The sequence below is a fragment of the Chiloscyllium plagiosum genome, unplaced genomic scaffold (genome assembly GCF_037043375.1).
Source record: "Chiloscyllium plagiosum isolate Xiang-an unplaced genomic scaffold, Cpla_swu_hap1 HiC_scaffold_5, whole genome shotgun sequence".
Classification (NCBI taxonomy): domain Eukaryota; kingdom Metazoa; phylum Chordata; class Chondrichthyes; order Orectolobiformes; family Hemiscylliidae; genus Chiloscyllium; species Chiloscyllium plagiosum.
The window spans coordinates 49,485,092-49,615,005 of NW_028270143.1; the positions used below are offsets into that span (position 1 = coordinate 49,485,092).

At 40.1% G+C, this 129,914-nt stretch overlaps 1 protein-coding gene across 3 annotated transcripts; it reads right to left on the minus strand.

The window, feature by feature from the left end:
• Positions 1–360: 360 nt before the first annotated feature.
• Positions 361–107,881, minus strand: hepacam2 (HEPACAM family member 2). Of its 3 annotated transcripts, none has more exons than XM_043689948.2 (10): positions 107,725–107,881; positions 98,517–98,867; positions 91,289–91,573; positions 56,797–57,093; positions 45,633–45,758; positions 23,852–23,876; positions 21,681–21,718; positions 10,951–11,027; positions 3,904–4,025; positions 361–939 (listed from the first exon to the last, which is right to left on the minus strand). In XM_043689948.2, the coding sequence occupies exons 1-9, from the start codon at positions 107,801–107,803 to the stop codon at positions 3,924–3,926; spliced, it is 1,380 nt and encodes a 459-aa protein (XP_043545883.2). In that variant the 5' UTR covers positions 107,804–107,881; the 3' UTR covers positions 361–939; positions 3,904–3,923. The 3 variants fall into 3 exon arrangements, with proteins under 3 accessions (XP_043545883.2, XP_043545884.2, XP_043545886.2); XM_043689949.2 differs by having other exon boundaries at positions 3,893–4,025; XM_043689951.2 differs by lacking the exon at positions 45,633–45,758.
• Positions 107,882–129,914: the final 22,033 nt, after the last annotated feature.

A 129,914-nucleotide genomic window follows, 5' to 3' on the forward strand; every position in this document is an offset into this window, starting at 1 on the left:
ACGACTTACTGATATGGACTTTGATGTGATAACTGCTCCCAAAGGGTCTATCCAACATTTCTTCAGCAACTATTATAAATAGTTGGCCATGCAAAAGCCTGAAACATTTGAATATTTATAGCTGCTATTGTAACATTTTGGCAAGAATCATACAATGTTACACATATTCAGCTGTATCTGGATTCTTAAAAGGTAGAAGAATTTCACAAAAAGAAAACAGTTATATTTGCAAGTTTCTGAAATATCAAAAGCCAGTTTTAGTTAAGAGACCTTCACTCCTTTGAATTTAAAATTGTTGTTCATTCACACACCCATTTTTACATGACTTCTCTTATTCAGATAAATGTGCATGTCATGGGAAACAGTACAAAAAATAGAGACAATTTAATTAAGTGGTTTACAATTCAATGTCTGGTAGTCTGGAAGAAAATATCATTATTCTATAGACAGTTTCAGCTAGGCAAAAGGGAAGACTTCCATCCTATCAGGATTGAGAAGGACTGAGATTTATCCTTTTTAAAAGTCCTTTATCTATTAATATGTTCTGCACATCATTATATAATTAAAGTCTCATAGAAAATGTAAACCAATGCTTACACAGGATGTTAGAGACAATTTATGAGTAAAGACAATGATTGCATAATGCTTAAAATGAATTATAGTCATTAAACATATTCTTGATTTCATATTACATTTTCTGCAGAAACATTAGCACGTGACATTGATTGAAGTATGTAGATAAATAATTGCAAACTGCATCACTAGTTGTTTTTTGTTTCTTGGGAGAAAATGCTTCTCTTTGATTGGCCAAATTACTGGAATGTAAAATGTTCCATTTTTTGATGTCTGACCTTGTCTGTCATTAATGTTTGTTTCAAAACAAACGGACATTGCATGACTGTCTCAATCTTCTTGCATCTGACAAAATGCAGCATCCAACTGGTAAAAAAGAGAAAATCCAAGTTTACTGTACTTTGAAATCCATGTGTTCACAACAGTTTGCCTGCCATATTTACTGTACACACACAATACATTAGCTTCTGCATGTGAATACTTGGGAAATATAAATCTTATATTAGAAATATACTTTGAAAAATCAACATGCCATGTCTGATTTCGGTCATTTTTTAGATCCCAAGATAGATTGAATTGTAAACATACTTAGCTTTGTAAAAGAGGAATAGTTACTCTACCAGTGCATCATTCAAATGAATGGGTTTCGTTCCTTTTATTACAGTTGAACATTGACAAAACTATTGCAAGCCCTGTCCTGTGAGCCCCAGTAAATATAGGCAAGGATAAACCAGGCTTTATTTAAAATAGCAGAAAAGGTCAATTTTTAGGATCTAGATTCAACCACTTGTAATGAATCTGTAATGAACTGCCTCATGGAGATTGCGATTTTGTAATATTGTTTGAGATTGATTAAGTAAAACGTGTGGGTGGATTTTGTCACTGGAGGTGAAAATTAAAAGGTGGGAATGATTCTGCATTCTGATCCCGCATTCAGAAACTGCTTCCATAACCGGGTTGCTGCAAATTGGGATTTGCCCCTTAGAAAAACCCAGTCCATGCCAGAGGTTAGTCTACCATCTCAATCAGCAGATCCAATGAGGAACTAAGGGAAGATGGCCCCTGAGCAGGCTGTCAAAAGGCCTGCCCAAGTTCCCAACTTTTTCAAACGTTGAACTGATCTCTTATAAATGGTGTCACGGGTCTATGTTCAGTGCTGGCATTTAAAATGCAGAAATTAACTCCCTGCCCCTTCTGAGAGATGGCCCAATCAAAATTGATGCCTGCCCAATCAAAATTGATGCCTGCCCAATGAAATGGCCAATTAGTCATTTATGACTGCTGGTAAGCCTATTTATATTTTTGAAATAAAGAGAAAGACAGGAAATACTGGCAATACTCTGCAGTTCTGGCATAATCTATGAATGAAAATCAGATTTAGCTGGCTGGATTTTATGGCCTCCGCTTGTGTGTTTTCACTTGGGCCTTGGTCATGGCAAGAATGCAAAATTAGTTGAAAGTCTAGTCCAGCTTCTCCTCACTTGCCCCTAACCTGTTCCCCATAACATAGAGGTTGAGTAAGACACCCAGTAGATTGCCTGCTTGAGGAATATTAAGGCCCTTGACTGAGAAATTGAGTGCCGATTAAAGGCCTCAGTCCACCTCCACTCTCATATAACCATGGGCAGTCGCAAGTAGACCAGAAAACAAAGCCCATTCTTAAAAACAACTGTTTTGAAATGGTGATAAAGAAAATGGTGTATCGATCCAGAGGGGCCCTGTGCACATAAGGGAGACCATCCTCAAGATGTTCTCGTCCCTTTGTTTCTTTCTACATGGCCTCCAAAACACAATCAGATCCCCTACAAATCTCTCCCTTCCTGAGATTTTCCAACCCCTTCCCAGCTTAAAAAACCAGAACTTATCTCATTCTGGTCCTCATTGCTTTTCTTCCTATAGATGCCCACAGCCCTGTCTGTGTTCATTACGAGCTCTAGCCACCAGCTCTCGAGAGCGGGTCTTCAGTCCTTTGTGGGGAGGCGATCTGACACCAGCCTGTTTATGTTGCCCTCTGGATGTCATTGCTGTGAGGCTGGCTTCTTAAATGATGGGGTTGACCCTCCTTCCAGTGGGGATGAGCAGCATGCCTCCCTGGAAACTAGACCCACCCAGACTGGAAATGTTTTGATGTTCTCTCTCCCTGGATGTTGCCTACTGCCAAAGATTTCCAATATTGTCTTATTTTATTTCAAATTTCCAATATGTGCAGTAATTTTTGCAAAATGCCTTTGAATTTCTATTTTTGACCTGGTTCTGTTAGTGTTGGTAACTGCAGTTGACCACAAAAAAGTCCTCTGACAATGACCATGTTTTTTCAGGCTGCGTTCATTGCTGAAGATCCCAGAAGTGGAAGATCGGAAAGCTAGCATCTGCTGGGAGAAAATAGCAAAGGAGGGAATGTCACAGACGATCTCTGTAAACCACAAACTAACTCCTGTTAGTCAAGCAGCTGTACACACCAGAGCTGTGTCACTTATTACATCACCAACTGCAATCTTGAATAGGTCACATACATTGGTGTCTGTGACTTTGAAGGTGACTGCAGCTTTGGACTTCTAAATGTCAGGATTATTCTAGCTCGAGCAGGTGACATTAGTAACACCAGTTAATTTGTGATTCACCTCTGTATCCAGCAAGAGCAGCCTTTGCTCAGGAAAAACAATTTGTCTCCTTCTAAATGGTGGTCACAAAGCAGGGAAACAGGGCTGTCTTTTGCCAGGGTAGGATGAACAATTATAGAGCATAATAATACAAGCAATCTTGCTTCTCCAAATCAAGATATTGGACTACCACAGGAAACATCCATTACTGGTGATACAATGAGCATGCTGGTCATACTGGACCTTCATTTCGAAGTATACAAGATGAATGGGACTAATATGTTGTATTTGCCAGTTTTATTGCTTTTCACATCTGGATATAAGTGGACAAGAGTGCTTCCATTGTAGTTGGTATGCGAGATTTAGCATTACATCATGCAGCACTATGCCAGATTTCCTACATTTATCATGATGCCCTTAACCTTAGCCAGTCTTTAATCCACCCTCACCCATCTCTTGTACTCAGTGCATGCGTTATCAAACTGGTTTCTTTGGAGAAGGAATATACCTACATAGCTCATACCACCTGTAAGGAAACTGATTTTAACTCCAGCCAGTTTTTGCCATCCATTCGCACACAACTGAAGCTGAGATGTAGCCGCAAAAAAAGTTTTCAGGCATCAGAAATAACACTCACATCTCAACAATCCAGCTGAATAGGTCATTCAATCTCTGCTGAACATTTTTGGAAATAAGGATGTTCAACATAATATAATTACCAAATTTCTACCTGTTGTGATCGATAAAGCATCAGGATGTTTTTGGTGAATGACAAATTACTTCATAAACAGTAGTGTGAGCATTTGGCTCTCGAATAATGTCATACACTGTTTTCAATTTTTCCGGCCGAACCTAGAATATATTAAATAAGCAAAACACATTTATCTTATGTTGTATTAAAATTCCCACATACTATAGAAAAGTGTAACAGTAAACCACATGTGATTTAGATTAGTTGCAGTACAATCTAAAAAGACAACTTCCGTGTTTTAAAAATAGCAGGTCTGGCAACATCTGTTGAAAAACAAGCAGAGTTAATGTATCTCGTTGAAAATAACTCTTATTCAGATTTGAAGGAAGATAGATATGTGATAGGTGTTGTACTGTTAAAGTAGGTTGGGGAGGAAAAATAAAAGGCACATTATCACAGCAGGCAAAAATGTTGTTCTGCCTACCACAACTGAAGAAATGTGGAATGTGGTATATAAATTTCAGTACTGGTGTAATGCCAAGTTTGTAAACTGTCTGTTTATAGGGTAGAAGCAATACAGTGTCCATATTGTTTGGCATGTTTATTATGTCAAACCAAAAGCAACAGCATTATGCTGACTGTATCAGTAAGCATTTATTGTTTGTCTGTCAAAGGAAGTAGCCACATTAATGAAATAATGTAAAATATTACATAAATCAGCATGATGGGAGAGTATAATCTATTTAAACTGTTTTTGACAACCGAGATGATGGGTTTTTGGCAGTATAATAGGCAGCCCTTTGATATCGCAGTACCAACAATGAATGTTCTCAAGGCAAGGCTCGGCTAAACCTCTCTCCCCGATATCTCTGATGTAAATGTTTTTTGTCAAACTCAGAGGAATAGGTGGCACGGTGGCACAGTGGTTAGCACTGCTGCCTCACAGCACCAGAGACCCGGGTTCAATTCCTGACTCAGGCGACTGACTGTGTGGAGTTTGCACATTCTCCCCGTGTCTGCGTGGGTTTCCACCGGGTGCTCCAGTTTCCTCCCACAGTCCAAAGATGTGCAGGTCAGGTGAATTGGCCATGCTAAATTGCCCGTAGTGTTAGGTAAAGGGGTAAATGTAGGGGTATGGGTGGGTTGCGCTTCGGCGGGTCGGTGTGGACTTGTTGGGCCGAAGGGCCTGTTTCCACACTGTAAGTAATCTAATGAATCTAATCTAAAGTTCTACCAGCAGCAGTGTGACATTTTCAATCACAAATTGATGCGCACATAAGCCCAGATGAAGTGCTATCTTCAACTGAAGCAAGATTGGAAACAAAAAGGTACTTGAACCAAAAAACCCAGGTGTAATTTAGTCACCATTTATAAATTATATATTCAGCCCATATGATTAAATTTTAATGCTATCCTGGGGAGATTATGATTACAGTGTGATAAGTGTAGACAAACAGGGCTGATTCTTATGTCGTAGCTGCGGCCCCACCGACTAAAAAGTCAGGGCCGAGCCTGTCTCTGCTGGCCTACAAAGCTGTAAACAGATCTTCTCATAGTCTGTTAGTTAATTACGTGAGACCATGGCTTCCGATCCCTTCTGAGACTAAGACCCACCTCCGAGTGCTGCTGACCAATCAGATGGCTGACATTTCTCCAAAGCCAACCTGAAGTGGGGGAGTAGCTTGGGGGAGTGCAGTGGTCAGGAGTCTAGATGTCTCAATAATGGTAGCCTTTCCACTGGGGATCCTTTACTGGATAAATCATCCTAAATAGGAGGGATGCCCTTTCGCTGAGCCTGCAGGTCGGATACCAATGTTGATCTCGTCACCACACAGCATCTTCATTTGCGAGTACTGGTACAATACCAGTACTGGCAGGAAGAAGCCCTTAACTAACCATTAATTGGTTGCCCAATGATCTCAGTTGACCTTCAAGTACAGGTTACCCATTATCTATTCCACCAAAGATAAAACACAGCAGAGGCAGGTAGGTGATGGGTGTTGTACCTGTCCTACAGTCCCATCCAATATTACACTTCCCAGCCATACCTTTCCACCCCGACTTCCAACAGAGAGATGGGGAGGTGCAGGAGATAATAAAATTTCAGACCCTTTTCAATTACAACTAGGAATGGGCAATAAATGCAGTCCCAGTCAGCAACACCCACATCCCACAAAATGAATTGATAATAAAAAAATAATTTATATAATATAAACATTTATTTTATATAGTTAGGTATCTATTCTTAAAAGGGACTTTGAAGGTTATAATAATTTAACTTTGTGCTAATTCCAAAGTTGATATTTATCCCTACAGTTTTTCCAAACGGAAAAAAATGTATGATGGATTCAATCTAGTTATCAATACTAAAAAATGGGTAGATACTAAACAATTTACTAAAGAAGTTACTTTTGTGGTGCAATGCTAATATGTTAATATACTGGCAAAATATGAAGAAATATGAGAGGAGATACAGGATAAATCAACCTAACACTCCTGCTATGTAGTGGCATTGCCAGATGTTAAACTAACAGGTCACTTTTCCAATTTCCCACCCTCAAGACATTCTTTTATATTCTACCCATGTCTGGTGTAAAACAAAGAGAAAAATACATTTTTGTGCTCGAGGGGGCAATTCTTTCTAAGTATTATAGAGGTAAGATTAAAGACCTAGGATTTCCTGTAAAACGTCAGACCCCTTTTCAATAACAAACATGACAGGAACCTTCCTGATAATTAGGTTGAAAGGGTCTCTTCACACCTGACAGCAGGTGGACTGCAACGGTTCAAGAAAGCAGCTTACCATCACCTTTTCAAGGGCGATTGGGAGGGCAATAAATGCTGGCCCAGCCAGCAATGCCCACATCCCACAAAATGCAGTCAGAATGCTGGTTTACCCATACCATTACCATCCCAAGCTATGTTTGGGTATGCTAGAACTGACAATGAACAATGTTCGACTGGAACTTTCCAGGAAGCAGGTGGGTTCCATATTGTGGACAAATTAAGACAATGAAATAAAATGAATGTTCAAGTGGCAAGAAAACAGAAGGCATGCTTCATCACACTGGTGGTTTGGCCTTTCACAGTGATGACGAGAGAGCTGTTAATGAAAATTTAATAGCAATCTTGAGGCACCTCTCCCTGCTGATTCCACCTTGGTGGTGTGATTACCAATATGTCATTGCTGTCTTCCACTTGGCCTCTCAGCATTCGGGTCCACTCATCATCTTCATTTGGAAGGCAAGTGTTTATTAATTGGACAGTCCTACAAGTCATTGTCAGATGATTATTCCTGCCATGTGGCAGGGCTCACATTTCTTCCCAATTACAAAGCTTTTATAGATTTTTAGGGCAAAATTCTCAGCCTCAAGAATTCAGAGATGGATGTAGGGTGTCTTTGCCAGGCGTGTTGTGGGTTGTTCCATCTTGCAGATATGCCCTGTACCTTTAAGGAACATGTTAATGATGTCATCACCATATTGTGACATGCGACCTCACAGTATAAAACTTGTGGTTTCCAGCTTACTGAGTCCTGTCCTTTAGCAGTGTGACACGTTGACAGATGTGTGTACATCTGAACTGCTTGATTTTTGCTGAGGTAAACAAATGCCTGTGACTGCAATGACATATGTAGAAAAGTGTGGCGGGAAAAGCTCAGCAGGTCAGGCAGCATTCAAAGAGCAGGAGAGCCGATGTTTTGGGCATAAGCCCTCTATCAATGACATATATTGGGTGTTGTTTGTTGCATTCTTCAGCACAATGTAACCCATATCTAATCATCATGTAAAACATAAGTACAGGCATCACAGCATAATTGTCGCCAATCCTACGTAGATTGTGCTGTAGAATCACAGTGTGGAAGCAGATGATTCATCCCATCAAGTCCATACTGACCCTCTGAAGAGCATCTCACCCCAACCTACAACCCTACCCTATCCCTGTAATCCTGCATTTCCCATGGCTAATCAACCTAGCTTGAATATTCCTGGATACTGTGGGCAATTTAGCATTGCCAACTCACCTAGCCTGCACATCATTGCGCTAAAGAAAGGTCCAATTTTTGGACTATTGGAAAAAACAGAAGCACCTGAAAGAAACATATGCTAGCACAGGGAGAACATGCAAACTCCACACAAACAGTCAGCTGAGGGTAGAATTGAAGCAGGATCCTGAACACTGTGCAGCAGCAGTGCTAACCACTGAGCCAAGATGCCACCTCACAGCATGCCTTGGTGACATCACATCAAACTGAGATCAGGGTATAGGGATTTCAAGCTCAAATTGAAAATTGTGTTTCAAGTCTCTATCGCTTTCCAGGTTAACACTATTTTCATGTCATCACCACTGCAGGGACAATCTCTCATTTGGGCATTTAAACTAAATGCTAATGATGTGGAGTGAAATCAAAATTCCTCTCTATTATTTTCTTTACACACACACATGCACACACACACACGCCAAAGGAATAAAAGTCACAGATTTGTTTGTGGAGAGTGGATACTTAACATTTGCAGCCATTGCAGTGGAAGTTACCACTGCCACTGATAGTTAGACAGGTACTTTTTTGAGATTCTTGGTTTTTTAGGTTGTTTGAAGTTATTTTGTCCTGATTTGTTTTTAAACTGGTTTGCAGTTAGTGAAGTTCTTTATTTGCAATGCATGGGTAACTAGGGGCTAGTTCTTTGACCATGACCTTCAAAAACACTGAGGGGAGGTCGAGGCAGCCATGGCTGACAAAGGAAGTCAGAGACAGTATAAAAGCAAAATAAATAGCATACACTATGGTGAAGATTAATGGGAAACCAGAGGATTGGGAGGCCTTTAAAAACCATCAGATGACAACTAAAAAAGCAATAACAGAGAAGATGAAATGCGAAGGCAAGCTAGCGAGTAATATAAAATAAGGTAGGAAGTTGTTTTTGATGTCTAAAAGATAAGAGAGAGGCAAGAGTGGACGTTGGACCATGAGAAATGAAGTAGTACTGGGAACAAAGAAATGGCAGGGGAACTGATTTCAAAGGTGCATGCACTCACAGAAATGAAGTCAATGGGGTAAAACCATGTGTTCTTTCCAGGACAATATTTCTCAAATGATGTACATAACTTGTATAATCAAACCATAAGTACCTCTTAATATCATGTCTACCCTGATACCTTAACTCAGTACAGCAAGCCATTCAGCCCATCGTGCCTGCACTAGTTCGACTACTCAGTGCCAATCTCCTGTCCTTTCCCAGAGTTCTGCAAACCATTTCCATCCAAATAATCATCCGATGTCTCAACTGAACCTGCCTCCATCCGATTTGCAGGCAGTGCATTCCAAACCCTAACTACTTGCTATGTGAAAAGGTTTTTCTCACATTACTCTTGCTTCTTTTGCACATCACTTTAAAATAATGCCTTTTGTTCACTTTTTCTTTGATGGGCGGGAACAGCTCCTCCCTGTCTACCATGGTTTTGAAAATCTCCATTAAATCTTGTCTCAGCCTTCTTGTCTCTGAGGACACAGTACCAACTTCTTCAATCTATTCTTATAACTGAAGTTTCTCATTCCTGGAACCACTCTTGTAAATGGCTTCTGCACTCTCTCCATTGCATTCACATCTTCCCAGGATGTGGTACCCACAACTGTAAACGATACTCCAGCTAAGGTCTTACAGAAGTTCATGTGCTCGTGTGTCCTATGCCCATTTTAATAAATACAAGGGATAAAATTGGTGGTATAGTGGACAGTGAGGAAGGTTATCTAAGATAACAAAGATCTTGATCAATTGGGTCAATGGGCTAAGGAGTGGATAAATGTGGAGTATTGCATTTCAGTAATGCAAACAAGGACGGGACTTATGTAATTAATGGTTGGACCCTGGGTGCTGTAGTAGAACAAAGACTGAGGGGTTCACATACATAATTCTTTGACATGCATGTCACTGGTAGTCAGGGTGGTTGAGAAGGTATTTAGCATGCTCACCTTCATTGCTCAGACATTTTACTACAGGAGCAAATTACTGCAGATGCTGGAATCTGTACTGAAAGCAACAAATGTTGGAGATCACAGTCAGTCAAGCAGCATCCTGGAGACAGAGTAAGCTAACGTTTCGAGTCTAGATGACTCTTCATCCGAGCTGACAAGTTAGTTTGTTTTCTCTCCATGGATACTGCCTGACGCACTGTAGTCTCCAGCACTTTTTGTTTTCATTTGAGTACAAGAGTTGGGATATCATGTTGACATCATACAGGATGTTGGGGAGACCTCTTCTGGAGTACTGTATGCAGTTTTGGTTACCCTGCCATAGGAAAGATATTATTAAACTGGAGCGGGTAGGAAAAGATCCACCAGGATGGTGCTGGGAATGGAAAGTTTGAGATATAAAAATACATTGGGACTCTTTTCATTGGAGTGTAGTAGGTTGATGGGTGATCTTATTGACGTTTATAAAATCATGAGGGGCACAGATAAAGTGAATGATATGGGTCTTTTCCCTAGGGTGGTGGAGTTCAATACTAGGGGCATATTTTTAAGCTGAGAGGAGAAATATTTAACAATCACATGAGGGGCAATTTTTTAAACAGAGGGTGGTTCATGTGCAGAATGAACTGCCACAAGTGGTGAATGCAGGTAAAGACATTCAGATAAGTTCATAAATAGGAAAGGTTTGGAGGGATGTGGGTCAAATGCAGGCAGGTGGACTTGTTTAGCTTGGGAATATGTTTGGGGTGGACTGTTTGGACCAAAGAATCTGTTTCCAAATTGTATGACTCAATGATTCTATGACTCTATGCTTTATTAACTGCTCTTTCCACCCAACCTGCCACTTTCAATGATCTGTGCTGAATTCGATCAATTCCTCTGGTTCCAAATATCTTATTTCTACAAGGTTCTGCTTGAGTGATAAGAGCTGTGAGGTGTCTACAGTCAAACAATAATAACGTTTCTCAAAAGCGCAATATCTACTTTTACAGTTGGATTGTTCAGCAAAATGAAAGCAGTTCAATTTTAAAATGTGCATGTAACAGGTTTCGTTAAGTGTTAAACAAATGTTAAACTTGTAAAACCTGTTTTGCTGATCAGGCCAACACACGCACCTGTTGAAACTGTGCTGGCTCTGGCACAGCAACAAATTCATATATTCCATAATCATCCACAGGAGGTTCTCGTTCCTCTGAAAACAAAACAGAAATGATTGATTGAAGTGGGAAAGTCAGAACTATTGAACAATATCCCAAACTTGCAAGTCTGGGGCATGCATGCATGACAGTGTTTTTTTTTGTAAATAGTAATGTTTCAAAAGTATAGCATTATGGTTTGAAAGCATAAAAATCAATCATCTGTAAGACAATATCAAACTGTTAGTCACACCTTCTCTTTGTATTTGTCATGGATAGTCAATTTGAATCAGCAGTTGGCTGCAAAATTTGGATCTGTAGTACAGCTGGAGCCAACCTGATGGAAGTCCGAAACCCTCCAAGTAAGACACAAAGCTCACTATCATTTTTGGTTTTGCCAAATTGCACATAAGAGTCATACAGCATAAAAACAGAACCTTCAGCCCACCGTGTCTTTGCCAACCAAAGAACACCAAACTATTCTAATCCCATTTACCTGTTCTTGGTCCATAGCTGACTGTTCCCAAAGTGTATGCCCCTCCACCAACCTCTCAGGCAGTACATTCCATATTTCTGTTACTGTCTGACTGAAAATTGATTTCCTCAAATCCCCTTTAAACCATTTACTCCTCACTTTAAACTTATGTCCATTGGTCTTAGACACATCTGCCATGGGAAAATATTTTCACAATTTACCTTCTCTATGTCTTTCATAATTTTGTACATCTCAATCAGATTCCCCCCTCAGCTTCCTCTGATGTTGGGAACACATTCCAGATAATTTGATCTCCCCTCATACTTGAGATTTTCTATCCCAGGTAACATCCTGACGAATCCCCTCTGAATGCTCCTCAGTGTAATCACACCCTTCCAATAGTGTGGTGACTAGAAATGCAGATAGTATTCCATCTGTGGCGGAGGCAATATTTAATAAAATTACATGTGTTTACTGTGGAGAAGGACATGGAAATATAGAATAGAACATAGAAGAATACAGCGCAGTACAGGTCCTTCGGCCCTCGATGTTGCGCCGATCCAAGCCCAATGTGGGGAAATACTTGGTGACATCTTGAAATATGTCCATATTACAGAGGAGGTGGTGCTGGATGTCTTGAAATGCAGCAAAGTGGGTAAATCCCCAGTACCTGATCAGAATCCCAACAGTGTGGAAACAGGCCATTTGGCCCAACAAGTCCACACCGGCCCACCTAAGAGCAACCCACCCCCCTAAACTATATTTACTCCTGACTAATGCACCTAACACAATGGGCAATTTAGATGGCTAATTCACCTGACTTGCACATCTTTGGACTGTGGGAGGAAACCAGAGCACCGGGAGGAAACCCACGCAGACACGGGGAGAATATGCAAACTCCACACAGACAGTTGCCCGAGGCATGAATTGAACCCGGGTTACTGGTGCTGTGAGGCAGTAGTGCTAACTACTGAGCCAACATGTCACCCCCAAGAACTCTGTGGGAAGCTAGGGAAGTGATTGCTGTGCCCCTTGCTGAGATATTTGTGTCATTGATAGTCACAGGTGAGGTGCCGGAAGACTGGAGGTTGGCTAACGTAGTGCCAAGTTGTTGGAGGGAATCCTGAGGGACAGGATGTACATGTATTTGGAAAGGCAAAGACTGTTTAGGGATAGTCAGCATGGCTTTGTGTATGGGAATTCATATTCATATATTCATATGAGGACAGAGCGGCAGACGTGATCTGTATGGTCTTCAGTAAGGCGTTCGACAAGATTCCTCATGGGAGACTGGTTAACAAGGTTCGATCTCATGGAATACAGGAAGAACTAGCCATTGGGATACAGAACTGGCTCGAAGATATAAGACAGAGGGTGGTGGTGCAGGCCTGTGACCAGTGGAGTGCCACAAGAATCGGTGCTGGGTCCACTACGTTTTGTCATTTATATAAATGATTTGGATGTGAATATAGGAGGTATAGTTAGTAAGTTTGCAAATGACACCAAAATTGGAGGTGTAGTGGGAAGTGAAGAAAGTTACCTCAGAGTACAATGGGATGTTGATCAAATGGATCAATGGGCTGAGGAGTGGCAGGTGGAGTTTCTTTAAATAAATGCAAGGTGCTGCATTTTGGAAAAGCAAACCTTAGCATGACTTATATATTTAATGGTAAGGTCCTAGGGAGTATTTCGAAACAAAGAGACCTTGGAGTGCAAGTTCATAGCTCCTTGAAATTAGAGTTGCAGGTAGATAGGATAGTGAAAAGTGCATTTGGTATACTTTCCTTTATTGGTCAGAGTATTGAGTACAGGAGTTGGGAGGTCATGTTGCAGCTGTACAGGACGTTGGTGAGGCCACTTTTGGAATATTGCATGCAATTCTGGTCTCCTTCCTATTGGAAAGATGTTGTGAAACTTGAAAGGGTTCAGAAAAGATTTATAAGGATGTTGCCAGGGTTAGAGGACTTGAACTATAGGGAGAGGCTGAATAGGTGGGGCTGTTTCCCTGGAGCATCGGAGGGGTGACCTTATAGAGGTTTATAAAATCATGAGGGGCATGTTTAAGATAAATAGAGAATTTTCTTTTCCCTGGGATGGGGGAGTCTAGAACTAGAGGGCATAGGTTTATGGTGAGAGGGGAAAGATATAAAAGGGATGTAAGGGGCAACCTTTTTATGAGGGTGGTGCGTGTATGGAATGAATTGCCAGAGGAAGTGGTGGAGGCTGATACAATTACAGCATTTTAAAGGATCTGGATGGGTATATGAATAGGACTGGTTTAGAGGGATATGGGCCAAGTCCTCGCAAATGTTAGGATATCTTGTCAGTATGGATGAGTTAGACTGAAAAGTCTGCTTCCATGCTGTACATCTCTATGACTCTAAGTCTTCCCTGTTCCTATACTCTATGCCCTGCCTAATGAAGACAAGTATCCTGCATGCCTTCTTCACCACCCAGTCTACCTGTTCTAACAATTTCAGGGATCTATGGACTAATACACCATGGTCCCTTTGTTCCACAGAACTTCCTAGGGACCTACCAATCATTTTGTCTATCCTTCCTTTTTAGACCTCCCAAAATGTATTACTTTACTCTTAACAGTATTAAAATCTATCACCAATTTACCATTCGATCAATATCAAACTCTCACTTGAAACCATCTTATTCACTATCTACGATCTCACCAATTTTCTTGCCATTTGCAAATTTACTCATTCCACCTCTTACATTCACATTTATATTGTTAATGTACATAACAAACAGCAAGGGTTCCAGCACCAATGCTTGTGGCATACTGCTGCTCACTGGCTTTCGATAACCAAAAAACTCTCCACCATTCCCGTTTGCCTCCTGATTGAAGCTAAGTTTGGATCCAATTTGCAAACTTGCCTTGGATATCATGGGCCCTTACCTTTTGGACCAGCCTTCCATGTGAGACCTTTTCAAAGGCCTTAACTGAAGTCCATGTAAACCACATCACCTGCATCATCCTTAACAATATTTAAGTCACCTTTTCAAAAAAACTCAAATAAGTCAATCAGACAGGATGTCCCTCAAACAATGTCACACATTTTGCCAAGATTGAAATAGTTGTGGTGTGGATATATTGTATGTGTGCCAGAATAATCCCAATGCTCAGGGTATTATGGCATGTAGCAAAGTGCTTGAACAGGCTAAATTCTATAAGAATCCAATAGTGGTACAGGAGTTTTCTGGTTGTAAGTATATACAATAAAAAATGAATATCAAGGTTTAGACATGCAGCAAAGAAATCTGTTTTGTTGAGCGCTCCCATTTTACACCTGCACCTGAACCACTACCACAGATTCAATAAAGTTTATTTTCGGCAAGGAGGGAAAAGAAAATAGAGATGGGGAGTGGAAACAAGAGCGTGTAGTCAGAAGGGAGTAAGAAAATGGGAGAAGAACAGAAAGGTAGAAGAATGTACAAATGCATTGATGGGAAAGTAAGAGTGAATTAGAAGCACTAATAAATTCTTATCAGTCAGAATGAGAGGCTCATGTATGAAACAAATGACCATCACAGAAGGTCAAGTGCAGTTTGGACGACGCAGTCAATAGGAAATGCAATGTGAGGAGAAGTCATCATTATAACAGTGTAGCACAGGGAGTCAATTCTTAAAGAGATAAACAGAGTAAATGCAAAATGATGTTTCCCCTAGCTATGATATCTAGAACCAGGGGACACAGTCTCAGAATAAAAGGCAAGCCATTTAGGGCTCTCATGAGGAGGACTTCCTTAACTCAGAGGATGGTAAAGCTTTGGAATTCTCTTGTCTGGAGGGCTGTGGAAGCTCAGTCATGAAGTAAGTTCAAAACAAGTATCAATAAATTTCTAGTCACTAATGGCATCAAGACATAAGGGAATAATGTGGGGATATGGTGTCGAGATGATTAGCCATGATCTAGAATGACACTGCAAGTGCACAGAGCTGAATAACTTCATCCTGCTCTTGTGTTCCAATGCTCTCAAATCCTGGAGTGGGACTTAAATCCATAACGTTCCAACTCAGAGACAAAAATGTGACCACAGATCCAAGCAATTCTTGAATCTTGTTACTGCATAATGGGCAGAAAAGAGCGAAGTAGGAATTTTGCTCTGGCATCTGTCAAAGGATCAAAATTTTAAAAGATAGCTCCTGTAGAAACAGCAAGATTATTTGCAGCTAGAAATCTTCAACAGGCTTTTAACATGTCTGTTTAACAGGATCACAGCATTCACATCATAAGTCACGGTTACCCGACAATGAAAATTGAACATAGGATCAGGCAGCAGAACTGTTAAAGGAAGGATTCTGAATTAAAGAGCTCAGTTTCCTATGAAAGACATCTTTAAGTGGTGCAAAGAACAGAAAGCAAACTGACATCATTTCAAAGTGAAGGGAAGCAGCTGCCTGTTGAAACAACACATTACAAAACTTAAAATAAACTAGCCTGCATGGCAGAATAAATTGTGTTAATTTTCTACTCTCCCAACAGGCTCCCTCTTGTGTCCACTCCCTCTGCGACCTCCCAATTTTCCTTTAGTCTGTCTATCACTCCCATGTAAAAAGAAAGCTGCCTCTGTAGAGGCCTCTCAATCCAGCTCCCCCAACAGCCTTCCTCCTGCTGTTCACCCCGATCATCCCTGCTCCCAAAGCAAGCGCAACTTCACTCTGCTCCCAGGACAAACCCCACCTTCCACAGCAGGTGGTCCTTCTTCATTCAGCTCCTCAAGCAGGCCTCATCTCCCAATGACCCCACAGTAGGCCTTGTCCAGACCCCATTCCGGAAGCACATGCCCCATGCCTCCCCAATTCTGTGCCTCTAACTCTCCCCCTAGTGCCACTACTGACCTTTGTCCTTCTCCAGCTGGGGCCCAAGCCTCTGCCTCATCCCTCCAGCATTTATTTGAATATCAATCCATAGATGAACACCTTGCAACTTCACTTACTCCTTGAAATAACTCCAAAAGACCAATATCCCGTCATCAAATTACCCTTTATTTATACATGGAGAGTCCTTAACACTGATCCAGCTCCCTCAGAGCCAGTTCTCAAAGTGAAGGGAACCTGACAATCCTGTTTTTTTTTCCCCAGCACCCATGTTGTGTGTGTGTGTGCAGGTGTGAGACACAGTGAAAGACACAAGGTGCACAAGTCTTTATTCAAATTTCCACGACCAGGAAGAAAGGAAACACCCAAGTGGCCAGTGACAAGCAGTGCAATGCTGTGTGATCAAACAGTGAAGGGGAGGATAGGGACTAAATCAAAATAGAGTTGGAGGGGGAAATAATGCACTCCACTCCCTGCGGCGTCCACCTCTCCCTGAACAACTCCAGGGTGTTGGTGGACACCACGTGCTCCTTCTCCAGAGACACCCAGGCTCTGACACTTATGTTTGTTTGTGTTTTTTTTAACCCCCACACTACTGCCTAACTGCGGTAGTGCTTATTTTTCCCCAGCACCCATGGTGTGTGTGTGCAGGTGTGAGACACAGTGAGAGACACAAGGTGCACGAATCTTTATTCAATTTCCACCACCAGGAAGATAGGAAACACCCGGGTGGCCAGTGACAAGCACTGCCCTTCACATCAAAGGGCAATGTGGTGTGATCAAAACAGTGAAGGGGAGGGCAGGGATTAAATCAAAATAGAGTTAGAGGGGGAAATAATGCACTGTACTCCCTGCGGCACCTATCTCTCCCTGAACAACTCCAGGATGTTGGTGGACACCACGTGCTCCTTCTCCAGAGACACCTGGGCTCTGACACTTCTGTTTATATCTGTCAGCCAGGGCTCCCTGATTGGCCCAGATTAACAGCCCCAAACAGAACTCATTTTTTATGAAGTCCACTTGGCTGACCTTGTTACAATCACCACACTCTTGTTTCTCCCAAAGGTATGGATGTTAGCAACAACCTGGTGTAAAAGCCTGGACCTCTGAGGCACTGAATTTCACAAATATTGACAGTCAAATCTTGACCTGCATGCTTTGAATTGGAGCAGGATCTTTATCTCTGTCCATTCTGCCTTGATGAGTATGGCTGAGGAAAAGGCAGGTACTACTGCTGTAAGAGTTGCTCCTACTGAAACTGCTATTAGTGATGGGCAATAAAAGCTGGCTTAGTCAACAATGCGTATAAATCGGCTATCAGAGGGTAACCTGAGGAACCAGTGACATCATTTGAAGCTTTTGTCTGAAGTGGAAGTAATGAGCATGATTAAGGGAAGTGTGGGCACCACTGGTCCATGTTTTAATTTCAGAATCACCTAATTGTTATGGTGCAAAAGGAGGCCATTTAGCCCATAGTGTCAATGCCAATTCTATTACATAATGCCAATCTCCTGCCTATTCCCTATATCCCTGTACACCATTTCCATCTCGCTATCATAAAGTACTTCCCATCATCATCTGCCAAAGAAAAGGCATGTTTGAAATTGTTCCCAGCTTTTAATTTGGAGATTAATTAAGCCCAATTCAGAATTATGGAGTAGTTTTTAATACAATGACATGTTGCAATCAGTAAACAAAAAGCAATAAACTCTTGATCTGTAGCTAAATATCAAAGATTAAGATGTTAAATAGGTGTAGGCCTAGTCAAATATTTAATCGAAGATTAGCAACTCATGCTTGACTTACATGGTCTGTGAGAAAGGACATGATGTTACAAGCATCTTAAAATTTTTTTAAAAATGTCTGTTCTTTATGACGGTACTGACTCACACTAGGAGTATGCAGAGGCTGGGAATAAAAAATAAAGTTAATTCAAAGGGGAAAAAGGACCACCAGCTGCTATGTTGAGCAAACTATACTGGGAACCAAAAATCCTGAATTTACTTATGTCTAATTTACATACAGTATTGGGTGCAGCAGACTGTACTGTATTGGTGGCTGTGAACTGTGACCATGAACTCGCTTGACTGGCTTACCTACTAGTTCAACTGTGACATTAAATTATTATGATCATGATGTGGTTACGTTTTTGTGAAGTGGGTGAAGAGGGTCTAGCAGAACATTGAAACTAGAACCAGCTGGAAGAATTGCTATTTTCATGAATGCAGCTTATTTATTAAAACAGAAATAATATCCAAGGACTTTTAAGGTGCAAGCAAATAATTTTGTGTCCATTTAGAAGCACTAGGCTGGGTTTAGTAGTGACAGCAGGAATCTCACAAAACCCATTCTGGTAATGGTCAGCAGGACTTGGAGTGTATCTTGTCAGCAACAGGCTACCATCCTTAATGGTGATGGTCACAAGCCACTCAAGAGCTGCTGACCAACTAAAGGGCTGGAAACACAGAGGTGCCATTGGGAGCTGTGGCTACTGCTGGGGTTACATGACGAGGGTGAAGGACATCACAGTCAGTCATGCAGGACATGGTGATGGGAGGGCAGGTTGCATGCCAAGGGTCTATAAAATCTTTCTTACTGTCCTGGTTTAACACCATCACCTTGATAAATTGTTTACGATCCTTCTACCTTTATTAGTTTGTACAGTTTTGGATTACTCATTAGTTAGATGCTTGGCATGCGACTCTTAAAGCTATCATGCTTTATCAGTCATTTGGTTTGTTTCCAGCACTACCTTATTTTTAATGTTATGTAATTATGTTATTTAATTGGATTATAGGTCATCCCTTCATTTGTTATTCAGCTATTGACATTTTGCTCGCACAATCTGACATTTTTAATCACCTGCAGAGACTTATTATTTTCCATTCCAATCACATCATTTGTATGACCTTTTTACTCTCTCTGCCCTTGATTTCTCTGCCCATAAATTCTGTGTCTGTGTGATTCTCCCTCACTTCACCTGATGAAGGGGCTATGCTCCAAAAGCTTATGATTTCAAATAAACCTACTGGTCACATTCTAGGCATTGAAGCAGATGCTGTGCATCCACCCTACTTTTAACTCATCTGAGATGGAACAAGTAAAAAGATTACAATGTACCCAATACAAAAGGCCAGAATTCCAAGACTAAGAAAAGGTTAAGGATAAAGATGATGAGAAAGTAGTCATTAGAAGAAAATACAATATTTTTTGCAGCAGTAGCTCTGCATAAACGTAGCAGACTTTCTCCTAATCCAACCTATTCATCTTAATGAATTTCTTGAGGTCAGCTTCATTCACTTTATAGGAAAGATTCTACCTCTGCTAATAGTCTGCTACAAGGAAAGGGGAGATTGGTTGCTATAGGCCTCAGGCACTTGCATTAACAGAGTAGGATGGCTGGCTATAGAATAACAGGAGAAAAAACACTTTATGAAGTAAATATGTACAATGCTTTGAAGTGAAGGAAGGAAATAAACCATTCTATATTTAATTGGGCTCCTTAAATAACAGACTTAAAATATAAATAGACTCACTGACCCCTTAGTAATGAAATAATATGATGGAAAATGTAACCTCTGAGAGAAGTCTATCATTAAAGGTAAAGGTAAAAATCACCATAGTCATACCACACAATGGGGTGGCTCTCTCATTCAAAAGAGACAACTGGTGATGACTTAACTTGAGGGTCACCATAGGTTGAGGTGAATCCTTCATGGTAACCTCGGCCATTGTCGGAATTGAAACCCCCGCTGTTGGCCTTATTCTATATCACAAACCACCTGGCTAACCAACTGACCATTTAGCTGATATACCCAACCTTATTAGAGCAGACTCATTTAATATCTTCCTTCGATTTTGGTGTAAAATCCCACATTTTGTGACAATCACCATGAAACAGACAGCATAAAGCCTAGATAACTTCCTTTCCCAAGTGTCTCTCATTTGTTCCTGCTCTCCTTAATCCATGAATCCATAATAATATAACCTATACTACCCATGCCTATGTTTCATTGCTTTAATGATATTCTTGCCTTTGACACATGGCTATCCACGGTACTCCACAGTCACTCTTCCATAGCTCATTTTTATACCTGTATTCTCATTTGGAGGAACAAACTCAGAATAATTTGGAACAAATATCTGAGGCCATCTCTGAAAACCAGCAAGACAGATTTGACCCAGTATATTCAGTAATTTGTACACGTTTCCACAGGTTCTCAGTCTGTCTCCAGCAAGATCACCTCATGATCGGGGGCAGGGATGAGGACAGTGGGAGAGAGAGCACACAATTGGTGATTGTTCATCTGAACCATAATAATGCCATAGTGGGTTTAATATCCACATCAACTGTGGATCTTCATGCAGGACTGCTTTCTTCCCTTCATATACCCATCCATGCATGTTGTGGATTGGTGTCCTCCAAGCTAATAAACACTTATCTCTCATTGTCTATGAACCCATATGACGAGTCAAATATTTGGCAATGATTTTAACAACATTTATCAAACCCTTCATACAACTGCAAATTGAAAAAAAAATCTTTTTAATATGTCTCCTTTAGTCATAGCAGTATTTTCAAAATGTGTCTACAATAGACACCTCTTACAAAGTTGTTCCATTCCAAAGAACTGAAGAGAATGACATCTGATGCATTGTTCGGTTCAATTATAAATTCAACAGTTTAGCAGAGAAATAATTTATTTGTAAAGCAGTATTTAAAAAAAAAGAAATGTTTTGCCGCAGTGAACAGTTTGAGAATTATTAAAATCAATTGTATAACACAAACTTATTTTTGTCTATTATGTTCCTGTCAGTTCTTTGCTAAAATGAATCTCACTGACCTGTTCTCACATCCTTGGAGATTTCTGACTTCCAAATCTACTCTTCCCTTAAAATATTTAAGTCTCTATCTCAACTATTCATATGACAAAGCATCCTGCACTGTTCTTTGCATAAATTTGTTTTTCTACCCTCTTCCCTCACTCTTTTAATAACAATTCAAATTGATTTCCATTCATCACATCTGAACGAAAACAAACTAAAAAGCCTAAAAATAAATGTTTCTCCCAACATGATCAGAATTGGTCAGAATTTAGAAACTATGATCAAATTTCTCCTGTGTTTCTTTGCTTCATTGAATTCAGCCCCCTGAAAACAGAGACAATTCCATTACTGTTGTAATATTGTCCTTTATGATATTTTGTACTGTTTGTTTTGTGCTGAGATAGTAAAGTCAAAGTCTATCACAGAGATTATTTGTGGTGACCAGAATGGTAATATAGTCAGTTGTACGTTTAATTATAGATATTTGGCAGTTCGATTTGCATGTACAAAAGTTCTTAGTTGAGTTCATTCACATAATTATATTTAATTCTTAAATATTGCATTGAATATTACCTGATACTTGGTGTGCTTGTGTATAATATGCTGGTGACCTACAATATATTAAGAAAACAAGCTGAATGCGGTGAATTATGACTGGATTGATCACATAGTTTTACCACTTATTTATACTCATGTGGCTCATCAACTTTGACTCTTGCAGAATCTCGCAATTTCATCATATACTTTTCAGACCAAACCTACTTCTCTATTTCCTTAAAAAAAACTCTTTCTGTAAACAGTGAGCACATATATTAATAGAAAAGCCAATTTGGTTGAGTTAAAACTGTTAACTGGAAGAGCTATATAAAAGGGCCAAGAACTGTTATATGTATATCTATATATTTATCAGTAATGCTTAGTCCTCATTTGTTCCTGTGTTTGATGGAGGTGGCAGATAGTGAGAGCAGTACGCTATCAGCAAGCCGATGGAAACTTATCCATTTCCCACTGAACAATGCTCATTCCCCTTTCAGCACCCCACCTTCTGTAAGGCTGATCATGCTTAAATCTCTGGCAATACTGAGACTTCTAACATTGGCCAGACAGCAGCCACGAATTCAAGAAGGAGAAGTGTGAGATGGATAGGGATTGCTGTGGGGTCATGAGCATTTTTGGGGTTGTTGTGGGACAAGGGGAAGGCAAGTATTGTTGGAGCAGAGGGACAGCTGTGTCAAGGACATCAGACGGATGTGCAGTGTTGGTGGGGAATGGAGGTGGTTATTGTTAGGGTGAGTGATGAGGCTCCGGGAGAGTATGGACAGTGTAAGGGGTGCAGAAGAAGTTGAGGGAGGGAATGAGAGAAGGGTTGATCAGTTCCCAGGTGCTGAGGAGGTGTGGCTGGGAATGAGTAGTGTTGAGGATGTAGCAATGAATGAACATTATCAGGGTTAAGTGAGAGGTGAGGGATAAACAGTGTTTCAGGAGGAAGAGGAGACAATGAGCAGGGTCAAGTCGCAGGAGTGGGTGAGCAGGGTCAGGGAAGAGAGTGATCAGTGTCAATGTTGTGGAAGGGGCTGGCAGTTTTGGGGACAGGATGGAGGGGATAAGCATTAGGTGCTAGAACGTATATGCAGTCTTGTAGGAGGAGGAGAGGGTAAGCAGTGTTAGGGTTGGAAGGGATTTTTTAAACGCTTTTTCTATTTTCCCTCTGCCGTTCATCACTGTCTTTTAGGAATATAAGAATATAAGAAAAGGAGTAATCTATTCAGCCCCTCAAACGTGTTCTGCCATTCATTGTGATTTGTGGCCCAACTCTGTGTATCTGCCCTTGCCCCATATCCCTCAATACCTTTGCTGAACAAAAAATTATCTTTCTCAGATTTAAATTATCTTTCTCAGGGCAGCACGGTGGTTCAACGGTTAGCACTTCAGCCTCGCAGCACCAGGTACTCAGGTTCGATTCCAACCTTGGGTGACTGTCTGTGTGGAGTTTGCATATTCTCCCTGTGTCTATGGGTCATCCAGTTTCCTCCCACATTCCAAAGATGTGTAGGTTAGGTAAATTGCTGAAACTGTGTTGCTGGAACAGCGCAGCAGGTCAGGCAGCATCCATGGAACAGGAGAATTGACGTTTTGGGCATAAGCCCTTCTTCAGGAATAGTGTTCAGGGATGTGTAGGTTAGGGGTAAATATAGAGAAATGGGTTTGGGTGAGATACTCTTTGGAGGGTCGCTGTGGACTTGTAGGACCGAAGGGCCTGTTTTCATGTTGCAGGGATTCTAAATTCAATAACTGATCTAGCATCAACTGTCATTTTTGGAAGAGGGTCCCAAACATCTACCACCCTTTGTATGATTAACAGTGTTTGAAGAGTTGGGTAAATATCTGTGTAGGTACAGAGCCCAAGAATTCAAAACACAGCTCAGTTTTGAACATGATCTCATTGTGTCTCAGGTAACGCAAGTCACAATTTTAAACTTCCAAGGTCAATTCTACATATGTGTCCAGGTCAGGAACTCTGCAGGTTCCCGATGTGCACAAGCAACAAACATTTGAACACGTTCTGCTGTTGTCACCTGAAGGTTCTGCCCAATTTACAACTTCAATTCTGTATTTTCATTTTTAAGACATCTGGTCCAGCAAAAACTTAAAAGTGAATTTTTTAGAAATAACAATCTCAGGAAAATCAAAAACTTATCAAAGTTACAAGGACAGCTTTAAAAAAACTTGTCAGATTGTCTTACCTGTGATACAGCTCTTCTTTAATAACTGTTAGAAAAGAAGCACAAATTCAGACATATTTAGTCAAATTATACTGTGAAAACTACACAATCACATGGGAAAGAAAGCCACACCGTACTAGAATTCAGTGAAGGGAACTAACCATTATGGAGCTGTATGAGGACCAGCACTCCTGACAATGATAACAATCAGCTCTGACACTGAAACATCACATAATTATTACACTCCAGTATTTACATTGATGCATTGCACAGTTAATAAAAAAGTGAAAGTCAATAATGATAACAAACTTCCCAAAAACCAGACACAGTTTCATAGTAACAGAAACAGGAGTAGGCCATTTGGGCTGCCGAGCCTGCTCTGCCATTCATGGCTGATCTATCCATCATTTCAGCTCCTCATAATTGTATTATCCCCATAACCCTTAATTCCCCCACCATACAAAAACCCATTCAACTGTGTTTTGAATATATTTAATGAAGCTTCCTTCGGTAGAGAATTCCATAGATTCACTACTCTCTGGGAAAAGCAGTTCCTCCTCATTTCTGTCCTAAATCTACTCCCCCTAATCTTGAGACCATGTTTCCTGGTCCTAGTCACTCACCAACAGAAACAACTTGCTTGCCTCTATCTTACCTATCCTTTCATAATTTTATATGTTTATATAAGATCCCCTCTCAACATTCTAAATTCTAGCGAGAACAGTCCCAGGTGGCTCAAACTCCTTATCTCCGGAATCGACCTGGTGAACCTCCTTTGCACCGTCTCCAAAGCCAGTATATCCTTTCTCAAGTAAGGCGACCCGAACTGCGCACAGTACTCCGGGTGCGGCCTCACCAACACCTTGTACAATCGCAGCACAACCTGCCTGCTCCTAAATTCAATCCCTCTCGCAATGAAAGCCAATATTCTGCTTGCCTTCCTGATCACCTGTTGCACCTGCAAATCAACTTTCAGAAATTCATGTACGAGCACTCCTAAGTCCCTCTGCACAACAGCATGCTGCAATCTTTCACCATTTAAATAATACTCTGAACTATTATTTTTACTTCCAAAGTGGATAACATCACATTTACCAATGTTGTCTCCATCTGCCAGACCCTTGCCCACTCACTTAACCCATCTAAATCTATCTGTAGACCCTCCATATCCTCTGCATAATTTGCCTTTCCACTCAATTTAGTGGCATCGGCAAACTTGCAAATGTTACACTTGGTCTCCTCTTCCAAATCATTTATATATGTCATGAACAGTTGTGAGCCCAGCATCGACCCGTGTGGCACCTCGCTCACTACTGACCTCCAACCAGAAACACCCATTTATCCTAACTCTCTGCTTTCTATTGATTAACTAGTCCTCTATCCATGTTAGTATATTCCCCACAACTCCATGTATTCTTCTCTTACGGATGAGTCTTTCATGCAGCACCTTATCAAACGCATTCTGGCAATCCAAGTATTCAACATCCACCTGTTCCCCTCTAACTAACATGCTTGTTACATCCGCAAATAACTCCAGTAAGTTTGTCAAACATGACCTTCCCTTCCTGAATCCATGCTGCGTCTGCCTGATGGAACCCTTTCCATCCAGATGTCTCACTATTTCTTCTTTAATGATAGCCTCCAGCATTTTCCCAATTACAGATGCTAAGCTAACTGGCCTATAGTTACCTGCCTTTTGCCTGTACCCGTTTTTAAACCACGGCATGACATTTGCTGTTTTCCAGTCCGACGGGACCTGCCCAAGGGGAAGCAAGCTGATTTGAATGTCCTGATTACTAAGGTGATCTTTGCCTCACTCCGGTGGATCAAGACTTCGAGCATTCCAGCCTAACAAGGATCTCCTGGACAAAGGCAGGCATCCAGTCCTCGGCTTAACCTGCTGGAGGCACTGGACTGACTGGCAGAAGGGAGATGGAATGGCAAGGCAGCTTTGGAACGTCCTGGGATGAAGAACCTTGCTGGACACTTGCTGTGGAGCCTTCCTTGCTTTGCTGAGCACCTCCTTCCTATTGTTTCCTGGCAGTACCTCATTGAGGGGAAGGAACACCTGGAGAAGATTCAGATGGCTCTTTTCCCTCATTTCGGCACTGTACACGTTGCTAAAGTAATGGAATGCAGGCATGAGCCACTGTGTACTCTGTGGCACCACACCTTCCATGGCATTTGATATCCTATGGAGAAATTCTTTCAATGGAGAAAATCACAGCTACAGCCAATGACCTCATTCAGAATGTGGAAAGATCCCTTCAGCCTTTGCTTTGGTCTGTTCATCATCTCTAGCAACTCTGCTTGATGTTCCAGTGGCAGTATGTATCTTGTACATCTGCAGTACGTGCTGATCATAAGAATGCCACACTACAGTGAAAACCAAGTGCCATTTACCTTTGCAGCATGCAGGGGATTGTTCATCCACTTCCTAAACACAAAGTTTCCTCTGTTTTAACCCCACGGCCATTGACATGGGCTGCCACCTCCATTGAGGTTGATTTGGTCTGACAGGAATGCTTCCTGTTGCCATACCTGGGAAAAACCTGCTCCTTGGTGCTACCTGACCTGCTGTGCTTTTCCATCACCACACTCTTGACCACTAAACCATTGGGCCACTCTCTGGCTGCAGTCCAACATTCCACAGGGTAGCAAGCTGTATAACTGACAAAAGGTGAGGAAATCGCATAAGTGAAAATGTGGTATATACAGTTTTAGAACCAATATGGCAGATGTCCAGCAAGGTACCTGGCTTGCAGCGAATGTTTAAGTGTCCTTTAAGGATGGTGCCTGGACCTTCAAACCCATGAGATAAAAGCAGGGGTGTTGACTTCCTGCCCATCCTTTCCACAAGATTTGCCATATTCTACAGACATGTCTATCCAATTAGCTGACAACCCCATCATTGCATGAATAATATACAAGTGTCACTCACTTTGGGTCCCATTACTGGATATTTACTCTGGAACTGAAGAGTCAACTGATTGACTAGAAAGGGGGTGGAGTCAGAGCTTGGACATTGAGTTTGTTGAGGTGGCAACCACAATAAATTCAACCTGTCTCCCATTTTGCCAGAAACAATGGTGATTCATTGAAACTGAATATTAGAGAACAGTCTGACAGCTACTGTGTTTGATAGATTACATTTTGGAACTTTTTAGTCATTTAAAGTGAATAGCCTGGTTGAATTAGGCAGCCCCGTCGTGATACTGATACTGATTGTGGGAAACAAAAAGATAATTTTGCCATCTGAGAATACAACATCAACTTACTTATGTAGGCAGAAAAAGACAGCAAGTTGGCTAATTGTAGAAACATATAAGTATGAGGAATAAGAGTAGGGCATTTGGCCCTTTGAGCCTGCTCTGCGATTCAATAAGATCATGGCTGATCTAATTTTAATCTCTCAACTTTACATTCCTGCATGCTCCCAATAAGTTCTCATCTCCTTGTTAATCAATAATCTATCTACCTCTGCCTTAAAGATTCTGCATCTACTATCTTTTGAGGAAGGAAATTCCAAAGACTCACATCCCTCTGAGTGAAAAATAAAATTCCTTATCTCTGCCTTAAGTGGACAACCTTTATTTTTAAAGAATGACCCCTTGGTTCTAGATTCTCTCACAAGCGAAAACATTCTTTCAACATCTACCTGGTCATGTCTTCTCAAGATATTATATGTTTCTATCACATCAGCTCTGACTCTTTTACACTCCAGAGGATAGAGGCCTAGCCCCTACGTAGCCTTTTCTCATAAAGCAATCCACTCATTCCAAGTAAACCTTATCTGAACTGCTTCTAACAATTAACATCCTATTCTAAGTATGATGACCAGTGCTGTACACAGTACTCCAGATGCAATCTCATCAATACCCGGGCTAACTGAAGCACATCCTCCTTACTCTTGCATTCAATTCTCCTCACAATAAGCAAGGATATTCCATTAGTTTTCCTGATTACTTTTGTACCTGTATCCTAACCTTCTGTGATTCAAGAACCAGGACACCCAGATCTCTCTGCATCTCAGAGCTTTGCAACTTCTCACCATTAAGATAATTTTTAAAAATGTTTTTGTCAAAATGGGCAATTTCACACTTTCCCACATTAGACTTCATTTGACAGATCTTAGCCCATTCACAGCCTATTTGCATCCCTTTGTAACCTCCTTCTGTCCTCTTCACAACTTACTTTCCTATCTATCTTTGTGTCATCAGAAAATTTTGCTACCATACCTTCAACCCCTTTATCCGTATCATTTATATAAGTTGTGAAGAGTTGAGGTCCTGATGACTGTGTCACAGAATCATAGAGAGTCATAGAGTCCTATAGCAAGGAGACAGCTCCTTCGGCCCAAACTGGTCCATGCTGACCAAAATGTCCATCAGCGCTCACCCCATTTCTCTGAACTTGGCCCGTACCCTTCTAAACTTTTCCAATCCATGTGTTTGTTCAAATGCCTTTTAAATGTTGTAAATGTACCCACCTCAACCACATCCGCTGGCAGCTCATTTCATATGCGTACTACCCTCTGCATAAAAAAGTTGACCCTCAGGTTCCCTTTTATTCTTTCCCCTCTAACCTTAAACTGATGCCCTCTAGTCCTTGATTCCCCAACCCTGGGAAAAAGACTGAGTGCATTCACCCTATCCATGCCTCTCATGACCTCATACACTTCTATAAGATTTCTGTATCCAAGGAAAAAGTCCTAACTTGTCCAACCTCTCCCTATAACTCGGACCATTCAGTCCTGGCAACATACTTGTAAATTTCTTTTGCATTCTTTCCGTGATCAAAATTGAACACAATATTCCAAGTGCAGCCTCACAATCGTCCTGTATAACAGCAACATAACTTCCTAACCTCTATATTCAATGCTCTGACTGTGCAGGCCAGTGTGCCAATAGCCTTCTTCACTGCACAGTCTACCTGTGACTCCACTTTCAGAGAACTGTGCTTCTGAACTCCAAAGTCCTTCTATTCCACTTCACTCCCTAAGGCCCTACTATTCACCATGAAATTCCTACCTTGACTTGACTTTCCAAAATGTAAGACCTTACAGTTATCGATATTAAACTCCATTTGCCATTTCTCAGCCCTCTTCCCCAGCTGATCAAGATCCTGCTGCACTTTTTGATAATCTTCCTCACTGTCCACAATACTGCCTATTTTAGTGTCATCTGCAGACTTACTAGTCATACCTTGTACATTCTCATCCATATCATTGATATAGATAACAAACAGCAATAAGCCCAGCACTAACTTCTGAGGCACTCCACTAGTCATAGGCCTCCAGTCCAACAAACATCCTTCCACTTTTACCCTCTGCGTCCTATCATCAAACCAATTGTGTATCCAATTTGCCAGCCCCCCCTAAATTGCATGTGATCTAACCTTCCAGAGCAGCCCTGCGTGTAGAACCTTATCAAAGGCCTTACTGAAATTCACATAGACTTCGTCTACTGCCCTGCCCTCATCAACCTTCCTGGTCACTTCATCAAAGTGCTCTAAGAAACCTGTGAGGCATGATCTCCCATGCACAAAGCTGTAATGACTATTCCTAATCAAACTCTGTCTTTCCTAATGCATGTATATCTTATTGCTCACAATCTTCTTAAGTAATGTACCCACCACAGATATTACGCTGACTGGTCTATAGTTCCCAGGTTTTTCCTTGCAGCCCTTCTTGAATAAGGGGACAAATTTGTTACCCTCCAGTCTTCTGGGACCTCACCCATGGCTAATGATGATGCAAAAATATCAGCCAGGGCCCCTTCAATTTCTTCTCTAGCCTCTTGCAGTGGATATATCTGGTCAGATCAGGAGGTTTGTCCACCTTCATACATTCTAATACATCCAACAACTGTGATATGGACTATCTCCAAGATATCACTAATAACTTCCCCAAGTTCCCAAGTCATCATGTCTGTGCCACTACACTCATGACATCCTGCCAGGCTGAAAAAGACGTATTTGTTGTTACTCTATGCTTCCTGTTAGCCAGCAAATCTTCTATCTATGCCAATATGTTAACTCCTACATCATGAGCTTTTATTTTCTACAATTACCTTTGATGTGGCAATTTATTAAATTCTGCTGAATGCTGCTGCTCAGGTTCAGAAAGAACTGAAGGAATAAACATTGAAGGAATAAACAATGGCACACCTAGGCATCTGAAGTGCAAAGGTACTGCTGAGGCAAGTAGCCAGCCTTTACAAATGCACTTCTGGTCAACCTCAGCCTCTGAAGTCATTGCTCTTCAGTCATTATCAAAATCTTCATATAGCCTGGAAAATGCAGTGTCTTGCGATGAATCTAAATATGAAATCTCAGCCAATACCTTATCTCTTTGCTCCTGCTTATTGCCTTCCATTAAATGATGGGGCAGTTGAGAACTCAAGAGTATTCCCCAAAGCAAAGAACTTTCTGGCAGCACGCCTCAATAAAGGTGTAACTTCCTTTGGAATCCTGACAGCCAAGGATCTCATACAGCTGCAATACCCATTTCCTCCAGGTAATGCACGAAAACTGGAATTTGCTGTGCCTCTTCCTCAACAGATAATTATGTAGAAAACAATCCTTAACAACAGGAGTACGCAGCATTTAATTAGCAACAATTAGTCAGTGTTCAACTCAGATTATTATAATAGCAATTTCACTTTATCATAGCAAGCACAGATTACAGTTCTTTGATGTTAGCAATGCTTGGCAATGCTAATTAAAATCTTTCAAGAGCAAAAACTTTCAGAAATGCTGGTAACATCTGGATATAACTGGACAAACACAAAATACTGCAGACGCTGGAAATATGAAATAAGAATAGCAATTGCCAAAAATACTCAGCCAATCAGGCAACATCTGTGGAGACAGAAACAAAGTTAACATTTCAGGTCAGGTTCTGTACAAGTCAGAGTAAGGACTTTCAAACTAGCATTGGGCTAGCTATTAACTGGAGGTAATACTGAGATGTTACGGTCATCAGGCCGGTAATTGCCTGAGGTTGGGTTTTCACCCTCCATGACAGATGATGCCCCATCTCCAAGCAAAAGCAGCCAATCAGGCCAGCAGCTCTCCAGTCTCAACACTGCCACCAAGAGGGGTGGCAAGTATAGAGCCAGCAGTCAGTCTCACCTAAACGACAAAGGGCAAGCAGCTTTGGGAAGAAGAAGGTGGCTTCTCCAGGGCCAGGCAATCAGTCCTCAACAAGACAAGGGGAGAGTGCATTGGTTGGGCTGTGTGTTCAAGTGGACCAGCTCATTCATTTTGGGGTCCCTCTGTTAGACACTGAGAAGAAAGTTCCTTCACTAATCTCTTTACCTGCAGAACTCTCCCTCCACCACCCCTGCAGCCAGGCTGCCAGGATACACTTAGAGGCAACATCACATGGTGTCAGCACAACTTGCTGATGGTAAAATAAAACTTACAGGCCACTTAAGATTCTCAAATAGTGCAAGAATCGATGACTACCCAACAACTACACCGCCACACCTAGGTATCTGAAGTGTGACGGTACTGTAGCCATCCTTTACAAATGCACTTCTGGTCAACCTCAGCCTCTGAAGCCATTGCTCTTCAGTCATTACCAAAATCTTCATTTAGCCTGGAAAATGCAGAGTGTTGCAGTGAATCAAAATAGGTAATCTCAGCCGACACCTTAACTCTTTGCTCCTGCTTATTGTCTTCCATCAAATGATGAAGCCAGTTGAGCACTTAGAGCATTCCCCAAAGCAAAGAACTTTCTGGAAGCACAGCCTCAATAAAGGTGTAACTTCCTTTGGGATCCTTACAGCCAAGAACCTCATACAGCTGCAATACCCACAGAGGTGGCCATGGTTCCCATACCATCCCCACCATTGGTGGAAAAACATTCTGCTATTATATCTGTTACTTCTCCAAAAACATTACATGAACTGCTGAGTATTTCCAACATTTTCTGTTGCCATCCTTTATATTGGGAATGGTCTTGCATTTACTTGAAGTCTTCTATCAGAATAATGCTCAAGTAAGGAAAATGCACACAGTTGTTAAGATCGTCATCATCGTCAGGCTTGATTAAACTCAGTATTCATTGTTGCTTATGGTGCAAGTAGTATTTTTTTGGATTAGAGTTTTAAGTACCTTCTGCTTCAGAGACTTGAGCATAAAATCTAAGATTGGAAGTCTCATCTTTTTGGACGTTGACCTAAGACACAGTTTAGATGGATGTTTGGAAAGATGGATAAGAAGTTTCTGTGTCTAACATTCTACTAATAACCGGCATCACAAAGCAGATCAACTGACTATTTATCATGTTTGTTTTTTGGAAACTTTGTTATGTGTAAATTGGATGCTGTCTCTGTATACAAAACTGCGACTACAACTTGGAGACAACCTGACAGCAGGATTGGTGCTTTACAATATCAAAACACATCAGGGTAGAAATTAGATGTCTTTTTACAAATGGTTTCAGTAAGGCTAATTTCAGAAACCAATATCCTCTTCACAAAAGGTTGACATTTGAAAGATGCCAAATAAAGTAGGTAGTTGGTTTGCCAGTTCAGGTTATAATCTTTGAGGAGAAAGTGAGGTCTGCAGATGCTGGAGATCAGAGCTGAAAATGTGTTGCTGGAAAAGCGCAGCAGGTCAGGCAGCATCCAGGGAACAGGAGAATCGACGTTTCGGGCATAAGCCCTTCTTCAGGAATCACCCCGAAACGTCGATTCTCCTGTTCCCTGGATGCTGCCTGACCTGCTGCGCTTTTCCAGCAACACATTTTCAGTTCAGGTTATAACTCAGTCCTAAAGCAATTTCATTCACATGCTTCATTTTCTGGAAAAGTCCTCTGCTTAACAATCTCTCTTGTTTCATGCTTCATTGACTACAGTTTAACTAAAAAAACGTAACCACTCAAATTCTATTCCAGGCTACACACCATCCCAATACACTGATCTGCTCAACCTTCTTTCAATTACAATGTAATTAAACCCTCACAACCTTTTGATGTCCCCTATCTACGATAGGTCTGAACCTACATGTCATCTTCGACTTTTTCAACTCTAGTTTCTCAACATCGTTTTCCTTGCTACACTGCTGGTTTTATATCAGTTCAACAATATCTGGTTAATTCTATCCCAAACTTCCTCTGCCGTCATCAAAATTCTCTCAAAACTATCTCTTTGACTGGGCCTTCGATCCTGTTCTTCAACAATTTCACCAGCGTTGCTGAGAGTTAATCTCTGGAAAGAACTCCATCTTGGTGTTCATGTTACCACAGTTAACATAGTAACAGAATATTCACCTTGATGGCAGCTAATGTGCAATATTAGAAGAACATTTTAGAAGATGCTTAGCGGCTAATGCTCCAAACATTCTACTGATGACATTATTGTTGAGGCAACTACATCACTGAGTCAAGGTCAGAAGCCTACATGAGAGCAGTAGACTCTCAGTTCAAATCAGTTCAAACAACTTTAACTCAAGTTGCAGCACAGCAACCTCCTTGTTAGAAGCAAGATCTATTCAAAAGGAGTATAAATGATTAGCTGTCCAATTAGTGTGATTTTGCACAACATACCCATTAGTTTAATATAAAATGTGAGGTTCCTGAATTGACCTGAACCTAATGGTCGAAAAACAGCAGCATTTTCATAACAGTGTAATTTAATTGTGCTGTAATAGCAGTTCCTAACCAATGTGCAAACAGGGCTGCCAGGAATGTTGGGGCTTTTCAAATCTCTCCTTCACTGAGTCATCACTCAATTTTGACATTCTGATTTTCAAGAAGAGGCACGAAATGCAAGGATGATGTGCAAGCTCCATCTGTTTCCTACTTTTGGTACAGACATTTTAAGTTCCTTTGAAATAAATTATATTGCAATCCACAGTTAGCACCATCACTGAGTTGGTGTATTTTGTCCAGTTGCAACTATTTCACTCCCAGCACTGCAAAATGAAAAGAAACAGTAGCCCCAGCTATAAAGTAAACCAGTACAGTGCATTTCAGTTAGTTTCAGCTCAGAAATAGTTCTGTAAAGGTTTCTGCAATTACTGTAATTGCACAGCAAGCATATAATGTACAAGCCACAATGGGGAAGGTAAAATTCAAAATAGGTTGGCAAGCTATTGACTTCATTGCAGAATTCTAATAATTAAACACTTCAATTCACAAACCAACAATTCATTGAGCCAAAAAAATATAGTTAAACTCTTCACTGATTTAGGAAATGAAAAGCTGAGAAAATTTAATTCCTCAGCTTTGTCCAAATACAACCAGAAAGACCCTAAAAAGATCTCCAGATTCATAAAGGAGTCATTCAACATTAGTGTCAACTTCAAAGCTCACAGACTTGTGTTTATGTCCTACAGGCAGCAATCAAGTCAAACAATTTATCAGTTGTTAGCAGGTGATTGTGCAGAGGTACATAGTTCGAGTTCCGAAAAAAATGTGGTTGAAAGATTCATAGAATTGGTAATAGCTTCATTACCAATCAAATCATTCCAAAGAACACTCTTCAATAAAGCGAAAAGACACATAATTGATGCAATATTGGAATAAGGATTGCAGGACAGAAACACCTCCAAGCTCTGGACTCAGCAATAATAATTGCAATGGTGATCAAAGTCAATTCGAGTTGATCAAAACCCATCCGAGTCATGCGTGAGGTGCTATTTCTCCCATGTAGTGAAGCAATACCTAACTATCCACAATATACAAGCAATATGCCTTTGCTTTGGACAAAGATATGCACAATATCTCATCATCAGAAACAGCTCAAAATGTAGCAGCAAGCTCAATAATTCATGAAAATGGTTGAGACGAAGTCCAACACAAAGAATTTGACCAAGGTTACACCCATGAAGTGCAACCTTTTAGACAAAGTTCAAGAAATAACTGGAACAAAGTAGCTTCCAGTCCTAACCAAACCATACATGTGGTTGGTCTCATGTACAACAGTGAAGAAGAGCTGAAACAGTCAGGAAGATCAAACTTAAGTATTTCAGAAAAAAATGAATAGTGTAAAATGAGCCAAATCATCAGAGATACAAGAACTAATTTTACCCGATTACAAATCCTGGTAGTGATGTATGCAGGTAAATGGCAGTGTGGAGAAGCCTACACATAATAAGATCATTGATTATAATAGATCCAAAATTCCATGTATTGGCATTGTTAACCACAAATGTCAAAATGGTTCTTCTGGATGGTCATCAGAAATTTTGTACATTTTCAAAATAATCAGTCCCACTATCATTAGTTTGCCGACGTGCATGGATCTTTGCGTGCTAGTGACTCAGTAAGCAGCAAAAACATCCATTGTGAAACCAAGGGTCACAGACAACAGAACTGAATCCATCCATAACTGTATAGGTCTATATCCAGATTAGTTTGATCTCAATGGAAATTTACAGTGATGGATGATCACATTAATGTGGCAGTGACCAGATTGAAGAGAGTTTTTCTGTTTTTGTTGTACATAATTTTTATAAATTTTATAGATCTGTTGAATGTATAATTTTTGGGTTTTGTGGATTCTTTTGCATTAAAGCTCAGCGATCTGTAGTTTGGGTTCATCCTGTCTGGAGTCTAGATAGTGCTGTGGAAGGTTATGGTTAAGGATGTGTTGAAGTGGTGCACCTGAAATATTAAAGAGAGTCACTCACCTGTCAAAAGGAAGAAGATACTTTCCAGCCTTAAAAGGGAGAGGATGGATGTTGCCTTATTACAAGAAACACACTTGGATGATGCAGAGCATTTGAAGCTGCAACAGAATGGGTATGACTGGGTTTATTTTTAATCTTTCAATGAAAGGAGTAGTGGGGTGGCCAATTTAGTACACAGATTGCCCAAAGGTGTGCTGATATTTTTTTTGCAAGCTAAACAATTAAGGAATTTGTGTGCTGAATTGGGGTTGGTAGACGTCCAAACACCTTCACCTTACTGGCTGGGACTTCACGCTCTTTTCGAACCCACATAAATGCCACACAAGGATGGATCTTTTCCTGATCCCCGCAGCACATCTGGACTGGGTGGTGTCATGTACAATTAGCAATATCACTATTTTCCATTGCACCCCAGTGTATTTAATGGTTAAGAGTAAGGATGCAGTGGTAGGCTTGCGGCACTGGTGACTGAACCCCTTCATCCTTAAGGATAGCAAGTTTATTGAATCCTTTTCTACTGAGTTCAGGGCCTTCTTAGATATTAATTCAGATCTGGCCAGTAGCTCATCCATTCTTTGGGAAACAGCTAAAAACCTATGCTAGGGGGTTGATTACCTCCCATTTAGTCAATAAGAAGCGAGAGATGGGTGAGGAGCAACGCTTGCTTGAGACACATCTGAAAGTAGCTGAAAAGACATAATTTGACAATTTGCCCTTGCTGGTTAAACTGAAAAGGATCATGGCACTCCGGTCTACACTGAACTCCATGCTTACACGGACAGCCAAGAGGGAGCTGACATTTGCAAGTCAAAGACTATTTGAGCATTATGCTGGGCAATTACCTAGGATACCTTGCTAGGAAAAGGAATGGCCTCCAAGCCATTACCTCGATAAGAGAGAACACTGGAAATATGACCTACGATTTAAAGGGATTAATGCAGCATTCCGGAAATTTTACTCTGAATTATACCATTCTGAAAGCTGTGAGAGTGGGCGGTTAGGATGGAGTCCTTTTTTAAGAACTTGGGCCTTCTGGCAGTGACCTCTGAACAAGAGTTTCTCCTCAGAGCCCGGTGTCAGAGCAGGAGGTGCAGGAGGCTGTGAGGCAGCTCCAGAATGGGAAGGCACCGGGTCCTCAAGGGCTCCTCAGTGAGTTATATAAAGAATTTATAAGTATATTGTCAGGGCCGATGATTAGTATGTTTAATGACTCACATAGTCGTGGCCTCCTCCCACCATCTCTAAGAGAGGCGAACATCTCTCTCATTCTTAAAAAAGGAGAGGCCCTGGAGGATTGTGCTTCCTCTAGGCCCATTTCACTCCTGAATTTTGACTTCAAAATTCTATTCAAGACTCTGGCATTAAGGCTAAAAACTCTACTGCCCTCCATTATTAAGGAGGACCAGATGGGGTTCATAAAAGGTCACAGATCGAAGGATAATATCAGGAGATTACTTAACACAATTCAAGCATGTCAACAGCAATCGATACAGGGATTGGTGATCTCTTTAGATGCGGAAAAGGCATTTGACGGGGTTGAGTGGCCATATCTTTTTCACACTTTGAAGCGGTTTGACCTGGGAGAGGCTTTCATCAGGTGGGTGGAGGTTTTGTATACTGATCCTATTGCCGCGGTCCTCACCAATAGTGTACGTCAAGCAATTTTAATATTTGTAGGGGCAGTCGGCAGGGCTGTTCCTTGTCACCACTGCTTTTCATATTGGTAATCGAACTGCTGGCAGAGGGAATATGCAGGGATCCCAATATAACCGTTCCAGAAGTGGGGACGAAGTCATCTAAGATCGCACTGTATGCAGATGACGTTCCTGTCTTCTTATCAAACCCAACAGTTTCAGTGCCACATCTGCTACAATGCATCAACTTATTTGGTGGCTTCTCGGGTTATAAGATCAATTTTGCAAAGTCAGAGGCCATGCCCATGGGTGGTCTCCTGAGACTGCCTAATCCTGAAGGCTGATCTCAGTTCCCCTTTAGATGGTCGCAGGAGGGCTTTCTCTACTTCGGCATATTTATTACTCCCATTTTTTGATTGGCTATTAAAGCCAATTTTGCCCATTTAATTGACAGAATCAAGCAGGACCTTCATAGATGGGAGGTGCTTCCAATCTCTTGGTTCGGTGGGATAGCTCTCATTAAAATGAACATTCTGCCCCGCCTGTTGTAAATTATGCGAATGCTTTCTCTGCTTTTTACTAAACAAATATTTAGAAGACTGAACGGCTGGTTTAGTTCTTTTGTCTGGTATCGTAAGTGGCCCCTAATTAAATTGACTAAATTGCAGTTACCTTACAGGTTATCAAAAACAATCAGTTAAGCTCGGTGCTATCTTACATGAATGATTGGGCCCAGGTGGACCCTTACTCACTTTGGTTGGACATCGAGCATCTCAGGTGAGATGCCCCCTTGTTAGCCTGCTATTCTTAAAAAAAAAATGTGGACAGTTAAGGAATATTGCCATAGCCCAATAGTCATCAATACTGTCAAGGCATGGAGGGCAATGCACCAGGGTGAGGGCAATATTGCCAAAACATCATTTTTGATACCCATATTTGGTACACCGGGCTTTCAGCCAGAGATGATAGACTCTGGTTTTAATCTATGGGCAGCTAGGGGCATGTCTTGTCTGGGTGACTCATTCCAAAGGGACATACTGATGTCTTTTGACCAGTTGGCTCGGAAATATGAATTGCCCAGTAGGGACCTCTTACGTTTCTTTCAAATTAGAAACTTCATACAAAAAGAGATCACTCTTTGTTGCGTGTTGCGTGCTGAGGGTACATTATCTGTTAGCAACCCTAATCATCTATTGGGAGAGGTCCCTTGGATAATGGCTTTGTAGGATATGGGAGAGGGAGCTGGATGTTGAGGTCTCTTCTGAAATATGGGAGGAGACCTGGAAAAATGCAAAAAGGATCTCAACTTGCAACAGGACTCACGCCTTGCAATTGAAGATTCTCCATCTGATCCCAGACCGCCTTGCTAACTTTAAAGCGGGAGCATCTCCAATGTGTCCTAAATGTAAAGTGAGCATGGGCACGCTTACTCATTGTCTTTGGTCCTACCACAGACTGCGGGCATACTGGAGCGCTGTGGTAGACGAAATAGAGAAGGCCCTGGGGACGGAGGTGGAGATGGACCCAGTATCTCTTCTTCTTGGCTTTGTTAATTCTCTTTCATTGGATACACACAAAAGAAAGGCTTTTCGGTATCCTCACTTTTTGTGCTGGAAAAACCATTCCGTTAGAGTGGGTGTTGGACAATCCCCCAGGACTGGTGGGCTGGTGTAAGCTAGTCATGGAGCATATCCCCTTGAACTTTCTGACGAGTATGGCGCACCATAAAACTGAGAATTTCTATCAGAAGTGGCAGCCCTTTCGGACTACCGAGGTACAGATCTGTCTGCCATACTAATAAGAGCCTTTCTGTAGCCATGGCAATTCTAAGTAATGGGTTTGGTATTCAGAGAGAGCAACTACGAACATATGAATATGTATAAACTTATGCACTTGATGATCGAGGGCTATTGTTTTGTTTTGCTGAGCTGTGTTAGAGTTATTATTATTGTTAAGATTTTCCTTTTTTAGCTTAGTTATTAGTATTTATTTATGTAATTAACGGTTTTGTTTTTTAATATTGTTTTGAATTGCTTGGTTTTGTATTTGTTGTAACATTCAAAAGAAAAAAATTCTTCTTTTTAATAAAAATATATTTAAAAAAATAACTAGATACACTGAAACACAATAATGTTATTCGTAACGTCAGTCCCCATCACTTGGTGCAACTGAATCATTTGTATGCTAAAACTGTTACTAGACATTAGTGTTTGGATCCATGGAACTAAATCTCACCTTGTAAGTTGTCTTCATTAAAATCTCCACTTTTGAGGAGTTCATCCCCAAATTCTCCAGTGTTAGGTCCTTCTCCAAATTGGTTACAAAGCAGCTTATGGTTACTGAACTTTTCACCTGATTCGTAAGAACTTACCAGCTTCTGGATACAATTTTACACATATTGCTTTATATGACTGCTGTCCAGACTGTCTGTGGGCCAGGTTATCATTCAGTAACACATGGACATAATTATAGAGAATATCCCAGGTTGTCAATGTATTATTAATGGCATTGCAATCCTAGGAAAGAACAAAGACAAGCACAACAGCAATCCCCATTAGCTCATGGAGGTGGCAAAGAAACATGGCTTTGATGTTAACAACAATCTAAGGCAAATATTTTTTTCACTTCCATATACCCATCCAGCAGTATCAGACTTGACTCGATTATGACTAAGGATGTGCAGAAGATGCCTACACTTCAGGATAAAGGCAACCCACAGGGATGTTACAGTTTGCTCAACTTTCTATTACCAAAGGATACAGGTTTTGTATGTAAAATCTTTCCTCTCAGGATCCTTCTGCTAGGATGGCCACCAATATATCTTTAAATCTTGAAAGGTGCTTTCTTATCTTGGAAATTAATACTCCAGGAAATATAACCCATGTAAACCTACCATTCTGGGAGTAGATGTATCTCAGAAAGAGCTTGATGTATGCCTGTTGCTGGAAAAAATGTCAATTGCATTGGATCCAAAGTCTTCACAGGCAAACGATTTCAACATCAAAAAGAAAACTCTGGCACTGATATTTGGAATACAACAATTCCATGCATACCTTCCTGGCAAACACTGTGTAGTTCAGGTTGATCACGACCATTGGAAATGACTTGTAGGTTGTGCTTACAAGTGCACCAGCATAGCTCCTAAGTCTTTCTATCAAAATTCAAAGTTATGATTTTAAAATGTAGTACAAAACTGAGATCACAGATGATAACCTCGTGCTCTGTTGGATCTACAGGCAGATGTCAGTCGATATGAGGTCAAGGACAATCTTCACATTGATCATAACCAAAAGAATAAATTCAACATTCTACATCTTATGTCAATCAGCTCCAAGAGATGGAACACACTCCTTCAAAACACTGAAGGACTTTGATGGAGCACACTTTGATGGACTGAAAGGCTTGGAGCATTGACAGACTTGCCAGGAGCTGACTGTCACTGCCAAGAACCAGGGAAGAGTTCATCTCTACTTGGCAAAGCTTTAGACAGAATATGGAGATCAGGCTTTCCAGTGAATTGGAAGTGAAGGCTCAATCTTTGACAGTACTTGCTGATCCAGCCATAATTCAGCATCTGACAGTAAATGTCGCAGCTTCAATTTCAGCATATGTAATAGCCAGCCAATTTCCCAGTGCTGCAATTGGACGTGTCGATTCAATTCATGATATTTCTACTCAATGTCATGCAAGCTTAGCATAACGTCCTGTGGATTCAGCCAGCTGTCATCTGGATGTGATAACAATGCTCAAAATGCCAAGTGGTATCTCCAACAACGCCAGCAATCATGGCACTGGTAGAAACATGAATGCTACTATGCTGTGAGAGAACAACAGATGACTGGAACTGCTTAGGAGCTATTTCATGGAATGGCAGGGACTCTCAAACATGCTATTCTTCCTCGCATGATAGCATTCATCCTCCTACCAATGCCACTCTTGCCAAGGTGGTGCAGTCCAAAGCCATGCCCTCATGGGCGCAAGCTGCTTGAGTGCTACAAGAACATTTACAGTTTCCCCCACTGAAAGATTGGAGCCTTCCATACACCACACTGCAGTCCCTGGGTTAGCATTGTAGAGGAAAATTAGACCAGGCAGAAAAGCTATTGGACAGGCCCTGAGAGGAAGTACAACAATGAATAGTTGCACACCATACGTATGATTCTCAGCACTGTTGAATAAAGTTGGTATGGAATGGTTAATTTGCTGTATATTTATTTCAGGATTTTGGTGAAGAAGACATTGAACCCAACATTTTCAGACATTGAATGATGTTGCTGAGGAAGTTGTTAGAATTATGTGAGATTGACAGTAAGGACATTCCTTGCAGGAAGAACCAAAAATCCCACTTTTAGCCAAGTGTTGAACAGCAAGAGAAGATTCTCATGAGTGAACAGTGACAGGTCTGTTTACACACTTTACAAGCTTCACTACTACGCCATCTCACCTCATTGCTTTGCACTTGGGGATTTCTTCATGTGAACCTGAGTCTAATGAGATGCTCGTGGTCATTCTGTCTAAAGCTGTAATGTCCCAAATCTCCCTTCCTTTATTCCTCCTTGTGAGTTGGCTGCCAAACTCCTGGTTATAAGCATTGTACCCATTTCATTAACAAGTACATATTAATGCAAGGGAATCTTTCTGGTTGCTGTAATGAGAGCTGGTACAAATATGCCAATGAATGGGTAGTCACTGAGTTTCTGAAACATTGGGAAACCCATTCTCTTGGCAAAGTCAGAGTCATAGAGATGTACAGCATGGAAACAGACCCTTCAGTCCAACTCATCCATGCACACCAGATATCCTAATCTAATCTAGACGCATTTGCCAACACCCGGCCCATATCCCTCCAAATCCTTCCTATTCATATATCCATCCAAATGCCTTTTAAATGTTGTAATTGTACTAGTCTCCACCACCTCTTCTGGCAGCTCATTCCATACACGTACCACGCTCTGCATGAAAAGGTTGCCCCTTAGGTCTCTTTTATATCTTTCCCCTCTCACCCGAAACCTATGCCCTCTAGTCCTGGACTCCCCCACCTCAGAGAAAAGACCTTGTTTATTTATACTTTCCATGCCCCTCATGATTTTATAAACCTCTATAAGGTCACCCCTCAGCCTCTGACACTCCAGGGAAACAGCCCCAGCCTATTCAACCTCTCCCTTTAGCTCAAATTCTCCAAGCCGGGCAACATCCTTGTAAATCTTTTCCGAACCCTTTCAAGTTTCACAACATCTTTCCAATAGGAAGGAGACCAGAATTGCACGCAATATTCCAAAAGTGGCCTCTGATTTCTCGTGATATAAAGGGCCTCAGTGACCTTGACACAGTGATGCACAATGAACTGAGAAAAGTTGATAATTTGCCAGTCCCAGTGTAGAAGGATCCTCCAGTTTGGAAACTGAGGGCTATGGTGACCTGATTGCACATTGTCAGCAGTATCATTACCATGCTGGGTGGTTTCCACACAATTTGAGGAGGTGGCACAGATCACTGACTAGACTCATGGTGAAGTATAGCTGCTATAGATATAGTATATGACAGGCTTTGATGCCAATAAGAATATGTTCTCAGTAAACCCTCGTGGTTAAGGGGCTCTGTTGAAAGACTCCCTTCTGCTACCTCTGTTTCCCACAATACCTGAAACATCTCCAGTCTATTACAATCATAGTCAGAACTCATACAACAACAGGTTATAGTCCAACAAATTTATTTAAATTTCAAGCTTTCAGAGCACTGCTCCTTCATCAAGTGAAGTTACTTCACCTGACAAAGCAGCAGCGTTCTGAACGCTTGTGATTTTAAATAAACCTGTTAGACTATAACCTAGTGTCATGTGAGGTGACTTTGTCAACCCCAGTACGACATTAGCATCTTCACATCATGTGAGAATCATAGAATTGCAACCCAACCTGTAACTATTCCTTCGTTGACTGACAGCAAGTTTTCAGTACAGACACCTATAAAATGTACACCACTCTACTTCAGACAAATGTCCAGAACCACTCTCTTGTCAGTCAAAGAATACATGTGTGATCCTCCAGTAACATAGTTCACAGTCCCACCTTTAACTCTGCAGTAGCAAATGGAAATCAGAAATACCCCAATGGACTGACAACATAACTTGTCCATTCAATTTGCTTCCAATGCACTTGCAGGATGGCTGCACTATTATCCTTTCCAATGTGGTGATAAGCATATGTCATGGTGAAATCTGGCATGATCTGTTTAAATTCTACATTTCTGAATGATGAATTTTAGACATATTTTCTTTCTTGTGAAGAATGCTTCAAGTATTCAAGCAGTTTTTAAAAAATCATAGAATGTCAATATAGTTTGTGATGACTTTTGATTGTTCAACTTAGCAATTGCTGACAATTCTACAAATCCTTTGTCCAATGTGACAATACTGTGGCTTTAAGAGGTGTATTTTGTCCTGTTTTTCTGTATGAAGAGAGGTTAAGACAGAGGTGCTGAGTGATCTGTTCCAAGCCAATGAAGTACCAGCTTGTCGAGGCTTGAAGTTTTTTAAAGTTGGAACAATAGAAGCAACATGAACGGGTGGGGTCACCCTCCCACAGAACAAGGGTTTTAGTTTAGCTTTCAGTAGGCGTTGGGGTTTTTTGGAAGCTGATTGTAAAAGATGTTACATCTCTCTCTTTCTTTGTTACAACTTGAGGTCTTTTCCTGCTGCTAGAATTGCATGTGAGATAAATCTATTTTACTAAATTTACCTTTGCCAAGGATGTGTTTATGGGATGTTACTATATTTGAACAGTTTCTATCTAGTAGTTAAAAAAAACTATTATTTTGTTACATTTTCCAATAGAATTAAAATTAGACCCATTCGTCTTTTGTTTGAAAGTTAACGTTGCATCACCATAATCTTACCAGACCATGGGGCTACTCTCTCATTACAGAGAAGTGACTGGTGATGATTTAACCTTAGGGCCACCAGACCTCAGGCAAGGGAAGAGGTTGAGAAGGAGAGTCCTTTAGGGTAACCATCAAACTGGTGACAGGAATTGAACCCACACTGTTGGCATTACACTGCGCTATAAACCAACAATCCAGCCAACTGAGCTAAACCGATTCATATTTTAACTATAGTGTAAGAATAAAAGAATAAAGCTGAGTAGTGTAACCAATCAAATTTTATCTGGAACACAGCACCTCAGATTTGCTTTTAAATAAGAAAAAGTTAGGACCTCAGCTATCTCCTTGATATATTTGAAGAAAGTTTGGTCTGGTCCATAACACTAAGCACCAACTAATGAATGGATTTCTTGGAGATAGATAGACAGGATTACTTTAGAATCCAATTGGCTTCGAGGCAAATAAAATGTCTAATGATAAAAAGTGGAATAAAGTTAGATCTTGTGGAACACTAGGCAATCCTGAGCCAGTTATATCCACAATTATCCAAACCATTAACATATAACTCAGCAAAGAACAAAGACCCAAATCAACAAATGGTAATTCCAATATTTGAGACAGGCTTCTGTAGCCACATGTCTGATGTTGTGTTCCTACAGTCCAAATGTTACAAATATTTGAAAAAATATTTTTTAAATTGCATTTTAAAACTGACTACTGAGTTTAAAGCCTTTGAAAATGCATCTAACATTGCCTGAACCTTTGCAACTGCAGTGTTCGTCAAATTTCTGGATACTTCTTCAATGAAAGGCCAAACATTAAATTATACTATACAGAGTATGTCAGCACTGACCAAAACAATGGACAAAATAATTTATATAATTAATTATATAAACTCCAATTATTCAGTACATCTCCCATGACATATACTTTTTACTTACAACATAGATTTACAGCTCATTGGCCAACTGCAAACTACAGACGTTATACATGAGTTGCAACCAGCCTTACAAATAGAAGTAACAACATATTGGACAGGAAATCTTTGCTAACCTGCCTATTTTAGCTTTATTGAGTTTACAATTTAAAATAAATACCTTCCCACCTGTCTTGAAGCCACTGTCTTGTGTTAGTGTATGGTAAACAGTGCACCAGTTGCCTTTCAGTACCTGACCTATTTTCTCATTCTTCAAGTTTGAGTCGAGATAATGAGTACCTGAAAGCTCTCTGATTAAGGAATGGATCATTGCCTAGTTTGATTCTGCTTTGACCCAACTTACACTTGCCAGCAAGAAGCAATAAACCCTTTTTTGGTTTTGTTTCTCTCCCACTTCACTCAAAGAACCGAAATAATTTTTTTTACACCCAACCACCACTCTAGGTGAAATAAGCTAACGTAGTAAAAACACTGGCTACTTCCTGACCTGATCCCTGAGTCCAGGTAATACATTTACTCAGAACAGCTTTACAAGAAAAACAAATGCCAAGAAAATGCTTGCAAATCTTGAGCAAACATCCTGAGGTAAATATGACAATAACAACCACATAAATACCAAAATTATTTTCATTCTTTCCAAATGTCTAGTGGATGACAAAGTTCTGAATGAATACCACAAAACTGAGCTTGATCTTAGTTGATAAGAGCATACCTTTTCGTGGAAAATATCTTCTCAGAAGAAAGTAAAGAAGTATACAGACAATCAGAGTCAGTGACATTCCAACAATTATTCCCAATGAATGAAGTGAACTTTCTTTTTGTTTCAGTTTTTCTTGACCTGTTAATGAAATATGATCACACAATGAGAAGATAATCAGTGAATGTACTTTGTGTCATTGCAGGGCACAGGAATTATAAACATTAATTGAGGACTGTGGAAATAAATAATGGTACTGGTGCAATTAAATTGGAAGATTAACAGAGAGTGAGATGAACAAGATATGCTTTGCATCCAAACTGAATTTACACTGGTGAAGTAGTTACTTGCTTGTTGCTGTGACAAATGTTAGATGTGAATTCAGAAGTGGCTGAACAGTGCTGCTTTCTGGCTGCAATGGGATTCATTTTCATTCTTTTGTTAATTTTGTTGATAAAGTAGTTGCGAGTGTACACACAATCCTGATTTACCACTTTCAATCTATTACTGGCATCCTAACTAGCAAAGAAATCCCAGATATTTTTCATTCCCATTAAAGGTGAATTTCCCCAAATATTGATCCATTTTTTTTTAGATTAGACTCCCTACAGTGTGGAAACAGGCCCTTCGGCCCAACAAGTCCACACCAACCCTCCGAAGAGCAACCCACCCAGACCCATTCCCCTACATTTACCCCTGACTAATCCACCTACACTATGGGCAATTTAGCATGGCCAATTCACCTGACCTGCACATCTTTGGACTGTGGGAGGAAACCGGAGCAAACCCACGCAGACACGGGGAGAATGTGCAAACTTCACACAAATTGAACCTGGGTCCCTGCCACTGTGAGGCAGCAGTGTTAACCACTGAGCCACTGTGTTGAATAAACTTTTAGTAGAGAATGTTTTTTACATAGTCATAGTGTCACATTCAGTCCATTGAGCAGTATGAGTTTAGAGATTGAGGAGGCAGAATTGAAGAGCATCGATCAATTTCAACATAAGTGATATGGGTTGAACAGGTTTCTTCACTTTTCCTTCCATTCTTTGCTTTTCATCAGTTACAAAAACCAGGAGCAGTTGAGACTATACTGCAAGTATTCCAGATATGTGCCTGGTGAGACAGTATAGAAAATGCCCTTTTTAATGGATGAGTGCAATGATCAGTGGACAGTCCTAATTCGAGTTGTCATCAGGCAAATAGTCAATTGCTGGGTTATCACTGTCTCTGCTAAAACGTCTATTATGAGCAAGCCAAATTTTTACTGAACTCACCCAGATTTGCCTGCATCGGTAGTAGATTCGCTAACTTTAAGTGCATTTAAGTAGTCATTGGACAGGCAAATGGATGTACATGGAATAGTGTGGGTGGGATGGGCTTCAGATTAGTATGACAGGGCGCCACAACATCGAGGGCCAAAGGGCCTGTACTGCGCTGTAATGTTCTATGTTCTATGTTCTAATTCAGTGCAGAATTTGAAGTAGGTAATACTTACCCAAAAAGAGAGTCTGTGTTTGTGTGTTATACACTAAATAGTGACGTTGATAAAGAATAGAGAATTGAAAAGTTATGGGGCAATGTTTACTGCAATACATCTCTGGGAAAGCCAGATAAAATAAAAGGCTTATTAAACTCAGACTAATAATAAAATCAAAATGAAAACAAGATGTTAATCTAGTGTAAACTAGTCTCAACCTAAATACAGACCCTCAAAATAGGAAGTATTTCATTTCATTCCAAGAGATTAACAATAATGTACATTTGCAATGCCCATTATCTCTGTTGAGCAAATCTGTGTTCTACATTCTCAATGATGGATTCTCCAGTCACTTTGACAGGTGAGTGGTCAGCAAAACAAGAAGACAGATTTAAAGTCTAGGCTGCTTTTGCTTCATGTTTGATGTGAGACCAAACTTCAATTGCATCACCATTACAAATACTGCATGAGAAGTCAGTATTAGATGACAGATTGAGTCATCCAGACCTGAAATGTTAGATTGCTCTCTCTCCATAGATGCCACCTGACCTGCTGTTATCTCCAGCATTTGTTGTTTTTAGATGATAGATCATTCTTGACATTGGTCCTGTGCTATGCTCACTTGTCCTGAAGACTCTTGACAGTGTTCTCTTCAAGTGTTGAAACATTTTAAAGATAGAAACTTCTCCACTTGAATCTGTACTAGCCCCAGGTCACTTTGGCATGGCAAGAAGTCTGAAGAAAGACAGAGATCTTGCAATAACTTGCCCATAGCCATGTATTCCAGGATTCCAGAGTCTCAGTACAAAATATACCACTTCATTAGTATAAAAGTTTCACTATTTTGGGAATGTCACCTCTAATTACACTGGATGACAAAAATGAACCATCACCTAGCAAGCAAGTTCAGCATTTGGCAAGCTGACTCACAGGTTTTGGAAAAAGCATGCTGTTTCTTTCACAGCAAAGATCAAAGTCTACGATGCAGTGGTTCTTCATTTTTATTTATTGGTGTGATATGTGGATAATATACTAGCATCACACTTATAACCAGAAACATTCAATCTTCATCTCCTGAATGTGGTTGCAACATTAGGTATGAGGATAAAATCCTCAACATCATCTGCTCATCCGAGCTGAGCTTTACTGGGTCCATCATGTGGTTAACGTGGAAGATTCCTGGATATCAATGTACTCTGTAACTAGCTGATTGCAGGAACCCTGCAGTCTTCAGGATATCCCAAACTTTGAAATAAAGACAATCTAAAAGCCATCCACAGAGCTTGCAAAGTGAAGACCTTATAATAATAAATACTCCAAGACTGCTTTTATGAGTTATGAGTAAGCCACTTAGATTCACAACAGTAATTATTGTTTCCACATTATTTTCCTCTGGATTGATTGGCATTGTACTATTTAGTACATCTGTGAGAGAGCTTTTGCTGCAGTGTGAGATATGGAGCTATATTAAGATGACATACAGAGTTTTGGAGATGTGTCAATTTTGTTTATATGTCAAGTGATACACATTTAAATAGCAGGAAGATTTTTGACAATTAGACCTATGTTATCTGCATTGCGATTACAATCACATTGATCATTTTGTCTCAAACTCTGTGCTTCTGTTTGAAGTTGATTGGTTGCAACATGATTGAGTAGTGCAAATATCACCATGGAGTTCCTGCCTGCACTGATTGTAAAAAACATGACCAACAATGAGCACCTGCTGTTTCTATTTACTTGTAAAATACACCTGCCCTGCAAAATGAAGCCTTCATCAAAGCATAAGGCTGGTGTGAAAAGAGCAGCCGATTCATTGCTGACAATCAGTTTATATAATTCTCCTGAATGGTGGCAAAGTAATGAGAACCCAATTAGCCTATAATATTGCTTCTTATAATTGTTTCACTTTGACAATTTTTCACTGAAGATGTTGAAATAAGAAGCAGTGATCCTACTGAAAGAATATAAAACAAGGATGTATGCATTGCTATGCACAGGGACCATGAAACTGTAAGTCCTAGGAGCTGAAGTAGGCCATTCAATCCATCAAGTCTGCACTGTCTCTTCATAAAATCACAGCTCATTTGATATTCACCCACTACACTTTTCTGCCTTTCTTCACAATCTTGATTCAATTCTGCATTAAAAATTTGTTTATCCCAGCCTTGAATATATTTAATGATCTAGCCTCTGTAGCCCTCTTCAGTAAAGAATTCCACAGATTCAATATGGCCTGAGAGAAGAAATTTCTCCTCATCTTTATTCTGAGATTATGCCCTCTGGTCTTAGATTCTCCAGCAGGGGAAACAACCTTTCCATGTCAACCTTGTCAAGTGTGTAAAGAATCTTGTCTTTTTCAATAACGTTGTCTTATTCTTCTTTATTCCAATGAGTACAGGTCCAACCTACTCAACCTCTCCTCATAAGAAAGCCCCTTCATACCAGCAGTGGATGCAGAATATGGAATGTAGCACTATAAACAAGAATTTCTTTGATACGTGAAATGAGTTTGCACACTGAGTGACTGAGTAATAAAGTTAAGGAAGAATCTCAAGTTAAAGCTCAAGTCTTGCACAGATCTTGATAGTCATATTATCATTGTCGTTTGTCACTGGATGGAAGAGAAAAAATATCAGTTTGTGAGAGGTGTGACGACAGACTCTCTCAGCATAGTCTGAGTCGTAGGTTGACTTGAGTGGGTTTGTGATCTGTAGTCTTTTTGGGACCTTCTCTGCTTTCTTGCATTTCTGCAGAAACTTGATGTCTGTGTCAATGTGCGTGATCTTCTTGGAGATCCTCTCCACTTTGAGTCGGCAGTCTTTGGTGTGAATAGTACCTGCACCTGACGAAGGGGCAGCACTCCAAAGCTTGTGAGATTTCAAATAAACCTGTTGGACTGTAACCTCGTGTTGTGTGATCTCTGACTCTGTCAGCACTTTATGCTAATTTATTACTGTCTGTGAGAAAGTGGTGGTGGAGGGAAGGAAATCTGCCATTCTTATTGACTAACTGCTTTCTGAACAATTAGCAATGGGGAGTTAACAATGGTCTACATAGCAATGGCTATGTCCCATGAACTAATAAAAATAAACTGGGGGTTGATAATTTGGGGCATTCTGTCTGAAAGCATAAAAAACTGTGCAACCTTACTCAAGGGCCTGCCATGTAATGGGCAAGTTTCCGAAACAGTGGCTGCTCTGTCTTGAACAACGTCAATCGCTTTTAATGTTTTAGAAACTGCACTCATGAAGACAGATGAAGATTATTCTATCATAATTCTGATTTGTGTTTTATAGATGGTGGACTGGACTTGGAGACATCCAGAGGTGTGTTGACTCAGAAATACTTGTAGTCTCTGGTCTGTTCTTAAAGCGACAGCCAGTGGTACCAGCACAGTTAAGTTTCTGGTGGATTATGACCTCAAATATGTTGATGGTGGTTAATTCAGCAATGGTAGTGTCATTGGAAATTAAGTAGACAGTGTTAAATTCTCTTGATAAAAGTAATTATCGTCTGGCACTTGTGTATCTCTAATGTTAATTGCTGCTTATTATTCAAAATTTGAATATTGTCCAACTCTTGCTGCATGTCTGAGGAGTCAGAGTGATACTGAGCATTATGCAATCATCAGTAAAATCCTCATTTTAATCTTATGATGGAGATGTCTGGTTATAAAAGACTTCCCTGGGGAACTCCTGTAGTGATGTCCTTAGCTATGTCAAATGTACTTTTTTTACCTCAATCAATTTATTATAAATCCACTTGCCCACCTATTTCCTTAACCTTTCATATGCTTCATGTATTAGTTTTCTAAATTCTGTAAAACTTTGCCTTAGTAGTCACTTCCAATGAAGGAATAACCTCTACTTCTAAAGGGTTATTAGATTTGATTTAAACTACGTCCAAAACCATGGGCTCTTACCTTATTAAGTAGCATAAAGTTGGTACCTTATCAAAAGCCTTCTAGAAATCCAAATATATTACATCTACAGCTACCCCATCTATCCTGCTTGTTACCTCCTCAAAGATTCTACTAAATTTGTCAGACATGATTTCCCCTTTGTGAACCATACTGACTCTGTTTGATTAAATCATGTATTTCTAAATGCTCTGATATTGTTTCCTTTATAATATGCTGTAACATTTTCTAAGGATTCTTGGATGATTAGTCCCAATGGCAACCATTATTTCTGCAGTCCCATCAAATCCAGGGACTTAATCAATCTGTAGCCCCATTCGCTTCCCACGTACTTTTTTGTTAGAAATAGTTATTGAATTTATTTCCTCTTATTCTTTGCCCCCTACTTGGTACTGAATAACATATTTAATATTACATCATAATTTGAAATGCTGTTAGTGTCTTCTACTGTGAAGACTGATTCAAAATAGGTATTCAAATCTCTGCTGTTTCCTGTTTCCTCATTATTATTATTTGCCCAGCCTAATTCTCTAAGGGGTCTATGTTCCTTGGCTTCTCTCTTCCTTTTTAAATATTTAAATATGCTTTTGCTGTCCATCTTGACATTATTTGCAAATATTATTTGATATTACTCAAAGTTTATCCTTTCACTCTTTATTTTCTTTTATTGATTTTTAACATTTTCCAAATCCTCTGGTATACCACTAATCTTTACCACATTGTATATTTTTCTTTCAATCTGATGCTGTTCTTAACCTTCCTGGTTAACCATGCTTGGCTTAGTTCCCTTTTTAGAATCCTACTTCCACACAAGAAAATGTCTTTGCTGTGAGCTATGACCTATATTCTACCATTGCTCATCAATTGTCTTTGCTACTAAAGTTCTTTCCTAGTCCATTTCATCTAGCTTTGCTCTCATTCCTTTGTGATTACCCTTAATTAAGTTTAGCACAGTTGTTTCTGACCCAAGTTTCTCCCTCTCAAACTGATCGTCAAATTATACCATGTAATGATCACTGTTTCTGAGTGGATCTTTTACTCTGACATAATTTATTGAACTTGTCTCATTACACATCAGATGCAAAATAACCTGATCCTGGTCGAATCCACAACATATTGTTCTGTGAAAGTGTCCTGAAAATACTATACAAACAAATTCTTCCACATGGCTTCCTTTGCCAATCTGACTACACGAAGGTTAAAGTCACCCATGATTAATCTGTTGCCTTTAAAGACCAGATTGATTGAGGCTTGAAAGCTAGAGTCCCAAGGCAAGTCTTCTGCCTCCTCACTCAGCATCTTCCTCAATTCTTGCAGGGTCATCTGCCTCAAATTCCAATGTCTCAGTCTGGACAGCTATTTTTAAAAGTTGGATTTGTAGAGCCAGGAATTCTCCCTATTGTGTGCACCCAATTCACAAACAAAGGTTCAGGTTCAAGTCCTTTTCTCATTCTGTCTCTCGGCCTCTGTCATCTTCTTCTTTACTTTCCATCTAAACTCAATCTAAGCTCGATTGATCTCAATTGAATTTCTAACCTGACATCGCAGCACATACACAAACAGAAATTGTTGGTAAATCACAGCTTTTCTGCATCTGAGTTCTGAACAAAGGTCACAGAAACCACATGCTGCCAGACCTGCTGAGTTTCTCTTTGAGTAATTTTTGTGTCTGTTTCAGATCTCCAGAATCCGCTATTGTTTTTTCTCTATCACATATACCCTTTTTAATGCTTTAACTCTCACTCTCTTGTTATCACTTAGGAAACTTGACTTTAGTTGCCCTAACCTTCCTGTGTGAATTTATCTTGACTATCCCTGCACTGCTTCCTCTTTAAAGGCAGCCTGGTTTTCCATATTTGCTCACAACAATTGACCCTCTTGTATTTAAATATTTTTAGTCTAGATTTCTTCATGTTCTTGTCCACAGCTAAGCAAAACCTTATGATAACATCATCACTCTTTCCTAAATGTTTCCCTACTGACATTTAATGCACCTTGTTCCTCAGAACCAAATCCAGTAATGCTTCACTCTGTGTTATGCTAGAAATGTGCTGATTAAAAATATTTTCCTGAACACACTTAAAAAAAAGTTCTCCTTCTCTGCTCTTTAAACAATTAATATCTTAGTTTATTTTATGTTTAAATAAAGTGTCACATTATCACTACATAATAGATTTTGCACTACCCTATTATTTCCCTGTATATTTGCTTTTCTACATCTTTCCCATCAGATGGTGATATACAGAACTAGACCAAGTAATGTATTTGTTTTTCTCTTAACTCTAATCAATCTTTACTTGAACATTCCATTGAAGGAACAACAAGAAGAGAAAGCTGATGAGGTTACAGCACTCTCACTTGATTTCACAACTTTGGTGACTTTTCTAACAAGTTTTCAAGTGAATCCTGTGCTGCAGAACTCCATGTGCAAAATTGCCCTTTGGTGAGCTGGCATCTGTGCTATTCTTTCCCTCTATTGTGGCTGCAAACCATAGGTTTCCATTACCTCTCCAGGCTGGATTTTATGGAGATGGCAGAAATCTTTCCTGTTGGTTACAGAGCCGGTATGACAGCCACACTGTCTCCTCTGGAAAGACCAATCAGCTGAGATACCAGGCCCACATTAATGCGACTGATTCTTAACTGCCTTCTGAAGTAGTCTTCAGAGCCAACCCACTTAAGGAATCTACATCAGATACAGGACTTTCCAACCATGTCTACATTCTACGCAAGAATAAGGAAAATACTTACCTGCCAAAGTATACTGATGCATGGCCAAAGACCAGAGAGAACACCCAGAAAAAAAATTAACAGATAAACTAAAAGCCTGATTGAATAAAATTGTCTCTTGCATAAAAAACTAGGAAGAGACTGCACTGAACTATCTATGATGGTCAACCCTTCTTTGCTAAACTGTAGCTGGTTTTGAAGCAGGACAAATAACAAAGCTCAAAGATGTTTGAAAATAAGAAATTTCAAGCTGCATTAGGACTCATCAACCATGGATTAATTAGACTGACTAATGATTGACTGCTGACGTGGATTTTGGTTTTCTTTTTAATGCTGTTTCTCCCTTAGACTTTTTTATTACCTTGCCCCTGCCCCTTTTACCTTTCATTAGTTTTACCACTATTTCTTACCATATCTCTCTCATTTTCCATTTCGTTTTCTCTCTTTTTCTATTTTTATTTCTTTCTCTCTCCCTCTCCTTATTCTGGCACTGAACGGCTAGAAACTTCATTGCTTTGATGGACCTTCAAGAGGTCAGTACATCTACCTTCCTTTCAACATTCTTCATCAACATATCTATTGCAACATGAAATAAAAAGCTGGCAATTGCTTATCCCAATTCAGACATTCTTCTTTCTTTATCAGGTCAAATGAAGCTTACAAAGGATTCCCAGCACCCACCATAGCCATCATACACCTTATTAAAAGAGGTACAAGTTAACTTTAAGTGATGCTGGCCAGGAACAACAATGGCCCTTGTGCTGCTATGTCCAGTCAATCATCAAAATGGTTAACATAGGTACACACAGAAATCATGATAGTGAGCAGGAAATATGAAGATGCTGTGTTGTTGCATTCAATTGGGTTGGGTTCATTGTGTTTCATTCAAAATTCCAGAATGCATACTCCCAGGCTATCCAATTTATCTCTAATGAACTCAAACAGCCTCACTATTGTTTTGCACAATAAACTCATAGCCTCACAGACAATAAAAAAAGCAAAACAAGGATGAATAAAGTCAAACAAGAGAAAATATTTCCTCTTACTATGGGAAGATGGGGAAATATGGTTCTGAAGCATAAATATAAGACAATTTCTTTTGGATCTAATAAGAAATTAAGAAAAGCAGTGAGAATGTCAGCCTCACCATCACATAGAGTGTTAGAAGTGAAATACATGAAAAAGGTCGCCATGATGTTGAAGTGCCAGTGTTGGACTGGGGTGGACAAAGTTAAAAATCACACAACACCAGGTTATAGTTCAACAGGTTTATTTGGAAGTCCTAGCTTTCAGAGCACTGCTCCTTCCTCAGGTAGCTGTGGAGCAGGATCATAAGACAGAATTTATAGCAAAATATTACAGTGTCATGCAAGGTTTGTTCAATATATTGTTTCAGTTGCATGACACTGTAATCTTATGCTATAAATTCTGCACTTTATGATCCTGCCTCACAGCTACCTGAGGAAGGAGCAGTGCTCTGAAAGCTAGGACTTCCAAATAAACCTGAAAGCTAGGACTTCCAAATAAACCTGGTGTTGCGTGATTTTTAACTACATGAAAAAGGAATATGTTGCTCAGGTGAAATGAATCAAGATGGGATTTGGAGAAGGTGTGCAGCACAAACACCAGCATAGACCAGATGGACTAAAGGGTCTGTTTCTGTGGTATGATGCATCAAGTATTTCCATGTAAAATCGGTACTGAATTCTTGAAAATTGAATGTGGATGTTTGCTGGTCTAGTTTTAGAATTCTAAGTAGAATGTAAGTGTAAGTGTTCATGCATTTCAAAAATAATATAAAGAAGGTATTTTAGCAATACATTATAAATTAATAAACAGAAACATGACATTGGGTTCATTGAGCTTTACTGTAGCTGTTATTTCAAAACAAAACTAAAGTGACCCACTCAATGACTCGGATGATTTCCTAGTTATAGCCTGGATGTAAGATCAGGGATAATAAAAAAAAGAAAGTGCTGTAGGAAATTAATGGGTCCAGCAGCATGTGTTAACATTTCAAGTCCGACTTGACTCTTCTTTAGAACAGTAGTGCCTAAAAATGATGGTTGTTATGCTGTTGTCTAAGGGGGGGGGTGGTGAGCGATTTTGATTTGTTACTGTCAAGTGCACCAAAGTACAGTGAAAAGTGAGGTCTTATGTGCTTTACAGGCAGATCATGCTATGCAAGTGCATCACAGTAACAGAACAGAGTGCAGGATACAATGATACAGCTGCTGAGAAGGTGCAGTGAGAAATCAACATTAACATGAAAGAGGTTCGTTCAAATGGCTGACAACAGCTGGGAAGAAGCTATTCATGAATCTATTTGTACTTATACACCAGAGGGTGGGAGGGGTCTTTGAATATGCTCGTTGCAGTGGAAAATATAGATGAAGTCAATGGATGGTTTGTGTGATGTACTGGGGCTGTGCTCACAACTTTGTGCAGTTTCTTTTGGTCTTGAGAAGAGCAGTTGCCATAACATGCCGTGATGCATCCAGATAGGATGCTTTCTGTAAAAATTTGTAAGAGTCTTTATGGACATGTTGAATTTCAAGTAGAACAGACTGTGAGGATGCCCACAGCATAATTTTCCAGTCAAAGCATTAATTCTGCTTATGTCTCCATCATGATGTTACACATGCTGAAGTTCCCCAGCTCTTTCTGTTTTTTTTTTCAGATCTCCAACACCCACAGTATTTTACTTTCATGTCAGATCAGGGATCCTTGCTATGCAATCAGTTCAGTTGTTTGTAAGTAAGGATTGAGTGAACATTCCATAAAGGAAAACTGTAATGATTCCAGTATATACACCATTCAAACTACTAAATAATTCCATTGTCTGTTTTGAGAATGAAACTTATTCAACATATGATCAACAGTGGCATCAATTTGATTCACATTAAGTTCCATTTCCAATTAATTAATCTGTCATTCAAAGTGATGTTCTATTTTTGACTCTTCAAATTAGTTTTAAGGACACCAATGATCATATTATTTTTTAAAAATTGCCATTAATGAATTCATATCAATAAGTCTGTACATACCAGTAGCAGAGAGTATGAAAGTGAATTGAGTTTCATCCCGTTTGCCAGTGATATTGTTGTAGACACAGCACATGTAGTCAGCTTTGTCGGGTACTTTCTCAGACTTGATATTTAACACTGGCCCCCACTGGATGGGTGTTGTCTTGTTGTCAGCTTTCTGAAACCACGAGTAGACATTTGGTGGGTTGGAATTTGCTGAACATTTAAACCAGACTGGCTCTCCTTTACCAGCAGTGAACACTCCTTCACTAACTTTGAATCGTGGTTCAGACTTCACCATTAAATCATAGGGACCATCTGAAAATGTTCAAGTGAAAGAAAGATTACCAGAAGAATAAGAAATCTCAATTCATTCTATGAAATTCTTAGAGCTAATTGGACAATGTGACAAAAATGTAGAGAACAAATTAAAATTTTCACGAGTGATAATCTGGTGGATCAGAATACCTGCCTATTACAGAACCCCGAAAACAGTAAACTAAAAATTAAAGAGTTATACAATAGAAATATTGTATAACTCTGTGAAGATTACGCTGATCACTATATAAATTTTAGTATATCAATTTTATTTATTACTAAAGTTTTGACTCATTAGGGTTTGATTAATTGACTAAAATTTGACTCCACCAATTTGATGCATTTTGCATTTGCATCTCAATTCGCACCTTATGTATGTATGGGGTCTGCTGTTGGGTTTGTTCAACACAAGCACCCAAAACGATCTCAGACCCAGAGCTGACAATATTGTTCAGCCTAATCAAACCCATTTCTGCAAATTAGTCTGTTGGGATCTTCCCCATCATTGGAGAATTTGGGATGTCATTGGGGCCACATAAAGCCACCACAAACATCACCCCAAACTGAACACTGCAGGTCACATGTAAGGTAAACTCCATCTTGCCATTTGTTTCAAAATGGCAACAATAATTTACACTGACCAGTTTTCCTTTCTTATACATTCAAGAACTGAAAAACATCTGGATGCTCACAATGAGTAAAATGATTAGAAATCGGCTTTTATTTTGCTTTGACGAAATAAGTTAAATGCTGAGACAGATTTTGATGGTAGAAAAAAGAGCACATAATTTTGTTGTGATGTGGAGGTGCTGGTGTTGGACTAGGATAGACAAAGTCAGAAGTCACACGTCGCCAAGTTATAGTCCAATATATTAATTTGAAATCATAAGCTTTCAGAGTGTTGCTCTTTCGTCATCTGAAAGCTTGTGATTTCAAACAAACCTGTTGTACTATAACCTGGTATCATGTGACTTCTATAATTTTGGTGCATTGTACCAGCCAAAAACGTCTGTCCCTTTATCTAATATCCATGCTTTATGAGATGATTAATTACAATTTGGGAATCATCATTTATGATTGTGAGAGAGCTATGCTTAACTCATTGGTTGCATTGTGATCTCCAGAAATCTGCTGTGGGTTCAAGATGTGTTCTAAAGGTGATCATAAAACAAGGTTGACATTTAAATTCAATATTGACAGACTGTTACGTTAACAAATGTTTTTTGTTCTACATGAGTCATGAAAACCGAGGCCTTAACTTGGGTGGATCAAAAATATGACATGGTATCCTTCAAATGTAAATGAACAAGCTATTCTGTGTAAAACCTATACCACAACTAACAACAACAAAACAGGCTACTTGGTCATTTATCTCACCGTGTTTGTGTATGCAATTGGCTATCCAGAATTACAACAGTGACTCTATTTTGAAGGCAGTTCATTTCACATCTGAAACATCTCAGGGATATTATAACTCTTAGTGGATTATTAAAACTTTGAATTCCAGATACCATAGATTTGATGCCTTGCTTAATTTATATCCCTTTGAAACATCCATAGAATTTGTGCTTCCTCATTTAGCAATATCTGAAAACATGCATATAGAATCAAAGGGGAGAATCTTATATGGTGTCAGTGACAGGGGCTACAGTAAACTTTCTGACAGGGTATGGACGAGAAGTCAGCGAGGCTTTCCTCAATGCTGACATCATCACAGTCAATCATTTGGGCTTTCAAAAAAGGCCTGAGGAGATTCTTGTTCAGCAGCAATGAGATATCAATTGACAGGGATTAAAACTGTTTAAACACATTATTAATGTCACAACTCATCGCACCTATATTCAGCCCCCCACCTTTTCAAACTTACCAAACAAGCCAGACATCAGGAAAGCTCAATAAAGAAACCAGAGTGGATACCTAGCAGACTCAGCTGCTCATTGTTGACTATGACCAAACCACAGCTCAAGGATAACCAACAGGCAGCAGGCATATACACCTCTTCTCTATGGATACTGGCATCCGGAATCTGCTATCCTGACCATCCTGACAATCTACTACTGAATGGCAGGGCACACCAGAAGAGCAGCCCTACATTGCATCAACTACCATCAAAAGGCTGCAGCAGGAGCACTTTGTGCACAGGGATAGGCACCCGGAGGATTAAATGAGTTAAGGGTTTCTAACTCTGCAAGCCTGTCAGGCAGAGGATTCTGCATTCTTATCTTCCTCTGTGTGAAAGCAACAGTTCCTCCTCTCTGCTCTAATCCTTGTACAAATTAATGCCCCCAATACATTGATCTTTCTGCTCAGGTAACTTGGCCCATCCAATCCACTCTATCCAAGCACTTCACAATTTTCTACATCAATCAAATCTTCTCTTAGTCTCCTCTATTCCAAGGAGAACTATTCCAGCCTATCTCACATTTCCACATAGCTGCACATTTTCATTTCAGGCAGGAGGGTAAATGCAGTAAGGATATCCCCGATGACTGGAGAGCCTCGAACCAATAGTCACAGTTTAAAGGCATGGGGTCGGTTATTTAGGACTGATATGAGGAGAAATTTCTTCACCCAAAGAATGGTGAGCCTGTGGAATTCTCCAACAGAGAAAGCAGTTGAGGACAAAACATTGGAGAAAGCAAGGACTGTAGATGGTGGAGATCAGAGTTGAGAGATAGTGTGGTACTGGAAAAGCACAGCAGGTCAAGCAGCATCTGATTGCTCATCACTGAGGACAAATTCTTTGAGGAGGTGACCAAGCATGTGGATGAGGGTAGAGCAGTGGATGTAGTATACATGGATTTTAGTAAGGCATTTGATAAGGTTCCCCATGGTAGGCTTGTGCGAAAAGTCAGGAGGCATGGGATAGAGGGAAATTTGGCCAGTTGGATAGAAAACTGGCTAACCGGTCGAAGTCAGAGAGTGGTGGTAGATGGTAAATATTCAGCCTGGAGCCCAGTTACAAGTGGAGTTCCGCAGGGATCAGTTCTGGATCCTCTGCTGTTTGTAATTTTTATTAATGACTTGGAAGAGGGAGTCGAAGGGTGGGTCAGTAAATTTGCAGATGGTGCGAAGATTGGTGGAGTTGTGGATAGTGAGGAGGGCTGTTGTCGGCTGCAAAGGGACTTAGATATGATGCAGAGCTGGGCTGAGGAGTGGCAGATGGAGTTCAACCCTGCCAAGTGTGAGGTTGTCCATTTTGGAAGGACAAATAAGAATGCAGAATACAGGGTTAACGGTAGGGTTCTTAGTAAGGTGGAGGAGCAGAGGGATCTTGGGGTCTATGTTCATAGATCTTTGAAAGTTGCCACTCAGGTGGATAGAGCTTGTAAGAAGGCCTATGGTGTATTAGCGTTCATTAGCAGAGGGATTGAATTCAAGAGTCGTGAAGTGATGTTGCAACTGTACAGGACTTTGGTTAGGCCACATTTGGAGTACTGTGTGCAGTTCTGGTCGCCTCACTTTAGGAAAGATGTGGAAGCTTTGGAGAGGGTGCAGAGAAGATTTACCAGGATGTTGCCTGGAATGGAGAATAGGTCGTACGAGGATAGGTTGAGTATGCTAGGCCTTTTCTCATTGGAACGGAGAAGGATGAGGGGTGACTTGATAGAGGTATATAAGATGATCAGGGGAATAGATAGAGTAGACAGTCAGAAACCTTTTCCCCGGGTACAACAGAGTGTTACAAGGGGACATAAATTTAAGGTGAAGGGTGGAAGGTATAGGGGAGATGTCAGGGGCGGGTTCTTTACCCAGAGAGTGGTGGAGGCATGGAATGCGCTGCCTGTGGGAGTGGCAGAGTCAGAATCATTGGCGAACTTTAAGTGGCAATTGGATAGGTACATGGATGGGTGCTTAAGCTAGGACAAATGTTCGGCACAACATCGTGGGCCGAAGGGCCTGTTCTGTGCTGTATTGTTCTATGTTCTATGTTCTGTGTTCTAAACATTGAATATTTTCAACAAGGAGTTAGTTATAGTTCTCAGAACTAAAGACGATTAAAAGGTATGGGGAGAAAGTGGGAACAGGGAACTGAGGTGGATTATCAGCTTTGATCATGCCGAATGGTGGAGCAGATTCAAAGGCCTTAATAGCTTACTCCAAATCATATTTTCCATGTTTCTAAATGTTGTTTCTACCCTCTCGAGGGCAATCATAACCTTTCTCAAATGAGGTGACCAGAACTGTGCATAGTACTCAAGCTTGCCCCAAATATCGATTTATACAGTTCTTGTAAACCTTCCCTGCTCTTATAGTGCATATCTCAGCTAATAAAGGCAGAGTAAATATGCTTTCATAAACAAAGTAATGACTTGTCCTGCTACCTCAGGGATCTGTGGGTGTTCACTTCAAGGTCCTCCACTTCTCTACACCTCAGTATTCTCCCACTTATCAGGTATTCCTTTGTCTTTTTTTTGACAGCTAACCCAAATTCATCACACTTCATGTAATATATAACTATACTTCCACATCCAACTTCACAGTAATCAATGTGGGCCCAGTTAATATCTATGGGGAACACCAATGATTACACCCTGTCATGTAGAAATCAAACCCTTTAACTGATGGAGCTATGCCAACTCACTGGACCAAATGGCCCATTCCTGTTCCTATTTTCTATGATCTCTCTGAAACAGCCACCTATTGAGTTTTCTAATCTTGCCTTTATACAATTCTCTTTTCATTTTCAAATATTTACTTATTTTCTTGTTAAAGGTTGTTATACATTCCATTCCCAGCTGCATTTCCCAAAAGACATTCCACATTCTGAATGCTAAGTGCACTAAAAAAGGTATTTTTAATATTTGTACTTAACAACTGAGCAATTTGTGTTCTACTATCACATTATAAATAATGTAAGTGAATCGATACTGCTCATGTTCTTTTATCTTTTTTTGTGAAGATCATGCAATACTAAAAAGTATAAAGATAAAAATCACTGTGTACATATATGTCTCATAACTTAGACTTCAGTCCCACTGTCAATGATTTTCTTCATGAGGCTTGCCTGACTTTAACCTTCATCTCCAATGATATATCATTTCTATTTTTTTTAATCTGAGTTTAATGTTTCTTGACTTATTTTCCCTTTCAAAGGTCACTCTTTTCCACCACAGAATTACCATCAGAAAAAATATTTCTTGTGAATTTATTTTTTCAATTTTATAAATGTTCAAATTATAAAAATCGAACCCTCAATTTGATACCAGATACCACAGAAAAGTATTCATCAGATCAAGTGCAACAGGTATTAACTTAACATTTTAAAAAATCTGTAGGAATTCTTATGAAATCTATTATTACAACTACCATCATTAAATAACCTTGAAGAAAAACAATCCCGACAAAAATGAGATGCACCCAGGAGCTCTATGTGTCTTGTGGACTACAGGTAGTGTGCATGAGACAAAGAAACTAATTAAAACGATGATAAATTAAAAAGCTATATGAAATGCACGCTAAACACCCTAATCTGTATGCCCTTGCTTGCTATGATCTGCCTGTATTGCTCGCAAACAAAGTCCTTCACTGCGCTTAGGTACACATGACGACAATAACTCAAATTAAATTAAATGGAGATTTAGTATCCTTCAAAGTGTCAAAAATACTAAGGCTTGAATTTTCTTGATGCTGGACAGGTTCTCCAGCTTAGTGAAAATGGGACTACAGTCCTGATCCTGGAAATCTTTCCCCCCAAACTTAGCATGCATCATTTTTATTGGGCTACAGGGGAGTGAATGTGGGTTGTACTTGGCATATCTCCAGTTCAGTGAAGCAGTTTCCTCTGTTAAAGTGCAGCTGCCTTCAAGTAGATCCAATTTTCATGAGTGGGATATCCAAAACCTAAGTTGCAGGCTTTACCTTATGCAGATAAAGATCTAAAGATGCCAGCTGTATTTGGAGAGATAGGGTATCCTTTTGGAAAAGTCAGGGATACCTTTGGGAGAGGTATAATGTTTTAGGGAGAGGTAAGGAACTCATTGGAAGGCCTTTGACATCGTTAAAAGTAGATATGGATGTGATCAAACTAACGAGAGCTATAAACCTCATGGGAACTGTCAAGCTGTTGATAGAATTATCAACCTGTCACAGGACCTATTAAGGTCAATGGAAGTGTCAAACAATCAAGACATTTAAATCACATGGCCTTTAAACTTTTAGGAAAAGAATCAGCAAATAAAACAGAGCCAGCAATTTCATTCTGTCAGTCGATACAGGCATGTGGACTATAATTACAGAATTTGCGCTCCATGATAATAATTTTACAACTTATTATTATCACAGTGTGAGACCTGTCACTTCACTGTTTGATTGACAGCTCCATGTGCTTATAACGTCTTAAAGTCAGACTAAGAATTTAAAAGGATTGCCTTTATTAGAGTTCGGAAATAAGTGGATGAAGGGAGTTAAATGTAGTGAATGGGTTTTTAATCAGTTATAAGTGTTATTTTCATCAAGAGACACATTATTTTATTTCATCTCAACAAAAGATCCAGGTGTATTCTATGTTGGGTTCCAAGTGAGTTGGCATGGAGATTTTAAGGTTAAAGGGTATTGTGTGGAATATATGGTTGACCTGAGTTAGCACCAAGTTGTCCCAGGGGATTTTAAGTGTCCTAGATGTTGGATTAAGGGGTATAGGTATGAGATATGGGTTTTTGGTAGGGTTTATGAAGTGGTGTGGTTTGATGTGCTTAAGACATGGGGAGTGTATAGGTGAATGCGAGGATGTGCAAAATGTGGGACTGAGAGAAAATTATTGTTTCATTGTTTGTTAACAGCTATGAAGTCTTGCATCACCCAGACTGGCCTTTTATACAGCCCACCTCCATATCAGACATCCTCTTTGGCTACCTCCAAACTATTTCCGGGGATGGTAAACCCTACTTCAGTTAATACCTGCAACCTAATCCAGTAGATCTAAATTTCTCCTGAGTCATGTTTGCAGAGCTAGGAGTTTTCTCAATTTGGCATTTCCAACACAAATCTGTGAAAAGAAAATGATAATCTGCAATTTCTTGATATTGATAACAGATACTTGCCCTGAAAGGAGCATTAATGATTTACATGCAACTGCCCATCCACAGAGATACACTCAAATTTACTTGCTAGTATTTAAGTCACACTCCAAAGGGTATTCACCAGATTAAGTTCCTCAAAGGGCATGCCAGGTTAAATAAAACAGTATCTTGGCAATTCAGCATCATCTCAATACTCCAAAACAATGAAAATGGTGATGACCTTATCTTAGGTTAAAGCTTTTAGATTACTTTGTGCATTTTTCCATATTTCTGTTTAGCAAATCATAAACTCGTTTTGTGTGCAAGCAACTGTCATATATGTCCAAAATATATGTTAGTTGGTCTTGAGTAAAGGTTGATTACTCGAATTTTATCTGAAAATCCCAACTTCCTACTCCTGTGCCACTTAAGTCATACTTGGCCTGCTGCAAAAAATGCATTTGAAGATAATTATTGAACTCCTCATATCTTACAGAATAATAAAAATATTTTTGGTTCTTTTTGTATTTACTTTAGTGGCAGAGTTGGCATGAACAGTGATTATCTTGGCTGAACACAGAGTTGCCAAGACAAATCATGGCAACTCTGTGATCAGTTGACATTCATCACAGTCAGGTGGCGATACTATTGGGGAGTGATGGAATTCAGCATCTCAAAATGTTGCATACGTTAATCTCCAACTATTTGACTAAAAGTTTCACCTCAGAAATTCAACTGTTTCACGACTTTACAAAGTATGTATTACAATGGGACGTGTCAGGGCTCTTGGATGGTCAGCACCATAGAAATGAGGAATTCTAAGTGGTAAGCTCTACACTTTCCTAATGTGATCTCAAACAGCACTCAGGCTCCTATAAGTCCCACAAAATGAAGCTTTAAATTTACCTGTAAAGGCTTCCAGTCTTCGGACCTCAGTCTTTGTTAGAGCTGCCAGAGTGGTTGATATGAGTATTCCCATAACCTTTCCGGTTAAAATGGTGCAGTGAACCTACTAAGTAACTGATATGCTTGAAACATGAGATATTTTAAGATTAGAATGGAGTTGCTGTTTCATCACTTTTGCTTTATCAACCCCATTTGGTGTCTGGCTTGTGTGAGAAGTCCATCATCTCTTTCTCTTTCACCAGGGCACTAATCCTGTCCCACAACCACTAATGACCAAAGCTATGGCAGTAGTAACACAGTAAAGTTTTCAAGCTTCTTCATGTGAGGCATGAGGACAGAGGTTTTGTGATCTAGCAGTGTACCAAATGAAGACCGTTACAATGAGCAAAGCAGAGAATTTGAGTGAACCTTTACATAAGGTCCTAGGGAGTGTTGCTGAACAAGGAGACATTGGAGTGCAGGTTCATAGCTCCTTGAAAGTGGAGTCGCAGGTAAGATAGGATAGTGAAGAAGGCATTTGATATGCTTTTCTTTATTGGTCAGAGTATTGAGTACAGGAGTTGGGAGGTCATGTTGCAGCTGTACAGGACATTGGTTAGGCTACTGTTGGAATATTGCATGCAATTCTGGTCTCCTTCCTATTGGAAAGATGTTGTGAAACTTGAAAGGGTTCAGAAAAGACTTACAAGGATGTTGCCAGGGTTGGAGGATCTGAGCTACAGGGAGAGGCTGAGCAGGCTGGGGCTGTTTTCCCTGGAGTGTCAGAGGCTGAGGGGTGACCTTATAGAGGTTTATAAAATCATGAGGGGCAGGAAAATTGACATTTTGGGCGGGAGCCCTTCATCAGGATTGAGGCTGGAAGCCTCTGAGGTGGAGAGATAAATGGGAGGGGGGTGGAGCTGGGGAGAGGTAGTTGAAAGTGCAGTAGGTGGATGGAGGTGGGGATGAAGGGTGATAAGTCGGAGAGGAGGGTGGAGTGGATAGGTGGGAAGGAAGATTGACAGGTTGGACAGGTTATGAGGATGGTGCTGAGCTGGAAGTTTGAAACTGGGGTAAGGTTGGGGGAGGGGAAATAAGGAAACTGGTGAAATCCACATTGATGCCCTGGAGTTGAAGTGTTCTGAGGCGGAAGATGAGGCGTTCTTCCTCTAGGCATCGGGTAGTGAGGGAGTGATGGTGGATGAGGCCCAGGACCTAGGGGGAGTTGAAATGTTCAGCCACAGGGCAGTGGGGTTGATTGGTGCAGGTGTCCCGGAGATGTTCCCTGAAGCGCTTTGCGTGAAGGCGTCCAGTCTCCCCAATGGAGAGGAGATTGCATCGGGAGCAACGAATGCAATAAATGACATGTGTGGAAGTGCGGGTGAAACCTTGATGAATGTGGAAGGCTCCTTTGGGGCCTTGGATGGAAGTGAGGGGGAGATGTGGGGGGAGATGTGGGTGCAGGTTAACTCCCTAAGATACTAACTTTCTGTATAAAACCAGGAACTGGGTATAGCTTAGAGGGAGTTTAGATATCACGTTAGGTGTTAATTGCCAGTGACCTGACAAATTAGACTCAAGGTATTAAGTATGTGATAAAGGCAAATCTCTGTAGCATAAAATATTGACATTGTTGTGAAAATCTGGTTTATGGCTTATATCTTAGAATATAACTTTCAGTGTTAGGAATTAATATGTTAATTGTAAGATAAATGGAAAATAATGATTGAGATACTGGTAATAACACTGACCTAAAGGCAATTCAAGCAAGCTTGGAGATGATTACACTTAAAAGATAACTTCTGTTTATCTTCAAGACCAAAATTAATAGTGTGACAGCTGTGAACAAAAGGGAGTCTTCTATACTACAACAATTGAACCAAAAGGTCTGCCTTTACTTCAACAGAATACATGTATTTAAATTATGTATGTAGTTTCCTGTTCAAAGGAAGCTGCAAGCAGCTTTTTGGTCCAATGAGTTTGCAGAAAGGATTGTAAAACTGCATTAGCAATATAAATAATTCATGTGGTTTACAGTATCAAAGAGTGTCATGGAAGGTAAAATAATTTGCCTCCATTTCTGTTTAAAAATATCCCAAAGCATGTGGCATTGTCAGAGAAATGGGCTGTTGGGGTGGAAGGTTCTTTTGTTATCTGTATCTGCTTATCAGCATCTGTAAGTTAGTTTTGTATATTTGCTGAGAGGAGCAAATTTGGGGGGCAAACAGAGGCATTGCAACTTTGCTGTGGTATAGACTAGTTGACAAGTCTGAGGGAGACCTCGGGTAATGATCAGCAGCTAAGTTTACCCTTTAAACAGAAAAGGTATTGAATTAATTGACCATATGGAGTATATTTGTATATGCACTTCATCTCTGTTTGATTTAACAAGGGAAAACAGATGTGAAATTTCCTCCTGCTTTCAACTAATGGAAGAAACCGACAGTGGTCCTCACAGAACTTTGAGTCAGAAAACAGTCAACTGAGTTACCTTGGAAAGCTGTGGGAAGGCATTTGCACATCTGCTCTTAATATGAACAAGGAGCTGACACATCCATACCAGTGTGAGGTGTGTAAAGAAGAGGGTTGCATAGCCAAAAAAAAGGAAAATAACCCCACACAATATCATCTCGGAAGGTAGCTGAGTTATGATGGAGAGTTAACATGGATTCTAGAGGGCTAAAGCATTCTTTTCAGTTGTTCTCTAAAGAAGTGGACACACTTTCAAGTTTATTTTTAATACAGCATAAGGAACTTTTTGGGGGAAATAATAAAATAAAATTCGGTTCATAGTTATAATATTAAATGAATAACAATACTTTAACTCTTGACGTAGAGCAAAGTTTGTTTCTTTTTGGAAAATGTGAAATCTCATGGTATGTTTCTGTTGGTTATTTCTCCTGTGTTTTCTGTGTTTGGAAATTTTCATTAAATTTAAATGGTCCCTAAAAGGATTTTAAAAACATTTAACAATCAGGATAAAGGCTGACATTCAGAGCCTCAATTTTCAACATTTTAGTCAATTTCGCAATCTCCAAACTCCCATCACTGTTTATAAACTGGAAAACATAGTCATTGTGCCCTTTGAGATGATCTCAAAGCAATGCAAGCAGTTTAAATCTAATGCTGGTTTTGGTCTCCAATATCTCCAATACAAAGGCATTACTGGTTGTCAGTTGTAAATGTTAATAGCTATAACATGTAATCTGTTTGAGTCAAATGGTTGAGTGTTCACTGGATGGCCAGTAAATTAACATCACTTTGGCTCCCTCCATGATTCAGCAGATTTATCCTGCTGAAACAGCCATGCACAAGAGGAAAGTTAAGGTTCAATTTCAATTTGTGATCTGTGCTTTGTTCATCTCAGCTGCGGGCAAACTACGGTGTTACTATTGGTCCTGGAGACTCAGGTCGAGAGAAAATTAAGTCAGCACTGTCAATGCTTACAGTGATCTTTCCTAGAAGTGCAGTTTGTTTCTTGGTTAGGGAGGTTAGGTTTAGATCACCTTCTGTTGAATTCTGCACCATTCTTCACTCTCCTGGCTTACACATGAGGAGCTGTAAAAGGAGTTCCAGCACCCAGGGAACTGCATTGATCACTCTTTTAAGGGAGGATAGAATGAAATAAAATTCATACTGGAAGAAAAATGATAACATCTTATCATCAGTGTATTGTATCCATTTTGCATTGCTTGCCTTAGTCCTTTGGACTATGTTACAATATACACAATATACCACCTGTTCATCAGATGCTGGGACTGATGACAAATAAAAGCAAGTGTACACATTGATAATATTTTACTGCTGATGACATTATTTTGACTACTGTGTCACTATATTGCTGCCTTCTGTCACTAAGCAGCTGGCAAATACAAATAATAGGTGATCTTTCATCACAGTCTATCCCCTAAAGCAACAGGATATAGAATGGGGTAGATTGTAAAACCTTGATGTTACAGGATTAGATTTTAATTAGTTAGGAACACAGAAAAGAGGAGACAGAAAACTGTGTTTTTCATCTGGCAACCTCCAAAAACTGGTACCCTCAAATATAATTTCAAGTATTTTCAAAAAAAGTTTTCATTTAATTGCCTTCATTATCTTCTTGAGCAATCTATCCTATATCTTTGTTACCATCTGGAGAACATTGTTAAAATGAAATTATTTACATGCCTCCTCTTTTCAAAGAGTTTGTTCCAATTTCAAATAGGGGATCGCAATTCAACTTGCCCATTCCCTCTAGAAATTTTAAATGTGCGTAATGTCTCTCCCAATTCTTTGTCACAACTGTTGACAATCATAACCTATTTAGCTTCTCAAAACTCAGATGATTTAATAGATTGTCAGTTTAGTTGCCCTTCCCTGCACTCCCTGGATATTTTTACTGTGGGATGAAAGGCAGAATTAGACACAATATTCCAAGTGGACCTACACAGTGCATGATACAATTTCATCTCCTGAAAACATTGCCGCATCTTTCTTACACATCCCAAGATCTATTTGTCATCCTTCATTGCTATCACAATATACACTGCTGGTTTCAGTGCAAAATCCACCAAGATCCTCCTGTATTGTGTTCTGTACCCTGGAGCCATTGTTTTATTACCATTGATATTACCATTGTTTATTTTTCTTCCATTGCACTGATGCCATTTGCCAGTCTGCAATTAGTCTTTCTAACCTATCTAGATTTCTTCATATTTAATTTGCCTTTTTTATTATGTAAACCTTGCTCCACATTTTAGTTCCATTTCTAACTTTGTTCCTATCTCCAGCTCCAAATCTTCATAAAAACTGACAAAAGGGTCCAACGACCAATGTTTATGAGCTTATAGGAATTAGCTGGCAATATAGATCCACTCACTATCATCAATTGCTTTAGATTAGTTATCATCACCCCAAATGCAAAAGATTGCTCCCTCTTCTAGTTTTCTTGACTCATGGATTAATCATTTGTATAACACATTGTTGAAATCTAAAGAAGTTGTTGAAATCTAAAGTTTTGAGTTTTTTTTCCCCATAGAACTCCATTGTCTACAAGCTGCAACATCTTCATTGATTTTAACATGGAACAGCTTTGTTCTGCACTGAACTATGGAGCAATTCAAAGACATTGACATTGAAGCATGTGAGAAGGTTACTGTAAATAAGTATGATTCTTATATCACACAATTCTGCTCAAGATAATTTATAGGTGCAAATACAGCTTGTGTATCTTTGGCAACAAGGTCTCCTCACAGGAACAACTGTGAAATTGTTCAGAGAAAATTATAGATCCCCACTGTACAAAAAGAGGCCATTCAGCCAATCGAGTCTGCATAGACCCTCCAAAGACCATCTCACCCTGATCCAAAACCCCTCCCTACACTCTCATTTACACTGGCTAATCCACCCAGCCTGCATACCTGCACACTATGGGGCAATTTAGCATGACCAATCAACCTAATCCACAGCTTTAGACTGTGGGAGGAAACTGGAACACATGGCAAAAGCCCATGCAGTCATGGGAAGAATGTGCAAACTCCACACAGACAGTCACCTGAGGCTGGAATTGAAATGGCACCTTGAAACACATGTTATAGACAAAAGGAGAGGTGAATTTAATTATTTTACAATGTTCCTCTCCTATCTGTAATGGAGGTGGTTTTTAATTGTCTATTTATTAACATTGTTTAAAATGACCTACAACAAATTCTTTAAGATTAATTAGCAAAATTGCGTTTATTGATGCATTAAAAAAAATCCCAGAGGAATAGTCTGCAACACATTCATACACACACATATCTGCATCCAAGAAAGATAGAAAATGTACAGAAGTTATAAATTACTTATAAAGTCAATGATATTGGCATAGTTCATGTGAATTAGAGAGTGTAATGAGTCAATATCCAGTGGAGGTTCTTTTAGTTGGCTAGCTATTTTGCAGGAGCTCAGATCCAGTCGAATTCATAAGTTGAAAATTGGTATAAAAGTAAAGTAGTGCCAATGCTGGAAACAACAAAAACAGCAAGTGCTGAAGAAACTCAGCAGGTTTGGCAGCATCTGTGGAGAGAGAAACAGAGGGCAGAATCTTGTAGGGCCTGAATGACATCGGCTACGGTGAGAAATATGCAAATTACATAAGACATTGAGTGAGGATTATCTCAATGTCGGGTGCAACTTGTTGCATTTTCCAACATCGTTTTGGACGTTGAGATTAGTTGTTCACGTCACAGTGATGACATGCCTATTAGTGGGCTTATTGCTAGTTTTCATGATATTAACACCAAATTTCACCTCATTACTGTGCAGCTTCCTAACATTGCGCAGCATGGATAGAACTGGATGCTGAGAAATCATGAAATGAAAGTCAGGTATTTCCAAATCGGACAGCAATATTTCAGGGCACATTCTGGGGCACTAGCCCAATGCACACCCACATCAACGAATTAAGTCTTCCAGCACCTGCCAGCCTCTTTGTAATATGACACATCTCTTATCCACTTCTGCACTTCAATACTGCACTTTGGATGATGCTACCAACTATCACTGGAATGATACTGCTCGGGATTTTATGTGCAGGTAAAGGCACCCAGCCCACAGAATGGACTAGGCTGCCTCCCAGGGTTACTTGCTGACTATTTCTCATTAATTTAACACTTATCTAGATTCTCACAGCTTCTGCTTTGCCTTAGCTTTTTCACTTTGTCCCCTCAGCCACAGTTTAAAGGCTTACAGCACTGTTGTACTGCCTTACTGTTCAGTGCTGACACAAAGCCAAGCAGCTTGTCATGCTGGTCAGTAGCCATCAGTCGAGGAGTTGGTTATCTTGCTGTCTCAATCTCACAACTGTACAATCTTCCAGCAATTTACATCATAAACACACTGTATGTGCTGCAAGCAATCCATCTCTCAAAGTCCAAGGCAAGCTGTCCTCAGTAAAGTCTAGGGAGACATCTGTCAGTCAGAGGGGTCAGCACAATAAGTCAAGCAAAGCCTCTAGTATTAGTTCAGGGACTTGAACATGGTCATTCAATTGCTGCTTTCCTTGTAGAGGGTGAGACACCAAATTTCTGGCATCTCTTTCTGCCCTATTGTGGACTGTTTTCTCCTGGATTGAGAGACAGGGAGGGTTTGAGTGAGATGAAAGCAGGTGGCACAGCTCTTAGTGTGATTACAGTCTGTGGGGAAAGTGGTGAGGTGTTCCAAGTAAGTGAGCAGGCAGCATGGAGGCCATGCAGAGTTTGAAATTTGGGAGATGGGGTGAATGAGAGTGAGTGAGGAAGATGGTTAATGGAAGAGTGAAAGATAGTGCTTGATTAAGTGCATGATGACCTTTTTAAAGATGGTGCCAACACAGGGATCCTAGAAATCCCACCAGTGGTGAACACATCTGGCTGCAGTGAGTGAGAGAATCACTAGTTCTGGACAAGAGGGGTGTCAAAAGGAGGTAAGTGAGGTAAGTTTGGAATGATCGTGCAAGAAAACTTACTCGGCCTCGTGGAAAGAAACCCTCCATGAAACATGACAAAATTAAACTTTAATGTAATTGCCCTTTGAAAAGCCTCACATTCCTCAGAAGTACAGCCCATATGTTTAGACAGAAAAAGAGTGACACTTAGCCTGCCCATTCTGGGTGTGGCTACAGCCATTTTCCATTTCCATTGCATATATATGAGGATATAAGGCAATGAGGATGAAAGGCAATGCCAATGGTGTTTGGCACATGGAGTCTGTGACCCAGTCTGGTAAACATGAGGCTCTCCAAAGCACCATGTTCCTTTCTTTTACTTCCTGTGAAACCCATCAGTACTGAACTTCCAAATGTTCCCATCCAACTCTTTGAGTTACAATGTCATCTGCTAACATTATCACCAGAGCTCTGGCCCTACAGCCTCACCATATCAGCCATTCTACTGCACTATCCCCTGTTGAACCCATTGATGACCATCACCTCCCACTCTATACTAACCCAAATCTCCCAGTGTATTATCACTTCCTCTTTTTATATGTTACAATTGCTCCCTTCATAATTATTGTGTCCTCTGCATCCCAACATGCTGCCTCTAATCTCCAAAAAATTGACTTCCCCCAACTCTGCTACTGCAGCAATGGCCCCTGAGAATCCTGTTTGACTTTCAATAAGCTGACCCCAGGACTGACTGTGGGCCATGCACTTGACTGACTAGGATGGACTGGAGAGAAACCGGACCCCTTACTGATTTCTGTACAACAATCTGACCAATTTCCCACAACTCCCTGGACTAGCATCAATGGGCTTGCAGCACTGACCGTGTTTCACTCCCTGGATTGCAAAGGTATGGACCATGCTGACTCTGACTGCCCCAAGCAGCCGACTGACCATACCCAAGCCATGGGATGATGGAGGATGATGTCCTTGACTAACTGTGTCGGCACTCCCAACTGATGAAAGTCCACTTTGACCATACTGAGGATTATTTCCCATAGACCTCAAGACAGTGCCATTTGGTTGAAGGACATGCACTGTGTTTGTCACATATTTTGCTGGTACATGGTGTTGGTGTGGTATTGATGCAGTATGGTGCTATACAGTAACATGTCCAGCTCCTTGACTGATCACTGCTAACAACTATGACAAACTGCTTGTCTCTGTGTCTGTTAGTATCATAAAACGGCAAGGCAGGATAGAAGTACCATGATCCTTTAAGCTCTGGCTCAGAGGGCAAAGTGCAAAAATGCAAGGTGATGCAAGGCAGAGATTGTGCTAGCAATGAATAGACATGAAGGAGTAAATACCAAAGGAGTAGGCAAGGACCCTGAGTTGCATCCTAGTCAAATGGATGCCGGATCCTGTGTGTAAAGTGAATGCTGGTGTGTTCCAAAATGCAGCATTGGAGTGTAGAAGAGAGTGGTGCTGGAAAAGCATAGCTGGTCAGGTAGCATCTGAGGAGTGGGAGAGTTGACGTTTCAAGCATAAGCTCTTCCTGATTGGCTTGCTTTTCCAGCATCCCACTCATTAACTCTGATCTCCAGCATCTGCAGTCCTAACTTTCTCATAGCATTAAAGTGTAGAACCATACTGTGAGTGGATTGGTTGTGTGTCATGAGGGTGGGAAAAGGCTGATACATGTTCAATGCCAATCTCTGTGGATGGAGTTTGCAACTGTTCACTGCTCATGAGAATCTGCTTTGAGATGGGAATGATTGGCATCACATCTGGATGTTAGAGGAGCTAACAGCATCCAGGAGTCACCAGGTTTCAGGTGGCAAATGGGAAACTGCATAAGAATGAATTGATATCATCTAATAATGAAATGTTAATGTATGCAAATTAATGCAAACAGACATCTCACTATTCACAAGAGAGATTCTTGTCTTGCTGTTCAACACTTGTATAGAAAATTAGTCTTTTTGCACTCAAAATTAAGAAGCTCCCATCTTCTACCGAGATTACTGATGTAATTTTTTTACAGCAGAGTCCGATAATTATCTTGTAAATAATCGCCACTTTTCTTGTACAAACAATAACGGTCACACCTTATGGAATGTGGAACATATCTGATTATAGAGGGGAATGATGGTGTAATTTGCTAAAAGATTCTTGAGCGCTGGCCATATTGAATCTCAAAGCTGAAGTTTCTAATATTTATTGCAACTCCCTGCAGCCAAAATGCTACAGCATCTCACCTTGCGATCACGTGTACACTGAAGTATTATGACATTCATCAAAATTTTAAACCAATTTCAAAATCATTCCCTGAGAATCCAATGCCTTCAGAATAAGAAACTGATACACAATGTGGTTGAAAATTAGTATAGATACACTGTACTACTAAATTATTAATCATTTAGTGTCTGTACTGTATTTCATTTACCCCTTAATCTTCTGAAAATTTTCTGTACACTTGAACATCTTTATGTCAGCACATTAGATTACAGTTTCTGCAGATATTTTAATATAAGCTTAATATGGGCAGGATCAAATTAAATAGTGCTAAGATGTCAGGATTCTTAACAAAGTTGAATTATGCCCATGGTCAACTTAGACATTTCTAATCAACATGTTTAAAAATGTTAGTATATGCCTCTGGTGCAGGGGGGACATAAACCCAGGCCTACATGCCTAGAGGTAGGGACACTACCATTGCATTACAAGAGCTGCCCAGGGTCAATTTATGCTGGTTCAAAAATCCATTTTCCCAGAGCAATCCATATTCACAATGATGGCCACATACCCAGATTAGAACGCTGATCTTCCACCAGTCCTGCCCGTTTTAGATTGTTCACTACATTGCAGCAAGGGTGCACCAACTCTCATGGTCACATCATGAGTCAGTGTAAATACTCTGTTATTAGCAATAAATGCATTAACAGACAGGTGTTTCTGGTTTTGGTTTGTTGTTGCCTCAAATAACCTGAAATTGCTCATTACTGATACTTTAGTGAACATAGAACATTACAGCGCAGTACAGGCCCTTCAGTCCTCGATGCTGCGCTTACCTGTGAAACCAATCTGAAGCCCATCTAACCTACACTATTTCATTATCATCCACATGTTTATCCATTGACCATTTAAATGCTCTTCAAGTTGACGAGTCCACTTCTGTTGCAGGCAGGGCATTTGCGCCCTTATTACTCTGAGTAAAGAAACTACCTCTGACACCTGTCCTATAACTATCATCCCTCAATTTAAAGCTATCATCACCACGAGGGAAAAACTCTCACTGTCCACCCTATCTAATCCTCTGATCATCTTTATGAAATCACCTCTTAGCCTTCCTCTCTCCATCAAAAACAGCCTCAAGTCCATCAGTCTTTCCTCATAAGACCTTCCTTCCATACCAGGCAACATTCTAGTAAATCTCCTTTGCACCATTTCCAAAGCTTCCACATCCTTCCCATAATGCGGTGACTAGAACTGTACGCAATACTCCAAGTGCGGCCGCACCAGAGGTTTGTACAGCTGCTACATGACCTCATGGCTGCGAAACTCAACCCCTCTACCAATAAAACCTAATACACTGTATGCCTTCTTAACAGCCCTATCAACCTGGGTGGCAACTTTCAGGGATCCATGCACATGAACACCAAGATCTCCCTGCTCACCCACATTACCAAGAATCTTACCATTAGCCCAGTACTTTGTATTGCTGTTACTCCTTCCAAAGTGAATCACCTCACACTTTTCTGCACTAAACTCCATTTACCACCTCTCAGCCCAGCTCTGCAACTTATCCATGTCCCTCTGTAACATCCTTCCACATTATCCACAACTCCACCAACTTTCGTGTCATCTGCAAATTTACTAACCCATCCTTCTACGCACTCATCTAGGTCATTTATAAAAGTGACAAACAGCAGTGGCCCCAGAACAGATGCTTGCAGTATACCACTGGTAATTGAACTCCAGGATAAACATTTCCCATCAATCACTACCCTGTGTCTCCTTACAGCTAGCCAATTTTTGATCCACACCACTAAATCAACCTCAATCCCATGCCTCTTATTTTCTGCAATAGCCTACCGTGGAGAACTGTATCAAATGATTTACTGAAATCCATATACACCACATCAACTGCTTTACCCTCATCCACCTATTTGGTCACCTTCTCAAAGAACTCAATAAGGTTTGTAAGGCACAACCTATCCTTCACAAAACCATGTTGACTACCCCAGTCAAATTATTCCTTTCTAGATGATTATAAATCCCATTTCTTTTCATCCTTTCCAACACTTTACCCATAACCGAAGGGAGTCTCACTGGTCTATAATTACCAGGGTTGTCTCTGCTCCCTTTCTTGAATAAGGGAACAACATTTGCTATCCTCCAGTCTTCTGGTGCTATTCCTGTAGACAATGCTTCAATATATAATTTCAGTTGCATGTCATTGTAATCTTTTGCTATAAATTCTGTTCCACAGCTACCTGATAAAGGAGCAGTGCTCTGAAAGCTAATGGTTCCAAACAAACCTGTTTGACTATAACCTGGTGATTTTTAACTTTGTCCACACCAGTCCAAATAGTGTGTCCTTCCTCGTCCAGTACTTTGCTGGAGCGGAGAAACTATGCCAAGTTCTTCGCAGCCTTCAATGTTTCATTAATAACAGTAGACATCTCGCCAAGGCCACCCCTAACCTCCACTTACCTTCAAACAACTGCCGAACCTCAAACAGACCATCGTTCACAACACACTACCCAGCCTTCAGGGGAACAGTGACCATAACACCACACAAACCTGCCATGGCAAACTTTGCAAGACATGCCAGATCATTAACATGGATACTACCATCACAACTGAATGGGATTGCCCTCACTTGTAGTTTATTATTGATAATATGGAGGTGACAGTGTTGGACTGGGTCGACAAAGTCAGAAGTCACATGACACCAGGTTATAATCCAACAGGTTTATTCGAAATCACAAGCTTCTGGAGCACTGCTCGTTCATCAGTGACTTCACCTGATTAAGGAGCAGTGCTTTGAAAGCTTGTGATTTCAACAAAGCCTGTTTGACTATAACTTGGTGTTGGGTGACTTCTGACTTAAATATCAATCATAGAAAAAAGACTTGCTTGGAATTGGTTCTCATATTTTTTCACTTGCAAGTCTGATGTCTCCCAAGGATCTATCTTCGTTTCTCCCCTCCCATACTTTTCTTATCTATATGTTGCCCCTTGTCAACACTGTGAGAAATACAACCTCAGGTTACATACATATACTGACAGAAGCAAATTCAAACTCATCACCTCCTCTCTTGACCCTCCACTATATCTGTGCTGTCATACTGGTGCCTGTCATTTAGTCAGGATTTAATGGATAGCAAGAACTTCCTCCAACTAAAAACTGAACTTCAGGCCAATGTCTTCAGTCTTTATCTATCTCAAACATAGTCACTGTTTTCAAATCCCTGCATTCAAGTTGATCCTCACTGTTTGTAACCTTGGTGTCCTACTTAATACTGGGTCAGCTCCACCCCTGTATCTGCTCCAGTACCAAGACGACTTGCTTTCAACTTCATGTTATCTCCTGTCTCAAACATGCTAAACTAATTTGCCAATGAAACTCTCAATCATGTATTTGCTAGTTCTAACCTTAATTATTCCAATGCTCTCTTGCTAGTTTCCCATTTTCCAAATTTTATAATCCTAAGGTCATTCAAAACTTAGATTCATGTACAGGTTAGGAATCCTTTGTCTGAAAACCTTGGGACAAACTGTTTTTTGGATAAAGGGACAGTTTTGATTTTGAGTTCATCGTAGGCTGTTTTGGTCCTTGGGAAAAAACTTTGCTTAGCCCAAACTGTCCTAAAAACATTTTCTTTCCAAGTGCCTCAAACTCAGTCTACCCCATTGGGCCGGCTTCTAAAAAGACCTTCAGTTTTTAGGTCTTTTCAATTTTGGGACATACACATAATGGACACCGGACTTGCATTCTAAATTATATCAAGTCCCATTCATAAACATATCTGTTCTCACTGATCTCCACTGGCTGCTTGCCTAAGAATACCTTGATTTTAAAATTCTTATCCTTTTTTCAGAAGAAATTTCTATCTACCTAACCACCACTTCCAACCCTACAACTCTCCAGGATATCTGTACTCTTCTAACTTTCATTTATCAATCACTTCATTCACCCCATGATCACAGTGCCTTCAACTGGCAAGGACCTAAATGCTGGGCTTCTGTCCATGAACATCTTCATCTCCTACCTTTCCAGCTTTAAGATACAAATTAAAAGCTATCTCATTCATCAAACTTTTGTCCAATTAGAGCCATACAGCATGGAAACAGACTGCTCGGTCCACCTCATCCATGCTGACCAGATATCCTGAACTGAACTAGTCCCATTTGCCCATGTCCCTCTAAATCTTTCTATTCATGCTTTTCTATGTCTCTGACTTGATGGTAATTTGTGTCTTGAGAAGCACTTTGAGATGTTTTCTTGCAACTAAAGGCTTATTAAAATAAGTTGATATTGTTGCAGATCAATAAAAGTGTTAGGTTGGATTTTTATGTAATGATACTATACACCTAATACTAAACTGGATTATGTAGCTCCTTTAATATGTTGCAAATTTCTTTAAGTGTGAAGCTGTCTTTGTTCTCTTTGTCTTTGAATTAAATGCATCATTTTCACAAAGAAACAGCTGCACAAAATAACTTCCAGTGGATGAGTGATGTTGGCTATTTCAAACAGAATAAATAACAAAAATATACTCCATGATTTTTCTATATTCTTGGACTCAGCTAAAAATAAACAAGACTGTGCTGTTACATGTTGAAATGTAGACCAGAGGTTTTCTGATAATGCAAGGGTTAATTATCAAAGTACGTTTGTTGGTGTCAAGTATTTCATCATACTGGCTTTGATCAAAGATGCAGTATATCACCTAATGTTAACCTTTCCCCTTTGCTACGTTACTACTTTGAATCTAATGCTACTTTGTTATTCAAAATACTTCACATTCAAATTTGAATTTTAAAAAGATTACAGTATTCGTGTTGTGGAAGCAAAGCACACAACATTTTCTTAAAGATACCTATATTTTATTATTTTTACCAAAATTTTCTCCATTTTTTTCAAGCTAATTACTTTCTCAACCAGTATAAAAAGCAGTGGCATTCTCAAGGTGCTAACAAGCAATACGTGTTTGCATACATCTTACTGCTGTTATTCATGTACCATCCCCAAAATAATGCAAATAACTTGCTCTGCTGACACCATTAACACTTAGTAGTATGATACCAGCATTTTTATTTTAAGGAAATATTATGTTATGCTGCAATGAATAGTAGAGGATATACAGTTGCAAATGTCATTGGTGTAAAGAGCATACAATTTAGGAAGTGTTTGCTGCAAGATAACTTCACAGAGATTAAATCACAATAAATTCTATGCCAACAGAAAGAAAAACAGACTTGAATGAGTGATCAAAATCTTGAGATCAAGGCAAGTAAAGACATGATGGCCATTGGAATGAGGGGTGAATAATGCAGTAGAAAAATCTGTGGGATTCAGAGGTCAGGAGGTGGTTATAAATGTCGAGTCAGAGAGCCATGGAGTGATACAGCAAAGACACTTTGATCCAATTCATCCATGCCGACCAAGTTTGCCAAATGAAACTAATCCCATTTGCCTACATTTGGCCCATATCTCTCTAAACCTTTCATCGTCATGTACCTGTCCACATGTCTTTTAAATGTAGCAACTGGACCTGCATCTACCACTTCCTTTGGCAGTTTGTTTCACATACAAACTACCATCCCTGTGAAAAAGTTGCCCCTCAGGTCTCTTTTAAATCTTTCTCCTGTCACCTTAAAACTAAGCCCTCCAGTTTTGAACTCCCCCAACATCGGGAAAAATACCTTTGCTATTCACCTTATCTATGCCCCTCATGATATTATAAACCTCTGTAAGGTCATCCCTCAGCCTTCTACGTTCCAGTGAAAAACATCCAACCCCTTCAGCCTTTCCTTGCAACTCAAGCCTTCCAGTCCCAGTAATATCCTTGTGAATCTTTTTTGCACACTCTCTAATTCAAAAATGTCCTTCCTATAGCAGGGCAACCCGAACTGCACACAATACACCAAAAGATGCCTCACCAACATCCTATACAACTGCAACATGGTGTCCTAATTCCTACTCAATGGTCTGAGCAACGAAGACAAACATGCCAAATACCTTCTTAACCACCTTGTCAACCTATGTCACAACTTTCGAAGAACTATATACCTGAACTTCTAGATCTCTCTATTCAATAACTCTCTCCAGGGTCCGACCATTAACTGCGTAAGTCCTGCCCCTGTTCATCTTTCCAAAATGTAACACTTCGCATTTATTCAAATTAAACTCCATTTGCTACTCCTCAATTGGTCCAATTGATCATGATTCCTTTGTAATCTTCGATAACATTCTTAACTGAGAGTATACCAGTAATCTTGGTATCATCTGCAAACTTACTAAACATGTCTCCTATAATTCTCATCAAATTATTTATATAAATGAAAAACAACAGTGGACCTAGTACCAATCCCTGCAGAACATCACTGGTCACAGACCTCCAGTCCTAAAAACAACCCTCCAACACCACTCTCGGTCTCCTCCTGTCAAGTCAATTTTGTAAACAATTGGCAAGCTCTCCCTGAATCCTATGTGATCTAATGTTACTAACTGGTCTACCACACAGAACCCTCTTCAAGGCTTTAATAAAGTCCAGGTAAACAAAGTCAACTGCTTTGACTTCATCCACTTTCTTGGCCACATCTTCAAATAAACTTAATTGGGTTTGGGAAACACAATTTCCCATGCACAAAGCCATGCTGCCAATCCCTAGAAATTGCTTGCCTCTACAAATGCCTGTAAATCCTGTCTCTCAGAATCCCCTCCAAAAAACATACCCACCACTGACAATAGTCTCATTAGTCTGTAGTTCCCATTTAGGGAGCGAAAGAACATACAGGGATTTTAATCAGAATTCAAATGCAAACTAGGGTACTGGAAGCTAAAGGCAGGAGTGATTGGTGAGTAGATTAGGATAGAACTGTGATATTTTGGATGAATTGAGGATTGGCTTGTGTGGATTAGAAGGTTACATTAAAAGATTGAAGTCTCATGGTGTGCAGGGTGTTCTAGCTAGGTGGATAAAGAACTGGTTGAGCAAAAGGAGACAGAGAGTAGTAGTTGAAGGGAGTTTTTCGAAATGGAGAAAGGTGACCAGTGGTGTTCCACAGGGGTCAGTGTTGGGGCCACTGTTGTTTGTGATATACATAAATGATCTGGAAGAGGGCACTGTTGGTATGATCAGCAAGTTTGCAGATGACACAAAGATTGGTGGAGTAGCAGAAAGCATAATGGACCATCAAAGAAAACAGGAGGATACAGATAGACTGGAGAGTTCAGTGGAAAAGTGGCAGATGGATTTCAATCTAGACAAATGTGAGGTGATGCATTTAGACAAGACTAATTCGAGAGCTAATTATACAATGAATGGAAGAGCCTTGGGAAAAGTTGATGGGCAGACAGATCTGGGAGTGCAGGTCCATTGTACCCTGAAGGTTGCTGCACAGGTGGATAGAGTGGTCAAGAAGGCATATAGTATGCTTGCCTTCATTGGACAGGGTATTGAGTATAAGAGCTGGTAAGTCATGTTAAAATTGTACAAGACTTTGGTTCAGCCGCATTTAGAATACTGTGTACAGTTCTGGTCACCATATTACCAAAAGGATGTGGACGCTTTGGAGAGGGTGCAGAGAAGGTTTACCAGGATGTTGCCTGGTATGGAAGGTGCTAGCTATGAAGAGAGGTTGAGTAGGTTAGGTTTGTTTTCATGAGAAAAAAGGAGATTGAGGGGGGACCTGATTGAGGTTCACAAAATCATGAAGGGTATAGACAGGGTGGATAGAGACAAGCTTTTTCCCAGGGTGAAGGATTCAATAACGAGAGATTCCACTTTCAAGGTGAGAGGTGGTAGGTTTAAGGGGGATACAGGTGGCAAATACTTCACACAGAGGGTGGTGGGCATTTGGAATGCATTGCCAGCAGAGGTGGTAGAGGCAGGTACAGTAGATTCATTTAGGATGCATCTGGACAGATTCATAAGTAGATGGGCAGCAGAGGGATACAGATGCTTAAGAATTGGACAACAGGTTTAGACAGTAGATTTGGATCGGCTCAGGCTTGAATTTTTTCTTTGTTCATTCCATGGTTAAATTTTCTGAAAATCAGCTGATTTCTGAGTGCCAACATTGTGCTATCCTTGCATCACTAACACAATGTGCAAACGCGAGCTATCTGTTATCATCCAATCTGGTCTAAAGGAATGCCTAAGACCAAATGGAATGGAGAGAATCAGTGATGGATATATTTCTGTGGAGTTAACAGGTTTTGAATTATTTGTATAAATATGAGGAGCAAATAATCAGTGGCGCACATAAAATTGTGGAGTTGAATATTGTTTAAATATAGTTATCTTTTGGGTAACTGTTGGTAGTAGAAGATGGTTGACTCAAAAATTAACATTTTGGGGAATGATTATTTTCTGAAAATGTGAAAATATGACCAGTGGAAAAATGTAGTTACAATATGGGCCTAGGTTACTTTTTCACCAAAGAGCAAGCAAGGTATGGCCTTAGCATTTCTGTTCGTACACAGAAGCAAACTAAGAATTTTTTTTTTCAGAATTGAAGCCTAATGATTTGAACATGGATGATGGTTGAGACAGATTGTCAACTTTCATGGATAAAATATATCAACAAAATAAAGAAGATTGACTGGTTATGAGGTGTAGTCGGATTTTGACAAATTTAAAAAGGATTAGGATAGTAATATTGAAAAATACACAATGGAATTCAGTATGTTGTGTGCTTGCCTGCAGAAATTTAATTGCCCAATCTGTGCTGGTATTTAAGGTATTGGACTGTGCCTGAAGTGTGAAGTGTGGACAGAATTCTTGACAGAAGTTAAATTTGTAGATAAACATACTCTACTAGGACAAATGTAGCATTCTTAGTAGCATTCATAGCACTATGGGAGGAATTGGCAATACCTCAGATAATGTCAACAATTTGGCAAGGCTCCCTAGATTCAGATCAATGTGACAGTACAAAGAGAACAGTAATCAATAGAAAGGAGGACAGATATGATACTGATGGTTTTGAGAAGAGAATTTGGGATTTACAATCAGCAAACAAACCGTAGAAATGATCAGGGTGTCATCAATAAATATTCCAATGTGATTCAAAATACCATTTTGCCATGACCTATCCCAAACACCATAATAAAGTATTTGAAACTCAAAATTAAACAGCAGATTTGAAAGAAGATGGAGCTGCAGAAAAGGCAATATTTTATTCACAAAAAATTCCAGCCCAGTGATGGGTGTGTTGATCGCAGAGTTTTTCAATTATGATGTATTAGACAGTGGATGTACATCATTTGTGCATGGAAGCAATCAGCTAAAATGCTACTGAGACTCTTTAAGTAAAAAAGGATCAGGAGAAAGCTAAGGAATTTGGGAATTCTACCAGTTTCAGATTTGGGAATGCTAGCACACTAAATTTTTCAAAATAGTGGTTGACCCTTGTAAAATAGCTAAATCAATTAGTTTATTCATGCAAATGTAAGGTCCAATGAAATATCCTTGTTATCAAATAGTCTTTTAATGAAAAAAGCATAGTTGAAACTGAATATGGAAAATGACACAGGAAAATCTGTGATTTTCCAAATTACACAATTGGGATACTATTACATTCTGTTAATGGAACATAACCTCCCCACTAAAGAAATTAAATCAGCAGCCATTGTGAGGAAGCTGTGAAATCTGATGTCTGACTTGCAGCAGTGATACTTTGTGAGGGTGAAGTGAATTCCGTTGATGTTAGGAATGAGTTCTAATTGGTAGCTACCATTGGTAGGTGAGCAATACTGTTCTGGTAGATTTCTGCAACTGAGACTAGCTACATTGTTACTCATGTTTTGTATTTGAGAAAGTATTTATTTACCATGGTCACTTTGTGTGTGGCCATTGATTTTCTGAACTCCACAGCTACTTGGTTTCACAGCCTTCTGAGCACGTGCCAACAGTCTCTAGCCCACTGCTTCTGAATGCAGGACATCTCTCCTCTTTTTAAGCTCAGGCACTAAGACCTCCCATGTACTATTAGAAAATCTTTGGAAGCCTTTTAATGTGCTGTACAGGACCTCTATCCCATGATGTGCTATTCCTCAGTGTCCCAGGACAAATACATTTCTTGCTTGATGTCTCGCACCTATTCTATTCATCATGCCCCTTCACTTTAAGAGACAGAGGTTACATTTAAGCAGCACAGGTAGAGTTAATTCATGTTCGAAGATTACAGTTTTTAATTCCATGCTGAGCTGCAGAGCCAGTGAGCATGGTCAGCATTAGCCACACACAAAAAACAGACAGCACAAGGATGCCATGCTTTCTCATTTCAATCAAGTTGCAAACCCCAATCTATTTTGGATACTGAAATAATTCTATGAAGGCCGGTATTCCGTCACCAAGTCCCCCTTTATTTACACATGCATAGTTCATGACACTAACCCAGCTAGCTCAGAACCATCTGCTGGAGTGAACACAACCCCTGACACTCCTGTTTATATCTGTCAGCCAGGGGTCTCTATTGAACGAGATTAACAGTCCCAATCAGGGAGCACATATTCTATATGAGGTCTGTCTGGTTGAACCGTTCTAATCAATGCAGGTGCTACTCAATTTATTCCCCATGATCTTTCAGATAGGAGTTTAGACTTTAGCTATTATAGCTGTTCCAATGTTTCAGATGGATTGGACTCAACTTCTGAAGTGCACAAGGTCTAATTTCAGTAACTAACCATCCGCACCGTCACTTGCCTAACAACAGTCATTACAATCGGTACAGTTTACTTCTTGGGCACCCTACTGCACAAGCACAAACGTGTTTTATGCTTTACTGCATCATGTCATAGATGATCAGCAGAAGATTATCCTTGTTTCTGATCTTGTGTATGCAATTCCATAGACCTAAAGCCAAATCAAAATCAACTGCTCATTTGCAATCACTTCCCCCATCACCATTATCACACTCTCTAGTATTTCACAAATAAATAGGAAAACGTATTTGTTCAAAATATATACCAACATAGTATCTTGCTTTAATGTTATTAGATGAAGATATTTTTATGAATCAACAATACTATATTACTTAAATGGTAAGTCAGGAGATAGCCTTTGAGTCACTTAATGCAATTTATAGTCATCATCTTCTACTTACCTCAGGTAGGAAAAAGGAATATACCTATAAATTGCAATAGTTCAACAATAGCACCTTTAAAGAATACTCAAATGCAACATTCATTGAGAATCAATAGATTTCACTTTAAAAATTAAAATTAAAAACTATACTTTTTCACGAAAGAATGTGTGAGTTAAAATGCATTTTAACTGTAAATTCATATTATTCATCTGACATTTACATGATACAAGTTATCCTTGAAAACAGCTGGGTCATTTCAGTGTCTAATTCCAGGCTGTTTGCTTTGAATAAACCAAGTTCTGGGATATACCATAAGACCACATTTGGAATGTCATACTGCATTCTAAATTTGTCATACAATGGTTCTGGTCAGGTCTCAAAATAAAATGACAAAAGTAATAATGGGACTTAAAATGAGGGCCTTCCAGAATTTAAATCATTTTTACAAGAAGAAATAGAGGAAGACTTGATCCAAACCATGCTGGAAAATACTGACAACAAGAATGTAAATAGGTTTTTTACTTTTAGTACTATTGTTGGACAAGAAGTCAGTCTAATAAATGTAAACAAAAATTATAGATCTATAGTTGTCTCCTTTCCAGCTTTGTGACTTTACAAGACATGGAATTCCAAAGTAAAAGAGAATCCATGAAACATATCAAATAAACAAGCATTGCTGTGGGATGGTACCAATGTTGTCTCATGCACTTCTCAAATTTGGCATTCATATAATTGCATTTCCAGCAGAGGTTGTTCTACAATAACGCGGTACGGGAATTCCTGCAGGAATCTCATCTTGCACACTGTTGAAGCTCAAACGAATTGGTTGTCTGATTTTCCTAGTCAGAATGGTTTAGCTGCTCACTGCTTTAACCAGTTGTCCAAGCTAAAGTTCTTTTGTTAAGTGACTCAAAGGCTATCTCCTGACTTACCATTTAAGTAATATAGTTATGGACACTTCTTTTAACTTCCTTAAACACTGGATTCACATTACAAATGTGGAAGTATGAATAATTGGTTATTCTGTGCACTGCTTGAATTGACTGAATATGAAGCTAAACTGTGGAGTCAGACATTTTAATCAAACCATTAAAAACTGTATGGATTCTCCCCTATTCCGGAAGTACATTGCCAGCCCTACGTAATAACTGACTTGATGCAAGGCAACTACAGATCTGAAGTTTCCCTTGATGCTTCCCAATTAATTCAAAAGTCCATCCTGTGGTTAATATGGGGAGTTTACCACTCAGGATTCAATAAAACTGGCATCATAACAGTCATCACTCCTTGATATTCAATGGCATGACCATTGAGTATCCTGGTGAGTTACCATTGATCAATAAATACTGTGGCTACAAGATCAGGTCAGAGGCTGATACAGATTAGATATAGGCCAAAATAATTGCAGACATAAATTAAGTGACTGGGGAGAGGAAGACCAAAGAATGTCACAACTAGAGATGCAAATAAATCTTCAAACAACAGCCCTTCAAAGGGAAGAAGAGGCAAATCAAAATATTTTGGACTATGATTTCTTGTGACTACAAAAATTATGAGAGACTACTTACCCTTGCTCAACAGCAAGCTACTGTGCAAATTATGTCCCATATGATGGACACATCTTGTGTTTTCTCTTTGAACAACACACAAGGATAGGAGTTAAAAAGCCAGTTTTAACTCTATTGGAGTATGTTAATCAGACTGACTGTTCTCAAGTGTACTAGTCTGGATTTAAGCATTAGTATACAGTGAAGATCACGGTTGAACAACTATCCCTCGTCATCCCTGTGTTGCAGGTAGAGGTAGACTTTCTTAGGGTGCTGCAAATCAGTTGTGAAAAAAGGCAGGACAATGACCAACTTTCCTTCAACCTGTTTTGTGGAATTCAATCAGAGTCAAAAGATATCTCAATTACGGAATTTCAGCCAATCTGCAAAACTAAAAATCACAAAACTGGTCGACATCAACATCAACTGAACTGGCAATCTTCACTGTAACAGCCACAACATTTGATATCTCTTGTTTCCAAACAATTCAGAGACTGACTGGGATATTTTTTAACTTCTACCTTTTTAGACTGACCTCTTATTTTGAATTGTAAGCTGTCTTAGTGTATTTTTTCAGGTATAGTAATCAATCAAGTCAATCTTTTTAAAAATTTAAGAAATTCTGGCTAAACTGCTCCTTCTAAAATAAATGTTCTTTTGGGTCTGAGAAAAATATGTCCACAAGTGAAGGGAAACCTTTAAAACTAACCTTGCTGTTATCAACTGACGGAATCAGGTCAATAAAGACGGTGAGCCAGTTCATCTCTCCTCAACCTCCCAGGAGCTTAACAGTCTGAGATATCGTGTGTGTGTGTGTGTGTGTGTGGATAGAGGTGAGACGGTGGGTGGGGACGGAATGGGGTGCGGGGTTGGGACTGTAGGGTTGGGGGTGGACGGGTGGGGGCGGTGTTGGATGGGGTTGGGGTGGGCAGGGGAGCAGGGTGGGAGCGGATGGAGTTGGGCAGGCAGGTGGTGGGGTATGCGGGGGCCGGGGTCTCGCACTCAGAAAACTCTGACCCCCAGAGGAAATCAATTAACCAAATAATCAATGATCTGAACGAAATAGTGCCTGCCCATCTCATTTGGATAATTGAGGTCTTTTGTATATGTTCTTTTGTTTTTGTGCAAAAGGTTCCAAATGATTGAAGAAGCTGAACCAATTCATGAGCAATGTCACACACTCCTCTGTGATGCAGGACAACATCTCGAATGAAAAGGTCAGGAGAGCGTGTAATAAAAAACAACTGAGTCACAGAGTCACAGATCTCAGAAGAAGTCCTTCAGCCTAACAAATCTGCACCAACCTATTTATATGAATCCTATTTTCCAGCACTTGTTGCATAGCCTTGAAAGTTATGAAATTTCAAGTGCTCACTTAAGTATCTTAAAAGGTTCTCAGGTTTCCTGCTTCAATTATCCTCCCAGGCAGTGCATTCCAGATTCCCAACACCCTCTGGGTGAAGAAGAGTTTTCTCAAATCCCTTCTAAAAGTCCAGACCTTCACCTTAAAATTATGCCTCCTTGTTACTTAACCGTGAACAAAGGGGAACAGCTGCTTCCTTTCCATTACACCCGTGCCCCTCATAAACATACACACTTCAATGAGGCCACATATCAAAATTCCCTGTTCCAAGCAAAAAAAGACTATTCAATGTCTCTTCACTTCTCCAACCCAGCCAACATCCTGATGAATCTCCACTGCAATCTCTCCAGTGCAGACATAGGAAATAACTACGGTGTGGAAATCTCAGCCTTCCATGTGAGTGTGAAATTCAGTTAGGTGACACAAGTTATCATTCTCATGTTGTGGTAACATTCCCATAAGAACTCTAGATTCAAAAACGATGTTCCCCAATCACTCAACCAGCCTGAGAGAACTTTCTGAGGTTAACTTCATTATCAGTTTACAGTGAGTTTTCAATTATATTTTCATCTGTACAAGTTAGATGATATGAGGAAATATATCATCTGTTACCTCTCTCTATTATTACCACCTATTTGGAAAGTACTGTCACCTTTTTGGGAAATCTAACATACACTGCCAATTGCAATACCAAATTATGACTGGTGAAGGCAGTGGAATTGCTCCTTCCCTGATTCTTCACCCAGTCCTGTCTTTAATCTATTCCAGAGAGGAAAGTAAGAACAGTAACAATGAGTTACACAGGGAAATGAATATACAGGTCATACTGGAACTCCATTTTATGGCATACAAGACCAATCAGATCAGTATGTGTCATTCGCACATTTTTAATGCCGTTTTTGCCTTGTAATGAAAAAAAGAATTCCACAAGCTCAGATATTATTGGCTTCTAAGCAAGTATTACTGTTTTGGGATATCATAGTTCCATTTGTGGCAAGATATTGTAATGGACTAGATTTTTCAGGACCCGCCATTAGGATTGAAAGGGGTCCCTGAGTCAGAGCTTACTAGAAGGGAGATCACTGCAGCAATAATTATGGTTACCTCCACATCCACCCCTGTTCAGTTCTGGAGTCACATTGCTGCCAATTCAGAGGAACTGAAGTTGGCAACCCCAGTGGGAAAGCTGGGCACTGTTGGGCATTTCAGAGATTGGGAGGCCACCTCAACTTGGAGGCTCCAATTCAGGAGCGGGCAGCAGGAACCAAAGAACTGAAATACAAACCAGTAATTTCACCAAGGGTAAGTGGAAAATCTTTCTGTTGGATTGGTCTCAGTTGCAATTGTGGTTTTGCATGATGCATTCCCATCTTTACAGCATGGATCCTCTGGCTCTAATCAACACCCCTGAAACTGCCAGGGAAAGGCTATTTCCAAAGACCCAGTTACCTTGCACATTGTCAGTGGCCACTCTGCCAGGGGTAACACTGACATGGTTAAATTTCTCCAAATTAGTGCCTTATCTATTGTAAATCCCTGGATCAGGCCAAGCTCACTGCTGTCAGGAAAGCATCAGTGGTTGGTCTGAATTGCCTCCCCCTCCTAGATTTTCTGCCTCACTCTTAACACATTTGAGTTAGAAATTTAGTTCATCATGTCTCCATTTATAATCATAGAATCATAGAGATGTACAGCATGGAAACAAACCCCTCAGTCCAACTTGTCCATGCTGACTAGTTATCCTAACCTAATCTAGGCCCATTTGTCACCACTTGGCCCATATTCCTCTAAACCTTTCCTATTCGTATATCCATCCAGATGCCTTTTAAATTATGTCATTGTACCAGCCTCCACCACTTCCTCTGGCAGTTCATTCCATACATGCACCACGTTCTGCATGAAAAAATTGCCCCTTATGTTCCTTTTATATCTTTCCCCTCTCACTCTGAACCTAGGCCCTCTAGTTCTGGACTCTCCCAGCTCAGGGAAAAGACTTTGTCTATTTATCCCCTCATGATGTTATAAACCTCTAAAAGGTCACCCCTCAGCCTCTGATGCTCCAGGGAAAACAGCCCCAGCCTATTCAGCCTCTCCCTATAGCTCAAATCTTCCAACCCTGGCAATATCCTAGTAAGTCTTTATTGAACCCTGTCAAGTTTCACAACATCTTTCCGATAGCAAGGAGACCAGAATTGTACGTAATATTCCAAAAGTGGCCTAGCCAATATCCTGTACAGCCGCAATATGACCTGCTGCAGGATATCATGTCCACACCTGTGATTGTCTTTCTACTTGAGATTGGGTACACATTCCACTTCAAGTCATACATCATGTTTACACTATAAGGTTTCTGTGTGTGCCAAGATATCATGTCATTAATCATGCCGGGGAGACCAAATTTCCTCATGCACAGTTATTCTACACCTTTTTATGACAAAATGTAACATTTTTAATTGTTGAAAAATCCTATCTTCCAGTTCGTGACTGTCAAGATTGGTCATTCTCATGGCAGAATACATTATCATTGTTTGTGAAATTGAACCATTTTCTTTTTTCTGGGCTATCAACATTGCCTTCAACATAATACACTTAATAAATTCCAAGATGTTACACTATATTTAAATCAGCACTCCCTTAACACTTGGAACTATTCCTAGATATCAACATTTAATGTATGACTTACAGTAAATATTTGGTGCAATTGGTTCACTTTCATTCATACTGATTGGGTTCTTTGCCACACACGTGTAATTGCTAAGGTCGTCTTTTAAAACGGGAGAAATGAATAACATCTTGTTGTCTGAGGAAAAGATGTGACGAGAGCTTGGCAGTAAGGGTTTCCCATCTTTTAGCCACTGATAAATGACCTTTGTGCCTCTAGTCACATTGCAGGAGAGCGTTGCATTGTCCACATACTCCACTGCTCCCCAAGCTGGGTCACTACGCACGACTGGTTTAGAAACAGGAACTGCAAAATAAAAGTACAAAAAATAAAAGTCAAAATGTCACTGCTGATAACCTCAACAAAGCTGACTGCAAACTTTGCATATTATTCATTTTTTTTTAGCCTCGGAACAAATTAAAAAGTAGATTCTATGACTTCTTCCACCAAGTGCAGCACTCTCCCTTACTGGAAGACAGTTGAGTGTGACACTCTCCAGATTTGCGCTTCAGTAAAATGAATTGCAAAAATAAAGATCTTAAAAATATTGGCACATTAGTTCAATCAGGCTGTTACATATAAACTATCTTCTGTGAAAATAATTAACATTCTTATTTGCATTGCATTTTAAACAATTTGTGAGCAGACAAATCAAAGATGCCAGTCAGGTTCCAGGCAAACAAGGACCATTGCTGCAGGTGTGTTAGGACTGCATGCTTGTTTTTGTTATCGCGTCCTCTTTTTTTAATTAGGGATTGACAAAGGGAAGAACTCAGAGAAAAAGTGTATCTGCCATTTGACTTATGACTCAGCAGTTTTGACAGAATCACAAATTCCACAAGGCCATTAAAAACTCAGTTCCTTAAAATGTTATTAAAATACTTATATTAGAGCCCAGTAGGAATCAAAAATGTGTGAGAAAACCAGGAAGTGGAGCAAAATCTCACAATATCCGATGAAGCTTACACTTTGGTCGTTTTGCTTTCTATCGATGAATTTTGATGATTAGTCCATACGGTTTGCTATAATCTCCAAACCCTTTCCTGTCCTGGAATCTGCCTCAATCTTTTGAAGCGCTTAATCAGTGATGCACTAACGGTATTTTTGTCTCACCAGTAGAAATTGTAGCTGAGTGGTTATGCTAATGAATGAGTAATCTAGATGCAATAGTTTAAATTCCAGTGACGGGTTAATCATTAATAATTAAAGGAATCTTAAAGGGAAAACTCGATAATGGTGACAATGAAACTAGTATTGTCCCAAAAAGAATCTGGATTGCTCATGATCTTCAGGAAACAAAATCAGCCATCTCTATCCGAGTAGCCAAAAGTGACTCCTGACTCACCACATCAACCAATGTGATTAACTGTAACTGCTACCTTTTGAGCTAAGCTGCTCCTGACACTCCTATGAGTCTCAATTATTGTTAACCAGTTTTTGATGTGGAAAACTGTCAAATGCTTTTCTAAAATCCATGCAGAAAACATCCACTGCATTTCCTTCACAAACCTCACTGTTATTTCATCAAAAAAAAATTAAAGTAACTGAACCAAACACATTTTGTCTTTCACAAATCCCACGCTGGCTTTCCTTAATTAACTCTAAATTCTCTATGTCCTTATTAATTTTTTCCTAATTATTGTTTCTAAAACTTTAGCTACCTCTGATGTTCAACTGGTTGGCCTATATTGAACAAAAATATCCTTACACCCCTTCTCGAATAGAGGTGTCAGATTCACTCCACTCCGATCCTCTTAATATTATTTGCATTACTATGAAAGATTGGAAGATTGTGGCAAGTTCTTCTGCTAATTCCATTCACAATTCTCTTCACAACCTGAGTTGTAAGCCATTCAAACAAGACAAACTATCCACCCTCAGAAAGCCAATTTTTCCATTACACTCTGCCTGTCAATTTTCACACTGTGCATTACTTTTACCATCTCTGCTTCTCTTGACTCTTTGTCAGCATCCTCTCCCTCAATACAAACTGCTGCCACTGAGTTTACTGTCTATAAATACACAGAAAGAATTCATCAGGATTCTTGAGGTAGCATTTTCCAAAGCCACAATAACTTTCATTTTGAAGGAGAAGGACAGTAGATACATGTGGACAGCACCACCTGCAAATTCCTGTTCAAGTCCACTCACCATCCTGACTTGGAAATTTATCCCTGTTCCTTCAGTTCACTGTGTCAAAAGTCTGGAACTCCCTTTCTAATGGCATCGTGGGTTTACTTACAGCAGATGGAGCTCAAGAAGGCAACTCGCTGCTACCAGGTCAAGGGCAACAAGGGATAGGCAATAAATGTTGGCCCAGACAATGATGCCCACATACCATATTTGAATTTTAAAAACCCTGTCCATGAAAAGTGGGACAAATCCAATCCAGTCAACTATCAACCCATTAATCATTAGCATGGTCATAGAAATTGCGATCAAATGACAGTTACACTTCAATAGCTGATGTCCAGTTTGGGCTCCACTTGGGTAACATTGCTTCATGGTTCTAACATGGACAAAATAACTCAATTCCAGAGGCCAGGGGAGAGGAACTACCCTTGATATCAACGAAACACTCATTATAATGGGGCATCAAAGGGTGCGAAAAATATTGATGTGAGTTTGTTTCCTCTGATTGGAGTCATACCTGGCACAAAGGAAGGTGGTTTTGGTCATTTGAACAATCATCTCAGCCCCATGACATTGCTGCACAAGCTATTCAGGTAGCATCTTTAGCTGTTTTATCAATGATCTTCCCTCCATTATAAGGTCACAAGTGGGGATGTTCATTGTCCAATCATTACTGTTCAGTTGCACGAATAACTGCTCAACTAATTGAGAAGTTTGAGCCCACATGCAGCAAGACTGGACAACATTCCGGCTTTCATAAGTGGCAAGAAACATTCATGCTGTACAAAGACAAGACAATGACTATCCTCACTAATCACATTCAATGACATCACCAATCCTGAATCCTCCGCTACCAAGATGCTGTGGGCTCACATCGACCAAAAATCAATCTGTAGCACTGTGACCATTAGAACAGGTCAGAGGTTGGAAATTCTGAAACAATTAACTCACTCGCTAATTCTACAAATATTCTCTGCTAAGAAAGACAGGATTATGATGGAATATTCTTCACTTCCTGGATGAGTGCTGTTCCAACTGCACTCAGGAAACTTGACTCTATGCGGCACAAAATTACTTAATCATCACCTAATCCATTGCCTGAAGTATTTGCTCCTTCCACCACTGATCCATCATGACTGCAGAATGTCGATACTCTACATATTTAAGATGTACTACAGCAATACACCAAGCTTTCTTTTAAAGTTCTCCCAAACTCAATCACATTACAGGACGAGACAATAAGGCATGAACAGAATGACCACCACATTCGAGTTTACCTCTGATTATACACTATCCTGAGTTGGAAATGTATTTCCATTCATACATCATTGCTAGATCAAAATCCTGAAACTCCATAAATAACAACACTATGAGATCCCCTTGATCACATGAACTGAAGTAAGTGAAGACCACCTTCTCAAGCTCCAATTAGTGATAGGCAATTGGCCGCCAAGCCCACATCATAACCTGGAATGCAATGGATGATCCTGTTAAACATGTCTGAGGAAGAGAGCCTTTCTTATTGCTGAAAACATGTTCAATTATATATGATTAAAAGGCGGTGTAGGCTGGAATATTGAACTTGAAGGTAATGGTGCTAACATCACATTAACCTTACACACTGACAAATATCATGACCTGCCTACTCTGCATATTTCTACCAAACTCCCATCGCACGCTGGTCACGCCCTCACCAACATTGGTTATACACAACTCATACTAGAAATATGAATGCACAATATCAACACTATTTTGGATATCAAACAGAATTCATACAATCTTAAAAAAAGGGCACTTCAATTTTAATTTAGCGGCAAATTACTAGAGTGGATGAGGCACAGAGAAAAATGGGAACAGAGAAAGAAGAAACAAGTAAGGAAAAGATGACTCAGACTTTACAAACTTTGTGAAAATCAAGTTTTGGAGGTGTATCCTGTGGATTTGCCAAATTTGAATAGCCAAAGTATTTATTTTATGCAGAACCTGGTTTGTGAACACATGACTGAAGAGTGAAAACTTTCTTGTGTATCAGCAGCCCACAAGACAAGTGGACAGTGGTGGTAGAAAAGTGATTTAAATTTTCACAATGATATAGACCAGAAAGCCATAATATATATGAGCAAAATTAGGCCAGTCAGCCCATCGAGTCTGCTCTGCCTTTCAATCATAAAATTATGGAATCCCTACAGTATGGAAAGATGCCATTCAGTCCATTTAGTCTGCACCCACCCACCAAAGAACATCTCACCCAGATCCAGATCCAGATCCAGACCCAGGCCCCCATCCTAACCTATAATCCATTTAGCTTGCACATACCTAGATACTTTAACATGACGAATCCACCTAACCTGCATATCTTTGGAATGTGTGAGGAAACTGGAGCACCTGGATGAAACCCATGCAAACTCCACACAGTCACCCAAGGCTGGAATCAACCCCAGGTTTCTGGCAATGTGAAGTAGCAGTGCTAACCACTAACCATGCCGACGCAGCAGCACAAATCATGAATGACATATTTATCAACCCTATTCTCCTGCCTTCTCCCTGTATCGTGGTCCCCTTACTCATCAAGAACCTATTTATCTCTGTCTTAAGTACACACGAAGACTTGGCCTCCAAGCCTTCCGTGGCAATGAATTCCACATATCAACCATCTTCTGGCTGAAGAAATTCTTCCTCATCTCTGTTCTAAAGCATCATCCCTTCACTCTGACAATATGCCCTCAGGTCCTAGTCTCTCCCACTATTGGAAATATCATCTCCACATCCACTCTATCTAGGTCTCTCAGTATTCAGTATGTTTTATTGAGAGCCCACCTCGTCCTTCTAAACTCCATCAAGTATAGATCCAGAGTCCTTAAATGCTCCACACATGACAAGCCTTTCATTCTTCTAATACGTATGTGTAGTAGAGACATGTAAGAGACACCACACTCCTTAATGCTAAAATCCCTGTTGCAAGTTGTGCAATGATGTAGGGTTGCCCCTCGATTTAAAAACAAGTTAAAGTTTCTTGGATAATTTTCACCAAGCATGTCAATGCAGTCACCTGGATGACTCATGCCTGGTTACAGATGAGGAAGTGGTTTGCCAGCATCAGGAGGAGAATGAATGTGAAGATGTAACTCAATGTTCTGCACATTTTCCTATGAGACTGTTAAGCATGAAACAAACGGCATTAGCGACACGGTGGCTCAGTGGTTAGCACTGCTGCCTCACAGCATCAGGGACCCGGGTTTGATTCCAACCTCAGGTGACTGTCTGTGTGGAGTTTGCACATTCTTCCCGTATCTGTATGGTTTCCTCTGGGTGCTCCGGTTTCTTCCCACAATCCAAAGATGTGCGGGTCAAGTGAATTGGCCATGCTAAATTGTGTTAGGTGCATTAGTCAGGGGTAAATGTAGGGGAATGGGTCTGGGTGGTTTACTCTTCGGAGGGTCGGTGTGGACTTGTTGGGCCAAGGGGCCTGTTTTCACACTGTAGGGAATATAATCTAACCAGAAAAACCTAATTTGAAACTCCTTGCAGCTTCCAGGGAGTTTAAGTCAAAGAATGGTGCACAACGGTTGCCATTTTACATGCATGAAGGGCTGGACATTTGGCTTTATAAGTGATGCACCTAGCAACTTTCAAACAATAAACTAACAGGTAATAATTTTTATCTTTTGTGTTTGCCTCATGTAAATCTGAAGGAATCATTCACAAAATCCCACATGTAAATTGGAAATAGCAGAGGCAGGTCTCTCGTGATAGTCACAGGATGTCTGGAGGGATGCAGAAGCATTGCCAGTAAGGTTCTGTCTCAACTGCCTCCAGTATCATGCATTGTTATTTGATCCTGAATTCCTATTCTTCCATTAAAACATTCAATGTAATCAAAATCTCCAATGGAATCCCACAATCACTATTTTGCCTGGTTGATTTAGTTTTCAGTCTTAAATTGAAGCAAATTATTCGTGATAAATAAAAAATGTAAAAGTTCTGGATTATTTTAACAATGCACCGTAAAAATGATAATTTAAAGCACACTAAAGGAGCACATTTATCGCCAGGTCAAGATCTAGGATTCTTGATGCACTCATCTTCCTGAACAAAGTGTGAGCTATGGACTAAACTTTATTTAAAATTTTGAGATTTAGCAGATGGTTTGAATTGAAAAGCTATGTTACTTTATTGAGACTTTCATATGGCTGTAATGCCACTTTGGTTTGTCCTCTCAAATAAAGCACTGCAATTTTTTTTATAGAATAAGTACATAAAATCCAAGTCTGGTTTTATGATCAATGAACATGCAGCATAACATTCAGCTCGTGGCACATCTTCTTGCAAAAGTAGTCCCTTGTAAAGGAAAAGGACAGTTTGAGGTAAACAAAGTAGAGGTGCAAGCATTTGTTATGCAATGCAATCATCAAGATATCTCACTACATGCGAGGAGTAATGGACTAATTCTGGCATGATTTATCTGTGAATGATTCCTACAGATTTACACGAGGCAAGCACAAAAGGTAAAAATTACGACCTGTTAGTTTAGTGTTTGAAACTTGCTAGGTGCATCACTTATAATGCTAAATGTCCACTGTCACTGGAAAGTCATGTTTATTTTGTATTCCAGGTTGTGCAGTATATAAATCTGTAGTAATGTTTGATAAGCAAAATGATTGGAACAAAAGTAACCTTGAAACATTCCCAGGGAACTGCACATATTGTGAGTGTTGTTCTATTGAATTCCCTCTCACTAGTGATCACTGAACATGAAACGAGTACTGCAAAAATATTTTGACTGTAGCAAATTGGATCTGAATCTTTATCTGAAGTTGCTCAAAAACCTGTTAAATATTAAGACAATAATTTGATTGTCCTAAGCTTACCTGTAGGCTGTCTATCCATTATTTACAGAAGTGCAGATTCCTTTGAAGCTACAAACATTAGAAGTAAACAAATTCCAGGAAAAGCAATAACTTTGATAGTGGCTTGGAGGGCATTATATTAAGTTGTTGCTGGAAGAACTGGATGTCATACATAGCCTATGCTAACCTTCCTGACTTGCACTCCCTCTGAGCAACACTCTTGACTAGCAAATACATGTTGTTTAAAGAAAGTTTGTCAGTCTACTCACCATTGACTTGTACAATTAGTTGACGACTCGCTGATGCCAGCTTCATCCCAGAAACAGTCACTTTAATAGTATATTCACCATCATCACGTAATTCCACTGGGTTAATCAGTAATGAAGCACTGGGAGGGGACAAGAAAAACCTGTGTCCATGTTCCATGTCAGGAGTCAAGGTATTGTTCACAGCAGTTACCAGAAGCATAGAGCCTGAAGATTGACTTTGGAAAGTCCATGTTATCTGAATGTTGTGATCTTTAGTTCCAGTGGTGTAGTTTGCAGGGAGCAGTAAAGGTTGTCCAACAGTGCCCAGGATCAATATGTTTGGCACTGTAACGGTAACATCTCCATAAGAGCCTGAAGAGAAGATTAAGAAAACTGAAAACCCATATGAGTCTTTAATACAGCCACAAAGGTTTGATATTTTAGAAACTGAAAAATATAACTTTTAGACTTGTTTAAATGCAAAATTGTATATATTATTTGTCAAACTATAAGGCAGTGAGAGATTCAGATAGCCATATTAGGTGCAGAGGAGGAACTAAAAAACTTTATACTGTCATTAAAAGTTTGGGATATAGTCACTTTTCTGGGTCTCTTCTACTCCCAGATCTGCTTGTGGTGCAGCTTCAGATATTTTTGGATAAGGTAGCGTTGGGGTTAAAATTACATAATCACTCCTCATTTTAATTTGCTAATAAAGCCACTGACAGCCTACCTATAACAGACACTTTGGTTGAATCTGAAAAGTACACAATTAAAATAAAACAACATTAGAGCAAATACTTTTAATATATTGCAAAAGTATGATGAAAATTCAGTTTCTGAATTCAGATGAAATTGTAGAATAGATGCTCAGGGAAATAAACTCATTATCAATGTTGGAATAATTGCAGTTGGCAAATGAAAAGAGCATGCCATTAGTTTACTTGTAAAATTGTTTTTTTTTAAGAAATCACTTACATTTCTCTCAATTCTCCTTTCAAATGACTTGGCTAATAAGAGACAAAGGACAGAGAACAGCAAACCTGGAGACCTTACCCAAGTAACCAGTTTTGATGTGTTATCCTCCAGAATGAAAGCCATTAGCCTACTTGTGTTTGGATGCTCTGACACACGTGCACTGACCTCGAGTGCCCATGAACAAGCACGTTTCAGCCAGAATGACTAGAAAGTTATCAGGACCAGGAATCCAAGTTGATTTTTAATTTTTTTTGTTGGAACCTTGTAGCCAATTTAACCAATAACAATAACTTCAAAACTATCAACTCCATTTCTCATTTAACATTTTTCATTATCCAAATATCTCTTCTTGAGTTCCCTGTCAGAAGTTACAACAGTGCACTAACTTCCACCATGAGTAGGGCGGATCACAAGTTGCCCCCAACCAAAACAGAAATCAAACCTTGTTTTTTTAGCAGCAATCTGATCTATACTGACTGTGCAGCCAATTGAGCAAACTAGCCCCATGAGAAATCTGAATTGCTTTGGCACTTATACTTTTACATCATGTTGTAGCCTGAACAGTGACATTTCTTTCCATCACACACCTGCTCTTGCCATTTGCTATTGGCGTATGTTGGAAGGTATATAAGATATATAAGTTGATACTCAACACCAGTTCTAAAGAAGAGATATACTGGACTTGAAACATTAATTCTGTTTCTCTCTCCACTGATGCTGCTACACTTGCTGAGTTTCTCCAGCATTCTCTATATTTACTTCAGATTTCCAGTATCCACAGTATTTTGCTTTTACTATCAATACTCAATCCATTTGGCCAGTTCAAAATGAACCTTCCTTGGACATCACATTCTGGAAAGGGACTTAAACCCATAGTTTCTGGCTCAGAAGCAGGGGCATAGCTACTATGCCACAACATCTCTGCAACTTAAATATAAACATTTAAATTAACGATAGCAATGTATCCTATTGCATTAGTTGGAAACTGAGGTTTAATCTTAAATTTATTTGGTTAAGTGCAAGTTGTTTTAAGTCTTTTGGAGAAACTCTTGCCACAAGGCTCAGTGAGGTTTTTCTCTGCATCTTACTAAAACCTACCTTTTTAACTATAGCATCACCCTCTATAGCATCTCTCACATCTAATTCAATCCCCATTTTACAACATACCATTCCCAGAACAACTTGCCACTCAGTGGATATCCATTGAAAAAAAAGCATCAATTGCTCCACGCCATCTTCAACAGGCCATTGAGCATCTGAACAAGCACTGTCTGTCCAGATCTGCCCGACACAGTTCCTGATATTTGCTCTGGATGGACAACAAGGGGTAATTGGCACTCTGCTTTCCAGGCAAAGACTTGGAAGTCCTACTGGATGAAGTGGTGCAGAGAGAGACTTCTTCTTTCCCTAGGACTAGCAGTGGAGGCCTCTATCAGACTATGCCAGTTTGGGCTGAGGCTTCTACCCAGATTACAGCAATCCCAGCCAAACGGAAGAATGCACAGCTCTGTAGGAAAAAGGTCAACGTCCTTCTCCACTCCACCAATGTAAGTGCCATCACCTTCTCTCTGATATTTCACACGGTCTCTTTCTACTATACCCACCTCCAACCAAGGCTCACACTCTATCACTTTCACTGTTGCCTGCAACATCATGTCTCACTCACTGTCACCCACCCCAACCCCAACACTACTCACCCAACACGCCCTCTACCCTGCCTACTCACTCACTCACTCAGGACACATCCCTATCGGTGCCAAAAGAAACATCTGTTCCACCAACTTTATCTCCCCTAATATTGGTCTCTTTCTCATTCCAGGAGACAAAGAGCCCACAATAGGGCAGAAAAACTCAAGAAAGCTGCCTAACATTTGGCTCCTCAGTCCTTAGGTGGACAGAATCCTGACTGACCACTGCGAGTGGCTGACTGATCATGTCCAAATCCCTGGACTGCTATCTGAATCTTCCCCTTGACTTACTTTGCTGTGACCCTTGAGCAAAGGCTATTACCCTTGATTTGACTGATGCCAGCTACCAACCATGGCAAGCTGTCTGCCCATGTATGTGCTAAATGACAAGGCAAGACAGAAGTAATATGAAGTTACTATCTCTAGCTGAGAGGCAAAGTGCACAAAGACAAGACAATGTAAGGCAGGAATGCAGTGAGTATCCCAGTAGGTTCAGATTGAAAAGCCCATAGATATATCTGGTCCAGTTCTTGGGTTTAGTGCATGTCCCTGACCACACAATATTGTTGCATTAGCAATATAAAGATAGTTACTGGTGCAGCCTGAGATGTAGCATTGAGGAATAGAAGGATACTGGTCAACAGTGCTATCAAGCAGCACAAACACAGAAAGAGTCTGAGTCTTGACACAGTGCAATTTTCCCACCCTGGAGCTGGCAAGAGAGTTGGCAAGAAGGGGAAATTATGGGGCAAGTTAGTTCTGAGGAGAACCACACTCCTTTGTCACCAACAGAAGAATTAAATGGTGGGCAAGAAGGATGATTTTCTTGATCCACCAGCAATTGAGGCCTTTAAGTGGTAAATAATGGCAACTTAATAACATCGGCACATCACTTGCCTGATCACCTGTCTCCCCAGCAGGACAGTAAGGTGGCTCATTTCCTTACTGAGAAACCGTTGCAACCTCCTGCAGTGGAATAGTACAAAAAGCAAGCAAGAAGTTGTCCTCTGGTCTCCAGTCCCTCTCCTTACCTCCAATACATCTCCTCCCTACCTCCACCCCCACCCCCACTGCCTTTCCTACTCCCTTGTACTCATTCCCACTTCCCTGGTTCTCCTGGTTCTGCCAGGGTCGCTTTGCCATTGACTTTTCCTTAGCCTTGGTCCAAACAGAAACAAAAAAAATGACCCTAGTTATTTTTGTCGACATCAAAGCAACATTTAACTTTACGGTATTAAGGAAGACTAGCAAAATTGAAATCACTTAGAATAAAGGAGGAATTTCTCCACCACACAAATCCTACAGCAGGAGATCCTCAGGATACTGTTCTAAGTCAAACCATCTTTCCTTGTTTCATCAATGATCTCCCCTCCAACATCAGGTTAGAAGTGGAAAAGTTGTGTAATGATTGCACTGTGTTCAATTTGATGCACAACTCCTCAGTCCATGCCCATGCAAGATCTGAACAACCTACAGGATTGAGCTACAAAATCAGAATTTGCTGGAAAACTCAGCAGGTCAGACAGTATCTGTGGAGAGGAAGCAGAGTTAATGTTTCGGATCCAATGATCCTTCTTCAAAAATTAAGACCTGAAATTTCTGATTTCCACCATCCTCAGTTCTTTCTAATTTAGGAAAGAGCTAAGTTGTAAGTCACTTTCAAGCCTCACAAGTTCCAGGCAATGACAAGAGCCAGCAGAAATCTAACTCTTGATGTCCATTACAGTGTGGAGCACCTACTGATGAGGTACTGCAGCAACATGCTAAGCTTCTAAACCACTGACCTCTACCATACTCATGAATAAGACCAACTGATCCCTTTACATCATCAGTCCTTCAGTGTTGTCAAAGCAATAATGCTCCTCCTCTAACAACAGCAAAAACAACAACAAAGACATTATTAGTGCATCTACTCCACATGGAAGACAGCAATTCAAGACTGTTTATTACCATCCTCTCAAGAGCAATTGGGAATGGGCAATAAATGCAGGTTTTGTGGTGATTTACACATTCCGTGATGAATAAAGATAAAAGATCAGTTGTTCCCAAACCATTTTGAACACTAGCCTTGAACATTTCTTGCAACCATGCGACATCTGGAAAAAGCCCATCAAAATTATCTCATTCAATTTTCTTTCCCTTTTAAATGACCAAATAATTCACCCTTTGCATCAGAGATTTGAAAACTCACAATGTTAATGATGTTACTTGCGTGATACCATCTGTAACATAGAATGCTAATAGTATCAAACACAATAGAAAGACATGTTGTTTGTAATGAGAACAAGGAGTTGTATTTATATAATAATTTAAAATTCTTATGACTCAAGTAGTATCAGAAAAAAATTGATAGCTAGCTGAAGAATTACATAGTGGGAAAAGTGGCTAAAAAGTCAAGAAAAGTGATAAACTTTGAGGGGCAGAGGGTCATGGAAATATTTTGCAGTAAAGCAGTTGGTGGTTGAGAGGTAAAACAGGGTGTTGTCAGTATTTTGAACAATTTTGGCAATATAATAGTTGCTGTATTCCACTTATTGTGAAAAACTCCTTCCAGGATACACTGGTCCATAAAAAGTATTAAGGGTTACTTTGTGTTCTGTTTAGTTCAATGAAAATGTTTTCCAATGTCTCACTGACTATTTTCAAGTACAATGTACGTCAGTCAACATATAAATGAAAAATCAGACCAAACATAATAGTCTATGTGCTGCAGCGAGTGAGTGATATGTTTATAAAAATTAAAATATAATGGATTTGACTAAGAAAATATAGCTTGTTTTGGAAAATACTGACTACTTGTTTAGGAGTGTTGCCAAAATAAATTGCAAATGAAATGAATAAAGTTGAAAGATCAAAGCTGCATTGACTGGAATTCCTGACACTTACCATTTTTAATTTTCTTCTTTCTACTCTTGATGAAAATATCATTCTGACTTACATTGTATGACTTGCCAGAACTGCTGTCATGGGCAGCAGGTTGTCATGAAACATTCAACCATATCCTGCTGAGACTTATTATTGCTATCAATTATTTTGGGTCTTACGTCATGAACAGTAGATGGACTAGTTGCAGCTTCTATCTATTGTCTGCTGTACCATCCAAAGAATGGGAATATTAAATAGCTAAACTGTAATTTTTAATTTGAACAATGCTGCCAGCCTGTAATCTAATTGAATTATTGAAATTCCTTCAAATTTCACTGGTAAATCTCAATTTGTAATGCACAAAATTCATCATTTTTTTTGTAGATAATTGAAAGGTAACATGACTAACAGGGTTAGGGCCATCACAGGAAAATTGAGGCAAATGTGCCTACAGAGAGAAATCCTTTATTGACATGTAAATTGGACTGGTTGTGGGTAAACAAACTGACTGAAACTAAAGAAAGAGACTAAGAAAAGGACGTTTAGAAGGAGAAATAAGCACTGGTACAAGCTTGCAATATCTCTGCAGTTATACTCCATTAAATGAAGGAAATGTTCAACAAACCATCAAGTTGGGAGGATTTTGCCATCTTCAATCTACCTTGTTATTTTATATTTGTCATTAAATAGAGTATATCTCACTCAGTTTTGACTTTGAGTTTCAAACGACTGTAAACATATTGCTATCTGTGTTTAGTTTGTACAATACTAAATCACGAATGAACAGATATCACAATGTTTGCATTTATCACTTAATTCTGCAGAAATGATAAAGAATTATTGTTGGAAGTTCAGAAATATATGAATCTATTTGAAATAATATCACTTCATTGAATCACTAAGGATAAATGTCATCTTCATGGCTAAGAGTTATAGGAAGAGATTACATAGGCTGGGACTTCTTTCACTGAAATGTCAGAGGTTGACGGGTGACCTTTCAGAGGTTTATAAAAATCATGAGGGGTATAGATAGGTCAATGGCAGGTGTCATTTCCCTATGGTGGGGTAATTCATGACGAGGGAGCATACTTTTAAACTAAGAGGAGAAATATTTAAAAAGAACTTAAGAGGCAACTTTTTTAAATGGAGAGTGGTTTATGGGTGGAATGAACTTCGAGAGGTAGTTGAATAAGTACATGAATAGGAAAGGTTTTCAGGGATATGAGACCGAAGCGGGCAGGTGGGACTAGTTTAGTTTAGGATTACGTTTGGCACGGACTGGTTTGACTGAAGGTTAGAGGTCTGAGGATGGGCTTTTGCCTGAAATGTTGATTTTTCCTCCTCCTCAAATGCTGCCTGACCTGCTGTGCTTTTCCAGCACCACTCTAATCTTGACTCTAACCTCCAGTATCTGCAGCACCCACTTCTGCCTGGTTTGACTGAAGGGTCTGTTTCCCTGCAAGATGACTCTTTGATCTTTGAAGTGGTGGGTGTGCGTACAGTTACAACATTTAAAAGACATTTGGATGAGTACATAAACAGGAAAGGTTTGGAGGGATATGGGCCAAGTGCAGGCAAGGGACTATTTTAGTTTGGGATAATGCTTGGCATGGACTGGTTGGACCAAGAGGTCTGTTGCCATGCTGTATGACTTTATGTCTACGAATGGAGCAGATTTCCTAACTATGGCTGAGTCCAAGTTTTATTCCAAATCATTGGGTTGAAAATTGAGTGTGCTGACATTCAATAGATGTCCTACTTTCCCAAATTACTACCGAGGTAAAAAAGCTAAAATACATCTGAACTTGAAAAGTTCCAAAACCTATTACACTTGGAGAAGATTTTTTGGAATATAAATGGGAATGGGGAGGAAGTGGGCTGGAACCACGGGTGATGGAGAAGATACCGTGCCACAATAGTTTGCCAATGGCAGGTTGCCAAGCCATGAAGGGGCATATGTGGTATGCTCACTACTTCTCGGCCGGGATAATCTGATTAAAAAATCTAGCTGGATTGCAAGTATCACACTGGTTCCCCTGCTCCATTTCTCAAAAGTTCCCAAAATTGCCACCATTGTTCCCTAACTATCCTGGCTAGCTCGGAAGCTCCCTGCCCCACATTCTACAAGCAGGCCTCACCTATGACAGCACACATACCATTAGCACTGACCTTAGATGGAATCCAACTGAGAGATGTCCTCCTGATGTGAGAGTTTTTGCTGCCACTGCACTGCTGCCTATGTTTTGGAAAGTGCAGAAGGTTTACCAAACACAACAGTCAAAATCTTTGATCAAAGGCTTCAACCTGTCATATCCTGATACCAACTCAACTTCTTGCCTTTTGGGGACTATCGATTGTTCATGGCTTGCAATCACTGGCCACTTCCTGCCTTTGATGTCTGAAACATTTGTGCATCTTTCAATATCCAAGATTTCAAACCCACATTTGGTGTCTTCTGATTTTGACTTCCTCGTTTACTTGCCTTCTCTTTCACTCATTTTGACCTTGATGATCCCCTGCACTTAGGGTCCTGCCCATTCCCCTGGGTTTCTCAGCGACAAAATGAAAGAACAGAACCCTCCAATCACCCACTTCATGTTTGGGTTGTAATGGTAATGAAATAGTATTTTAGAATACTTATTTGTATTTAGATTTGCATTTTACGTTGGGGCCAGGTAAAATAGCATTTAACAATTCTGCAATTGTGTTGTTGCCACTTTATAAGCAGCAATAATCGTAGGGGCTGACAGGTTTACCTATTGATAATTTCCTTGATACTTAGGTTCCACTCTGTGGATCACAGATTTTAATTACAGACTAATTTATCTGGCATCAGTTATGGCAGGGGTGACATTAACATTAAAATATAAACGTGAAATATATGTTGTGAATAAAATTCATGCAAAAATTATGCCATAAAAAGATTTGGAATTTGTAATATAGTTAAAGTAGCCTGTTCCAGCTAAGTGAGTGTAAACAAATATGATGGGCCCTGCATTTTCCCATTATTTTCCAGAACATTTCCTTTTACAGGAAGAATGTAGTTTTACAGATCACCAAATAAAATCCACTTCCTAACTTTAGATTGAATCTTCTCAAGGACAGAGGCAGAAACTTGTCCACAAGTTCACAATGTGCACTGTCGAATCCCTCTTCCGCCACTTGCCATCCTGTGTGACAAGAAGCAGAATGATATCTGGAAAAAAATATCGTTCCAATGAAACTATTATCTGCAATGGCGGTAAAAGGTATCACTTCGATCTAACGACCTGATCATCTTCATTCGTTTTGTTCGACTTTCAGCGAGAGGAAACGGTTTAGAAATAGATCCGAATCGATTGAACGTAGTTCTGTGTAAAAGCTTCAGGTAAGAGAAACAAACCGAGGCTGGTCACTCAACAGCAAGCCGAAAGCTTCTCCGGGTTTTAACCAAATGCCGTGGGTTTGTGACTGCCCTAATGCAAGACAATCCCTCAATATTGGTCACCCTCAGAAGATGATTTTGTTGCAACCCTTATTTAAAAGCAAGTGAACATGTATTCAAAAGTTTCAGGGAACAGCATGCAATTGGTCAGTTAACGTTGGATTCAGCCTTTTGCAGCAATCGCAGACCCTGAATTATTGTTTGAATTATTTAACTAAGCTCAAAACTTTTTTTTTGATGATCAAATACAAATAACTTTATCTATTTTTCTTACCTATTGTCAGGATGCATATCTCATACAGCAGGAAATGAGTTTTGCTACTGAAGGGATCCATGAAAGCATCGTGCCCCATGGAGAGCCTGGGTGACCGTATACTGTTCCTGGTCGGGTGCAACTGGCCCCAGCTTCGTTTGACAGTGAAATGAGTTTACTTCTGGCTTTGGCTCCGGGTTCTCATCACACACGGAAAGAGAGAGAGAGAGAGAGAGATAACACATATAAACACACAGCGCACCTATCCATCAGTTTAATATCTCCTCCCATTTTCACAGCTCTGACACACTATGGAAATGCTAACATTGGAATATCACACAGTATTTCATTATGAATAAATCACCATTGTGCGTACACTCGAACATGGATCACCAGAACATTGACAATCCATATTTAGCATTATTGGGTTTCCTCTTGTTGAATGGAAACTCGAATACATCCTTTTTGTGTGAAATTTCAGGTGCGTGCCAAACAACTGAGCTGAAGGGGGAACTTTGATAACTTTGGGGAACTGTTTACAATCTGATCTGAACTGAAACCTATTAAAGGCGGAATAAAGGGATCTTGAAGCATACAAGGCACGTCCTGTTTATTAACTTGACAATGCAAATCATTGATTTCAATCATTAAAGAGGAATTGCCTTGCATTAGGGCAGTCTACAGGAATAGCAAGGATTTGGTGACTGCAACAGGTCACAAACCCATGGCGTTTGGTTAAAGCCGGGAGATGATTTCGGCTTGCTGTTGAGTAACCAGCCTTGGTTTAGCAAAGTGCAGTCACACCGAGACTACCAGCAACATCCACCATAGTCGGAGTCCTTCAGGGTTTTGGTAAACAGAGCAGGAGCTGTAGCGATTGTACTCAGTTATTTGTCTCGGGGATGCACAGGGCGGATCCAATGTTTGTCTTAGCTGAACTACGTTTGATCGATTCGGATCGATTTGTAAACCGTTTACTCTCGGCTGAAAGTCGAACGACACGAATGAGGGTGAACAGCTCTTTAGGTCGAAATGATACCTTTTATACACACCACAGATAAGTGTCGCATTGGAGGTATTTTTTTCCAGATACAATCATTTACTTCAACTTCTTGAAAGCACAAACCTTGTGAACAGCGATCGCTGATACATCTGTTTTAACAGAACAAACTATACAGCTTTGCGGGTGCACTTTTATTCAGATAGGAAAACACCCCACCAGCTACCCGCAAAAAAAAATTGGAAGTGAATCAATGCAGGGCCCACCATTATAGAGTTCTATTTCAAAATGTCAGTGTTCATTTGCATTAATGAAAAAATAAATGCGCATCTCTCCAAATAACAAATGTCGGACAATATTAATGACCAGTTATACAGAACTATGTCAATCGTGTCATAGTTTACAGATTTCACGCGTGACTGGAGGAAACAAAATGCAACCGTGGTGTCCTTCCTGCCAGTAGTTTTAGAAAGTAGCAGGTCAGTCCTTACTAGGTGTTCATGTGTGGAGTAGGATTTCACTGGATTAAAAATACTTGACATTTTCAAAGAATGCACAACAATACAACATTAAATGAAAACAAAAACAGAGCTGGAGAAACTCAATATGGCTGACAGCATTTGTAGTGACGGAAACAGAGTTAATGTTTCCAGTTCAGTCTAACTCCTCCTTCAGAACACTACCAATAGCAACTTGCAAATATACATTTTACAAAAGGACTGCAGCAAAATCCTAAGGGATAATATTTGCATAAGCCTGTTGGTGGCCAAAAGACTTGGAAGGTGCAATAACTCAACCCAGGTCAAAGTGATGCCAACATCCCAGAAACTGCCTGCTTCCTTTTTTAGTTGTTTGAACAATCTCTTGCTGTGCTTCTGGTTGCAATTGAGTCTGGCGTCCCTGACCTTGGGGCATCCAGTACAGAGGGGTATGGGCAAGTTAGAGGACCTCCTCGAGATCTGCTTCCGGACCTGGCCAAATTGGCCATTAGTAGGTCGAGGCGTAAGTTGTGGAGGGTATTGTACTTGCTGATTGCCTGCCCTTCTTCCATGGTCACGTTTGTGCCTGGGTGTCCATGGTGAAGGAGCATGTAATGTCCACTGACACTCTTGAAGATTTTAGATGAAGTTGGAGGGTGTGAAGTGCTTCATCTCCCCCTTAACTCCATTTTGATTTAATCCCCTCCCTCTTCTACTTTTGGTGTTATTGCATCACCCTTAACAGGCTATGTGTGTACATTAATCAATTGGAATGTGGTTGGTTCACTGGGGGTAGCTAATAGATGAAAAATACCACAGGTGATTTGGTGGTGAGTAAAAAACTGATTGGTTGTGTGTGATAACAGTTCCAATATATAAAACACAAAATACACATCACTATGACTGTGGGCTGAACCCAGTGTTGAGGATATAACTGGCTGCACACTCGGCAGCTGGCTCTGGTTCATGTGAGGCTATTATGGATCCAAGGTAGTCTTTACTTCTTAAAGCTAACCTGCACATCTTAAAAGGGAACGAGATCTGGGCTATAACAGGTGGTAAAGGGTGGCTGTCACAGGCTTTTGAGCAAGAAGAATTTTGAGAAATACAGTAGTGGTCCTGTGAGGGACCTGGGTTTGAATCAAGCCTTGTGTGACTGTCAGTGTGCACTTTCTTCCTGCATCTACGTGGGTTTCCTTCAGGTGTTCCTGATTCCTCTAAAAGTGCGCAGGTTAGATGTATTGGCCTGTAGTGTCCAGTGAAGTGCAGATTAGGTGGATAAGCCATTGTAAATGTGGGGTAATGAGGATTGGGTCAGCAGCTAGGTCTGGGTGGGATACTGTTTGGAAGTCGAGACAGACATGATTGGCACAATGGCCTCTTTCTGCACTGTAGGGACTCTACGATTCTTACAGCAATCCAGCAATCTTGCTCTAACAGATTATGGTGGTTGTTGAAACATAGCCCCCAAGGAATGGCAGTGACCTTTTTGATACAGCAAACTACTGTTTTCATTTGGGATGATAGTATTCATGCTCCCATCACTGTCAATCCTTCAATCTCCTTCCTGATACTTTTCATTCAGCCAAGCCAGACTGTTGCTACCCCTGCTGAGGTGGAACCATCAAAATCCAGGTCATCAAGACCGAGATGGACCGTGCAAGGTCATCCTGCAAATTCCACTGCAATATTTTCTGCTAAAAATTAGCAGGCCACAGCTACTAGTAATAGGAATTAGAATACCAGGATTGGCAAGGAACCAAGACAGAAACTTTAAAAAGGCACAATGGTGAAGATTTGCATACTGCGTCTATTATTGGAAGTGTTGCATAATATTGGAATGAAATGTCAACATTGGAGCAACGTTTATTTTCAGATCTTGGCCAAAAATACATTTTGGTTGTCCAGAGAAAGGTTGTTCAAAGTGGGCAACTTGGATTGACAGCAATTTATGGATCTTTGTGATAGTATCTGAGGTCTAATTTGAAGTCAAGGGAAGACAGTTTGAAAACCAATGTCCCAGACATATCAACCTAATTTCCCTTATCCATTTCTTTTTGCTTCTGCTCTTCTTTGACTTCCTGAGTAGACATTTATCTTCAGGATCAGTTGAAACAAAAGTTGCAGAGTCCAGAATGGGTCCCAATAGCAGAAAAAGATCAATAGTGTCATGCAGGAAAATCAATTGGTTATTGAACAGCTGCTGTTAGGATTCTTAAGGGAATTTAACAGGGTAAAAACTGAGAGGATGTTTCCCCTCATGGAAAAGTCTAGGACCAAAGGGCAAAGTCTCAGAATAAAGGAACACCAATTTAAGACAGAGGTAAGGAGGAATTTCTTCATTTAGAGTCATATGGGCATACAGCGTAGAAACAGGCCCTTCAGCCCACTGTGTCTATGCTGACTAACAAATACCGAATTATACTCATCCCAATTAACGCCACTTGGTCCATAGCTGACTATGTCCTGGCATTTTAAGTGCTCATCCAGATACTTAGAGTCACAGAGTCGTACTGCACAGAAACAGACCCTTTGGTCCAACCCGTCCATGCTGAACGTACTCCCAGCCTAAACCAGTCCCACCTGCCTGCTCCTGGCACATATCCCTCCACACTCCTATTCATGTACTTATCTACGTGTCTTTTAAATGTCCTAATTCAATATTGAAAAAACCTTGGTGAGTTTTTTTTCAAATGCTTCCATTAAAACAGAGAACATAGAAAAATATAGTGCAGTACAGGCCCTTCGGCCCTCGATGTTGCATCATCCTGTGAACTAATCTAAGCTATGCTACACTATGCTTTCATTCAGGAAACAATTTCTCCCTGCTTAGTTTCTTAAATGTTAGTCAGAGCATTTCATATTTCTACCACCATCTAGGTTAAAAAAGTTTCCCTCCTATCTCCTCTAAACTACTTACTCCTCACCTTAACCTTGTGCCCTCTTGTCTTAGATGTCTGCCTTAGGATCCCTTACCAACACAGAGTTACGGTTCCCTGTGACAAGAAGTTCTAAAGACTCACAACTTGATGAGATATGGTTGAAAGAAAGGCAGGGCTGGCAGCTCAATGTTCAAGGATATAGAAATTTCAGACGGGGATGGTTGGGGAAAGATGTTAAAGAGGTGGAAGCATCGTATTATTGATAAATGAAATGTTAATTAATCCTGTCACTCACAATTGTTTCCAACAATTTCCCTAAAACCGATGTCAGACAAACTGGTCTGAAATTACCTTGAGCAAAGAACCACATTAGCTATCCTCCAGTCAAATGGTTCTTAATCTGTGGCCACCGAAAGATTAAATATCCCCGTCAGGGCCCCACCAATCTCCTCCCTGGCTTCTCATTGCAGCCTAGGATATAGCTCATCAGGCCCTAGGAATTAATGCACCTTTATGACTGCTAAATCATATAAACCTTATCCTTATTATTCTAACAAGTTTTACAACCTCTCCATTCCAACTGAAATCCCCAGCAACAACGTCTTTTTTCTTCTATGAATACAGATGAGAAATGTTAATTTAAGACCTCATCCACATCCTGTGGCTCCCTGTACAGATTGCCTCTTTGGTTTCTCATGGGCCCCACACATTCCAAAGTAATCCTCACTTTCTTAACATACTTACAAAATCATACTTTGGGTTTTCCTTAATGCTATCTGCCGAAGATATTTCATGACCCTTCTTTACCTTAATAATTTCTTTTTTTTTAAGTACCACTCCGCCCCCAGCACACTTGCTATACTTTTGAAGGGGCTCACATGTTTTTTAATGCACTGCATCCAACATATGCTTTTTTTTTCTTGACCAAACTCTTGATATCCCTTGACATCCAGAGTTCTCTGGACTTGCTGCCCCTGCCCATCACTCTCAGAGAAGACGCTAGCTCTGAATACTTACTATTTTATTCTTAAACAACTCCCACTTTCCAAATGTAGTTTTACCTTCAAGTAGTTGCTCCCAGTTGATGTTTGTCAGATCCCATCTAATGACATCGTAATTGGCCTTCCCCCAATTTATATACATGACTTCTGCATTATCCTTATCCTTCTTCACTATGCTCAAAATATTCACCCACTGAAACTTCAACCACTTGACTGCCTTCATTACCAAGGAATAGATCTCACACTGCCCCATCTCTCAAAGAACTATCTATGTACTGCCACAAAATTCTCTCCTGGATGCAAGAATTTACAAATTCCACCCTGTCCAATCTTTTTACGTTAAGATGATCCCAGTTAATGCTTTCAAAATTGAAATCCCCCACACCATAACCCTATCACTCTCACACCTTTCTGTGGTTTGCTGACATATCTGCTCCTCTATCTCCCTCTGACTGTTGGGAGGTGTGTTGCATAATCCCAGCAAAGTAATTGCCCTTTATTTTCTAACCTCTAAACATTTGAAGAGCCTTCTAGGACATTTTCCATCATTACTGCAGTGCTAATTCATTTATCAATAATGCAATGCGTTTTACATCATCCTTCAACCATCTCATCTGAAATTGCTATACCCTTGAACATTGAGTTGCCAGTCTTGCCCTTTTTTTCAACCATGTCTCATCAGATTGTGAGTAGTTGGGAATTCTTGTCACAGAGATCTGTGGCACCAGAACTCTTGTGAATGTTCAAAGTTGAGATAGATAGATAGATTCTTGATCAGGGAGGGAATCGGTGGTTATGGGGAAAAGGCAGGAAGGTGAATGTGAGGAATGTTGGATCAGCTGTGATCCCATTGAAGGCTTGAGGTGGTGAATGGCCTGCTTTTGTTTCTGTTTCTAACGGTTTTATGGTCTTACATTGGGAACTATGTTTCACCTTCAGTGATTTTGAAAAATAGAAATTTCTAAAGTAAAATAAGCATTAATAGCAGTCTCAGAGGCACCAGAATTGTAAGCAAAAGTTGAGGATTTTCTACTTCCTACTAATCTCCAGTTAAACAATACAAAAGAAAGGTTAAAGTAAGTTCAAGGTATTGCAGGGTAGGTCAGCCTAATGGTAGACTCATTCTGTGGTATGTGGGGAATCATGGATACTACATGTGACCTAGAAGAAATCACATGCAGTAAGTGTCACTACGGGTTTCAGAATTTAAGTGGTTGCTGGAAGGTACTGAATTGCATCCACGAGACAGGGAATTACATGGATAGAGTATTCAAAGAGATGGTCACTCCACAAGTTAGGGGCAAGAAAGCCGATAAGGAAGTGACCACCTGACAGTCCAAGAGAAACAGGCAGCTAATGTAGGTGTGTCCAGAAGTCCTGCTCACTAACTGATTTGCCATTCTGGATACTGGTGAGCATGATTCTTCCTCAAAGTGAAGCCTATGGCACTGTAGATGGCCCAGTTATACAGGATGGAAGGAAGGCAGAGTAACAGTGATTGGAAATGGTGGTCATCTTTCAAGATAGAGCTCTTAAAGATAGTGGAATCAAGGGTTATGGGGATAAGGCAGGAACAGGATACTGATTGAGGATGATCAGCCATGATCATAATGAATAGTGGTGCTGGTTTGAAGGGCAGAATGGCCTACTCCTCCATCTATTGTCTATTGATTCTATTGATCCTGGAACAGTTACTATGGATTGGTGGATAGTTAATGCAACCCCACTATTTAATAAGAGAGGCAAAGAGAGAACAGGGAAATGCCGACCAGTCAGCCTGAAATTGGTATATGAGAAAATGTTAGAGTTCACAATTAAAGATTTAAAAGCAGAGCACTTGGAGAACAGTGGCTACATTGGACAGTGTCAGCATGGATTCAAGAAAGGGAAATCATGCTTGACAAACCTATTGGAATGTTTTGAGGATGCAACTAATGGATTTGATATGGGGTAACCATTGGATATGATTTATTTGGACTTTTAGAAGGCTTTTGACAAGATCCCACATAAGAGATTAGCATGTATTAATTGTAGTGCATGGGATTGGGGTCAGTGTACTGACATGGGTGGAGAAATGACTGGCTGACAGGTAGTAGGAATTTTTTGAGTGACAGACCGGTGGCGTATTGCAGAAAACAATGGCTGAACAACTATTCACAATACATATTAATGATTTAGATGAGGGAACTAAACACAAAAGCCTCAAATTTGAAGACAACACAAAGTTGGGTGGGAAGTAAATTGTGAAAAGATACAGAGATGCTTCATTGTGCATTGGGTAAGTTGACTAAATTGGCAGAATCAAGGTAGATGTAGCACAATATGGATAAATGTGACGTTATCCATTAACATAGCACAATTAGGAAGGCAGATTATTTTCTGAATGGTGATAGATTGGGAAAGGGGGAGGTGCAATAAGACCTAACTGTTCTTATACAAGAGTCACTGAAAGTAAACATGCAGGAGCAGCAGGCAAATGGTATGTTGGCCCTCATAACAAGAGGGTGCTAGTACAGGAGCAGGGATGTCTTGCTGCAACTGTACAGGGCCTTGGCGAGATCACACCTAGTGTGCTGTGTGCAGTTTTAGTCTCAATTTCTGAGAAGGATATTCAGGATATTGAAGAAATGCAACAAAGATTTACCAAGTTGGTTTCTGGGATGGGAGGACAGACATATTAAGACACACTGAATTGGTTAAGAGTATGTTCATTGGCATTTAGAAGAATGAGGGGAATTTAGAGAAACCTATAAAATTTTGATAGAACTCAACAGTATAAATGCAGGATGTTACTGATAACTGAATTAAGCATCACAATCTAAGGATATGCAGTAGGCCATTTAGGACTGAGATTAGGAGAAATCTCTTGACACAGCGAGTGGTGACCCTATAGATTTCACAGAAAGTGATTGCATCCAAAACATTGAACATTTTAAAGAAGGAAATAGATGTTGTGCATGGGGCTAAGGGATCAAATGGTATGAGGAGAAAGCAGGAACAGCAGGAGAAAGTAGGATGATCAGCCATAAATCATATTGAATTGTGGAGCAGTTTTGAAAGGCTGAATGACCTACTGATACTCATATTTTTCATTTCTTAATGAGATTATTTAGTTGGGAGAACAGACAGACGCCTCTGTACATATCAACTTGACTGCACGTGGTCTGCAGCCTCCTTGGTGCTAGGCTCATGAATGTCACAGAAGGCTGCAAGACATTCCTACGAGAAAGGGTGAATGGCTAGAGATTGTAGTCTCACACTGCAACTAATGACTTAATTGGTAAAAGGTATATAGTCCTGCAATCAAAATTTAGGGAGTTGTTTTGAAAATTAGCAAACTGGATCTCAACCGTAATAATGTTCAGCTTACACCTCATGCCAAGTCCAAATAAGTAGACAAATAAGAAGATAAGACAAACAGAACAGGAAGGAGGGCTTTAGATTCCTGACAGCCTGGGACTGGTTCTGGGAGATGATACCTATAGAAGCCAAAGGGGTTGCATGTGAATACAACTAGAAATGATTTCCTTGTGGGACATTTTGCTTGAACTGTTGGGCAGTGTATAAACAAACTGAGTAGTATGGTGGGACCCAGGCGAGAATGTTAGAAAGCAATACTAGGGTACACAAAAAAAGCTGGAAGAGGCAGATAGCACTAGAATACAGTAATAAGTTGATAGGTGGAGTTGAATTAACAGAGAAAGTGTAAATTAGAGTCAAGCTGAATGCATGGATTTATAAAATTGTGTTTGGCAAATGTACAGGAGTTCTTTTTTGAGAATGAATCTACTAGAATAGATGACAGAGAATCAGTGGATGTGGTGCATTTAAATTTTCAGAATGCTTTCAATAAGGGGATATTATGCCAAGTCAAAGCGCACAGATTGGTGGCAATATTCGGGCATGGATTGAGAATTGCTTGCAGACAGGAAACAGAGGAAGCAATAAATGGATTTTTTTTTCAGAGTGGAAAATAATGTATGGTGAAGTACCAGAAGGGTCAGTGTGTGGGTCCCAGCTGTTCACAATTCATATATCAACCGTTTGGATGAGGGAATCAAATGTAGTATTTCCAAATGTAATATTGCTGGCATCACAAAACATGGTGGGATCGAGAGGGTCAATTGGATGTAAAGTGGTTTTAATGAAATTTAAACAAATTGAGTGAGTGGGTAAATGGAAGGCAGATGCAGTATAACGTGAAAAAGTATGAAGTTGTCTGCTTTGGCAGGAAAAAATCAAAATGGCAGAACATTAATTAAATGTTGATCAATTGAGAAATGTTGATATGAAAAGGGACCTAGGTATCCTTTTAGATGAATCACTGAATGGAAGCACACTACTGTGCTTCCATTCAGAATTTGGGAAAGAAAATGGTATGTTGGCCTTCATTGTGAGAGTGCTTGCTTATAGGAGCAAGAAAGTATAAATGCAGTTATCAGGGAATTGGTGCGACCACATCTGGAGTATTGTATGAAACCTCTACCCCCTTGTCTAAGAAAAGATACACTTGCCATACAGAAACTGCAGTAAAGGAACACCAAATTAATTTCTGGAATGGAGGGTTTTCATATGAGCAGAGATTGGTTCAATTTGGCCTGTATTCACAGGAGTTTAGAATAAACTTGTTGAAACATGTAAAATTCTGACAAGTCTGGACAGACTGAGTACAGGGATGATGCTATTCCAGCCAGGTTGGAGCAGGTTGTGCAGATCAAGAGGCGACAGTCTCATGATATGCAGTAAACCATTTCAGGCTGAGATGAGGAGAAATTTCTTCACTTCGAAGTGAAACTGTGTCATCCTTTAAAACAGAAAGCTGAGAAGGAACCTTACTGAATACATTTAAGAAAGAAATAAGTAGATTTCTAGAGGCTACAGATGTCAAGGAGTCCAGGGAGTGAGTGGACGTATGGCAATGAGATAAAGGATTGGCTATGATCATGTTGAGTGGCAGAATAGGTTTAAAAGGCTGAATGACCCAGTCCTGCTCCAATTTTCACTGTTTCTATGTGTATGCATGGAATATAGTTATTAAGATTGGTGAGTTACATGCACAGATAACCACTTGGGATTATGATGTTGTCATGATTACAGAGACCTGACTCAGGACAGGGCAGAACTTGGTTTTAAATATTCCTGGTTAAAATGTGCTCAGAAAAGATAGGAAAATGGAAACAAAGAGGAAAGCTGGCATTTTTGGTTAAGAAGAGCACTCTGGTACTGGAAAAAGAGGATATCCTGCAAGGTTCAAAGACAGAATCCGTTTGGCTGGAGCGAAAGAATGAAAAGGATACAGTTACATTGCTTGGTGTAATTAATAGACCATTTAATATCAGGAGAATGTAGATGAACAAATCTGCAAGGAGGTTACAGATTGGTGCAAACATCATTGAGTAGTTACAATAGAAGATTTTAATAATCTGAATATAAACTGGAGTAATGGTAGTGTAAAGGGGAGAAGCGGCAAACATTCCTAGATTATGTTGAAGAGAATTTCCTAGCCCGTATTCAGTCCAAAAGGAAAAGAAGTACTGCTAGACCTGAATCTTGGGAATGAGCTGGGCCGAATACAGCAAGAGTCTTTGAGAGAACATTGGAAGATAGCAATCATTGTATCATAATGTTCAGGATGATAGTGGAAAATGAATAAACTGGAATAAGAATAATCAATTGACGGCTGGTGACTTTAATGAGACAAGAAAAGAACAGGAATGGGTCGGCTGGAACCAAAGGGCAGTGGGAAAGATAATAGCTTAGCAATGAGCTACCTTTACAGAAGAGATAGGTCAGGTGCAGTCAGGGGGTAGTGGTGGAAGCAAAGTCATTTGGGACTTTTAAGCGATTGCTGGTCATGCACATGGACAGCAGTGAATCGAGTTGGGCATAGGGTAGGTTATTTTACTTTAGATTAGGATTAATCCTTGGCACAACATCCTGGGCTAAAGGGCCTGTACTGTGCTGTACGTTTCTATGTTCTATGTATGTCAAAAGGAAATTGCAGGACATACAAATGTAGAACTCCTGAATAAAAGTGTCCTTATGGCAAGTGGAAAGTAGTTTCAAGTAGAAACTACAATGGAGATTCATGCTGACTACATTACATTCAGAGGAGAAGAGAAAAAGCAATTAAGAAAAGTGAAGAGGGATGATGAGAGAAAATACTGGCACCTAACATATAGGGAAATCCCAGTCTTCCATTGACACATGAATATTAAAAAGGTGGGGAAGGGATTAATAGACCAAATAGACACCAAAAAAATGAGATTTACGCATGGAGACAGGAGACATGGCAAAGGTCTGAAAAGAATATACGTTTTTACCTTGAGGCAGATACTGCCCAAGCCATGGTGACAAAGGAAGAAACTCAGTCATTAGAAAGGTTTAAAATTGATAAAGTGGAGTTACTGTCAATAGTCAAGGTTCATAATGGAATAGGGTAGGACCAGATCAGATGCATCCATGAAGTAAATGAGAGTGGAAGTAGGATTAAGATTTGAACTCGAATAGCCCTGGGGTCAGTGTTGGGAAGCTTGCATCTTCTGATATATGAAAATGATCGAGATCTTGATGTGGTAGGTGCAATTTCATAGTTTGTAAATTTTAGAAAACTTGAAAGCATTGCAAGTTATCAGAAGGACAGTATGGAACTACAAAAGGACCTGACAAGTCAATGAAATTGGTGGAAGGGTTACAGAAAATGATCAATCTGGGTAAGTATGAGGTCATTCTAATGCAATGATGCTGGAGAGACAACATAAAATACAGGATACTATTCTGAAGGGAGTGCAGAATTTACATGTGCATAAGTAATTAAAGGTGATATGACAGGTAGAGAGATCTGTCAATAAAGCATGCAGTTCTCTAGGCTTCATTAATAAGGGCTTAGAGTACAGGAGCTGAGAAGTCATGCTGAGTTATGTAGGGCATTTATTGGGCCTTAACTGGAGTAAAAATAAAACAGTTCTGGGTACTACAATTTGGAAAGGACCTGATCACATTGGAGAATGTGCTCAAAAGAATGCTCCCAGCAATAACAAAGTTCAGTTCTGAAAATAGAATGGAGAAGTTGGCTCTGTTTTCCTGAGGAGAACTGATAGAAGTTTTCAAAATCGTTACGGGTCTGAGCAGACAATACAGGGAAAAACTGTTCCTATTCACAGGAAAATTTTAAACCAGAGAACACGAAGCTAAAGTGCTTCACAAACGAAAGAAATGTGAAATGAAAAAAATGTCTTCTGCTTGCAGCAAGCAGTTTGAGTCTGGAATACGCTCCTTCAGATTCAATTGAGCCATTCAAGAATTGGTTATTTAATTAGGAACAACTTGCAGGATTACAGGAAAAGGCAAAAGATTAGTACAAAGCCAAATGCTCAGAGAGCCAGTGCAGACACCATAGACTGACTATCCTCCTTCAGCACCATAACAGTTCTTTGAATTCTGTGATTCCTTCTGAGATGATTGATGAAGGATTAGCTGAAAAGACTATGCTCTTTTGATGTCCAGGTTAAATCACAACATCATTATTAATTGTTCAAGGTGTGTAGACATTAATGGCTGGGCTAGCATTATTGTCCAACTGAAATGCCCATAAGAAGGAGGTGGTGAATCACCTTCTTGAACTGTTGCAGTCCATACAATATAGGTATAATATAGGTATAATCGTGGTGCTGAAAATGTGTTGCTGGAAAAGCACAGCAGGTCAGGCAGCATCCAAGGAGCAGGAGAATCGACGTTTCGGGCATGAGCACTTCTTCAGGAATTCCTGAAGAAGGGCTCATGCCCGAAACGTCAATTCTCCTGCTCCTTGGATGCTGCCTGACCTGCTGTGCTTTTACAGCAACACATTTTCAGCTCTGATCTCCAGCATCTGCAGTCCTCACTTTCTCCTCGAAGATTATAATCATGGTGCTGTTTGGAAGGGAGTTCCAGGATTTTGATCCAATGACAGAGTAAAACAAGAATATTGTTTCACTATTCCTTTCTTCAAAGATGTTAAGCAATTCACAGCTAGCATACAGAGGACCGATAGGAATTATAGATTTTTAGCCAGCCTTTCTTTGTGTAAAATCACAATCAGAGGTCAGAACCCTAAAGCACTGTGATCATTTTTAACTTGTAATTCCAAATTGTATTTTTCAGCAGACAGCTGATATAACCAAAAATGAGTGCAGTTGTAAAATAAGTAACTGGAAAGAGAGAAGTTCACACTTACAGATGCAAAGGAAATTGCAAACAACAACGCCCTTCAAAAAGGGGAAGAAACAAGTCAAACCAGACTGGATTGTGATCTTTTGTGACTACAAAGGTAAAGGAGACTGATGACCTCATGCTCAGTATCATATCTCTCGCTTCGAATTATGCCCTAAACTGCAGACATATTTCCTATTCTTCATTTCACACTACACAAGAACAGGGGTTGAAAAGCAAGTTTCAACTCTATGACTGAGGCATCTTGTGTATAACAGCCTGGGGTCAAACACGAGCATACTGTGAAGGTCAGACTCAAAGGACTATCCTCTGGTTGCCTTTATGTTGCAGGTAAAGGCACACCCTCACTCCCAGTGTTGCATCCCAAATAAAGGATATCCTGAATGTTGGAATTCAATTATGGTCGAAGAAATCATAACTACAGAATCTAAACCAAATGGCAAAATTAAGGATTGTGTAATCAATGGCTACCAATATCAACATTACCTGTAACTTTCAATCATCTACTCTCTGTAAATAATTCAGAGAGTGAGTTGCACAGATTAGATTACTTACAGGCCCTTTAGCCCAACAAGTCCACACTGACCCGCCGAAGCGCAACCCACCCAGACCCATTCCCCTACATTTACCCCTTCACCTAACACTATGGGCAATTTAGCATGGCCAGTTCACCTCACCTTATCTTCACCAAGAACCGTCTCCCCATCAAAATCCAGTTGCTCCAAGACTCAAATTTCATGTGAAAAATATTCCAAGAAATCACAGGTAACTTAGACATGATTTAATGAATATCTTCAGAATGTCAGCAGTATGACAATGCTGCTCTTTTAACAAGGTTATGCTGTCCTTGGCTTTTTCTTCAGAGGGGTCACAAAAGCAGCAATTCTGAAATGTCTGGGTTTAACTATTTGAGAATGTTTTCAAGTTTTTAAAACAGAAACACTTGTACAATGAAAGGGGAGTGGCCAGTTCACTGGGCTCAGCTTTTCTCCAGTTTGGTTTGGTTTGGTTTTAGCAGTTTGGCTGTTCATTAAAAGAACTCAGTCAGTTTTGAGGATGGTCCAAGAAGCAGCTACATGGAAGAAGGTGTTCTATGCTCAGTCTCTCTGCCATCTCTCTCTCCCCCATGTAAGACCCAGTGTTTGATTTTACCTTTTCTTGCCAATGGGTGTTTATGGGGATTGTTGCAAGTATTTGGAACAGCATTATTAAATTGGGATAATCTGTTGGGTATTTGGACAGGTTAAGTCATTCGGTATTCTGTTCTCTTTTGTTTGTGTTTCATTTGGTAATTTTGGAAATAAATTTTGTTTAAAACTAAGTGGTTTGACCAGCTGCATCACTCCTGGAATATCCACTATACACCTGCTTAAAACAACTAGCAAAGTTAGGGTCCAGGCTACTTTCTTGAAATGTTTTGAGGGGATCTGTATTCCATCACAGTAGGCAATAGCTAGACTATTAATCCAGAAACTCAGCTAATGTTCTGGGGACAAGGATTCAAAGCCCACCTTGGCAGATGGTGGAATGTGAATTCAGCAAAAAATATGAAACTATTGCCGATTATCAGAAAAACCACCTCGTTCATTATACCTTTCAGAGAAAGGAATCTGCTATACTCACTGACTTGGAAATATATTGCCATTCCTGCACTGTTGCTGGGCCAAATCCTGGAATTCCATCCCTAAGGGCATTGTGGGTCAGTCCACATCACGTGGACAGCAGTGGTTCAAGAAGGCAGCTCATCACCATCTTATCAAGGGCAACTAGAGATGGACAATTAGTGCTGGCCAGCCAGTGACACTCACATCCCATGAGTTAATAATTTTAAAAATCACCCAGAAGCACAGGGGAGTGTTAGAACAATACCACGAGACATTAAAATCAATGATCAGGGCACACTACTTTGAATACCTTCATACAAGCAACAGATTCTCTTCTGTTTGCAATGAGTCCACTGATGTTATTCCCCTTAAATTGGAGTATGGGTACCAAGTGCATGGGCCTCTGAAACTAATGGAGGAGAGGAGTTTGGAACAAAAAGAGTCAGTCTCCATATTAGACTGTATAACAGAGTTCTGAGAACAATTGTCATGAGGCTGATGGCACTTGAGACAGTGATGAAATGAAAAGCACAGACACACTTACCACAGCCCAAATCTTTCAGCCAGGAGATTACATGGTAATGCTCCTGTAGACACCAAGTGAGTTCTCAAAGACCAGGCACAGTGGCCCTTCTGGAGTTGTAAAGAATCTCTGGGGGTGAATTATCTAAACAAGACCTCACATTGGGGAAAAGAAGCAAAGGCTGTGACACCTCAACATGGGAGAAGGGGAGAAAAGTTCATCTTTGCGAACAGTTCAGAAACTGATTCTTTTTTACAGCTTCTATCTTTTTGGACTCATCTTTTATTTGTGTGTATGTGTGCCTTGTTACTAATTCTTTTCGCATTCAATAATTCAAGTTAGCTCAGTTAAATTAGCTCCTTTTAAAATACTGGTTGCCTATTGGTCAATTGGACCAAAGATGTAGGGTTGATTTTTTTATATTGAATGAAAGCTATATGCACCATTAATCAGACGAGTGTCAGGATGGTCAGATTGTTGCAGCAGAAGCAGCAGCAGCAATTCTGAACAGTCCCAGGCTGTTGTCATAGATATTCCTCCACCTCCATAATCTTTCCCGATGGCCATCTGGAAGAAGACTTCAAGCATGCTCCACTTTATTCAATTATTGAATAAAAAGAGCCCTCAATTGGGAGAAGCAAATGATGCACTCCTTTTGCCATTTTCTGCACTTGAATAATTTCAAAATTGTTCTATTTTTTGCTCCCCTAAACTATTCCTGCACTGTGCAGTGTTCCAAGTGCAGTAGAGTAATAGCTAAAACAGTGCTATGTTATTGACACAAAGAGAATTCATTTTAATTGGGGGTTATGGTAGCTGAATTTGCATTGATCTAATCAATGCAGGAACTTATGCCAATCAGTTTGGTGTATCCACTCCCTTTTGCAAAGCCCAATAAAGCCTGTGCAAGTTTTTGCTGTCCCTTTATTTGGATTACAATAGCTGAATTTTAATTAGCCAAATCAACTCAGGAGGTCACTTTGATGAATTATATGCCCCAACATCAGAAAGCTCCTGTAGGGCTCCACAAAAACCATCACACACACATGTACGTGCATACGCAGACACGCATATATGCTCACAAATGCATGCACACAGGCAAGCATGAACATAAAACATCCATTTCTAATAGATAAATTAATTTGGGTATTGGAGAAAGGTGTCTCTTGGGAAGAGATCCTTCCTAAATTAACCTTGCCACATCCAGCTGAAGGGGTTGCTGAATAAAGACAGTGAGTTGGTACATCTGACATCACACGGGAACATAATGGTTTTAAGGTAACCTGTATGGAAGTATAATAAATTGGGGAACCAAGGCTGGGGTCTGGTTGTAAAAGTGATTAAAAGATCAAGTGACTACAGCATTCAAAATGTTTAATTCAGTCAGAAAGAAGCTGGAATCCTTGTTTAACAAAATAATAAAGCAGATTAATCAGGATAAATTGTCATCCAGGGCTAATCCAGCTCTGCCAACAGAAATTCTGGGAAACTGAAGAAACTAGCAGAAGGCATGAAGCAAGATTGACAAAGATCCAACCCAACAGATGTTAGCAGGTATCTTAAAATTCCTGTGAAGAGCTCCTTTTGGAGCTAAGCGGCAAGACATCAATGATCAGAAGGGCATGGGAGGCTATCACAAAATAATTACATCAAAATTACAACACAAATACAGGCTATTTGGCTCAATGAGTCTATTTCATCAGCAAAATGATAGACAGGGTCATTGACAGTGCTATCAAGCAACACTTGCTCAGTGATAACTCTTATTGGCTTAGCTCTGTCAGCTTCACTCAATTCTTGGCCACATTGCAGCCTTATTCCAAGCATGGACAAGAGAGCCGAACACCAGCAGCGAGGTGAAAGTATCTGCCCTTCATATCAAGCCAGCATTGGAGCAGGGTATCAAGAGGCCTTAACAAAATAGGAATCAGGAGGAAAACTCTCCTCTGGTTACAGTATTACCTAACACAAAGGAAGATTATTGTAGTTATGAGAGGTTATTCATCTCAATCTCAGGGCATCACTGCAGGAGTTCCCAGTCTCCAAGGCCCAGTCAGCTTCAGGTGTTTCATTAATGTCCTTCCCTCATCATAAAGTGAGAAGTGAGTAAGCTAGCCAATGATTGTGTAATATTCAGAATCATATGCAACTCCTCAGATATTGAAGTTGGGTGTGTCCTGTATGCAGTAAAACCTAGAAAAAGCATTTGCACCACATGGGTACCTGGCTATGAACATCTCCAAAAAGAAAAATTTAACCATCAACCATTGGCATTCAATGGCATTACTATAACTGAATCCCAGTTATTCACAATCTGGGTGTTATCATTCATCAGGAACTGAACCAGACAAGCCATATAAATATTGCGGCTACAAGAATAGGTCAGGGGCTAGGAATTCTGTGGTGAGCAGTTCACTTTCCATCTTCCCAGTGGCTGTCCATCATCTACAAGGCGCAAGACAGGAATACTCTCTGTTTTCCTGGCCGAGGTGCAGCTTCGATGACACTCAAGAACCTCAACACCATTCAAGACAAACAGTCTGCTTGATTAGCACCTTGTTCACCACCTTTAATGTTCACTCTCTTCACAAACAACATATAATTGCAACACTAGGTATCATCCATCAGATGCGCTGCAGTAACTCACCCAGAATCTTCAACTGCACCTTCTAAACTCCCGACCACTTAGAACGACAAAGGCAGCGGATGAATGGGATGCCACACATATCGAGGAAGGTGATGGCGTAGTGAAAATGTCACTGGACCAGTAATCCAGACCAAGGTTAATGTTCTGGAGACATGATTTCAAATTCCACAATGGCAAATGGTGAAATTTGAATTCAATAAAATTTGGAATTAAAGGTCTAATCTGGAATTAAAATCTAGTCTTATGTTCACCCTGAAACCACTGTACTACACACCCTTTGGTTCACTAATGCACTGTAAGCCATTAAATCTGCTGTCCATGCCTGGTTGAATTTACATGTGACTGCAGAGCAGCATGACTGACTCCTAATTGCTTCTGAAATAGCATAAAAAACCACTCAGTGCAAATGCAATTGAAATTGGCAACAAATGCCAGCCTTTCCAGAGATACACACATCCCGTGCAAGAACTGAGAACATCCTTACAAGCTTCCCTCCAAGCCATGTACCATTTTCTCTTTGAACTATCACTGTTCCTTCACTACCACTAGGTCAAAATTCTTTCTAACAGAACTATGGGTTTACCAATGTCCCAGAGCTAGCAGCACTTAAAGAAGGCAGCTTATTATGACCTTCTCAATGGCAAATAGGGATGATCAATAAATGACAGTCTAGCTTGTGAATCCTTCCTTCATAAGGAATTTTAAAAGAATGAGGTTTTCCCTTACATGAGCAATCATCCTTATCCTATGCATTCAGCTTGTTCTCATAACATCCTTTCCTCCAGCCATATGTTAAGCATATTTTTAAACGTTTATATTGTCTCTACTTCAATAGTTGCTGAGGTTATGCTTCACCAACCTCTCAGTGAGGCAGTTACTTAGACGGTCAATTTCTTTAACCTTTTTCTGCATAATGTTAAATATTGCTGAACAGCATTGATGTACACAAGGATCTTTGAGTTCAAGCCCATAGCTCCCTGAAAGTGGCCATGCAAGTAGGTAGGGTGGTAAAGAAGGCAAATGGCATGTTTATCTTTATGGGTCAAGGAATTGAGTACAAGAGTCAGGATATCATGTTGCAGCTTTATAAGACTTTGGTTAGGCTATACCTAGAATACTGCAATCAATTCTGGTTGCCACATTAGGGGAAGGATGTGGAGGCTTTAGAGAGGGTGCAGAAAAGGTTTACCAGGATGCTGCCTGGATTACAGGATGCGAGCCATAAGCAGAGGCTAGAAAAACTTAGGTGGTTTTCTCTGGAGTGGTGGAGACTGTGGGAAGACTTGATAGAAGTCTATAAAATTATTCTACTGCCTTCCAAAGGTACACAAAGCCAACATACCAGGATGTCCTATTGAATCAAGCAATGGGACCCTGTGTGAGAATCTCTCCGGCTACGTTGAAGGCATCTTGAAATCTATTGTACAGGGGATCCCCAGCTTCTGTTGCAACACTACGGACTTCTTACAGAAACTCAGCACCCACGGACCAGTCAAACCGGGAACATTCCTCATTACAATGGATGTTTCTGCACTCTACACCAGCATCCCTCACAATGATGGCATTGCGGCAACAGCCTCAGTACTTAACACCAACAACTGCCAATCTCCAAACACCATCCTACAACTCATCTGCTTTATCCTCAATCACAAAGTCTTCACCTTTGACAACCAGTTCTTCATCCAGACACATGGAACAGTTATGGGGACCAAATTTGCACCCCAATATGCCAACATCTTCATGCACAGGTTCGAACAAGACTTCTTCTCTACGCAGAACCTCCAACCAACATTATACACTAGGTACATTGACGACATTTTTTTCCACTGGACCCATGGCAAGGAGTTACTGATAAAACTACACAGTGATATCAACAAGTTTCATCCCACCATCAAACTCACCATGGACTACTCTTGACTATCTGTCTCATTCTTGGACACATGCATCTCCATCAAGGATGGATGCCTCAACACCACACTCTACCACAAACCCACACACAACCTCACAATGCTACACTTCTCCAGCTTCCACCCAAAACGTATTAAAACAGTCATCCCCTATGGACAAGCCCTACGCATACACCGGATCTGTTCAGATGAGGAGGAATGGGACGGGCACCTGGAAATACTCAGGGATGCCCTCATAAGAGCGGGGTACGATGCTCACCTCATTGACCACCAGTTCTGATGTGCCACAGCAAGGAACCGTAATGACCTCCTCAGGAGACAGATAAATGCTGCAACTGACAGGGCACTCTTCGTTGTCCAGTACTTCCCAGGAGCTGAAAAACTACGCCATGTTCTTCGTGACTGCAACAGGTTCGAACAAGACTTCTTCTCTACGCAGAACCTCCAACCATCAATGAGAATGAGCACCTTGCCAAGACCTTCCCCACACCTCCACTGCTTGCCTTTAAACAACCGCCAAACCTCAAACAGATCATTGTTTGTAGCAAGCTGCCCGGCTTTCAGGACAACTTCATATAACCCTGTCACAGTAGGCGCTGCAAGAGTGTGGACATAGATACCACCATTACGCGTGGGGACACCTCCCACCATGTATGTGGCAGGTACTCATGTGACTCAGCCAATGTTGTCTATCTTATACGTTGCAGGCAAGGATGCCCTGAGGCATGGTACATTGGGGAAACCGAGCAAAGGCTACGGCAATGGATGAATGGGCACCGCACAACAATCAACAGACAGGAGTGTTCCCTCTCAGATGGGGAACACTTCAGCAGTCCAGGACATTCGACCTCGGACCTTCTGGTGACCATCCTCCAAGGCAGACTTCGGAACAGGCAGAAGCGAAAAGTGGCCGAGCAGAGGCTGATAGCTAAATTCCGTACCCATAGGGAGGGCCTCAACCGGGACCTTGGGTTCATGTCACACTACAGGTGACCACCATTGCACTATACACACACAAACACACACACACAGACATTCCTACACACACACACACATACTCACGGACACACGTATACACAGACACGCACACAGAAACTCACACAGACCCTTACAGACACCCCCACCCCCACACTCACACATGCATCCTCTCAGAGAGTTAGACCACTCTACACTCATGCACATACATATACACTCTCTCTCACAGACACTCACAACCCCCCCCCCACCCCAGGCACACACACACAGTCCTATTGACACACACATTCTCACACTCACATATGCACCCCCTCGCAGACTTAAGACACTCTACACTCACATAAACACACATATACACTCTCTCTCACCCTCACAACCCCCCAACACAGGCAGACAACACAGACCCACATGCACACATATACATATATGTTTGTGGGGTGAATTTGTAGTTGCAGAGTTACATTGTACTTTGCTTAAAAACTGCATGAATTCATGTAAGACTCTGTCATCTCACTTTTTAGATTAGAATCAGTCTAAATATTATGGCACAGACAGAGAACAAGGGGGCTAACACCTTCAACACATTGTCTAGCTAACACCAATTGTTACAGTTAACCTGAGAATGCAACTTTTTAAAAAATGTTTTGTAATTTACACATGAAAGAAGTGAAACTATCATGGTATTCGAACAGATGAAAAACTCAACAAACAATCAAGATATTTTTCCATGTATAATTTCAGTTACATCACACTGTAAACTTTTGCTATAAATTCTGTGCCTTACAATTGTGTCCTCCACAGCCACTTGATGAAGGAGCGGTGCTCCGACAGCTAGTGTGCTTCCAATTAAACCTGTTGGACTATAACCTGGTGTTGTGTGATTCTTAACATAAAATTATGAGATGCATTGATAGGGTTTTTTTTCCCAGAATTCAAATTCCAGGGGGCATGCTTTGAGATGAGAGGGGGAAAGTTCAAAGAA

Coding starts and splice junctions, on each gene's coding strand:
- hepacam2 (XM_043689948.2), bottom strand. CDS start 107,803: ATGGGGCACGATGCTTTCATGGATCCCTTCAGTAGCAAAACTCATTTC. Junction 98,868..107,724: donor GATATGCATCCTGACAATAG/GTAAGAAAAATA, acceptor TCTTCTCTTCAG/GCTCTTATGGAGATGTTACC. Junction 57,094..91,288: donor AATTGCACCAAATATTTACT/GTAAGTCATACA, acceptor GAACATTTTCAG/ATGGTCCCTATGATTTAATG.